A 121,027-nucleotide genomic window follows, 5' to 3' on the forward strand; every position below is an offset into this window, starting at 1 on the left:
GGATGTGGTGTGCGCATGGAGAAAGGGCACCTAGAGCTGCCTGGATGCCCAGAAGCTACCACCAAGATGCAGTGTGAAGAGGGAGCCCCCTGGGAGGACCAGAGGGGTAAGGGGCACAGTCCCCTCCCTCAAGCCACTGATGTGCAGACAGGTCTCATCTCCCTGATTGGGTCTGCATGACAGGCAGGTCATGACACATGTCATGAAAGAGATGAGGAACACTGTCAGGCAGTGGTGGGTGAGGGTAGCAGCCCCTCTTCACTTCAATAATTGGGAAGATCTTCATGGGACAAACGGAATTCATAACGGAGTCTAAGAACAGCTACTTGTTGACCAAATAGGCCAGGTAGAGGAAAGCACAAAGAAGACATGGAAAATGCAGGAGGTGAGGCCATGGGTGTGCAGTGAGTGGATGAGTGGGCTTTGAGAGAAGGCCCTTCCAGTGAGGCATGAGGAAGCCAGGGCTGGGGGTGTGGGCGGCAGGGGCCCCCATGTGCTGCAGGAGAAGTGGGGTGGGGTGGAAGCTGTCCAGGGAAACTCCCAGGGTCCTTTATTCACTTCTGTTGGGCATGGCCCTGTGTTTGGAGACTGAACTCACGGCCTGTGGACTACTGAAGGAGGGCATGTCCCTAGAGCCTGACCCCATCTGATAAGCCAGCTTTGCAGCCCAAAAAGGAGGCCTTGTGCACTCTTGCTCCTGAATATCTCCTCTCTTCACTGAAAACCAGAGTGTCTGTGGCATTTCTTCTGCTCCACTCAGAGTAAAATCCAAACTCCCACTGAGTCTGCAAGCGCCTTTGTGATCTGCCCTGCCCAGATCCCTCCCTGAGTTAGTTCCTACTCCCTCCTTCTTAATGCATTTCAGCCACTTTGGCTTCCTTGCTGTTCTTTTCAGACTCCCGCCGCCCCCGCCCCTGCCCCTGGGTCCCCGCAGCCCACCAAGCACACTGCTGCCCTGGAGCCTTTGCACCTGCTGTTCCCTCTGCCTGGAACACTTTCCCAGCTACTTTGTCACAGACTCCCTTTGCTCAGTTCCTTGCTCCAACATCACTCTTCAGAGAGGCCACCTGTGACCCCCTTAGCAGAAACAGCCCCCTCCTTTCCTACCCTCCTGTTTATTTCCTTATGCCCCTCATCAGTCTGAAATGACTTCAAGTATTTGTTCATGTGTTCTTTTGTTCATGTGTTGATTGTCTCTTTCCCTCAGCTTGTCTGCGAGGTCATGTAGCCAGGGAGCATGACTGTCTTGTTGATTGCTGGACTCTGGTGCCTGGCATGGAGTAGGCTTTGAGGTAGGAGAACAGTAAATACATATTTATGAGTTGAGGGATGGATGGATGGATCGATGGATGGATGGGTGGATTGGCTAGTTGAGGCCTCAGTGCCTGGAGCTGAGTGTGACAGAAGATGAAGTGGCCTGGGCAGCTGGGTGCCTGGGGCTGGGACATCATTTCCCTGTTGGCTCTATGGCACTGTGACATGCACCCTCCAGCCTTCCAGGCAGCAGGGCCCTGGGATAGGGATATAGATTCTATCCATGAGCCCCCTTTTGTTTCCTAACTTTTTATTATAGAAACTTTTAAACACCTGCAAAAATAGAATAGCATAAACCACACCTATGTACCCATCACTGAGCTTCAACAATGAGCAGCTCCTGGAAAATCTTGTTCATCTATTCTACACCCCACTTCACCTTGCAAAAGTTATTCCAAAGCAAATCTATGAGCACCTCTTTCATGTAGAGAGCTCAGAAATACTTCCCAGCAAGTTTTTTCTGCAGGCTCCTAGTATCTCTCTCTTCCCCATGTATCCTGAGTCCTCAGGTGCTTTGTCTTCTCCCTGAGTTAAACTAGCTCTCAATAAGAGATCTGCTAAATATATTCCCATTAAGCTATAAATGTCTGAGATTTGCATGGTCACTGTGATGGTGCATTCATCCAAATTCTCTATGTTAATGGTGGAGTGTCAGGCCCCACCCCGGTCAGGCAGAGATGACCCTGCTATCCCAGGGCAACCCTGGACCACAGCTGGGTTCGAGTCTACAACATTGCTGCTGTGGTGCCCTGCAGAGACTGGGGTAAGGGCAATGGAAGAAGTGGTTGCTGTGAGCCAGTCAAGACCTGAGCTGGGCCTGGTTTGGGGAGAGCCCAGGTGTCTTCAGAATCATTCTTCATGACTTCCGGTGGAAGAACACATTTGAGAGAGAGCGAGTGAGTGAGTACCATGAATCCTAGTGGGGCAGGGCAGAGCAGGCACTGCTTTTGAGAAGTGGGCTGGCTCTCATCACAGTCATGGCTAGATGGGCTCCCTTTCCTTGTAGAATATGACATTTGCTTTGCTTAAAGTTAGTAAAATGCCATTTTCTTGGTAGTGTTTTTATTTAGGCTGCTTGACTGTCCCGCCAAGGTGATTTTATTATTACAAAATGTGGAAAACTCCATTCAAAGAAGAAAATAATACAAAACAGATTTTGGTTCACATACTAAAATTCATTGGAAAATTGAGATCTCAACCCACAACTATTCATGACAGTAAAACAAAGACCCCTGACAGCTCCCAAGGTATCCAGCCCCTGAGCCCACACCAGCTCCCTGCACTGCATTGTCCTGCTGCCCACTGAGTGGCAGAACCTGAGAACTGGCCTGCCTCTGGGAAGGAACTGGAATTGGCCTGGACTCCCTAGCCTTGGGCTCTTGGGCCAATTCCTCCAACCCCACCCAAGTCCTAGACTGACTCTCTGGCCAGATTCCCCCTGAATTTTGTGGGAAGCTGTGGGAAGAGCCCTGTTGGAGGCCAGTTCTTAACCCACAGGTCCTGGCTTGCAACCATTAGGGAGCAGAATCAGCCAGAGAGCCTGATACAAATCTAAATTCTTACACCCCACCCCAAAGGTTCGGACTCAGTACAGAAAGGGCAAGGCCCTGGAATCTGCATTTTAGTAAGCTAACTCTGGCGCTTTTGAAGCAGGGCGCCGTGGACCACATCCCAGAGGCACTGCTACGCCAAGAAGCACAGCGTGGTGTCTAAAGGGCAGGGTTATTGGAGTTTGAAATCCTGTGTTTGAATCTTGGCTTGCTGACTATGTTACTTAACCTTTCTGAACCCTAGTTTTCTCCTTTTAAATGTAGATAATAATAATATCTACATTATATGATTCCTATGGTTTGTATAAGATAATGCCTTATGAGTTCAGCACAGTGCCAGGAGCATTGTAAGTACTTGGTTCATGTTGACTGCTTTATTACTATTATTTTCCATCATTCCTCAACTGCACATCTGTCCCCTACCCCCACCTTTCTCAAGAATATTATCACCTAGGTCGTTGGGTTTTTAAAAAGGCTCAGATAAACGACATTTACCAATTCCTGTGGGGTAAATTCTCCCACCATGGTCATTTTAAAGCTCACAACACGATGACATTGAACACCAAGTTGGGAAGAGATGTGCACAGTTGGCCAATATAAGCTGGTAAAAGCTGGCTCTGGCACACCAACAGGAAGTCCCCTTTCACTGTGAGGCCCCAAGTGTGTCGCTGCTGCCTTGGTTGGAGCTGGTAAATGCAGAGAGGGCTGCGAGCAGAGAGTCTGATGTAACTCTACCTCCTGCTGCAAAGGGCAGCTGGTTTTCGCACAGCTTTGCAGTCTGTATGTACTCATAGCTGATGCAGGAAATGGGAATTATAGCCTCAATTACTGTCATTGGGAACCTAGAGCAGAAATTATTATCAAAGGGGTGAGACGGCTCCAGCTCACTAATATTTACCATTTGCCATGGATTGCATGAAAGGGTGTGATGCCTCTGAAGCCATTGCCGTCTCTTTTGCTGGTTCTGGTTTTGTCCCGTCTTGTTTTGATCACTGACAAAGGCAGGCTTATGTCATGAAACAAGTGTGGGTCTTGGAGCCAGACTGTCTGGGATCAAATCCCAGCACTGCTACATAACAAGATCTTTGTGACTTTGAGCAAGTTGCCTTACCTCTCTGGAGCACAGTTTGCTCCTCTGTGCAAATGGGCATATTAATGAATGCATTGCAGTATTTTGAAATTAGACATAACATAGGTTATGTGCATAGGAAAGGACCTGGAAGAGAAAAGAAGCTCAGTGAATGTAACCTCAACCTGTGACTTCCTGGGAAGAAGGCACTGGCCAAATGGCTTCTCTGAAGCCTTTTATCCAGGTGTTTAGATGCTCACTGATAACCTAGCCTCATTTGTACAGGAGAGAAGAGTGGACAGTTTCATAATACCAAGTTTCAAAAGTTTATTTCCTCCTCGAAGTATTTTTTTTTTCTGCATAAAGAAATATTAAGTTCTTTCCTAAAAATCCATCATGTGGATTTTTTAAACCAAATTTGGAGGATATATTTGGGAAGCTTTGATTTGAAATACAAGTTGAATGGTTACATGGCACTTAGAAGCCTGGCCATAAAATAGGAAAAGCTGCAAGATGGCAGAGCCACAAAAATGGCCAAGTTCCCATTTGAGGGAAATGCCCAAGTTCCCATTTGAGGAGAGCAGTGCAAGAGTTGCCTGACCAGAAATATTCACTGTGGACTTTCTGTGAGAGAGAAATAAACCTCTTCTGCATGAAGCCATTGAGATTTGAGATATTTCTGTTGCATGAGCTAACATTAGGCAACCTTGATTAATGCATCACACAAGCAACATGCACTTTGGGAAGCTTGGGAGCCAGTCAAAGAGATAGTCAGTCATATTCCAGAGCAGCTCAACCAGGGCACAAGAGGTGTCCCCAAGTTACTGCACTTGTCTTAGGCATACAAGCAGCATCGAGAAGACGGGGGAAACCATTCGTAGCTTCAAATATGAACCCCAGCCTGTGGGAGAAGAATTACAAGCCTCTCCAGGGGCTGCTTCACAAGTTGCTTTTGGCCTCATGGGTATGCTGGTGGGTTCTCAGGAGTGCCATGTGATCTGCTAGATTCATGTTATTTGGAGGCAAGGAACGCTTCAGTGCTAAGACCGTTAGACAATACTCTTTTAATTTACTTCATCTTTCTCTCAGGAACATATAGAACCTGCTTGCGCATAAAAAATGGAAGACTACTTCCAAGTTGCTACTGATCCCAAAGTCTTTCCAGCCCATTAAAATCTGTCCATCCTTTTGTGCCCTCTCCTCAGTGCCTGGACTGTATTCTTCAGTTACTGGGTTTGGCACCCCATGATTGCTGATGTCTCCTGCACCCTCATTCTGCTCCGTTTATTGATTACCCCATCCCTCTTCCTAAGGGCCACAGCTGCCACTTCCATAGATCTCAGAACTTTTTCACCTGGACCTCTGTACCCACCCCTTCACTGGCCCCCCTGCCTCTAGCATCCCCCTCCCACCCAGGCATCCTGCAGGCTGCATTCTTCAGTCCCTCTGAAGCACAGTTCTCCCAACTTCTCGCAAGTCTGCTTGAAAACTTCCCACGTCTTTGTTGGCCTTGACCCTGAATTGTCGATGATTTTCTAATGGAATCAGAGCATCTTTTGTTCCAAAGTTTTCTCATTGTTTTCTTTCAGTGGGATTGTATCTCCCGCCAGGCACACCCTACTGTTTTTGTGAAAATTATAGGCTGCAAATAACTGCTTAAGTAAACTGCCAGACGAGGTGCATTCTTCACATGGAACATTCCAGCTGTTGAACAAGTTTATGGGCTTTATTTTTGGAGCAAAGAATTCATCAAGTGAAGAATAGAATCTTCCAGGTGCTCCACCTCTACTCCTATCATAAAGCGGGAGTATGTCTCTGAGTTGTCTGTGTCTTTCAAGGTCAAATTTATGACCCTAATACTTATTAACTCTCTCTTTCTGGTGACTTCCTTGGGCCCTTTCTGCAGTCTTACAGTAGACACTTTGGAGAATACACAACGAGAAACAAATACAAGAGATAAGAGAGAGGGCTTGAGGAAGAGATCAGTCTCCAGCAGGCTTCCCCTGAGACCTGACTGTGTTTACTGCCTTAGGCTCCAAGAGTTGATACCTCATCATGAGGATACTTCTGGCTTATGCCTGGTTATTCCCTCAACCCAAACAGTTTCAACTGAGGCTCACCAAAAGATCAGCTTCCTCCCCTTGAATGCTTGTGGGGAGGAGAGGGTACTCCAAAAGAAGTACTCAAGCTTTGTGCTCAGACCGCATCTGCCCCTTGCACTTGGGGCAAACCTGCCTTTCCACAAAGCATTCTAGACATGACTGAGGAGCACATGAAGTGTATTTACCTGTTCCCTTCTTCAGACTCCGTTTCCCTCCAATGCCCGGTGTCTCACTCTGCAAAGCAACTATGCATGCATAGACCATCCTCCATAGCCACCATTCAGGGAGGCCCTGTATGCCAGAACTTGCCCAGTCTCAGGCAGCCCCCCCCATCAAAACTTATCCATCCTATGTTCCCCTTCTGCCAAATTCTGCAATCAGCTGATCTGATAAACCAACTTATATTTTGGGTTTAACGAACAGTGATCGCTCAGCATTAACCTAAGAACTTGCTATGCAATATATGTTCCCCAGGCCAGTAGCAGTGCCATCACCTGAGAGCTTGTTGGAAATGCAGAATCTCAGGCCCAGCCCAGACCTTCTGAATTGCAACCTGCATTTTAACAAGATCCCCAGGAGATTCAAATGCACATTAAATTCTGAGAAGCACTCACCTAATATATATTTTGCTCTTTTCAGCAGTATAATGGCTTTCAATGCTAGGCATTTTGTGTTAATGATGCTAGTAGTTTGGTATTTCATACTTTTATGAAACTTTTTCACAACTATGAACTTGTGTGGTTATCAGAGCAGCTAGACTGAGTTCTCAGAGGCACCAGGGGCCCTTCTGAGGCCTCCCAGCAGCCCTGGTGAGGCTTGTCATTGGAAAATTGTTTAGTAGCTGAACAAATGAATAAACGTACAACCTCCAAAAGAGACAGGACATGGGACATTATATATTTTGCAAGTGAAGAAACTAAGGCTCAAATAGGTCAAGACTGGCTCTTTATAGCTTATAAGTAGCAGTACCGGTGCTCCAACCCCAGGCTTCCAACTTTGCATCTCCAAGTGACTGAAGTTAGTTCTTAGGGTGAGGAGGCGTTTTGGAGCTCTGCAGCAGACAGATTTGAGCGTTCCTCCCTCCCCCATCATATTTCAATTCTACAACGAGGTTTGAATTTGTGTGGAATGACCCTCCTGCTCTGGTGGGGCAGAGAATCCCATGCACTTTACACAGCCTCACCGGGAGCCTCCCTCCTGCACTGGCTGCAGGCCCTCTGTCCACAGGACGTCTTCCCCTCGAGGAGCCTCCGTTGGGTTGGTCGTGTGGGAAACCATGCAGGGAGCTGTTCCAGGAGATGGAAACACTTGCTTCTCATCCCCTGCGAGTGAAAGGAAGCAGCCCCAAAGGCTGGAGCAGGAGTGCGGGCGAGATGCAAGGCAGGGCTTATTGATAATGGTCTCCTGGTTGTGAGACTGATGAAGTTAGAAGCATCTATGCCTGCCCGCCCCACCCCTACCATTCCCTGGGGGCGCTGGGCTCCAGCTATCCACCTGGAGCTGGTGAGGTGTGGCCAGAGTGCAGAGAGGCCCATCGGCTGAGGGGTTGGCATGCCCCTGTTGGGAGGCCAACGGATGGGCAGTGTAAAGGAAGGGCAGGGAGGTCTGAGTGCGGAAACCCTGGACCACAGGAATGCGCCTAGCCTCCCTGGGGACCAGACAGAAGCAGATGAGGGCTCTGTGGTCCACAAATTCCTCCAGCCCCAGCCCTCGACTTGGAAAAGATGTGCTCCAGATGTCTCTCCCCATGCAGTGCCCTCTCTGCCCTGTTCCCACAGTCCTGGCCCATCCTCCAGAGATGTCCTGCAATCTATTCAGTGTGGTGCCCGCTGGAAGCTCCACCCACCATATCGGGCTTGCAGTGGAAGCCAACAGCAGTGAGGCTGCTCAGGGCATGTGCAGTTTGGTGGGTATGGGGTCCAGGGTGTATTACCTTCCCTTGAACCTTCACCCACACTTTGACTTAGGTGTCCTGGCTGCAAAAAGCAGGTGGACAAAGTTCATAATTGTTAGTGCTACTTAACACTGAGCGTTTTCTATTCCAGGCACTCTTCTAAATGCTTTACAGGCATTACATCATTCGACCTCCAGCCCGACCCTGGGAGACAGGAAGGCCATTATTATCCTATTCTATAGATGGAGCAAAGAAAGCACAAAATGGCCAAGTACTTGCCCAAAGTCACTGGTGAGTGGAAGAGCCCTATGGCCCTGTGCAGAGCAGTAAGAAGACCTGTGCAAAGGTGACACACAGACCATTCTGTTCAGTGCCCTGGGCTCAGGCCTGGGGTCTGTGGGCAATGACATGGAGAAGGGATGCTGAGGGCAGACTGCTGAGTCGGAGCTTCACCCTGTAACAAAGGGTGGGGAGGGGAGGGAAAGAATCTGCCCCATGGTTCAGGTAAGCATTTCTGGGGCCGCACTGGAGAGGCAGGAGACAGGAGGCCTGGAGGCCCCAAGAAGGCTATTGCAGCAGGGCAAATATGAGGAGGTGAGGGCTGAACTGGGGCAGAGATAGTGAGGCTGATGAGCCACTTCGAAAAAAACAGCAGAGGTGCAATGGATAGAATTTGGCTGCTGATTTGATATTTACAATGGGTTCCTTGACTAGGCTGGGGTTTCTGGTGCAGAAGGGGCACATTTCTGTCTCTTCCCTGCATAAGCTGTGAGTCACTATAGCAGGGGATGAAGTGAGTGGGGACTTCATTCAGGTTTCTGGGGTTTGACCCAGTGGCCCCAGTCCTAGTCAGGGTGGTACAGCTCTCCCCAGCAAGCCTGATGACACAGTGGGTGTGCCTTGTGCCTTGGGATGGCTTCTGTTGACTTTAGTGGCCTTTCCCACCCCACCCCTCTCCCAGCATTGCCCCTTTGCGGGCTATTACAGACACTTGTAGCTGCTGGGTGAACTGCTGCCCAGGAGCGGGTTGGGAGGCTGTGACTGGTCAGAGGTGACTTCACCTTACAGGACTTTCCAAAGCCCCAAGAAATGAATGGGATGTTTGGGCACTAGAGTGTTGGCATGCCAAAGGGCATTTGTAGGAGAAAACAAATTTCTTAAATTACTAATCCGTCAGCTCTATGCTAATGCCTCCTGAAAGAAAACCTTCAGCTTGGATAACACTGCCTTTTCTCTCTTAGAACCACTGTGCCTATAATTAGGCAGCAGTGCCTCATTAAAGCCATTTCCTGTATTATAAAACTGAAGACCTGGCTTGACCAAGGTGTGGCTTTCTGAGGCTAAAATCAGCTTGACATGCCTGTGCTGTGATGTAATCCTGTTTCTCTGGGCTGTGGGGCTCCACTTCGTATTTCCTGGCTCTTACTTGGAATAAGTAGGTTCCTGTGAGATTTGATTGTTTAATTCCTAGCACTAATAACTGCCAGTTATCCAGAAGTGCAGTTTCCAAGGGTTTCAAGGCTTTGTGGTACCTGCAGCTTGGACCCCTTGTCACCTGGTGGTGTATTCCTACATTGTGAAAAATTCTCACTGTTGACAAAGCATTTTGGCGGAACTATCCTCCTTTCCTCAAGATGGAGGCTGCTTCCTACAGGAAAAAGTGAACCTCATGCTTACCTGGTCTGGGACAGCCAGCAGGATCACCATCAGGGAAGAGAAGCAAAACTTAGCACAATTACTGAGAAAACTGGGAGAGAACTGCTGCACTCCACCACCCGCTCCACTGTGCACATGGCTGCTGCATTGGCTTAGACAGTTGGGTTTTTTTATCAACACATTTATATGGGCCAGCAGGTGCATGGTAATCTGGGTTTCAAGAAGAGGGTGAGCCTATTGCTGACTTATGCTCTCTGAGAATCTCTTGGGCTTCCCAAGAGATTGGGGTAGATAAATCTCCTCAGAGGGACCAGACATTCTCTGCTCTCACTGCGGATCATTTCCTGCACCTTAGTGTGAATGAGTTTGCCTCTTCTCCACCTCCCTTAGTAGATGTCTGGCCTTGTTTCCTCTTCAAGAGGTTTCAGGCATCTGTCAGCCAGTATCAGGTAAAGAAAGGACTCTTGTCCAACAAGGAGCCTTCCAAATAAAAAGGCAGTCCCTGATTCTATCTATGTAAAAGGTCAATTAGGGCAAGGCATTGGGTCTGAAGCCTTAAATTACAAACATAGGATTTGGGTTGTGGAAAGCTCTGGACTAGGAAGGATGGCCTTTGAGACCACTTATCCCCAGCTCCGGCCAGCATAGCCTTCCCTCCATAGCAGCATCTCTCAGCCTTTTTTCTTTATTGCTCCTGAAGGAGCCTATTTAGAAATGTTTCCCCTAATCACTCCTTCCCATAAAATTTTAATACAACAACCACATTGTATACCTGTTTATGTACTATGGGCCTTTGGAGGGCATAACCATTATAATAGCTAAGATTTTTTTGCAACCCCCAAGCATGATGTTTTGTCCCGTTGGGGCTAATCTCACCCTCCTTGAGAAAGTGTGCCTGCTAGCATATCCCTGATCAGTAGCTGTCCACCTTCGGGCAGATGTCACTAGCAACAGGGAGCTCACCACCTGCTCTTCCTCAGGGCAGCCAGGTCCATTCACAGGTGGCCAGCTCTGGCAAGAAACTCGTCTCCTGCAGGTCCTGCCCACTGGTCCTCTTTCTGCTTCTTGCGGTCACAGAGAGCACATTGCCTACTCCCTCTGCCCTGTCAACCCATGAGCAGATTGTGAGAAATCACCACAGGCCACATCTGTGCCCTGCTTGAAGGTGTCACTCCAGGCTGTCTTGTACCAGGGCCAGTCCACCCCAGAGAGGATGTTGAGATCTTTGTGGGCTGAATTTGCCCCCAAAAGATATGGAATCCTAACCCCAGTACCTGTGAATGGAACTTTGTTTGGAAATAAGATCTTTGCAGATGTAATTAGTTAAAATTGGTTACATTGGATCAGGGTGGATTCTAACTCCAATAACTGGTGTCCTTTTATTAGAGAAAGGAGAGGGAGACTCAAACATGGCTACACAATGCACAGGCAAAAGTGTCGCATGATGAGGAATGCACAGGTTGGTGTAGATACAAGCCAAGAACTCCAAGGCTGCTGGGAGCCATCAGAAGTGGGATGAGAAAAGGGAGGGCTCTTCCCAGGACCTTGAGAGGGAGCACAGCCCTGCTGATACCACGATTCGATTTCGGACTTCTTGCCTTCAGAACTGAGAGAATACAGTTCTGTTCTTTGAATATTGTCAGTTCTGGTCCTTTGCTGAAGCAGATCTAAGAAATGAATATGAACAGGTAAAAGGAACGTCAGGTAAAGGGCGTCTCTCCTCTCTGCTTGTCTCTCAGCATATGGCCACGTAAGTCAAATTTAAAAAGTCAATTTTCTGGAAGTTAATTGTGGGCTTGAGACTCCTTCTTTGTTGTTGTTGTTGAGAGGGAGTCTTGCTCTGTCGCCCAGGCTGGGGTGTAGCGGCATGATCTCGGCTCACTGCAACCTCCGCCTCCTGGGTTCAAGCGATTCTCCTGCCTCAGCCTCCTGGGTAGCTGGGACTACAGGCGCGCACCACCACGCCTGGCTAATTATAAGGAGTGACCTCAGGCTTTGGTGAGGGGTGAGGGAAGCTGAGTCCCCTTGGCTCCCCAGCAGGCTTTACTTCATGGAACCCTGTGGAAACTCTGCTGCCTCTATCCTTAATGAAAAGTAATAGCCAGGCACTAGGCTCACATGACAAAGCCTTTTCCTTGCATCAAGCCTGTGAGTCACTGGTGAGGACTGTGGTAAAGATGTGACATAGCTCATCTCAAACCACATAGGTTGCAACAATCTGGGAAGAATCTCTGTCTTTGAGGATCACCTTGTTAATCTCTTTGCACCTCATCTGTTTCTTCTGTAAAATGGGAATAACAGTAATATGGATCTCTATGCTGAAATGAGGATTATAGAAGAATTTAGCACCATGACTGGCACACAGTAATAATGAATATAAACATGTTTTTTATTATTATGATGATTCTAATTGTAAAAAGAGAAATCCCTTTATTAAAAAGAACAGCCTTGGAATAGTACCCAGCAATTAAAAGAACAAACTCTTCATACATCCAACAACTTGAATGAACCTCCAGAGAATTATGCTGCCTGAAGAAAAACCAATCCCCAAGGGTTACTTACTGTATGATTCCATTTATGTAATGTTTTTCAAGTGATGAAATCTTAGAGCACAGATGAGTAGTTGCCAGAGGTGAGGGGTGGGAGGGAAGTGGATGTGGTTATCAAAGGGCAAGGGGGGCCCTGTGGCTTTGGAGCTGCCCTGTGTCTTGACTGTAGTTGTGAGTACACAAACCTATATGTGTGATAGAACTATTGAACACACACATAAATGAGTACAACTGGGGAGGTTTGAAGATCGGTGGATTGCATGAACAAGATTATCCTGGTTGTGATTTTATACCATAGTTTTACAAGATGTTATCACTGAGGAAAACTGGGTAAAGGGTACACAGGATTTCTCTGTGTTATTCCTTACAAGTGCATGTAAATCTGCAATTATCTCAAAATCAAACATTTAATTTAAAAGAAGGGCTAACTCTAAAAATAGAAATGTAAACACAGTAAGTTGAAGAGCCTGCGTTTACATTTTACAAATCCGGGATTTATTTTTCCCTTTGAGATTTTCCTAGAACCCACTCTCTCATTGCATTCAGTCAAATTGACTTGAAAGTTGTGTGTTTGGGCCCACTAGTGTACCAGAGGCAGTAGGTGTGTATGGGTATGTGTCAGTGTCTCAGGAGTGGGCTGGGGATGCTGAGCAGGCATGCTGGAGAAGCAGAAGTTGGGGAGAAGCACAAAGAGTGGAATCCTGGCTTCCACCCCTCCCCATGGAGCCCAAGGGAAGGGATGCGGAGAGGTAGTGGGGGGACACCAGGAGAGATGCTCCCTACGCCAGGGAGGGAAGGCACCCTCATGCTGCTACATGAAGAGAGAGCCTGAAGGACCTTCACCCAGGGGACCTGAGCCCAGCCCTGCTCAGGAATGTGTCCTGGAGTGTGGGACAGGAGAGGGAGGACTGGGAGTAAGGAGGAGAGTGCAGTGCTGTTTATGGCTGGTCCTGATTGCCAGCTGAGGGTATGGCCTCTCTCCCTGAGGTGGGCTGAGAAGGGGCTCGGATCAGCGTCCCTGTGGATTGCATCTGCATTGACCCAGTGCCCTCCTGCAGTCCAGCCCTGGAGGTGGCACCAACCACCTTCCCCTCGCTGCCATCTCCTGCAGTAGAGATGACACCACCTTCCACACTGACTTGGTGGGAGGTCACGGTGCAGAGGCACTGTCTAGCTGCGGGCAGGGCATGGCTGCAGTCCACCGAGCAAGGCTTTCTTTGAAGCAAGTTCTGAAGGGGCTTGTAGATGAGCTAGATCAGTAGTCTCCCCAAAACCATTTATTTTATAAGCCAAGTATAAGCCTTTCAGTATTTCATTTTTTCATTTAGTCAGCTAAAGGCTGAAAAATGCAGTAGCTCAAAGTCACTCCAGCTCCTGCTCATTGTAGCAGTGGAGCTCTTGACTATGGGGTGGGATTTCCCTCCAAGGGTTCTCTTCCATCCTGAGTGATTCAGTTGACTCAGACCCATTCTTGGGTCCAGGGCAGCTGAGGTAAGACAGCTGCTGGGACCCACAGGAGGGGTCTGTGTTGCCAGGGCCCAGAAGGGTGCTTTTGAAGCAAATGTGGAAGCCCCAGTTGGCACAGAAGCACTGGCTGGGCCCAGGCCCTTTGTGAAAGGAGGATGTGGAGTTGGTGGTGGGCACCAGGCCATGTGACACATGCAGCTGCCTCTACTTAGGTGTCCTTCCACCTAAACTGTGCCACCCCTTTGGTGACCCAGCCAGCCTGTGTGACTCAGGACACACTTAGGAGTCAGGAGTAAAGTGACTTTTCACGAGAATCAATGACCCTGTGAATCCAATGTTCACTGTCACTGATACTAAAGAACCATGGGTTCCCCAGAATGGGTTGATGCTGTGGCTCCCGATATCCATCTGCCCCATGCATAGCCCAGCCCTGCAAAATCGTGGTGGATCCTGGTCACATGATCATCTCCCCCAATCCATTGCACGGAGATACCAGGGTGGAAAAAAAGGGAAGAGAGGAACATAAGCCAGGCCTGGAAACCACTGAACAAAAATGGGGAGTGGAGCAGGGTGGTGTAGGGAAGGGAGAAGCGTGCACTTTGGAGTTCTCCTGGTGGTGGAGGGGGATGGATGTGGTGGAAGTCTCTGGCTGGACCTGGTAACCCTGGGTTCTGGCCCTCCCTCTGACACTGGCGTGTGAAATCCTAGCATTCCTGAGTATATCAGGAACACAAATGATGCTTAAAGAATGGGGTGCTCTTAGGGTAGGTAGTGGAGGGAGACCTGGCTAGAGGGCTCTGAGCTCCCATTCCCTTTTTTTATTTTTATTTTTATTTATTTGAGGCGGAGTCTCTCTCTGTCGCCCAGGCTGGAGTGTAGTGGCCCGATTTCAGCTCACTGCAACCTCTGCCTCCTGGGTTCAAGCGATTCTCCTGCCTCAGCCTCCAGAGTAGCTGGGACACCATGCCTGGCCTTTTTTTTTTTTTTTTTTTTTTGACAGAGTCTCGCTCTGTCGCCCAGGCTGGAGTACAATGGCGTGATCTTGGCTCACTGAAACCTCCACCTCCTGGGTTCAAGCAATTCTCCTGCCTCAGCCTCCCAAGTAGCTGAGATTACAGGTGCCTGCCACCACGCCTGGCTAATTTTTTGTATTTTTAGTAGAGATGGGGTTTCCCCATGTTGGCCAGGCTGGTCTCGAAATCCTGACCTCAAATGACCTGTCCGCCTGGGTCTCCCAAAGTGCTGGGATTACAGGTGTGAACCACCGCACCCGGCCTCCCACTCACATTTTAACTGGAGTTGTTCCACCTGTGTCTCATTACACTTTGGGACCCATGTAAGATTCATTTCCAAAGGATTCCACAGCTGAAGCTGTGTAAAAGCTACCAGCTGGATGGTGTGAGCACTGCATAATTGAAATGGATCCCTGCTCTCCAAAAGCAAGTGTAAGAGCTGGGAGGGCTAGAGGGGGACAGTTCCTGCAGGAGGAGGAGACTTCTCAAGGGGTGCAGGTGAAGGGGAGGAAGAGGGCAGCAGAGAAGAACTGTGTCCACAGCAGGCTGCTGACAGCCCTGCTCACTGACTGGGAGGGTGCCAGAGCTCTGGGAAGATGAACCTGGCCACAGCCCAAGAAGGATGGGGTTGTGATGCCCTGGAATTCTTTATTATAAGATGTGCTTTGGTGACAAACATGTTGCTGAAAACCAGAAATGACCCTCAGAGAGGGCACTGAGCCCAGGTATGTGGGGCCTGGGGCCCCCTCTCTGCTTCCCCAAGGCTGTTCCAAAGCAATCCTCAGAGTTTAGTCTAAAGGGCTCTCTGGACTCCATGTTGTTGTGAAATTGTATACTGTGGTTTTGCCGTTGTTGTTAACAATATCAGCAGGCTTAGGACAGAAATAATTTAAAATGAAGTATCTTCTGAATCTATGTAGAAACATGCTAACTGAGCAGCCATGGGTCAGGAATCTGTTCTCTTCCTTCGAAATCTCTCACATTTACTTGTGCTTGCTCTATCTGAAAGCAGCACTTTGCCAGGCTGTTTGGGTGTTTGTCTCTCTGATGGTTCAACTATCTGAGGTTCCATACTACCTGCCCCAAGCTTCTTACACTATTAGCAGCACTTTGGGCAAACTTCTAGGCAGTTTGATTGTGTAACCTGACTGGCTGAGGGACCTATGAATTTGTGTGTTTGTAGCAAAAGGTATTTGCCTGCGATTTTTATTTTCTTTCTCTTTTCAGACACCTTGCCATGTGTTTACATTTTTTATTATGGTGAACAGGCAGGAACATGGTGTGGAATTGAATCTCATTCTGTCATCTACTGTGATGTGTGGCCTTGAATCTTAGGCAAGTTACTAGTCTCTTCGGAGACTGTTTCCTCACTGCTGAAAGGGAATTACTAATGGTGCTTTCTTTACAGTATTATGAGGGTTGAATTGAAAAACGCATGTAAAGCTTTCAGAACAGTGTCAGGCCTGTAGTGAGGTCTCATGATTGAAACAACAGCAGCAATGACCTCATCATTGTCCGGACAGTTAGGGGATCTTAGAGGGTGCTCTGGAATGCCAGCCTTGTCCTCCTTGTCCCTGGTGTCCGGTCAGGTTGACCTCAGCTCAGCTGTGATGGGCTCAGGCTTTTCATCTCATTTAGCTTTTCCCAGGCAGAGTCCATAGGCCATCTAGAGGGAATGAAGCACTCCATGCTGGCTGCCCATGAGGGGGTCACCCCCAGATAGGGCCAGACTACATGGCCTGATGTTCCTGCATGACCGCTTTGCTCACCACAGAGCCCCTGCCCCTCTTTGGAGAGGCCCGCATGGCTAGGTATCTTCTTGCTGAGGAAGGAGCCAGCCCCTGTGCACCCCTACCTGAGGGCTCAAAGCTTCCTGACACAAGAGGCTTCTAGCAAGCTCAATTCCAAAGTCTGGCGCCCCAGACTATGTATTTGCTCTTAAGTCTCTTTAACTCCCCAATGCACTGATAAGCTTGAAGACAAAGCCCAACAATGGGTTTTCATTGGCGAATCAATTCACTATTCTTTCAGCTACTAGAAATTTGCAAAAATCCCCATTCAATGGGAGCTGAAACTATTCTGAATGGTATCGAGTGGAAGGGAGTCTGTCACTCTCTCTCTCTCTCTCACACACACACACACACACACACACACACACAGAATGGGGAGGGGGACAGCTCTAGGGATGTCTGAGGTACATGCATTGCCCTGCAATCCCTTTTCTCTTTTTTTATTTAAAAAAGGCACAAACCATAGTGTGACAACTGCAGTCCTCTTTTTTTTTCACTAAAAAAAAAAAAAAAAGACACAAAACCACACTGTAAAACCATAACAGAAATGTTGCTTTAATCACTCCTAATCCCATCACTGAAGCAAATCAACTGTTTTTAATCTTCCCTTCCAGGGCCTGCCTGTAAGCAGACATGTTTCTAAACAACTGTAATCATAACACAGTTTTGCATTCTGTTTCTCCCTTATATCTTAACCCTTGCCCTGCAGTCTTCATAGGCATCGTTTTTAATGTCTCACTCAATTCCATCAAGTGGGGCTTCTGGAATTTACTTATCAGCCGCCTAGCTGACTATTACATCATTTCCTGAAAGAGCCCAAATTAGCTGAGAAACAAACATCTAGGTGATTTCTATAATTTCTCAATGCTATTGAGCTCTAGAAATACCTGGCCTTAAAAAGCTTCCTTGGGAAAGATACATTATTGACCCAAGACTGAAGCTCTTCTCTACTTATTTAAATAAGTGTCTTTGTTTTCTAAGGAGGCTCAAGCCCAGATCCCTTGCACACATGGTTTTGTCTTTTTCAGCAGCACAACCAGAGACTGTCCTTTTCAATGGCTTTTCTCAAAGGGAATTCAATTTGTTCTCCATTATCATCACCACCATCATCATCATCATTTTTCGAAGAGCTGCCATTTATTGAGCGTTTTCCCTGTGCCAGGCACTCTAAATATTATTTTTGCATCATTATTTTGTTTAATGCCATTAGTTGCCACTGTTATTGTCCTCAGTTACAAATGAGGAAACTGAGGCTCAAGATGTTGAAGTGGCTTGTTCAAAGTCTAATGGCTCTTAAATGTCAGAGGCTGCCTGCCTCATCCCATCCCATACCTCCTTGGAGCCCCCTCAGGTAGGCGTGAGCCCCTGCGCCACCCAGCTCCTTGAGTGAGGGCCTTTCCTGCAGGGTAGAGTTTGGTCTAAAGCTCCCAAGATGGGCTGCTAAGCCCAAGGTGCCTTCCCCACAGTGCATCTCTCTTTGGGTAGAAAAGCCAGCCTTCCTCCACCCCACAGGAACCCTGGACAGGACAGTGTGTGCCTGGCTGACACGGGGACTTAGAGGCCTGTGTCTGGCAGGAGTTGGGGCCCAGAGACAGGAAAAGCCTTGCCTAAGGTCACAGGGTGAGTCATTGGCCCTGATAGGCTATAACCTTGGTCTCTTGACCTATGACCAGAGTTCTGTTCTCCTCATTGGGAGATGATTTCAACAGACTGCATCTGAAATGGAAGGAGAGGCTTTAGAGTTGGCCAATAGCTCTGCCCTTGGAACAGGCTGGTGCCATCATGTAACCAGACAGCCCATGGCAGAAACTGGAAAGAAGGCAGTGACTGGTGCCCAGTGTGGTGAACAGAGGTGGAGAAACAGCACAGACTCGGGTGTGTGAGGAACATAGAACAGGGCCCAGCCCAGCCTTGGCTACTGGCCTGCCTGGTCAGGCTTATCACAAGAGCTCCTGCCAAAGGGATTTCCTAAAAGGAAAAGGCTTTTTGCTCTTTTGAGTCTTCCACAAGTAGTAAAAATCCTGAGAGGGACCTTCTTGATGACCATACCTTTCCTGGGCAGAAGCAGAGACTGCTAAAGGAACAGAGACAGCTTTTGCTACTGATTCTTTCAACAGGTATTTATTGAAGCTTTCTGTGTCAGATAACGGGGTTAACTGAGGGAATAAGACAGACAAGCTTTCTATCTTTATGAAACATCTATCTTAGCAGGGATAATAAACTAGTCAACAAGCAAGATACTTCCTGAAGACAAGTGATGTGAAGGAGACAGTCTAGGAGGTGTGGCAGAGACTGTGACTGGAGTGGGGGCTGGTGGAGTGGTCAGGGATGGCCCTTCTGAGGAAGTGCAGATCTGGGGCAGAGCACTCAGCAGGGGAAACAGCACGTGCAAAGGCCCTGAGGTGGGAAACAGCTAGGCAAGTTTCAGGAACAGAAAGGAGGCTGAAGGGACAGATTTTATTCTAGGTTCAGCATTAGTGCCATGTAGAGTAAGAGGATTCCTAACCTGCATCTCTCAAATGGCCTCCCTCTCCTTCCTCAAGTTACCTGTTTGGGCTGTATTCCTCCTTTGCCTCTATAGTCATTACTGTTTCCCTCTCGTGGGCTCCTGTGTTGGCACACAGCAGTCAGAGGTGTTAGCTGTAGCTCTAGGGCAAGCAGTAGCTGTTCTAAATGTCATGCTCCCTCCAAACTTTCAGACCTCTCCGTCTGATGGCATGTTTACATCTCAGATGGCTGTGTCCTCATCAGAGGCAGTTAACAGATCAAAATAGCATTTCTTGGACCTTGCAAAGTGACAAATCATGTTATGTTTACCTTAGGAACGCTAGGGTTTGCAAAAAAAAACTCCACTGTGGTTATTTAATTGGAGAAAGCTACCGTTGTTAATGGCTCTTAGTTAAACACACCATTAGTGCCAGGGGAGACAGCACTGACAAGCTGCGTCTACTCATTGGCTGGTTGCTGATGGACACTGACAGACTCGAGGATCTCCCTGTGAAGAGACAGTGTAACTGTTGTGGGGTTGATCCAGGTGTGCACCACACTTACGACTATAGCCAGAGTCTGGCCCTACCAGGCCAGCAGTGCCTGAGTGCACACTGGAGGCCTCTGATGAAGCCCCAGCAGTGTAGCAGCAGGGCCATGTCTGCCAGTTTTCTGGGAACAGTCTCATGCTATGTCCTTTTTATTTTAATTAAGCTTTTAATTTTGAGATCATTGTAGGTTCACATGCAGTTGTAAGAAGTAATACAGAATCTACGTACCCTTTACCCAGTTTCTTCCAATGGTAACATCTTGCAAAAGTATAGTACAATATCACAATCAGAATATTGACCTCCATACAGTCAAATAGAGACATTTCTATTTCCACAATCACAAGGATCCCTCATGTTGCCCTTTTTGGCCTCACCCACCTCCCTCTTGCCTCCATTCCTTCTTAACCATTTGCAGCCATGAAACTGTTCTCCATGTCTGTAATTTTGTCATTTCACGAATGTTGCATAAATGGAATCCTGTGGTATGTAACTCTTTGGATTGGCTTTTCTTACTCAGTGTAATGCTCTGGAACTCCATCCAGGTTGTTGCATGTGTCAATAGTGTGTTCCTTTTTATTGCTGAGTAGCACTCCATGGTGTGCATGTACCACAGTCTGTCTAACCGTTCACCCACTGAAGGACATCTGGGTTATGTCCAGTTTTTGGCTACTATGAATAAAGTTGCTATAAATATTCATATACATATTTTGGTGTGAACATCTTCATTTCTCTAGAATAAATGCCCAGAAGTGCAGTTGCTGGGTTCTCTGGTAGTTGCATATCTGGTTTTTTGAGAAACTGTTTCCCAGAGTGGTTGTCCTATTTTATATTTTCACCAGCAATGTATGAGTGATCCAGTTTCTATAGATCCTCGGCAGCATTTGGTGTCACTATTTTCAGTTTTAGCCTTTCTGACAGGTGTGTAGTGATATCTCTTTGTGATTTTAATTTGCATTTCCCCAATGGCTAAAGACGTTGAACATCTTTTCATGTGTGTATTGGTCATCTGTATATCCTCTTTGGAGAAATGGGTCTTCTTGTCTTTTGTCCATTTTTAAATTGGATTTTTTTTTTACTGTTTTTTGCATATATAGCCACAGGCTATATATATATATGTGTGTATAGTAAAAATAATATATATATGTGTGTGTGATAGTAAAAAAAAACACTCTAAAATACATATATATGTATGTACACACACACACACAGAGTCTAAATTCTAGTCTTTTGTCAGATATGTGGTTTGCAAATATTTTCTCCTGCTCTATAGCTTGTTTTTTAATCCTCCTAGCAGGGTCTTTTTTGGAGCAAAAGTTTTTAATTTTGATGAAGTCCAATTTATCAGTTTTTCCTTTTAATGATCGTGCTTTTGATTTCAAGTTGAAGGACTCTGCCTAACCCTAGGAAAGATTTTCTCCTATTTTTTTTTCTAAAAGTTTTATAGTGTTTCGTTTTACACTTAGGTTTATGAGCCATTTTTAGTTAATTTACATATAAAGAGTGAGATTTGGGTCAAGGGTTTTTTTGGCTCATATATTGTCAATTGTTCCAACATCATTTATTGAAAAGACTATCTTCTCTCTGTTGATCTGTGTTTGCACTTTTATCAAAAGTCAGTTGGACATATTTGTGTGAGTCCCATTTTTGGGTTCCCTTTTCTATTTCATTGTGTGTCTCTCGGCCAATACCACAGTCTTGATTGCTGTAGCTGTAAAAATAAGTCTTGAAATCAGGGAGGGTGATTCTTTCCATTTTATTTTAGCAATTCCAGTTTCTTGTTTCTTTGCCTTTCCAAATTTTAGAATAATCTTGCCTATATCTACAAAATAACTTGCTGGGATTTTGATAGAAATTTTGTGTTCTGTCTTTTAAGGGAATGTGGCTGGCCATGCACGGTGGCTCACACCTGTAAACCCAGCACTTTGGGAGGCCGAGGCAGGTGGATCACCTGAGGTCAGGAGTTTTGAGACCAGCCTGGCCAACCTGGTGAAACCCCATCTCTACTAAAATACAACAATTAGCTGGGCATGGTGGTGGGCGCCTGTAGTCCTAGCTACTCAGGAGGCCGAGGCACGAGAATTAGTTGAACCCAGGAGGCGGAGGTTGCAGTGGGCTGAGATCGCGCCACTGCTCTCCAGCGTGGGTGACAGATCAAGACTCTGTCTCAAAAAAAAAAAAAAAAAAGAATGTGGCTTTCTACAGTTAGCATGTATTTTGTATTTTTAATAGGTTGAACATTTAAAATAGCAAAAAAGAACTAAAAACGTCTGTAAATCTATCACAGTGTATACAACCTATATAGACTGCTTTATAATCATCTTTCACCCAACAATATAAGTGAATATGATGACCCTTTTTCCGTGGTGATAGTTGTAATTTTAAATCATTTCATACTATTCTCTTGTGTGGATACAGCATCATTTATATGGCTAATCCCTCACTGTTGCATACTTAAGGGTGTTTCTTTTTTAAATTTCTTGTTTGTGTATTTAATTTTTCCTGTCATAGACAAGCTGTGATAAATATCTTAAAACTATGTCTCTGAAAACATACTCAATTATTTCCTCAGGAAAAACTTCTTTGAGTGAAATTGCTGGTGCCTTCTTGATTCTTCTGTTTTTCTGATGTCAGATGAAGATCCAGTTCTTTGAAGTGAAACTAGCACTTAGTTATCAGCTCAGGCCACTTTCTACCTCTGACTTGCCTTTCACCTCGGTTTCATCCTCTTGGAATTTCCCCTGAACACATACACAAATACACACACACACACACACACACACACACACACACACACACACACACACACACACACACACACACACACACACACACACACACACACACACACACACACACACACACACACACACCCAAGGCTTGGATAGAGGAGTTAAAACAGATGAGAGCTCCACATTCTCTAAACTCTCTGTTCTTAACATCTTCTTTGAGGCTCTTCCTGTAGCTCAGGGCTCTGTGTCCTACTGCTAACCCCAGATGCAAAACAGATGCGAAATGGGTCCTGTGCTTTATTCCTTTTAGAAGGTTTCTCCACACCCGTTCCATGTGCCTAGTAATTCCCTGGGGGCCGCTCTTCCCTTCTGAAAGGAGGTACGTGGGGACTTCTGGGGCCCTACTGTAGAGCTTTGACTCCCATTGTCACTTAGGCCCTCTCCACACCCTGAGTAGCATGTGACTATTTTAAGAAAATTCCTTAAGGGCTTCAAAGAGTAATAGGATAGTTTTCTGGGAAGCTTGTTAAAATTCTTGAATATGTTTAAGGGATTTACATTTTCAAAGAGAGAGTGTTTTGTTTGATGTTGAGGAAAGATTTTTTTTTTTTTTTTGGTCCCTGGGAATTTAAATAATTTGCTTGACTTTCTAGTGGAAAGACTGCAGTGTTCTTACATTCTGAATGTGGCATTTGTTAGAATCCTCCATGATTGATTGCAGGGAAAATGTGTGTAAATGATTTTGCAATACATTTTTAAACAAAGGGTCATCTGTAAGTTGTCAGCCTAAAAAAGTGGCATCTTGCTTGCATAGGTAAATTTTATTTCTTGGAAGGAGAGAGTTGCTTAAAATGAGAAATATCAGTTTTAAATGATCATTAATGATGACCCCATGGATACCTTCCAGAAGAAATGGAATCAGTCTACCCCCTTGTGGATAGCTCGGAAAGTTCCTCATTTTCCTCACTAAAAGTTACATGTGAGAGTTCTGAGGGAACCACAGGCTATATGAGTTTCCTTCTCATCTAAAAGTAATAGGAAGTACATTTTATATAAAATTTGTGTTAAAGTAACTAGACATATCTTTGTAATAGCTAATTGGCCTTGTGACTGTTATTTTTAAATAACACAGTAAAAATAAATAAAAGGGGTGATGTTATACATTCATTATATGTAATATATATTATGTAGTGGTTCCTGTCTCACGTGCTCAGAGCAATGGGCAACTTCATCAGGTAAATCACTCTTCATGTCCCTGCCCAGAGCTCATAAACTGACAGGTGTAAGGTATATAAAGAGGTTGCAGGCAAGAAGCTTTGGGGCTCAGACAGAAGAGGTGATAAATAAAAATCACCATGATTTTGGGGGAGATTACTAGAGTCCAAGTGCTATTCTTTTTCTTTATGACTATTCTCTAAATTAATTCCCATAACAAACCTCTGCTGTTACTATTCCAGTTTGATATGGTTTGGCTGTGTCTCCACCCAAATATCATCTTGAATTCCCACATGTTATGGGAGGGACTTGGTGGAAGGTAATTGACTCATGGGGGCCAAGTCTTTCCCATGCTGTTCTCATGATAGTGAATAAGTCTCACAAGATCTGATGGTTTTAAAAAGAGGCATTCCCCTGCACAAGCTCTCTCATTTTTTGCCTGCCGCCATCCACTTAAGATGTGACTTGTTCCTCCTTGCCTTCTGCCATAATTGTGAGGATTCCCCAGCCACACAGACCTGTAAGTCCAATTAAACCTCTTTCTTTTGTAAATTGCTCAGTCTTGGGTATGTCTTAATCAGCACCATGAAAACGAACTAATACAGATTTTGGTACTAGTAGAGTGGAGTGCTGCTGAAAAGATACCTGAAAATGTGGAAGCAACTTTGGAACTGGGTAACAGGCAGAGGTTGGAATAGTTTGGAGAGCTCAGAAGAAGACAGGAAAATGTGGGAAAGTTTGAAACTTCCTAGAGACTTGTTGAATGGCCTTAACCAAAATGCTGATAATGATATGGACAAGAAATCCAGGCTGAGGTGGTCTTAGATGGAGATGAGGAACTTGTTGGGTACTGGAGCAAAGGTGACATGTGCCTAGAAGGTGAGTATCATTATCTCTGGTTTACAGAGGAGGAAACTGAGGTTCAGAGGGGACCAGTTCAATAAGTGGGGAATAGAGCTGGGACATAAACTGAGATCTTCCGGCCCCAACCAGGGCTCTTTCCAGTATGCCACAGGGCCTGCTGTGGAGTTTCACTCAGGTCCATGTGAAGAGACCACAAAACAGGCTTTGTGTGAGCAACAAGGCTGTTTATTTCACCTGGGTGCAGGTGGGCTGAGTCCGAAAAGGGAGTCAGTGAAGGGAGATAGGGGTGGGGCCATTTTATAGGATTTGGTTAGGTAATGGAAAATTACAGTCAAAGGGGGTTGTTCTCTGGCTGGCAGGGATGGGGGTCATAAGGTGCTCAGTGGGGGAGATTTTGAGCCAGAAGGAATTTCACAAGGTAATGTCATCAGTTAAGGCAGGAACAGGCCATTCTCACTTCTTTTGTGATTCTTCAGTTACTTCAGGCCATCTGGATGTATACCTGCAGGTCATAGGGGATATGATGGCCTAGCTTGGGCTCAGAGGCCTGACATTCCTGTCTTCTTATATTAATAAGAAAAATAAAACAAAATAGTGGTAAAGTGTTCGGGCAGCGAAAATTTTTGGGGGTGCTATGGAGAGATAATGGGCAATGTTTCTCGGGGCTGCTTCAAGCGGTATTAGGGGTGACGTGGGAACCCAGAGTGGGAGAGATTAAGCTGAAGGAAGATTTTGTGGTAAGGGCAATATTGTGGGGTTGTTAAAAGGAGCATTTGTCATATAGAATGATTGGTGATGGCCTGGATGCTGTTTTGTATGAATTGAGAGACTAAATGGAAGACACAAGGTCCAAATAAGAGAAGGAGAAAAACAGATATTAAAGGACTAAGAATTGGGAGGGCCCAGGCCATCCAATTAGAGAGTGCCCAAGGAGGTTCAGCATGGCCCTGCCAGCAAAGATTATTTATTTACTTTAAGAGGGAGTTAAGAGTGGCTGTTTGGGGATAGCACCAGGAGATATCAGCTGTGATGGCCTGGAGAAACAGTGTAAACCAGCAGTGTAAACAAGAGTAGGGCATTCGGCCGGGCGCGGTGGCTCACGCCTGTAATCCCAGCACTTTGGGAGGCCGAGGCGGGCGGATCACGAGGTCAGGAGATCGAGACCATCCTGGCTAACATGGTGAAACCCCGTCTCTACTAAAAAAAATACAAAAAAATTAGCCGGACGTGGTGGCGGGCGCCTGTAGTCCCAGCTACTCGGGAGGCTGAGGCAGGAGAATGGCGTGAACCCGGGAGGCGGAGCTTGCAGTGAGCTGAGATTGCGCCACTGCACTCCAGCCTGGGCGACAGAGCCAGACTCCGTCTCAAAAAAAAAAAAAAAAAAAGAGTAGAGCATTTATGAGTAGTTGAGTACGGTGAATAGGAGTATGACTAGACAGAAGATAGTAGGGATGACAAGTGTTTGGGGTGCAGTCCAAGTTGGGCTGGTGTCTGGAATAAGACTGGGGCCTAATAAAAAGGAGCGTCCATACAGGAGCTCAAATGGGCTGTACCCTGTAGCATTCCAAGGACAGGCCCGAATTCTGAGAAGGGCAAGTGGTAAAAGTATTGTCCAGTCCTTTTTAAGTTGGTGGCTGAGCTTGGTGAGGTGTGTTTTTAAAAGACCATTACTCCGTTCTACCTTTCCTGAAGATTGAGGACCATAAGGGGTATGAAGGTTTCACTGAATACCAAGAGCCTGAGAAACTGCTTGGGTGATTTGACTAATAAAGGCCGGCCCATTATTGGACTGTATAGAGGTGGGAAGGCCAAACCGAGGAATTATGTCTGACAAAAGGGAAGAAATGACCACGGTGGCCTTCTGAGGCCCTGTGGGAAAGGCCTCTACCTATCCGGTGATAGTGTCTACCCAGACCAGAGGTATTTTAGTTTCCTGACCCAAGGCATGTGAGTAAAGTCAATTTGCCAGTCCTGGGCAGGGGCAAATCCCCGAGCTTGATGTGTAGGGAATGGAGGGAGGCCTGAAAAATCCCTGAGGAGTAGTAGAATAGCAGATGGAACACTGAGAAGTGATTTCCTTAAGGATAGATTTCCACAATGGAAAGGAAATGAGAGGTTCTAAGAGGTGGGCTAGCAGCTTGTAACCTACATGGAAGAGGTTATGAAATGATGACAGAATAGAATGGGCCTGTGAGGCTGCAAGGAGATATTTTCCTTGGTGCAAGAACCATTTGCCTTATGTGGGAAGAGATTGATAGGTGGAAGTTTCAGTGGGGGAGTAGGTGGGAGTGGCCAGATGAGAAGGAGAAAAACTGCCGTGAGGGATAGAAGTTGGAAAGCTAGCTGCTTTTTATTTACCTTATCAGCATAAACATTGTCCAAGCGATGGGATCTGATGCCTTTTGATGGCCCTTGCAGTGAATGACTCCAGCTTCCTCTTGAAGTAAAGCGGCTTCGAGGAGAGTCTTTATTAAAGAGGCATTAATGATGGAGGACCCATGCATAGTGGGGAAATTTCTTTCTGCCCATATAACAGCATGGTGGTGCAGAATATGGAAGGCATATTTAGAGTCAGTATAAATATTGACACATAGTCCTTTTGCAAGAGCGAGGGCTCGAGTTAAGGCAATGAGTTTGGCTTGTTGAGAGGTAATGGAGGCGGGCAGAGCGGTAGCCTCAATGATAGGTGTGGAAGATACTATAGCATAGCCTGCCTTTGCTGGTGAGTGGCGATTAGGCCTGGTGGAGCTGCCATCAATAAACCAAATGTGATCAGGGTGAGAAACAGTAAAGAAGGAAATGTGGGGAAATGGGGTGAATGTCAGGTGGACCAGAGAGATATAGTCATGGGGGTCAGGTGTGGTATCCGGAATAATGTGGGAGGCCGGATTGAAGTCCAGACCTGGAACAATGGTAACTGTGGGAGATTCAACAAAGAGTGAGTATAGCTGAAGAAGCTGGGGAGTAGAAAGTATATGCATCAGGTGGGAGGAAGAAAATAGATTTTGGAAGTTATGAGAACTGTAGAGAGTGAGTTGACCATAGTTTGTGATTTTGAGGGCCTCTAAAAGTATTAAGGCAGTGGCAGCCGCCACATGCAGACATGAGGGCTAGGCTAAAACAGTAAGGTCAAGTTTGGATAAAAAGGCTACAGGGTGCGGTCCCAGCTCTGGTCTAAGAACTCTGACCACACAGCCCTGCACTTCAGCTGTGTGTAATGAAAAGGTTGGGATGAGTTAGGGAGAGCTACTGTGGGAGCAGCTTTTAGGGCTGTTTTTTAAGGAATGGAAAGGGGAGTGGGGAAAGGATTTAGGATTTATGGGGTCAGCTAGGTTTATCTAGGACAGAATGGGTTGTGGAGGGAAGTATTGAGGATAGGAGAGTATATGGGTTTGGCACCCTGGGGTGGATAGGTAAAACAATTTGGTTGATAAGGCGCAGATCCTGAACTAACCGGTAAGGCTTTTCTGGTTTTAGGACAGGTAAAATGGGGGAATTGTAAGGAGAGTTTTTAGGCTTTAAAAGGCCATGGTGTAACAGGCGAATGATAACAGGCTTCAATCCCTTTAAAGCCTATTGTGGGATGGGATACTGGCATTGAGCGGGGTAAGGGTGATTAGGTTTTAATGGGATAGTAATGGGCATGTGATTGGTTGCCAGGGAGGGAGTGGAGGTGTACCATACTTGTGGGTTAAGGTGGGGGGATACGAGAGGAAGATGCAAAGGAGGTTTTGGGTTGGGAAGAAGGGTGGCAATGAGGTGTGGCTATAGCCTAGGAATAGTCAGGGAAGCAGATAATTTAGTTAAAATGTCTCAGCCTAATAAGGGAACTGGGCAGGTGGGGATAACTAAAAAAGACTGCATAAAAGAATGTTGTCCAAGTTGGCACCAGAGTGGGGGAGTTTTAAGGGGTTTTGAAGCTTGGCTGTCAATACCCGCAACAGTTATGGAGGCAAAGGAAACAGGCCTTTGAAAAGAAGGTAATGTGGAGTTGGTAGCCTCCCTATTTATTAAGAAGGGGAAGGGGCCAGGTGCGGTGGCTCACGCCTATAATCCCAGCACTTTGGGAGGCTGAGGCGGGTGGATCACGAGGTCAGGAGATTGAGACCGCGGTGAAACCCCGTCTCTACTAAAAATACAAAAAAAATTAGCCAGGCACGGAGGCAGGTGCCTGTAGTCCCAGCTACTCAGGAGGCTGAGGCAGGAGAATGGCGTGAACCTGGGAGGCAGAGCTTGCAGTGAGCCGAGATCATGCCACTGCACTCCAGCCTGGGCGACAGAGCAAGACTGCATCTCAAAACAAAAAAAAAAAAAAAGAAGAAGAAGGGGACGGACTTAACCTCCACTGTAAGAGTTACCCAAAGCATCTGTGATGGTCCAGGAAGCTTCTGAGGCAATTGGGCAGCGTCAGTCTTCAGCCGCTAAGCCGAGAAGATCTGGGAAGGAGTCAGTCAGAGAGCCTTGGGCCAGAGTTCCAGGGGCTCTGGGAGTGGCTGCCAGGCGAGTTAGAAAGTCCAATTTCCAGTGGGGTCCCGCACAGATGGGACACGGCTTAGGAGGAATCCCAGGCTGCGGGCATTCCTTGGCCCAGTGGCCAGATTTCCAGCACTTGAAGCAAGTTCCTTGGGGAGGGGGTCCTGGAGCAATGCCTGGCCGCTGTGGTTTAGGTGTTTGGAAGTTCTTGTGTGCTGGAGATGTAGCTGGGATTTTGTCTCACGGTGGAGGCAAGTAATTGTAACTTTTCTCTATTATTGTACAACTTGAAGGTGAGGTTGATTAATTCCTGTTGTGGGGTTTGAGGGCCGGATTCTAATTTTTGAAGTTTTTTTTCTAATGTCAGGAGCTAACTGGGTGATAAAATGCATATTTAGAATGAGACGGTCAGAAAGCCTAGGCCTTCAAGGTCTAGGGCTGTAAAGCATCTCAGGGTTGCTGCCAAATGAGCCATGAACTGGGCTGAGTTTTCATCTTTACCTTGGGTAGTTTCTTTAAGCTTGTCATAATTAACAACTTTGTAAGCTGCCTTTTTAAATCCTTCAACTAGGCAGGAAACCATGTAATCTCACCTAGCTATACTTGGGGAATCTGCCTGATAGTTCCATTGGGGATCCTCTCGGGGAACTGCGCTAATGCCTTCCTGGAGGTCTGGTTCATGGAGCCAGCGGTTGTCAGTGTGAGATTGGGCCAGAGAAAAAACTCTTTCCTGTGCATCTGGGGAGAGGGTAGAAGTTAGGATGACATTTAAGTCACTCCAGGTTAAATTGTAGGACAGAGTTAGATATTGGAATTCCTGTATATATTCAGTAGGGTCTAAGTGCTGACTGATCTGAGAGAGGTCTGATAGAGAAAAAGGCACATGTACCTGACTATGCCTTCAGCTCCAGCCACCTCTCCAAGAGGAAATTGTTGGGCAGCTAGTCTTGGATCCAAACTGTAAGACAGACTGGGTGTGAGGATGGGAGGTGATCGAAGGATTATAGGGTGGAGGAGCGGAGGCTGAGGAAGAATTGGGACCTGGCTCAGCCTGGCGATGAGCAGCCTGGGGAGGAGGGGAGAGGTCGGATGGATCTGTGGAAAAGGAAGATTGGAAAGACTCAGCGACACTTGGGGTTGGGACTGAGGGGACAGGCAGGAGGGAAAGAAGGAAGATTTGGGAGGAATCGCATTGGGTACAGAGACTAGGGAGGGAATGAAGTGTGAAAAATGCCTGGATGTAAGGCATCTCAGACCATTTGCCCATTTTTCGACAAAAATTATCTAGGTCTTGTAGGATGGTGAAATTGAAAGTGCCATTTTCTGGCCATTTAGAGCCATTGTCAAGTTTGTATTGGGGCCAAGCGGTGTTGCAGAAGAAAATAAGGCATTTAGGTTTTAGGTCAGGTGTGAGTTGAGGAGGTTTTAAGTTTTTGAGAACACAGGCTAAGGGAGAAGAGGGAGGAATGGAGGGTGGTAGGTTGCCCGTAGTGAAGGAGGCAAGCCCAGAGAAAAGAGAGAGTGGAGACATGGAGAGAAGGATTGGGGAGTGCTTGCCCCTAAGAAAAGCGGAAAAAGGGTAGAGACACAGAGAGAAGGGGTGGGGGGTGCTTGCCCCCAGAAAAGTGGTGCTTGCCGCTATGGGTGAAGGACCAAGGCAGGCATCCTCGTGTGATCAGACACCTCTGAAACATGGGTGAATAATAAAGCAGGCATCCCTGCATGATTAAACACCAAGGGAAGACTGTCTTCCCAAGTCTGTGACTGGTGCTGGAGTTTTGGGTTCCCAGATAAAACACATCTCCTGTCTCTACCAGAAAAGGAAAGGAACTGAAATTAAGAGAAAGGAGAGATTGAAAGATGGCACCAAGACTGAAAGGAGAAAGAGGTTGAGGGATAGTGAGAGAGGGAGGAGAAGAGAGTAAAAAGAGGCCGCTTACCCGATTTAAAATTGGTGCGATGTTCCTTGGGCTGGTCGGTCTGAGGACCCGAGGTCGTAGGTGGATCTTTCTCATGGAGTAAAGAGCAGGAGGACAGGGGATTGATCTCCCGAGGGAGGTCCCCTGATCCGAGTCACAGCACCAAATTTCACTCACGTCTGTGTGAAGAGACCACCAAACAGGCTTTGTGTGAGCAACAAGGCTGTTTATTTCACCTTGGTGCAGGCAGGCTGATCCGAAAAGAGAGTCAGTGAAGGGAGATGGGGTGGGGCCGTTTTATAGGATTTGGGTGGGTAGTGGAAAATTACTGTCAAAGGGGGTTGTTCTCTGGCTGGCAGGGGTGGGGGTCACAAGGTGCTCAGTGGGGAAGGCTTTGAGCCAGGATGAGCCAGGAGAAGGAATTTCACAAGGCAGTGTCATCAGTTAAGGCAGGAACAGGCCATTTTCACTTCTTTTGTGATTCTTCAGTTACTTCAGGCTATCTGGATGTATACGTGCAGGTCACAGGGGATATGATGGCTTAGCTAGGGCTCAGAGGCCTGACATGGAGGACAAGAGTAGAAACTCTAGCTGAACCCTGACCAAGCCCTATTTTCCTTTGATCCTGAAGATGAATGATGGTTTAGACTAAACTTTCAAAACAGAAACTTAAAGATGGAAACCTGGAAAAGCTCTTTGTTTGTGACTCAGGTGCAGCTTCAGGTGACTCCTTCCATCCCAAACCTCCCCCTCTGGTACAGGAGGTCTGAGACAGCCTTCTGGAACATTTTGAGAACAGGGCTAGTATTCATCTTGAAAGCTGCAATGACTCGGATCCAAAGTGCTGCACCTCCGGGTCACTTTTTAACTTGCCCTGAATTAGTTTCTTGCCTTCCTCTTCAATCCTCTCAACAAACCCAGCCTCCTGCTTCATCAGCACCCAGTGGTGTCTCAAACCTGTGCATGGGAAAATGCCATCCACAGACCAGGGCTGGCCTCGGGCACCTTCTACAGGACCATCCGAGGAGCTCAGCAGAGCGACATCATTGGAAAACCTAACTTGTTCTCTCAGGACCTTGATACTTGGGATTGATGTGTCAATGATCCACGGGGAAATGACACCATCACTATGACTGTGATAGAGACTTTCCTCGATACTCTCAGGTTTCTAGCTACTCTGTCTCCATGACCTTCCTTCAGGGAACACTTTAATCAGTTCCCTTTAGAGGAATTTCACTCCCTTGGGGAGTGAATCTTGAGCAAAATGATGTAAGGATGCGAAAAGCAGATCAAGTGCACTCATTCCCGTGGCAGGCCCAAGAGGCTGTTGACATGCTCCTGCTACCCAGATGGCCAGGGTGGCTCTGTGTCCTGTCTATTCAGACTTCCTGTTGATCCTATTACTACCCCCAAATCTGTCCAATTAATTCTGCTTAGGTTAGGCCAGAGAAGCATAGCTGAGAGGAATGGCCTGCATTCCTCCACACCAGGACCCCTGGGCCCACGTTTGCAGCTGATGGGAAGAGGTGACATTTGCTGCAGAAGGTGGAGGGATGGGGATGCTACAGGGCTATCAGGACCCAAAGCATCTCCTTTACTCCTTTTACTCTCAAACTGCCCCTGATGAGGAGGATAGGTGAAGACTGGTTTAGTCCCAACTTTTAGTCCTTGCACAAGTTGCTTCTGCTCTCTAAGCCTTGGCTGTCTGGGCTTCTGATCTGTGAGACGAGTGCTCCGGGATCATCAAGGCCCCTTCCAGCTCTGCAGTCCCAAGCCCCACAGGAGGGCCTCGCACACTCAGTCCTGAAACACCCAGTGCTGACTTTGTAATGATAGTTTGCCTTTCAGATCACAAAATCATAAATGTTTAATTTATGGTGGCCAGGTGCAGTGGCTCATATTTGTAATCCCAGCATTTTGGGAGGCCGAGGCAGGCAGATGATCCGAGGTCAGGAGTTCGAGACCAGCCTTGCCAACATGGCAAAACTCTGTCTCTACTAAAAATACAAAAATTAGCCAGGCATGGTGGCACATGCCTGTAATCCTGGCTACTTGGGAGGTTGAGGAAGGAGAATCACTTAAACCCCAGAGGCAGAGGTTGCAGTGAGCCGAGATCATACCACTGCACTCCAGCCTGGACAACACAGTGATACTCCATCTCAAAAAACAAACAAACAAACAAGTTTAATTTATGGACTTGTTATTCATTGTTTTTGAGGTAGGGTCTCACTCTGTTGCCCAGGCTGGAGTGCAGTGACGTGATCATGGCTCACTGGAGCCTTGACTTCCCAGGCTCAAGTGATCCTCCTACCTCAGTCTCCTGCATAGCTGGGACTACAAGTGCTCACCATCATGCCTGGCTAATTTTTTTATTTTTTGTAGAGATAGGGGTCTCACTTTGTACCCCAGGCTGGGAGTCGGTGACTTTTGCAGTGGAAGATGGTGTGTTACTCTTTGCTGTCTCATGGCTCAGACTTATGCTACAGAGGCTCCTCCTGCCTTCACCACAACTTACACACTCCCTGGCCAGCCTGTGATTCATCAGGGGTGTTTTCTAATTCTTCTCTCTCTTGATCCAAGGCCCTTTGGCAATGAGATGACAGACACCTGTCTGCCTCAAGCACTAACAGGGAATGGCCTTGCATAGAGTTAGAGCCAAGCTTTCACAAGATGGCAGGCAGAAAAGGGTCAGGGTGTGTCCCATCATCCTGCTGGATTTAGGGCAGGGAGAAATCTGTGCTGCTTGACTTTAATCAAGACATATTCAGCATTTTCCATGTGTTGACACTTTGCAAATAGTGATATCACTGTCATGAGCAGTTCTGCCTGGGGAAAACACACATTCCTAAATGCTGACTTCTTTTTTTCTTTAAACTACCACTGCATAAAGAAAAACAGCTGATCTAGCCATATTTCCACACTGAATGGTGTGTTTTCCTTCTGTATATTGCAAAGTCTAGACAGGCATGCAGCAAAGACATCAGAACATAATTACGTGAAAGTGAATGATATAAACAGTTGTCTACTCACAGGTGGTTACTTGCAAGTGGCCAGATGAAAGCCCATCTCCAGTGAGCTGTTTAAGAATATTCCTGACAGCTTCAAAAAGCAAAGATTATTCTAAACTATATAGACAATCTAAGAAAGCAGATTTCTTAGTGAGCCCACCAGGTCAATATAAATTTGACCCTCAAATGGAAAGAGAATGCTAACAGAAGAATGAATCAACAAGTATGCGTGTGTGTGCGTGTGTGTGTGTATGTATATATATATATATGCATTCTTTTCAGACGGTGTCTCGGTCTGTCACCCAGGCTGGAGTGCAGTGGGGTGATCTCGGCTCACTGCAACCTCTGCCTCTTGGGTTCAAGGGATTCTCGTGCCTCGGCCTCCCAAGTAGCTAAGACTACAGGTACATACCACTGCGCCCAATTAATTTTTGTGTTTTTTAGTGGAGACAGGGTTTCACCATGTTGGTCAGGCTGGTCTTGAACTCCTGACCTCAAGTGATCCACCTGCCTTGGGCGGGGGGTGCATGGCAACATATTCAAGCTTATGTACAAGGCATTTGAGGTCAGGGCATGGAAAAATACTGAGGCACTGTGTGTATGTTATTTGTGCATGAGAATGAAACTCCTTGACCCTGAAAACAGGACAGGGAGTGGAGTGTGTGGTGTGATAAGGAACACTGAAAACAGCCTCCTGAGAATGCCGTTTGAGTGCTTTTACAAGGCCACAGGTGTCTCACGACCCAACCTCAAAAAAGCCATCTAGTGGGTGTTTGTGGTTTAATAAGCTCTTTCAATAAATACTAGGTGGACAGACGCTGGGGTGGACTCTCTCAGAAAAGCTGCCCCCCAGCCCTGCTCAGCTGGAATTGTCTAAGAACTCATTCTTGGCATTCACTGCAAGCTATAAACTCTGCATGCCTTGCCTCTCAAAGTGCTGGGATTACAGGCGTGAGCCACCGCACCCAGCCCAAGTATATTTTGAATCTACTCAATACTGTACTTTGGGTGGGCTACAAACTCATCTCTAAGGCAGATAAAATCATCATCCCTTCATATCCAGTTAGTGAAATAAAGTAATAAAAATGGCCATCACAGATATTTACTGAACATTTACTGTTTGTCAGGCCCTATGCTAAGTGCTTTACATGTGTCATCTCACTCAGTCTTCGGAGTCCCATTTTATAGATAAGAAAACGGAGGCAGAGTAAGCCTGGTAACTTGCCCAAGGTCACAGCAGTGGTGTGGATGGAGCTGGGACCTGAGTTGGGGGTGTCTGACTCCAAAGTATGTGTTCTTAGCTACCCACAACCCCTTTTATTAAAGTTGACATCCAGAGGGCAGCACAGGGTAATTTGAATTTTCATGCTCATCTGTATACTTGGGTGGAAATGAATAAACTCATGTAAGGCCCAGCAAACATTTTCCGCAAGGGCCAATAGAAAATATGTAATTAGGCTTTGTGGGCAAAATCAAGGATCATATGTTGGTACTTAGGTACTAATTTAAAAATTGCAATTTTAGGCCAGGCGCAGTGGCTCATGCCTGTAATCTCAGCACTTTGGGAGGCCAAGGCAGGGGGATGCTTTGAGTTCAGAAGTTCAAGACTAGCCTGGGCAATATGGCAAAACCCCATCTCTACAAAAAACACAAAGATTAGCTGGGCATGGTGGCAAACACCCGTAGTCCCAGCTACTTGGGAGGCTGAGGTGGGAGGATAGATTGATGAGCCGGGGAGATAGAGGTTGCAGTGAGTCCTGATCATAGCACTGTACTTCAGCCTGGGTGACAGAGTGAGATCCTCTCTCAAACAAAAAACATTTCAAAAATGTGAATGCCCTTCTTAGTTCACAGGCCATAAAATCAGGAGATGGGCTGGATTTGGCCCACTGGCTATAGTTTGCAGGTCCCTGGCTTCAAGAAAAGCAAAAAGGGGTTAATAAGGAGGAAAAAGAAGCGTGAATGTAATGTAATAAACTATCCATGTGCAAGGAGAGATGTACATCTGCTAGCCATTTTCTTGGCTACAGAATCCAATGAAATGCTTCATTTGACTACTGGGCATTTCTTTGTTCTCTGCAGGGATTGAGATTCCAAAGAGGCCAATTCAACTTAGTCTAAGGAATCAGTTTTTTAAATTATTTTTGTTTATTTATTTATTTTGTATTTGAGAGTCTTATTCTGTCGTCCAGGCTGGAGTACAGTGGCACAATTTCGACTCACTGTAACCTCTACCTCCCGGGCTCCAGTGATTCTCGTGGCTCATCCTCCTGAATAGCTGGGGTTACAGGCCTGTGCTACCACACCCAGCTAATATTTTGTGTTTTTAGTAGAGACAGGATTTTGCCATGTTGGCCAGGCTGATCTCAAACTCCTGGCCTCAAGTGATCTGCCCGCCTTGGCCTCCCACAGTGCTGGGATTACAAGCATGAACCACCATACCTGGCCTAGGAATCTGTTATTTAATAGCCATCACGACCCTCAGATAGAATGAGCATCTCCCAGTGGTTCCTAAGGTCTCACCTGTGTGTTTTCATCCTCTGCTAGGCCATGGGCAAGGTGGGCACTGAATGTGCTTTTCCCAACACTGCCTTTCCCAAACAATATCAAGATTTTGTGTTTTATGGTTTTCATTTTCTCTTTGATTTCCTCTATAGCTGCAAAGAAAGCCAAAGTTTAGGGGATGAGGTTTCTGACCGAACCTCGAATGTCACTCTTTCAGTAAGCTAGGAAGAGCTAAGTCCTAGTCCTGGGGCTGTTTAAAAGTATCCTCTGAAATACCTCTTAGTCAACAGTAGAAGTAAGTGCTAGGAAGAAAATAAGGCTATTATCACACTTGAAAGTGCCTCATTTATTGGTTTACACATTTGTCTCCCCCAACTAGAACATACTCTCCACAAGGGTAGGGACTGTCTGAAGCTTTCAGTGATGTATTCCCAGCTCCAGAAGAGAACTTTGCGTATAGTAATGGTCTCCAACTAGGGGACAAAATCCCCCAGGGACATTTAGAAATGTCTGGAGACCTCCCCCTCTCCTCCCTCCCCCTACCCTCCCTTCCTCTCCTCTCCCTTCCCCTCCCCTCCCCTCCCTTCTCTTCCCTTCATTTTTTTTTTTTTTTTGACAGAGTCTCACTCTGTCATCCAGGCTGGAGTGCAGTGGCATGATCTCAACTCACTGCAACCCGCCTCCTGGGTTCAAGTGATTCTCCTGCCCCAGCCTCCCGAGTAGCTGGGATTACAGGTGGTTGCCATCACGCCTGGCTAATTTTTGTATTTTCAGTAGAGACGGTGTTTCTTTATGTTGGACAGGCTAGTCTGGAACTCCCGACCTCAAGTGATCCACCCGCCTCGGCCTCCCAAAGTGTTGGAATTAAAGGCATGAGCCACTACGCTCAGCCTGGAGACACTTTTCATTGTGACAGGAGAGGTACTGCTGGCATCTGATGGGTAGAGGCCAGGGATTGTGCTAATTGTCCTATGATGCAGAGGACAGCCCCCAACAACAAAGAGTAATCCTGCTCCAAATGTCAACAATGTGGAGGCTGAGAAACCCTGATAGATAGCAGGCACGTACTAAGTATCTGTCAATGAAACTATCTCATTTCAAATCCTTAACACACGAGGTATAATGGAAAATAAAATGTCTCATGACTGCTCAAATTCAAGTGAAAGTTAAGCCTGGAAACCTCCCAACACTGCTGTCCTCCTCCCCATCAACAGACAGCTGTTACTTCCCAACCTTGGATCAAAGCATTCTACATTAACTAGACCCCTGCAAAAGGCCAAAGGCCTCATGCATCTCCATCGTGGGATGACTGCCCTCACAAATTGCTCCTAAGGAGCTTCTTTGATGGCCCCTAAACCTTTGAAGATGAATATCCTCCCATAAACAAGGACATGTTAACTGTAACTTTAGGACTGTAACCTCAGTCTAACTCCTTGTCTGCTACTGATGTCTGTTAAATGTCACACTGATGATGTCCATCCATTACAAGCTTATCTTCTCACATGCCAAACAAAGACAGGATAAGATTAATCCTTCCTCTCCTACCCTGAGACATCTAATTAATTCTTCCTTTACTCCCTCTTTTGAATATTTACCTTATCTTCTGTATAGCATAGATATACTGGGCTCTAATTAAAACCTCACAGGAATTTAACTAACTGCCTCAAGGTCTACTGCACTTTTTCCTGCATGCTTTTTCCCCTTTTAAAGAAATATATAAACACGAGCCTCCTGGAACCTCTCCAGGGAGCACAGGCCACAGACATTTCTGTGTTTTCCAGAGCATGCCCTCAAGCTCTGGCTCAATAAACCTCCACTGGTAGAGATGGTTCAGTCTCTCCATTGGATTGACAAGGTAACTATTTTTCTCTCCATTTTTTTTTTCTTTTGAGACAGGGTCTCACTCTGTCACCCAGGCTGGAGGGCAGTGGCATGATCTCAGCTTACTGCAACCTCCACCTCCCCAGTTCAAGTGATCCTCTCACCTCAGCCTCAAGAGTAGGCACGCACCACCATGCCAGCTAATTTTTGTGTTTTTAGTAGAGACAGGTTTCACCATGTTGGCCAGGCTGGTCTTGAACTCCTGACCTCAAGTGATCCACCTGCCTCGGCCTCCTAAAGTGCTGGGATTACAGGCGTGAGCCACCACACTTGGCCTGTCTCCATCTTTGATGAGGAACCAGAAGCTCAGAGAGGTTATGACTATTGCTGATGGTCACACCGCATGGACCCAAGAATCAAACCCAACTCTCTCTTTGAACTCCTTCAAGATTCTCCCCCTTGGCTGGGTGTGGTGGCTAACACCTGTAATCCCAGCTTTGGGAGGCTGAGGCAGGCAGATCACCTGAGGTCAGGAGTTCAAGACCAGCCTGGCCAGCATCATGAAACCCTGTCTCTACTAAAACTACAAAAATTAGCCAGGAGAGGTGGCGGGCATCTGTAGTCCCTGCTACTGGGGAGGCTGAGGCATGAGAATCACTTGAAACTGGGAGGCGGAGGTTGCAGTGAGCTGAGATCATTCCACTGCACTCCAGCCTGGGCTACACAGTGCCGAGACCAGCTCGGTTGTGGAGACCCTAACCCAGCAGTGCTAGAGGAATTAAGACAAAGACACAGAAATAGAGTGCAGAGTGGGAATCAGGGGGCTGACAGCCTTCAGACCTGAGAGCCCCGAAAAGAGTTTGACCCACATATTTATTGACAGCAAGCCAGTGATAAGCATTATTTCTATAGATCATAGATTAGCTGAAAGCATTCCTTATGGGAAACAAAGGGACAGGCTCTGGCTTGTTATCTGCAGCAGGAACATGTCCTTAAGGCACAGATTGCTCATGCTATTGTTTGTGGTTTAGGAACACCTTGAGTTTTCCGCCCAGGGTGGGCCACGTGTTCCTTGCCCTCATTCTGGTAAACCAACAACCTCCAGCGTGGGTGTCATAGCCATCACAAGCATGTCACAGTGCTGCAGAGATTTTGTTTATGGCCAGTTTCTCATGGCCTGTTTATGGCCAGATTTGGGGGGCCTGTTCCCAGCAACACAGCAAGATTCCCTCTGGAAAAAAGGCCAGCGGGGGTGGTGGGAAGAAAAAAAAAAGATTCTTCCCCTGCCTCCTGCTTTTTAAGGTCCTTCTGAGCAGGCTCCTAAGGTCCTCCCATCCTTGAATCTGTGCTTCACAGCACTTAAAGCTGTGGTGGTTTAGTTGCTAGCTCACGTGTTTATGTTTCCCCTGTTAAGCTAAACTCCAGTAGGGCAGTGACCATGCCTGATCCCCAGCTGTGTCCCCAGCATAGCACAGTACCTACGAGGTGATCAGCACATTTCTGTTGAATGAATGGGAGAATCACTCCTCAAAAGGAAGAAAATTATGTCAAGAAAGTAGCTGGCAGAGCCAGGATTTAAGTCTGTGGACTCCCTGACTTTGAAGCTTATCCCATTTTCTCTGTGGTCAGTTATTGTCACTCAAACTTCTGTCCTGGATCCTCTTAATTAATGTCTCTTCTGATGCTGCACAGGTTAGTCTTGGCCTCCATCTGTGCCACATCCTTCGCTCTCGCCTTCTACAGTCCTCCTCCCTGTCACTCATTTCAAGCCCCGCCCTCACGCTGCCTACTTTTCATGCTCAGCGCCCTCTAGGCCCCACTCCTCTCCGTATACAATACCTTCTAGCCCGTACCCATCACTCATTCTGCAGATGCCGCTCCCTCCCTCCCATGTGCAGCCTTTTCCAGGCCTGCGCCTCTCACTTCCTGTTGAGGCCTTGCCTTTTTCTTACCCGGGTCTGGGGGTAGCCCCCACTCCAGAAGTGCACAGCCGCTGGTTGGGGCATCCCTGACATGAGGCACCTTGGCCCCCCTGGGCACTGAGGGCCCCTGGAAAGCCTGCACAGAGACAAGACCACAGTTACAGCAGCTCGCTACAGTTTTGCCCTGCCACCCACGCCTCCTCCAGGAACTCACGTGAGGCACCTTCTCCATTCTGTCGCCTTTGCTGCCTTTGTGGTCACCGGAACTGCTGTCGTGCATTTCCGCCTTGCAGGTACAATCTGATTCTCCGGTGCAAAATAAGTCTCTAAAAGAGAGGGCTGTGGGCACGTGTGAACCTTGGGCGGAGCGACTGGGACTCACTTCTGTTCCTTTTCAGGGATTTCCTATCATACATACTTCGGCAGTGCATCTCCTAAGAACACAGGCATTCTTCATGACCTCAGTGCCATTTTCATACCCAAGAGATTTAATATCGATGCAGTACTATTAGCCAATAGACAGTTTATATTCCAATTTTAATTGTTCCAAATAAGACCCCCTCCCACCCTAGATTCACTCATTGCCTGGAGTTACGTCTCTTTGGTCTCCTTTAATTCAGATCAGTCCTTCCTTTTTTTAGGGGGAGTCTCATCACATTGATAATTTTGACAGCTCCAGACCAGTTGTCTTATAGAATATCCCATAATCTTGATTTGTCTAATCCTCTCCTCACTCTTGCCCCGTCATTAGATTCAGGTTAAGTGTTTTTTGTTTTTTGTTTTTTTTCCTGCAGAACACACTTGGATAATGTCAATTTGTCCCGTTTTTGGTAATGTGAAGCTTGATGGATTGGTAAAGGTGGTGTCTGCCCCATTTTTCCAGTGAATGGTACCCTCTGCCATTTGTAATTAACAAGTATTCTCTGGGGTGATGCACTGAAAGACCATGTGACCATCTTCTTCCCTATCAGCCTTTCACTGAGTGATTTTAGCAGCATTGATGTAATATATATAACTATAGATAGTTTCATATATGATATCTATATACATATATCTATATATCAGTTATATACCCTCTCTTTTTTTTCTTTCCTTTTTTTGGAGTCTCACTATGGATTCCTGGATTTTTTTTTAATTTGTCTTTTATAATAAATTATTATTATGCTTTCTGGTCAATTTTTCCCCCCAAATGTGGTCAGTGAAGCCTCTTCAAGACAGTTCTTATGTTCTTTGGGCACTAATACAACTTCTTTGAGCATTTTCTTGCTTTCTGATACAATAAGATATTTCAGTCATCCCTTCTCACTGCTGCAGTCATTTCTTCGGGGAGCCTTGGTTACTTTTAGCAGACAACAGTTCAGAAACCAAGATCTGGATGCCACAACTACTCATTGCTACTGGAATGTCATTGATCACAGGTTTGGCACCTGGAATATTAATGAGTGAACAAACTTTACCTGGCCCCAGACACTAAGAATATAGAAACATTTATTAAACTGCAATGTATCAGTTGCCTGTCAGTACTACTAATTATAGCCAGCATTTTGTAGAATACTTACTATTTGCCATCTACTATCTTTGTGCTTTCGTGTGAATTACCTAATTTATGTCCTTTTATAGTCCTACTGTCTCCATTTTGGATGAGGAAACTGAGGCTTAAAGTAGTTAAACTACTTTCCTAAGGTCACACGACTGGTGGCAGGGGAACCATGGTGATAAACCTGGTCTGTCCGGCTGCAGAGCCTGCGCTTAGTAACACATGGTCCCAGCCAGCACTGGGTTAGATTCCAGACTGACCTGCCCCCTGCCATCTGGAGCCCAATCTGGTCAGGAGAAGAAGAACAGAGTGATGGGGCATCAGCAAAGGCCTGGAGAGCAGAGAGGAAGTCACCTATCAGGTAGGGATTGTTGTCATTTCCATCTTACAGGTGATAAGATGGCTGCCAAGATTTACTTGCCCTCAATCTGAGAGGCAGTAAAGAGCAGAACTGGGTTTTTAACAAGGTCTGATACAGGGCCTTGGCTCATAATCACTATACTATACATTGGAGGGCAGGATGCAAGTTATTCTTTTTATTTTTATTCTTTTTTGAGATGGAATCTCACTCTGTCACAGTTGCTCACTGCAACCTCTGCCTCCTGGGTGCAAGCGATTCTCCTGCCTTGGCCTCCCAAGTAGCTGGGACTCAGGTGCCTGCCACCACGCCTAGCTAATTTTTTGTATTTTTGGTAGAGTCAGGGTTTCGCCATGTTGGACCGGCTGGTCTTGAACTCCTGACCTCAGTTGATCCGCCTGCCTTGGCCTCCCAAAGTGCTGGGATTATAGGCATGAGCCACCGTGCCCTGCTGCAAGTTATTCTCCTTTTGCTGAGGCAACTGAGGGTCAGAGAGGTGAAGTGACTTGCTCAAGTTCTCACAGCCAGCAAGCTCCACTGGAACTCTTCTGACCACAGGATCTTTTTCCTCTGTCACACTTCAGAGGCTTGAGACAGGTAAATTTTTTTTTTTTTTTTTTTTTTTTTTTTGAGATGGAGTCTTTGTTGCCCAGGCTGGAGTGCAATGGCACAATATTGGCTCACTGCAACCTCCGCCTCCCAGGTTCAAGCGATTCCCCTGCCTCAGCTTCCTGAGTAGTTGGGATTATAGGCACACATCACCATGCCTGGCTAATTTTTGTGTTTTTAGTAGAGACGGGGTTTCGCCATGTTGGTTAGGCTGGTTTTGAACTCCTGACCTCAGGTGATCCATCCACCTGGGCCTCCCACAGTGCTGAGATTACAGATGTGAGCCCATCTCAGGTACTGTGGTGCCTGGCTGAGACAGGTCCATTTTGTTTTTCCTTCCTGATGTCCCTTAAGACATTTCTTGGCGGGCTCCTCCTGGCTGTTTCCAGCAGTGACATCACTTTAGATCTCTCTTTTGTCTCTAATCACACAGGATTCTCCCACTCTGCACTCAGTGAGTCTTTGCACAGTGGCAGGGAAGAAATGCCTACTGTTTTTTGTACCTTTCCCTTGCTTCTCACCCCTCTCCACAACAAGGCTATTAAAATGATCAAGTGTTCCACACAAAAAAAACCCCCAAGAAAATGAAGTAAACGTTCTCTCAACCTTGCTCCAGGTTTCTCCCACTGTCCCCCTCCCCCAGCCAAACCCCCATCTCACCTGGGATGGAATTTTCCATCACTAGTAGTGGGAGCAGAAGGACAGAGCCTAGATTGCAAAGCAGATTCCCAGGCCCCATCCCTGGCCTCCTGAATTAGAAACTCAGAGCTGGGCAGGAATCTGATCTGCATCTTGATGGTCTCAGCAGATGGTGATCACATCCACTAACACCTGAGGACCACTTTTTTTTTTATTTTTATTTTTTTTTGGGTGGGGTGGTGGGGGTGTGATGGAGTTTCACTCTTGTTGCCCAGGCTGGAGTACAATGGCATGATCTTGGCTCACTGCAACCTCCACCTCCCAGGTTCAAGCGATTCTCCTGTCTCAGCTTCCTGAGTAGCTGCGATTAGAGGCACACACCACCACGCTGGGCTAATTGTTGTATATTTAGTGGAGATGGGGTTTCACTTTATTGGCCAGGTTGGTCTCAAACTCCTGACCTCAGGTGATCCGCCTGCCTCGGAATCCCAAAGTGCTGGGATTACAGGTGTGAGCCACCTCGCCGGCCAGGACCGCTTCTTAAGGTGAGTGCTTCCCAAGACTCTGTTCTTGGGACACTTCCAGTCCCACTTCCCACTTCCTCCTGGGCAAGCAGCTGATAGCCCTGACACCGTCCATCGTCTGTCTCCAGCTCCAGCACCTCTTTCTCTGTAAGTTCAGATCTGTGTATCCTACCTTGTGCCTATTGGATTTTATTGCATGGATGTCCCACAAGCATGACAAATAAATGTCTGCAACTTTTTCTCAAGCCAGTTCCTGCCTCTGGGTTTCTTATCCCTGGAAAGGACGTGACCCCTGGGCTAAGAACTCAAGCCATAAATCTGAGCATCAGCCTTGCTTAGTTTTCTCCATTTTCATCAGTTATCAAGTGCTGTGTAACAAGTCACCCCAATATGTAGTGGTTTAAACCCACCATGGTTCATTGCTTCCTGTGACTCTTCTGGTTTCACCTGGGCTCCCTTAATGTGGCTTCATTCGACTGGGGGTTGGCTGGAAGGTCCCAAATGGCCTCACTCTCACACTGGCCTTGATTCCCTCCTAGTGGCCTCCCTCTCTCAGTATTCAGTGGTCTAGCCTGAGTACCTTTAAATGGCAGCTGGAAATGACAAAGCTGGGAAGTGGCAGTCACTTTCACCATATTCTCTCCGTCAAAGCATCACGGGCAGCCCAAGTTCAAGGGCTGCAGACACAGACTCCACCTCTTGATGAGTGGGGTGGCATACCTATACAGGGATGGGGGGCAATGTTGTCCATAGAGATGCCCACAGCACCCCCTGTATCCAATCAGACATCAGGCCAGCAGCTGCGCCCCCAGGTGGTAGACTGGTAGCACACATGACCCCAATTCTTTCCCCCATCTGGATCTGTGCCCTTGGCTGTCTAGCTTTGCCCTCCTACGTGTGGGGAGGGGGTTCTATTCTACCCTTTAACTCTGGGCTCAGGCATGTGACTTATTTTAGCAAATGTGACACAAGCAAAAACTTATAATAGGGCTTTTGCCTGTTTCACTCTCTCTCTGGCTCTCCTGCAATCACTAGCAGAAGGTCTGGGTTGACCCACGGGAGGTAAAACATGTGGAACTGAGCTGAGCCACCTCAGTGCTCTCAGCCAAGGCCGTCTTAAACCAGTGGCCCAGAGACACATGAGAAGAGTCCAGCCAATAGCTGCAGATCCAGCCATCCAGATCCACAGCTGGCTGTAGATGCATGAGTCCAGGAGAACCACCCAGCCCGTGCACTGGCTGGTGAACTAGCTAAATGCTGATTGTTTGACACTGCTGAATTTGGGGTGGCTATAGACAACTGACACTCCATGCCTTCCAGCATCCCTCCTGCCTCAGCTCAGGCCCTCCTCCTTCTTCTGGGCCTGCAACAGTGTTTGTTTCAGCCGGGATACGCTAGTGTATGCTGCTAAAACAGACATCTCCAAACTGAAGTGACTCAAGGCAACCAAGTTTATTTTGACATTTGCTCCATATGTCACTTCATGGACAGAGGCCCCTGCTCCCTGTGGTTCCTCAGGGACACAGACTGAAACTCCACCGTGTCCTGTGGCCCCTTTTGAACACAGAGGACACAAGCCAGGGGTTTTACACTGGTTTTGAAATGTTTCCACTAGAAATGACACCTATCTGCCAACTTTTCATTGGCTATAATTAGTCACACAGGTCAGGTGCAGTGGCTCACACCTGTAATCCCAGCACTTTAGGAGGCCAAGGCAGGAGGATTGCTCGAGGCCAGGAGTTGGAGAACAGCCTGGGCAACATAGTGAGACCCTGTCTCTACAAAAAATGTAAAAATTAACTGGGCATGGTGGTGCATGCCTGTAGTCCCAGCTACTTGGGAGGCTAAGGCAGGAGGATTGCTGGAGTTGGAGGCTGCAATGAGCGATGAGCTATTATCACACTACTGCACTCCAGCATGGGCAGCATACTGAGACCTTGTCTCATAAAAAAATTATATATATTTAAAAATAGAGTCCAGAAGTGGTTCACTGATTTTCAATGAAGGTTCAAGGTTATTTTTTGGAGAAAGGCTAGCTTTTTCAACCAATGGTATTGGAACAATTGGATATCCAAACAGAAAAAAAATGAACTTCAACTATATTTCACACCACATACAAAATTTACCTACAAAAATTTACTCCAAATGGATCAGAGACCTAAATGTCGAGTCTAAAACTATAACATGTCCAGAAGGAAAAATAGGAGAAAATCTTTGTGTTGTTGTATTCAGTAAATCTTTCTTAGATATAATATCAAAAACACAATACATAAAAAAAGAACAAATAAAATCTCATCAAAATTAAGAATGGCTCTTCAAAAGACACTTTAAAGAGAATAAAAGGACAAGCTACAGTCTAGGAAAAAACATTTGTCAAACACATAATTGATAAAAGACTTCCAGCCGGGTGCAGTGGCTCACCCCTGTAATCCCAGCACTTTGGGAGGCCAAGGCAGGCAGATCACCTGAGGTCAGGAGTTCGAGACCAGCCTGGCCAACATAGTGAAACCCCCATCTCTACTAAAAATACAAAAATTAGGAGTAATATCTTTCTACGATATTACAAATAGTATCACAACGTGTCCACACATGGTGTACACCCACTGTGATATCTGGAGTAATATCTTCCCATGATATTACAAGTAATATCACAGGGTGGTTTCCCACTGTTATATTAGGAGTAGTATCTTCCTACAGTATCACAAATAATATCACAAGGTATACACACATTTTGTACACACAGTGTGATATTAGGAGTAATATCTCTATGATATGAAAAATAACACAGAGTGTACACCCAAAGTGATTTCAGGAGTAATATCTCCCTATGATATTAAGATTAATATCACAGTGATGTTAGGAGTCATATCTCTATGATATTATGAATAATGTCACTGGGTGTAAACACATGGTGTACACCCTCTGTGATATTATGAGTAATCTTCTATGATATGGATAATGTTACATGGTGTACACCCTCTGTGATATTATGAGTAATCTTCTATGATATGGATAATATTACACAGTGTACACCCCCTGTGATATTAGGAGTAATTTCTCGAGGATATATTATGCATAATATCACAGGGGTTTACACACACATGGTGTACACACCCCTATGATATTACCAGTAATGTCTTGAGGATATATTATGCATAATATCACTGGGGGTGTACGTACATAGGGTGTACACGTGCTATGATATTAGCAATAATTGCTCAAGGATATATTATGCATAATATCACGGGGTGTACAGAAACAGGTATACTCCTTCTGTGATGTTAGCAGTAATGTCTTGAGGATATTTTATGCATAATATGTGTACACCCACTGTGATATTACCAGTAATGTCTTGAAGGTATATTATGCATAATATCACAGGGTGCACACCCACGGTGATTCTAACAGTAATATCTTGAGAAATTATGCATAATAACAGAGAGTTACCCACACTATGATAGTAACAGTAATATCTCGAGGATGTTATGCTTAGTATCACGGGCTGTACACACAGAGCGCAAACCCATGGTGTTATTAGCGGTAATATCTCAAGGAAATTATTCCTAATATCATGGGGTATACACACAGGTTGCACACTTAGGGTGATATTAACAGTAATATCTAGAGGACATTAAGCCTAATATCATGGGGTGTACTGACAAGGTGTGCACCTTTGGTGACATGAGCAGTAATATCTCAAGAATATTATGCCTGATATAACAGGGTGTACACACGGGGTGCACACCCACGGTGATATTCGCAGTCATATCTCGAGGATATTATGCCTGACATTACAGGGTGTACACACAGGATGTACATCCACTGTGATATTAGCAGTGAGAATATTATGCACAATATCACAGTGGTTGTACACCCTGTGTGTACACCCTGTAATATTAGCAGTGTGATACCACACTGTGATATTAGCAGTCATATCTCGACATTATTATGCATGACATCATGTGTACACCCACTGTGATATTAGCAGTCTTATGCAGTGATATTCTTATGCATGATATCTCAGGGTGTACATGCCAGCTGTATACCAAATGTGACTTTAGCAGTCATATTTCGAGGATATTTTTATGCATGATATCACAGGGTGTACGCACAGGCTGTACACCCACTGTTACACCAGCAGCCATATTTTGAGGATATTATTAATCAGGATATCACAGGGTGTACACCCACTGTGACAGTGGCAGTCATGTCTCAAGGATATTATGCAGGACAGCACAGGGTGTACGCACAGGGTGTACCCTTACTGTGACAGTAGCAGTCATATCTCGATTATATTATGCAGGATATCACAGGGTGTACACTGTGTGTACAGTGTGTACTGTGATAGCAGCAGTCATTTCTCAAGGGTATTATTATGCAGGATATCATAGTGTGTTGACACTACATATGATATGATAAATGCCATTTGCCTGTCTACACACAGGGTTATTATTGTGATATTACTGTGTGAAATTACTGTGATATTACTGAAATATCCCTCTGATATTTATCATATTACAGTGTTGACACAGAGTGTTTATGCTGTGGTATTAATGAAATATCACTCTGATGTTTATTATATCACAGTGCTTACACACTGTGATATTAATAAAATATCACTCTGATATTAATATCATTCTGATATAATATCCAATGATTACACACTATGATATTAATGAAATATCACTTTGATGTTAATATCACAGTGTGTACACACTGTGATTTCAATGAAATGTCACTCTGATATTTATAATATCCAATGTTTATACACCATGATATTAATGAAACATTGCTCTGATATTTATAATATTCATTGTTTACACACTGTGATATTAATGAAATATCGCTCTGGCATTTATAATATCGAGTGTTTATACACTGTGATATTAGTGAAATATCGCTCTGGCATTTATAAGATCCAGTGTTTACACATTGTGATATTAATAAAATATTGCTCTGACATTTATAGTGTCCAGTGTTTATACACTGTGATAATATTGAAATATTGGTCTGACATTTATAGTGTCCAGTGCTTACACACCAAGATATTAATGAAATATCCCTCTTCTATTTATAATATCCAGTGTTTACACACTGTGATATTAATGAAATATTGCTCTGATATTGATAATATCCAGTGTTTACACACTGTGATATTAAGGAAATATTGCAGTGATATTTATAATATCCAGTGTTTACACACAGCGCTTACACACTGTGATATTAATGAAATATTGCAGCGTTATTTATGATACCTAGTGTTTACACACTGTGATATTAATGAAATATCGCTCTGATATTGATAATATCCAGTTACACACTGTGATATTAATGAAATATCACTCTGATACTTATAATAGCCAGTGTTTACACACAGTGTTTACACCTTGTGATATTAATGAAACATCGCTGTAATAGTTATGATATTTAGTGTCAATGCACTATGGTATTAATGAAATATCACTGTGGTATTCGTCATATCTAATGTCAAAGCAGTATGGTATTAATGAAGTATCACTGTGATATTTATCATATCTAGTGTCAATGCACTGTGGTATTAAGTAAATATTGCTGTGATACTGATCATATCATATCTAGTGTTGATGCACTATGGTATTAATGAAATATCACTGTGGTATTTATCATATCTAATGTCAACACACTATGGTATTAATGAAATATTGCTGTGATATTTACCATATGTAGCATCAATGCAGTATGGTATTAATGAAATATCGCTGTGATATTTATCATATCTAATGACAACGAACTATAGTATTAATTAAATATTGCTGTGGTATTTCTTATATCATATCTAGTGTCAACGCACTATCTTATTAAGGAAATATCGCTGTGATATATATATATGGTCATATGTAGTGTCAATGCACTATGGTATGAATGAAATATTGCTGCGACATTTATCTCATATCTAATGTCAAGGCACTGTGGTATTAATGAGATATCGCTGTGATATTTATCATATCATATTTAGTGTCAACGCACTATGATAGTAATAAAAGATCTCTGTGGCACTTATCATATGTAGTGTCAACACACTATACTAATGAAATATCACTGTGCTATATGTCATATCTATTGTCAACGGACATGAAATTTCACTATGATATTTATCATATAATATCTAGTGTCAATACATTATGGTGTTAATGCAATGTCGCTGTGATATTTGTCATATCTAATGTCAACACACTGGTATTAATGAAATATTGCTGTGATATTTATCATATCTAGTGTCAACACGCTATGATATTAATAAAATATCATCTAGATGTTTATAATATCTAGTGTTAACACAAAGTGATATCTATAAAATAAAGTCTACATGGTATTTATTACATCTAGTGTTAACACTATGATATTAATAAAAATATCATCTTTGTGATATTTGTAATATCTAGTGTTGACACACTATATTAATAAAATATCATCTATATGATATTTACAATACCTAGTGATAACACACTATAATATTAATAAAATATCGACCTGGTGTGGTGGCTCATGCCTGTGATCCCAGGCCAAGGTGGGTGGATCACCTGGGGTCAGGAGTTTGAGACCAGCCTGGCCAACATGGTGAAACCCCATCTCTACTAAAAATACAACAATTAGCTGGGCGTGGTGGTGCGCTCCTGTAATTCCAGCTACTTGGGAGGCTGAGGCATGAGAATCATTTGAACCCAGGAGGCGAAGGTTGCAGTGAGCTGAGATTGTGCCATTGCACTCCAGCCTGGGCAAAAAGAGCGAAACTCCGTCTCAAAAAAAAAAAAATTATCTGTATGATACCTGTAATATGTAGTGTTAACACACAGTGTTAACACACCATAATATTAATAGAATATCATCTAGATGATTATTTATAATATCTAGTGTTAACACGCTATGACATTAATAAAATATCATCTAGATGATATTTATAATATCTAGTAACACAGTGTTAGCACACTATATTAATAAAATATCTAGATGATATTTATAATATGTAGTGTTAACACACTATGATAGTAATAAAATATCATCTAGGTGATATTTATAATATCTAGTGTTAACACACTATGATGTTAATAAAATATCATCTATATAATATTTACAATATCTAGTATTAACACTATAATATTAATAAAATATCTGTATATTTATGATATCTAGTGTTAACACTATGATATTTATAAAATATCATGAGATATTTATAATATCTAATTTTAACACAGTGTTAACACACCATATGAATGATATGAATAAAATATCTTTATAGAATTTATGTCTAGTGTTAACACATTATATTAATGTCATCTATATTATATTCAAAATGTCTTGTGTTAACACACTATAATATTAATAAAATATCACCTATATGATATTTATAATGTCTAGTGTTAACACACTATGATATTAATAAAATATCATCTTTATGGTATTTATAATGTCTAGTGTTAACACACAATGATATTAATAAAATGTCATCTATGTGATATTTATAATGTCTACTGTTAACACACTATGATATTGATAAAATATCTATATATTTGTAATGTCTAGCGTTAACACACAGTGTTATTACTATATTAATAAAATATCTAGATGATATTAATAAAATATCTAGATGATATTAATAAAATCATCTAGATGATATTTATGATGTCTAGTGTTATCACACTATGATATTAATAAAATATCATCTAAATGATATTTATACTGTCTAGTGTTAATTCACTACAATATTAATAAAGTATCATCTAGATTATATTTATAATGTGTTATTACACAGTGTTAACACAGTAAGATAATAAAATATATGATATTTATAATATCTAGTGTTAACTCACTATGCTATTAATAAAATATTATCTAGATGATATTTATAATGTGTAGTATTACACAGTGTTACACTATGATATTAATAAAATATCTACATGATATTTATACTGTCTAGTTTTAACACACTATGATATTAATAGAATATCATCTAGATAATGCTTATACTGTCTAGTGTAACACACAATGATATTTATAGAATATCATCTCTATGATATTTATAATATCTCTAGTGTTAACACACGATGATATTAATAGAATATCATCTGTATATTTATAAAATCTCTGGTATTGTTAACACACGATGATATTAATAGAATATCATCTCTATAATATTTGTAATATTTCCAGTGTTGTTAGCACACAATGATGGTATTAGTAGAATATTGTCTCTATGATATTTATAATATCACTAGAGTTAATACACAATAATGATATTAATAGAATATCTCTATGATATTTATAATATCCCTAGTGTTTTTAACACATTATGATATTAATAGGATATCATCTCTATGATATCTGTAATATCTCCAGTGTTAGCACACTGTGGTATTAATAGAATATCATCTCTATGATATCTACAATATCTCTAGTGTTAACATACTGTGATATTAATAGAATATTATCTATGATATCTATAACATCTCTAGTTTTAATATACTGAGATATTAATAGAATATGATCTCTATGATATCTTTAATATCTCTAGTGTTAACACACTGATATTAATAGAATATGATCTTTGTGATATCTATAATATCTCTAGTGTTAACACACTATATTAATAGAATATGTATTTGAATAATATCTAGTGTTAACACACTGTTATATTAATATATCATCTATGCTATGAATAATATGTAGTGTTAACACACTATGATATTAATAGAATATCATCTATGCTATGAATAATATCTAGTGTTAACACACTATGATATTAATAGAATATTTTCTATGCTATAAATAATATCAAGCATTAACACATTATGATATTAATAGAATATTATCTATGCTATAAATAATATTAAGTGTTAACACATTATGGTATTAATAGAATATTGATGCTATAAATAATATCAAGCATTAATGCATTGTGATATTAATAGAATATCATCTATGGTATGAATAATATCAAGTGTTAACACACTATAATATTAATAGAATATCATCTATGCTATGAATAATATCTAGTGTTAACACACAATAATATTAATAAAATATCACCTATGATATGGATAATATCATTTTGTGTTAACACATCTATGATATGAATATATCATCTATGATATGAACAATATCATCTAGTGTTAACACACTGTGATATGAAGAATATCATTTATGATATCTATGTGTGTATATATATATATGAAATAAATCATTAATACCATACAAACTATTTTCCACATAACAAATGCTCTTGGAGACCATACCACTTCGAGTTATAAACATCTCTTCCTTTTTGGTAGCTGTGTAGTACTCCATGGTAGGGATGTACCATTATTTATTTGACCATTCTCTATGGCTGAGCATTTGAGTTGTTCCCTGACTTCTGCTACTACAAGCATTGGTGCAATAAATATCTTTTCTCGTGCAATTTCTTTAAGTCAAGTTTATTGAGGTACAGTGTTCACACAGTGAAATTCTCCTTCTTCAGCACACAGTTACTGAGTCCTGAATAAGTCATACAGGCATGCCCCTACTCACAGCCAAGATTAGAGCATTTCCATCACCCCAGGGAGTCTTCTTGTCCCTTCCCCCTGCCACCAATAGGGCCCTTGGTCCTCACAAATGCCACATAAAAGGAATCATATAAGATGCAGTCCTTTGAATCTAGTACTCTCACTTAGCATAATGCTAAAAGCAAATATCCTTCCATATATGCATCTGGGCATGTGTGAGAACTTCAGAAGAAGCTTGCGGGATTGAAGAGCGTATGTATTTTTTACTTGTTATATATCATCTTTTTTTTTTTGAGACAGAGTCTCACTCTGTCGCCCAGGCTGGAGTGCAATGGCATGATCTCGGCTCAGTGCAACCTCCGCCTCCCAGGTTCAAGTGATTCTCCTGCCTCAGCCTCCTGAGTAGCTGGGACTATAGGCATGCACCACCACGTCCAGCTAATTTTTGTATTTTTTGTAGAGATGGGGATATCACCATGTTGGCCAGGCTGGTGTCAAAATCTTGGCCTCAAGTGATCCACCACGCTCAGCCTTCCAAAGTGCTGGGATTACAGCTGTGAGCCACCGCGCCCGGCCCCTGTTATTATATCATCTTGATGATTTCTCTCTCCTACGGACCTCTTGTTATACACTTTATTACTATGTACTTTTTACATAGTGCATATATTCCTGTTATAGTTACATAGTGCATATATTCCTGTTCTAAGGGTCTCTATGGGGAGCACACAGGGTTTTCCTTGAGCCCTGGCTCAGATGCCAACAGATCCCACTCAGGTGTGGCAGCTTCTGCCTGTTTGACTTGGTTGGGATCCCGGTGGTCTCGGTGTTGGGGAGCTCAGGCATGAACACCAAGGCCAGAAAGGGGCTCCCCAAGATTCCCCCAAACTGATGCCAGTTACAGGGCTGCTGTGGAGGGGAAGGCAGAGCGTTAGAAAAACACAGCAAGAGGCCAAAAAAATGCCCATTGGTGATTTTCAGAGTGGACTGCTCTCTGCAGGCTGGAAGTGTCTGGGACCTCGCTCAGCTGGGCTCCAGGTCAGCTGCTGGAGTGATTTGGGGAGTTGAGTGAGGATAGATGCCATGAAAGTCTGCCATCCACAGAGCGAAACTAAGTCACCTGGGAAATTGAGCCGATTGTCGGCCACTTGGGGCTTTTGCCTGATTTTCCTAAGCAAGGTGGGGCTTCTTGAAGGAAAGAATTAATCTCAAAGGTCTGATATTTGACTTTGGATATTTAACATATGTAGATAAAATATCATCTCTATTTCCATGTGTGTACGTGTGTATAACCCGTGTGCATTTTTCCCTGGTGTAAAGAAAAATAAGAACCAATGTCAAGAGTACAACAGTAAAGCAGAGTGCAGTCTGCAATGTGTAGTATTTTTGTTTGGAAAGTGACATTTTTAGTTCCTCCATGAAATCTTTTACTGATTCCAAATAATGTATTTAACATTGACCAGGCATGGTGGCTCATTCCTGTAATTCCAACACTTTGGGAGACCAAGGAGTGGAGGATCGCTTGAGCCCAGGAGTTCCAGACCAGCCTGAGCAACATGGTGAGACCCCTCACCATCTCTAAAAATAAAAATAAAAATTAATTAGCCGGGCATGGTGGCGCACCTGTAGTCCCAGATATTCAGGAGGCTGAGGTGAGAGGATCACTTGAGCCCAGAAGGTTGAGGCTGCAATGAGCCATTATCTCACCACTGAACTCCAGCCTGGATGACAGACCAAGACCCAACGGGATGGGGGAGGGATAGCATTAGGAGATATACCTAATGTAAAGGACGAGTTAATGGGTGCAGCACACCAACATGGCACATGTATACATATGTAACAAACCTGCATGTTGTGCACGTGTACCCTAGAACTTAAAGTATAATTAAAATATATATATAAAAAAAGAAGAAAGAAAAAGAAAACTGAACTATATTCTCCTTTTATTTGTTAATTGTTACAAAACCATAAAACTAACCAAAAATGTAACTGTTACTGAAAATGTTGTACAGTAGAGGAAAGTGTTTAAAAAAATGATCTACTCCCATGCAAATACCCTAGCTCCACCACACCACTGCTTAGAGGCCTCTCGTCCATCACCAGAAGATTGTTTTCAATCTCTCTTAAACCGTATTCATGGGAAACACATTCTCTTTCTGAAATGCCAGATGGCTGGCAGAATCCTACCCTGTGTGGGCGGTGGAGGAGGAGGGTCAGTGAGATGGAAGAGGTGAGACCTCACTGTCCCCAGGAGCAGGATTCCAGATCCTGCGCCCCCCACTTGGCCTCCCACACTTTGGATGCTCCAGGCCAAGGTTGCTGGGCCATTTTCCTGCCATCGCTGCCTGGAACCTGCCCAGATTGTTTTAAGACAGCTGCTTGAGCTCCATGGGCTGGAAAGGGACCGTGCTGCATCTGTGAACCTGATATGAAACCCATCTGTCTGCTGAAGGAATGCACTGGAGACCGTCTTAGGTGACAGCTGGCACAGCACTGTCCGACAGAAGTTTCTGTAGAAATGTGCTGTTCTGTAGAAATGTACTGTTCTGTGCAGCCACATGTGGCTACTGAGCACTTGAAATGTGGTTAGCCAACTCTTAATTGAAATTTAAATGGCTGCATGTGGCCAGTGGCTATCGTGTTGAACAGCACGGGGCTAGGAAATCTATGTGTGCTAATGTGGAATAACCATGCAGATGGATGCATGAGGTGCAGGGAGAGGCAAGGGCCCAATCTGCTGTTATTTGCTGAAAATGGGGGTGAAGGGTGGTGTTTGCAGAGGCACACATCGTGCTGGAAGGACTGAGGACAGGAGAGGAGCTGGCAGAGGGCAAGAGGGAGATTTTCCAGGTGTGCTCTTGTGTACATTTTGTATTTTGAACCATGCTAATGTATTACTAATTCCAAATATTGATCTATTGAAAGATATTGCAAAATGGCTGCAGGGGAGGAGCAGAACATTGCTGGGTATTATCATAGCATATGGGTATATTATATGCTATATGGGTATATTATAGTATATAATATATGTCTTGGGTCAGGGGATGTGTCCACAGTGTGTGTGTGGGTAACTATGAAAGAATGGGAGTGTGACTGTGAGTGCGAGAGTGTTGAGTGTATAAGAACGGGAGTGAGAATGAGTGTGTGCGTGTGTAAGTTGAATATGAGTGTGTGCATATGCAAATACAAATTGAGCATGTGTGTAGGTTAGAGGATGGGTGTGTGGGAGCATAGTGTGAATGTGTATAAATGTGTGAGTGTGGATGTGTGAGTTTGTAAAAGAATCAGTGGGAGAACTGCAGTGTGTGAGTGTGAGAAACAGCAAATGTGAGTGTGTGAATGTATGTGTGGCTGAATATGGGTGTGAGTAGGGGTAAGTGTGTGTGACAGTGTAAGAGTATGTGTGTGCATGTGTATATGTGAACGTGAGAGAGTTTGAGTTCTGTGTGTGAGAGAGTGAACCTGGAGGGGCGTGAGGCTGTGTGTCAGTGTGGGTGAGTATGTGTGTGCATTGTGTGTGAGATCAGGCATGGGAGTCATCGAGGAAGAAAAAGACAGTTGAAACACAAACCCTGACCTTGGAGAGCTCACAGCCTGGCATGGGAGGAGGACGGGAAATCCCTCAGTGAGAACCACACAATAGGATGGTGGAAATTTAATTTGCTGGCATTTGACTCAGGGGGCTGGCTGTGCTTGGAGAAATGCTTCCTAAGGGCCTGGCATACAAGGTGGTAGCAGCAGCAATGGTATCTGTTAGGTTTTGAGCCCCTGCCATGGCAGAGCCTCCTGAGTTGAGAACTTCATGGTGTCATCCCCCTGCCGTGTCTCCCCACAGCCCCAGCTCAGGACCTGCCCGTAGTGGGCACCCAGCACCCTCCAACCAGCCCAGGAGCAGCTACACAGCCTCACTTGTCCCTGTTTACCCAGCCCCAGATCCCGCAAGCGCTGGAGGCAACGTGATATTCTATGGAGGACGAGGAGGGGAAGAAAGAGGGAATCCCTCAGATCAAATGAGCCCTCAGCACCACTCAAGCCAACAGGTGTTCCACTGGCCCACCTTATGGCAGGCAGGAAACTTGTCTAAACTTTGTCTTCCTCGAAGCCAAAATTTGTGACTGGAGGTGGCTCCAAGCAGTGCTTAGGAAACCGGAGAAATAGGAACACACACACACACGCACACACACACACACACACACACACACACACACACACACACACACGAGAGAGAGACAGAGAAAACCCAGAAAGAACCTGCTCTGCTTACAATTCAGCATCCATCTCAATTTGTGTCACTCAATTCTATTTATTTATTTATTTTTTTGAGACAGATTCTCGCTCTGCCGCCCAGGCTGAGTGCAGTGGCGCGATCTCAGTTCACTGCAACTTCCATCTGCCGGGTTCAAGCAATTCTCCTGCCTCAGCCTCCCGAGTGCAGGGGACAGGGTGATATTACTCCCCATATTTCGGGGGATGTGATATAGTTCATAATATCCAGGAAGAAAGAGCGTGATATTACTCCCCATATCGCAAGGGGTGTACACCCCTCTGTGATATGGTTTGTAATATCCAGGGAGGTAGAGGATGATATTTCTTTCCATATGGCAGGGGGTGTACACCCTCCAGTGATATGGTTCCTAATATCCAGAGCAGAAGAGGGTGATGTTACTCCCCATATCGCAGGGGTTTAACATGGTTCGTATTAACCACAGAAAAACATAGTAATATTACTCCCAATATCGTGGAGGGTGTACACTCCCCTGTGATATGGTTCATAATATCCAGGGCAGGATAGGGTCGTATTACTCCCCATATTGCAAAGGGTGTACAGCCCCCTGTGATATGGTTCGTAATATCCAGGAAAAGAGAGGGTGATATAACTTCCATATCGTGGGGGTTGTACACCCCACTGTGATATGGTTCATGATTCTCCAGCAGGTGAGAGGGTGATATTACTCCTAATATCACGGGGAGTGTGATATTGTTCGTAATATCCAGGGAGAAAGAGGATGATATTAATCCCCATATCTCGGGGAGTGTACACTCCCATGTGATATGGTTCGTAATATCCAGGGAGATATTACGGGGGGAGAGGGTGATATTACTTCCCATATTGCAGAGGGTGTACACCACCCTGTGATACAATTCATAATATCTGGGGGGGGGGGGGAGAGTGATTTTTGTCTCCATATCACGGGGGGTGCACACCTCACCTGTGATATGGTTCATAATATCAAGGGCGAGAGAGGGTGATATTGCTCCCCATATCACAGGGGGTATGAGATGGTTCACAATATCCAGGGAAGGAGAGGGTAATATTACTTCCCATATCGCAGGGGGTGTATATCACACTGTGATGTGTTTCCTAATATCTAGGAGAAGAGAGAATGATAGTACTCCCCATATCACGGGACGTGTACATCTCCCTGTGATATGGTTCATAATATCCAGAAGAAAGAGGGTGACATTACTCCCCATATGGGGTAGTGTACACCCACCCATGATATGGTTCGTAATATCCAGGGGGAGAGAGGGTGATATTACTCCCTATATCACAGAGGGGCATACACCACTTTGTGATATGGTTCCTAATATCCAAAGGGGAGAGGATGATATTAATCCCCATATCGCGGGGTGTACACCCCTCTGTTTTATGGTTTGTAATATCCAGGATGGGAGATGGTGATATTACTCCCCATATCGCAGGGTGTGTACTCCCCCCTGTGATATGATTTGTGATATTCAGGGGTAAGAGGGTAATGTTACTTTCCATAACGTGGGAGGTGTGATATGGTTCGTAATATCCAGGGGAAAAAAGGGTGATATTACTCTTCATATCGCTGGTGGTGTACACCCACTTGTGATATGGTTTGTAATATCGAGGGGGGTGATATTACCATATCGCAGGGCGTGTACACCCCCTTGTGAAATTGTTGGTAATATCCAGAGGGTGAGGGGGTGATATTACACTCCATATCGCTGGGGTGTAATATAATTTTTAATATCCGGGGGGAAAAGGGCGATATTACTCCCTGTATCACAAGGACTGTACACCCCCCTGTGATGTGATTCATAATATCTTGGTGGGAAAAAATGATATTTCTCCCCATGTCTCTGGGGGCGTACACCACCCTGTAATATCTTAAGGGGAAGAGGGTGATATTAGTTTCTGTATCACAGAGGGTGTACACCCACCTGTGATATGGTTTGTAATATCTTGGGTGGGAGAGGAGGATTTTACTCCCCATATTGCAGGGGGCATACACCTTCCTGTGATATGGTTCATAATATCCCAGAAAGGAGAGGGGGATACTATTCCCCACATTGCAGGGGGCATACACCTTCCTGTGATATGGTTCATAATATCCCAGAAAGGAGAGGGGGATACTATTCCCCACATTGCAGGGGGCATACACCCCCCTGTGTTATGGTTCAAAATATCCCAGGGGTGAGAGGGTCATATTACTTTTCATATCGTGGATTGCATACATCCCCCTGTGATATGGTTTCTAGTATCCAAGGCAGGAGAGGGTGATATTACTCTCCATATTACAGGGGGTGTGCACCTCCCCCAAGGATATGGTTTATAGTATCCAGCGGGGGAGAGAGTAATATTTCTCCCCATATCGCGGGGGATGTACAGCCCCCTGTGATATGATTCATAATATCTAGAAGGGGAGAGGGTGATACTCCCAATAACGCGGTTGGTGTAGTATGGTTCATAATATTCAGGGGGAAGAGGGTGATATTACTCCCCATATCGCAGTGGGTGTACATCCTCCTGTGATATGGTTTGTAATATCTGGGGAGTGGGTGAAAGGATGATATTAATCTTCATATTGCAGTGGTGTATGCCCCCTGTAATATGGTTTGTAATATCAAGGGGGGGAAAGAATGATATTACTCCCCATGTCGGTGTATTGTACACCCTCCTGTGATATGGTTCATAATATCCAGGGAGGGAGAGGGTAATATTACTCCTCATATCACAAGTGGTGTGATATGGTTCATAATATCCAGGGGGGAGAGGGTAACATTACTCCTCATATCGTGGGGGGTGTACACACCCCTGTTATATGGTTCATAATATTTAAAGAAGGAAAGGGTGATATTACTTCCCATCCCATGGAAGGTGGTACACCTCTCTGTGATATGGTTCATAATATCCATGGGGGAGAGGGTGATATTACTCCCCATATCACGAGTGATGTGATATGGTTTGTAATATCCTGGGGGAGAGTGGGTGCTATTACTCCTCATATCCCCAGGAGTGTATACACCCCTGTGATATGGTTCATAATATACGGGGTGGGAGAGGGTGATATTACTTCCCATACTGCCGAAAGTGTACACCATCTTGCGATATATTTTGTAATATCCAAGGAAGGAGAGGGTAATATTGTTCCCAATATCAGGGGGTGTGTACACTCTCCTATGATGTGGTTCATAATATCCAGATGGTGAGAGGGTGATATTACTCTTCATACCACGGGAAGTGTGATATGGTTCATAATATACAGGGGAAAAGAGGGTGATATTACTTCCCATATAGCATGGTGTGTACATCCCCCTGTAATATTGTTCATAATATCCAAGGGGAAAGAGAGTGATGTTACTCCTAATAGCGCTGGGGGTGTACATTCCCTGTGACATGTTTCATAATATTTAGGGGGGCAGAGGGTTATATTGCTCCCAATATTTCAGGACAGGTACACCCCCCCGTGATATGGTTTGTAATATCCAAAGTGGGAGAGGGTGATATTACTATCTATATTGGGGTGGTCTTCATATGGTTCGTAATGTCCAGAGGGCGAGAGGATGATATTACTTTCCATATCGTGGAAGGCATACACTCGCCTGTGACATGCTTCAGAATATCTGGGAGAAGAGGATAATATTACTCCCCATATTGCGGGCGGTGCACACACCCCTGTGATATGGTTCATAATATCCTGGGAAAAAAGGGTAATATTGCTTCTGATATCGTGGGGAGTGTACACCCCCTGATGATATTGTTCATAATATCCAGAAAGAAAATGATATTACTTTCAATATCATAAACACTGTATGTGTACACCCTCTGTGATATTTTTTGTAATATTTAGGGGAGGAAGAGGATGTGATTACTCCCAATATCGCAGGGGGTGTACACCCGCCAGTAATATTGTTCACAATATCCAGGGGGAAAAAGGATGATATTACTCCTATTATTGCAGGGGGTGTACACCCACCTGTGATATTGTTCATAATATCTAGTGGGGGGAGTGGATGATATTACTTCTAATATCGTAAACACCCTGTGTGTACTCCCTTCTGTGATATTGTTCATAATATCCATAGAGAAAGATGATATTACTCCCAATATCGCAGAGGTTGTACACCCCCTTGTGATGTTGTTTATAATATCCAGGGGCAAAGAAGAGGATACTACTTCCAATAACGCTGGGGTGTACACACCCCTGTGATATTGTTTGTAATATCCGGGTGGGGGGGAGAGGATAATATTACTCCCAATATCACAGCGGGTGTACACACCCTTGTGATAATGTTCATAATATCAAGGGGGGAGAAAGGATGATATTACTCCCAATATCGCAGCGGGTGTACACCCCCCTGTGATATTGTTTTTAATATCCAAGTGGTGAGAGAATGATATTATTCCAAATATCACAGTGGGGTGTACACCCGCTGTGATATTGGGAGTAATATCGCAGTGGAGTGTACACCCCACTGTGATATTTTTCATAATATTCAGCGGGAAAGAGGATGATATTACTCCCAGTATTGAAAACGGCATACACCCCTCTGTGATATTGTTTGTAATATGCAACGAAAGAGAGGATGATATTACTCCCAATTTCCAGCGAGTGTACACACTCCCTTGTGATACTGTTCACAATATCCAGGGAGAGAGAGAATGATATAAATGTAAACACCCTTGAGATATTGTTCGTAAAATTAAGTAGGTGAGAGAAGGATGTTACTTCTAATATCCCAGGGAGTGTACACCTTTCTGTGATACGTTTCATAATGTCTGGGGGAGGGGAGGATAATATTACTCTTAATATCGCAGGGGGTGTACACCCCTCTGTGACATAGTTCATAATATCCAGAAGAGGAGCGGATGATGATACTCCCAATGTCGCAGGGATTGTTGACCCCCCTGTTATACTGTTCATAGTATCCAGGGGGAAATAGGATGATATTACTCTGAATATCGCAGGAATGTACACACCCTTGTTATATTTTTCATAATATCCAGGGAGGGAGAGGATGATATTACTCTCAATATCGTGGGGCTTGTACAACCCCTTGTGATATTTTTCATAATATCCAGGTAAAAGAGGATGATATTACTCGCAATATCATAAATACCCTTTGTGTACACCTTCCTGTGATATTGCTTGTAAGATCCAGAGAAAGTGATGATGACATTACTCTCAATATCGCAGGGGTTGTACATACCACTTTGATATTGTTCATAATATTCATGGGGGGAGAGGATGATGCTAATTCCAATATTTCAGGGGGTGTACACACCTCTGTGATCTTGTTTGTAATATCCAGGGGGAAGAGGATAATATTACTCCCAGTATTGCAGGGGGTGTAAACACCTCTGAGATATTGTTTGTAATATTCAGGCAGGGGGAAAATGCTATTACTACCAATATCGCAAGGGGTGTACAACCCCCTGTGATATTGTTCATAATATTTATGGGGGGAAAGGAAAATATTACTCCCAATATTGTAGGGGGTATGCAGCCCTCTGTAATTTTGTTTGCAATATTGAGGGGGGGAGAATGATATTACTGACAGCATCACGGGTGGTGTACATTCCATTGTGATATTGTTGGTAATTTCCAGAAAGAAAGAGGATGGTATTATTCCAAATATCCCAGGGAGTGAACACCACTCAGTGACTTTGTTTGCAATATCCAGTGGGGGAGAGAATGATATTACTCCCAGGAGTGTACACCCCTCTGTGATACAGTTTGTAATATTCAGACAAAAAGAGGAAGGTATTACTCCTAATATTGCAGGTGGTGTACACCCTACTGGGGTATTGTTTGTAATATTCAGGTGAGGAGAGAATGATCTTACTCTGAATATGGCAGGGGATGTACAACCCCCTGTGATATTGTTCATAATATCCAGTTGGGTAGAGGATGATATTACTCTGAATATCGCAGGGGTTGTACACCCCCATGTGATAATTGTTTGTCATATCCAGCGTGGGAGAGGATGATGTTACTCCCAATATCGCAGGACGTGTACACCCTCCTGTGATACTTTTTGTTAGATCCAGAAAAAGAGAGGATGATATTACTCCCAACATGGCAGGGAGTTTACACCCCCTGTGATATTGTTCGTAATATCCATGAGGGGAAAGGATAATATTACTCCCAATATCGCAGGGGGTGTACACACCCCTGTGATATTGTTCGTAATATCCAGGGGGGAGAAAGTATAGTATTACTCCCAATTTCGCAGGAGGTGTAAACCACCCTGTGATATTGTTGGTAATGTCTAGGTGGGGAAAGAATGATATTGCTCCCAATATAGAAAGGAGTGTACAAACCCCCCACGTGATATTTTTCCTAATAGCCGGGGGGGGGGGGAGACAATGATATTATTCCCAATATTGCAAGGGATTGTTCACCCACCCTGTAACATTTTCCTAATATTCAGAAAAGAAGTGGATGATATTATTCCCAATATCGCAGGGGGTGTACACTCCCCCTGAGATATTTTTCGTAATATTTAAGAGGAGGAGAGGATGATATTACTCCCAATATTGCAGGGGGGTAAACCCCCTCTATGATATTGTTGCTAATATGCAGGAGGAGAGGATAATATTACTCCCAATATCGCAGAGGTAGTACATTCCCCCTGTGATATTGTTCATAATATTCTGGAGGGGAGGATGATATTACTCCCAGTATTGCAGGGGGTGGGCACCTCTCCTGTGATATTGTTTCTAATATCCATAGGCGGGAAGGGTGATATTACTTTCAATATCGCCGAGGTTGTACAAACCACCTGTGATATTGTTTGTAATATCCAGGTGGGGAGAGAATGATGTTACCCCAATATGGCAGGGGGTGTACACACCCCTGTGATATTGTTCCTAATATGCCAATGGGAGAGGATGGTATTACTTCCAATATCCCAGAAAGTGTACACTCCCCCGCGATATTGTTTCTAATATCCAGAAAATGAGATAATAATATTGCTCCAAATATCAAAGAGGTGTATACCACCCCTGTGGCATTGTTCCTAATATCCATAATATGAGAGGTTGATATTACTCCCAATATCGCAAAGGGTGTATACCCTCCCTGTGATATTGTTCCTAATATCTAGGGAAGGAACTCCCAATATTGCAGGGGGTTTACACCCCCTCTCTGATATTGTTCTTAATATCCAGAGAAAAAGAGAATTATATTACTTCCAATATCTTAAGAGGTATTCAACCCCCTGTTATATTGTTCCTAATATCTAGACGAAAAGAAGATGATATTACTCCTAATATTGCAGACAGAGTAAATACCCCCTGTGATATTGTTCTTAATATTTAGGGAGGGGAGAGAATGATATTACTTTCAATATCGCGGGGGGTGTACACCCCCCCCGTGATGTTTCTCCTAATATTCAGTGGGGAAGAAAATGATATTAATTTCAATATCACGGGTGGTGTACACCCCCTGTGATAAGGTTTGTAATATCCGGGGGGGAGAAGGTGATATTACTCCCCATATCACGGGAATTGCACACCCCTCCGCGATATGGTTCATAATATCCAGGGAGGTAGAGGGTGATAACACTTTCCATATCGCGGAGGGTGTACATCCCCCTGTGATACGGTTTTTAACATCCAGTGGGGGATAGAGTGTATTACTTCATATATCACGGGGGGTGTTCACCACCTTGTGATATGGTTTGTATTATTCAGAAGGGGCAGGGTGATATAATTTTCCATATCATGGGAATGTACACTCCTCTGTGATATGGTTCATAATATCTGGGAAGTGGGGAGATGGTGATATTACTCTCATTTTCGTGGGGGGTGTACACCCTCCTGTGATATGGTTCCTAATATCTAGGGGGGAAGAGAATGATATTACTCTTTGTATCACATGGGGTGTACACTTCCCTGTGATATTGTTTGCAATATTACAGGAGGAAGAGGATGATATTACTTCCAATATTGCTGGGGGTGTACATCCTCATGTGATATTGTTTGTAATATCCAAGGGGAGAGAGGATGATATTACTTCCAATATGGCAGTGGGTGTACATTTTCTTGTAACATTGTTTGTAATATTTAGGGGGGGAGAACATAATATTACTCTCAATATCTCAGGGGTTGTACACAACCCTGTGATATTAGTAATATCCAGGGTGGGAGAGGATGCTATTACTTCCAATACCACAGGTAGTGTACAACATTCTGTAATATTGTATGTAATATACAGGGGCAAAGAGGGTGATATCACTCCCAATATCATGGGGGCTGTACACTCCCCTATGATATTGCTCATAATATTCATAATGGGAGAGGATGGTATTACTCCCAATATCACAGATGTACACCACCCTGTGATATTATTCATAATATCCAGAGGGAGAAAAAATAATATTACTCCCAGTATCACAGGGTGTGTAAACTCGCTTGTGATATTGTTCGTAATACCCCGGGTGTGAGAGGATGACTTTACTCCCAATATCGCAGGGAGGTGTACACCTTTCTGAGATATTGTTTGTAATATCACGGGGGGAGAGAGGATATTACTCCCACTGTCACAGGTAGTGTACACCCCAATGTAATATTGTTCTTAATATCACCTAAAGAGATGATCATATTACTCCCAATATGCAGGGTGTGTACACTCCCCTATGATATTCCTCATAATTTCCAGAGGGGGAGAGGATGATATTACTCCCTATATCGTTGTGGGTGTACAGCCTTCTGTGTTATTGTTCATAATATTCACGAAGAAAGAGAATAATATTACTCCCAATATTGCAGCGAGTGTACGCCCCCTATGATATTGTTTGCAACATCAAGGGGTGAGATGATAATATTACTCCCAATATCGCAGGGGGTGTACAGAGCCTGTGATATTGTTGGTAATAACTGGAGGGGGGAGAAAATGATATTAATCCCAAATCACCAAGGGTGTACACCTCCCTGTAATATTGTTTGTAATATTCAGGAAAGGAGAGGATAATATTACTCTCAATATCGCAGATGGTGTGATATTGTTCATAATATCCAAGAGAGGAGAAGATAATATTACTCCCAATGTCCCAGGGGTTGTACAACCCTCTATGATATTGTTCAGAATAACGAAGAAAAAAGAGGATAATATTACTTTCAATATTGCAGGGGGTGTACATTCCCTTGTGATATTGTTTGTCATATCCAGAAAAGGAGAGGATGATATTGCTCCCAATATTGCAGAAGGTGTACACCCCTCTGTGATATTGTTCGTAGTATCAAGAAGAAAAGAGGATGGTATTACTCGCAATATCGCAGGGGGTGTACACTTCCCGGTAATATTGTTCGTAATATTTAGGAAGGAGATGATAATATTACTCTCAATATCGCGGGGGGTGTACAATCCCCTGTGATATTGTTTTGTAATATCCAGGGTGGTAGAGGATAATATTACTCTGAATATCGCAGGGGGTATACACACTCCCTGTGATATTGTTCTTAATATTATTGGAAGGAGAGTATGATATTACTCCCAATATTGCAGAATGTGTACACTTCCTGGAATGTTGGTATTACTATCATCTTCTTTTCCTGTGGATATTAAGAAAAATATCATAGAAGGGGTGTACACACCTTGGATATTATGAACAATATCATAGCGGGGTGTACACCCCCTGTGATAATATCATAAAATCCAGGGGGCAGAGGATGATATTACTCGCAATAACGCAGGGGGTGTACACCCTCCTGTGATATTATTCATAATATCCAGGAAGGGAGAAAATGATATTGCTCCCAACATCACAGGGGGTGTACATTCCCCTATGATACTGTGCGATCCCCCCACCCTGGGTATTACGAACCATATATCAGGGAAGAGTACACCCCTTTAGATATAATGTGAGAAGATTGATATTACTCCCAATATCCCAGAATGTGTACACCCCCTTTGTGATGTTGCTTCTAATATCCAGGAAGGGAGAAGATTATATTACTCCTAATATCGCAGGGTTGTACACCACTGCTGTGACATTGTTTCTAATATCCATGAAGGGAGAGTATGATATGACTCCCAATATCGCAGGGGGTGTACACCCTCCTTGTGATTTTGTTTCTAATATCCAGAGGGGGGAGGGTAGGATATTACTCCCAATATCGCAGGGACTGTACACCACCAATGTGATATTGGTCTTAATATCTATAAGGAAAGAAGAAGATATTACTCCCAATAACCCAGAGGATGTAAACTTCCCCTGAGATATTGTTTCTAATATCCAAGGGGAAAGAGGATGATATTACTCCCAATATCGCAGGCAGTGTACACCTCCCAAAATAGCAGGGCGGGTACACTCTCCCATGTTATTTTTCCAAATATCCAGGGGAATGAGAATGATATTACTCCCTATATCGAAGGGGGTGTACACCCCCCTGTGATATTGTTCCTAATATCCAGGGAAGGAGATAATAAAATTACTCCAAATATCGCAGGGGCTGTACACCCCTTCTGTGATATTGTTTCTCATATCCAGGGAGGAAGAAAATAACATAGTCCTAATAACGCCAGAGGTGTACACCACCCCTGTGATATTGTTCCTAATATCCAGGGTGAAAGCGGATAATATTACTCCCAATATGTTGGGTGGTGTACACTCCTTCAATGATACTGTTCCTAATATCCAGGGTGGGAGAGGATGCTATTACTCCCAATATCGCAGAGGGTGTACAACCCGCTTGTGATATTGTTCTTAATATCCAGAAGGGGAGAGGATAATATTACTCCCCATATTGCAGGGCATGCACACGCCCCCTGTGATATATTTTCTAATATGCAGGGAGGGAGAGAATGATATTACTCTGAATATCACAGCGGTTATACACCCCTCTTCTGATATTGTTCCTATTATCCAGAGGGAAACATGATGGCATTATGATCAATATCCCAAAAAGTGTATTTTGGGATATTGATCCTGTACTATTGTTCCCAATATAAGGGGGTAAGAGGATAATATTTCTCCCAATACCACAGGGAGTTTACACCCCTCCGTGATATTGATCATAATATCCAGAGGAGAAGAAGATGATATTACTCTAAATATTGAAAGGGGTGTACACCCCCCTGTGATATTGTCCCTAATATTGAGGTAAGGAGAGGAAGTTATTACTCCCAATATTGCAGAAGGTGTACACACCCCCGTGATATTGTTTCTAATTCCAGATGGGGAGAGGATGATACTACTCCCAGTATCATAGGGGTTGTACACCCCGCTTGTGATATTGTTGCTAATATCCGGGGGGTGACAATGATATTACTGTCTGTATCCCAAAGGATGTACACACACCCTATGATACTGTTCCCAATATATAGTGAAGGAGAAGATGATATTACTTCCAAAATTGCATGGGGTGTACACCCCATTTGTGATATTGTTTTTAATATCCAGTGGAAAAGAGGATGATATTACTCCCAATATCGCAAGGAATGTACAACCCTCTTGTGATATTGTTTCTAACACATAGGGTGGGAGAAAATGATATTACTCCCAATATCGCAGGGAGTGTACAGCCCCTTGTGATATTCTTTCTAACATACAGGGGGGAAGAAGACGACATTACTCCCAATGTTGTAGAATAGGTACACCCCTTCTGTGATATTGTTTCTAATATCAAGTGGGGGAGAGGATGACATTACTCCCTCTATTGTTTCTAATGTTCAGGGGAAAGAGAAAAATATGACTCCCTATATTGAAGAGGATATACACCCCCCTGTGCTATTGTTTTTTATATCCAGAGAGGAAGATGATAAAATTACTCCAAATATCGCAGGAGCTGTACACCCCTCATGTGATATTGTTCCTAATATCTGATGGGGTGGAAAAATAGTAATCTTAATAATGCAGGAGGTGTACCCCATGCCTGTGATATTGTTTCTTATATCCAGAAGGGAAGAGGATGCTATTACTCCCAACATCGCAGAGGGTATACAACCCTTTGTGATATTGTTCTTAATATCCAAGGGGGAAGGGATAATATTTCTCCCAGTATCACAGGGCATGTACACCCCTCCTGCGATATGTTTTCTAAAAATTAGGAAGGGAGAGGATGCTATTATGCCCAATATCGCAGGGGTTGTATGCCCCTTTTGTGATATTGTTTCTATTAATCGGGGGGGGGGGGAGATGATGGTATTACGATCAATATCCCCAAAAGTGTACACCCCCACTGTGATATTGTTCCTCATATAAGAAGGTGAGAGGGTGATATTACTCCCAATATCACAGGGGGTTTACACCCTCTTTGTGACATGGTTCCATATATTGTCCCTAATATCAAGAAGAGGAAAGAAGGTTATTACTCCAAATATCGCAGAAGGTGTACACGTCCCCTGTGATATTGTTCCTAATTCCAGGAAAGGAGACCATGATACTACTACCAATATCGTAGGGATTGTACACCTCACTTATAATATTGATTGTAATATCCAAGCGAGTGATGATGATATTACTGTCAATATCCCAAAGGGTGTAAACCTACCAGAGGATATTGTTCCTCATATCCGGGGGGGGGGGCAGAGAGAATAATATTACTTCCAATATCACACGGGGTATACACCTCACCTGTGATATTGTTTTTAATATAAAGGGGAAGAGAGGATAATATTACTCCCAATATCGTGGGGAATGTACACACCTTCTGTGATATTGTTCCAAATATAAAAGGCGGGAGAGAATGACATTACTTCTAATACTACAGGAGGTGTACAGCCCTTTGTGATATTTTTCCTAATATCCAGGGGGGAAGAAGATAACATTACTTTCAATATTGCAAGGTATGTACACCCCTTCTGTGATATTGTTCTTAATATTCAGTGAGGGAGAGGATGATATTACTCCTAATACCGCAGGGGGTATACACCAGCCCATGATATTGTTTTTTACATCCAGGGGAAGGGAGAGTGATATTTCTCCCAATATCACAGGGGGTGTACACACCCCCTGTGATATTGTTCCTAAAACCCGGGGGGTGGGGAAAGAAAATGATATTACTCCCAATATTGCAGGGGGTGTACACATTTCTGGTAATAATGTTCCTAATGTCCAGGGGAAAGAGAATCATACTACTCCCAATATCAAAAGGTATATACAAACCCCTGTAATGTTGTTTCTAATACCCAGATAAAGATATGATAATGTTACTGCAAATATTGCAGGGGCTGCACAGGCTCCCTGTGATATTGTTCCTAATACAGGAGGAAGAGCATGATATTACTGCCAATATGGCAGGGAGAGTACCCCCCTTCTATGATGTTTTTCCTAATATCCAGGGGAAGAGAGGATTATATTACTCCCAATATGGCAGGGGTTGTACATTCTCCCTGTGATATTGTTTTTAATATCCAGGCGGGGAGAGGACGATATTATTTCAAATATCGCAGGAACTGTACACACCCCCCATAATATTGTTTATAATATCCAGGCGGGGAGAAAATGAAATTACCTCCAATATCGCAGGGAGTGTACACTCCTCCTGTCATATTGTTTCTAATACCTAGAGGGGTAGTAGATGATATTAACTTCCAATATCGTAAAGGGTTTACAGCCCCACCCCCCGATATTGTTCCCAATATCCAAAAAGAGAGGATATTACTCCCAATATTGTAGGGGGAGTACAGCCCCAGTGTGATTTTTTATTATATCCAGAGGGAGAGAGAATGATATTACTCCCAATATCGCAGTAAGTGTACATCCCCCCTGTGATATTGTTTCTAATATCCAGGGGGGAGAGGATAATATTACTCCAATATCACAGAAGGTATACACACTCCCTGTTATTTTTTTAATATTTAGAAAAAAGGAGGATAATATTACTCCCAATATTGCAGGGCATGTAACCGCCCCCTTGTGATATTGTTCCTAATATCGAGGAGGAGAGAGGATATTATTACTCCCAATATCTCACAGGTGTACACCACCTCTGTAATATTGTTCCTAATATCCAGGTAAAATAGAATTATATTACTACCAATACCGAATGATGTGTACAACCCCCTGTGATATTATTCCTAATATCCGGGGGGGGGAATGTTAATATTACTCCAAATATTGCAGGGGCTGTACACCCACACTGTGATATTGTTCCTAATGCTTAAGGAAGAAAAATAATATTACTCCCAATATCACAAGGGGTGTACATCCCGCCTGTGATATTGTTCCTAGTATCCTGGGCTGAGGGACAGGATGGATATTACTGCCAATATCGCAAATGTTGTACACAGTCCCCTGTGATATTGTTTCTAATATCCAAACGGGGAGAGGCTGATATAAGCCTTAACATTGCAGGAGTTGTACACCACCCCTGTGATATTATTCCTAATATTTAGGAAAAAAGAGGATAATATTACTCCCAATATAGCAGGGGGTGTACATGTGCCCCGTGGTATTGTTTCTAATATTAAGGGGGGGAGAGGATAATATTCCTTCCAATATTGCAGGGCGTGTACACCCCCTGTGTGATGTTTTTCCTAATATTCACGGAGAAAAAGGATGATATTGCTCTCAATGTTGCAGGAGGTGTACACCCCTCTGTGATATTGTTCCTAATATCCAGGAAGGGAGAAGATGATATTACTCCCAATATCACAGAAGATGTACACCCCCGATGTGATATCGTTCCTAATATTCTGAAATGAGAAGATGATATTACTCCCTATACAGCAGGTGGTGTACACCGCCACCCCACCCCGTCCCCCCGCTGTGATATGGTTCCTAATGTCCAGGGAGGAAGAGGATGATATTACTCTCAATGTCGCAGAGGGTGTACACCATCCTGTAATATTGTTTTTAATATTTAGAAGGAGAGAGGATAATATAACTCCCAATATTTCAGGCGGTGTACACCCCTTCCAAGATATTGTTCTTAACTTTCAGTGTGAGAGAGGGTGACATTGCTCCCAGTATCACAGGGGCTGTACACCCTTCTGTAATATTTTTCTTAATATTCAAAGATGGAGAGGATGATACTACTCCCAATACTGCAGGGGGTGTGCACCCCTCTGTGATATTTTTCTAATATTCAGGGGTGGAGAGGATGATATTAGTCCCAATATTACAGGGGGTGTATAACCACTGTAATATTACTTCTAATATTCAGGTGGGGAGAGAATGATATTACTCAAAATATCACAGGTGGTGTACACCCCTCCTGTAATATTGTTCCTAATATCCAGGTTGACAGAAGATGATATTACTCCCAATATCACACTGAGGAGACACCCCCCCTCCCCGTGATATTGTTCCTAATATCCCAGGGAAGAGAAGATGATATTACTCCCAATATATCAGGGAGTGTACACCCCTCCGATGATATTACTCCCAATATATCAGGGAGTGTACACCCCTCCCCTTTGGTATTTCTCCTAATATCTTGGGGGAAAGAAAGTTATATTACTCCCAATATCGCATGGGGTGTACACCTCCCCTGTGATATTGTTTCTAATATCCGCCGGGGTGGGGAGAAGATGCTATTACAACCCATTTCACAGAAAGTGAAACACCCCCACAGTGATATTGTGATATTGGGAGTATTGTTCCTAGTCTCCAGAGGGAAGAGGATAATATTACTTTCATTATTGCAGGGGGTGTACACCCACCCTGTGATATTGTTCCTAATATTCACTGTGGAAGAGACTATGACTCCCAATATCGCATGGAACATATACCCACCCTGTGATATTGTTCCTAATATCCAGGGGTAAAGAGGATAATATCACACCCAACATCGCCAGTGGTGTACACGCTCCCCTCCCCCCACGCCGTGACATTGTTCCTTATATCTAGGTGGTTGCAGGCTGGCATTACTCCCAATATTGCAGGAGGTGTACACCTCCACTCATATATGTTTTAGTTCTCAAGGGGGGACAGAGTATTTCCCCAAATATCACATAATGTACATCCCCCAGTGATATAGTTCTTAATATCCAGAGGGTCAAAAGATGATATTACTTCCAATATCACAGCAGCTGTACAACCCCCTGTGATATTTTTCTAATATTTAAGGAGAAAGAGGGTTATATTACTCCCAACATCGCTGGAAGCGTACACCCACCCCCTCTGTGATATTGTTCCTAATATCCACAGCATGAGAGGATGATATTACCCCCAATATTGCATGGGGTGTACACACCCCTGTGATATTGTTCCTGATATCTAAGGGGAGAGAGGCTGATATTACTCCCAATGTCGCAGAGGTGAATACTCCCCCTGAGATATTGCTCCTAATATGCAGGGAAGGGAAGGATTTTGTTACAGTCAATATTGCAGGGGGTGGATACCCCCTGTGTGATATTGTTCCTAATATTCAGAGGGGTCAGGATGATATTACTCCCAATATCACAGGGACTGTACACCCCACCTGTGATATTTTTCATAATATCCAAGGGGAGAGAGGATGATATTACTCCCAATATTGCAGGGGGTGTACATGCTGCCCTGTGATATTGTTTCTAACATTCAGGCGGGGAGAGGATGATATGACTCCAAGTATCTAAGGGATGTACATGCCCTGCATAATATTGTTTTTAATATCCAGAAGTGGAGAGGATGATATTACTCCCAATATCGAAGGGGATGTACAACCACCCGGTAATATTGTTTTTAATATCCAGGGCTGGAAAGAATAATATTAATCCCAATATCTCAGGGGTTCTACACCCCCTTTGTAATACTGGTCTTAATATCCAACTGGGGAGAGGATAATATTTGATCTCAATATCGCAAGGGGTGTACACCTTCCCTGTGATATTGTTCCTAATATCCAGGAAGGGGGAGGAGAGAGTGATATTGTTCTTAGTATTTCAGGGATGTACACACCCACGAGATATTGATCCCAATAGGCGGGGTAAAGAATAATATTACTCCCAAGTTCGCAGGGGCATACAGCCAATCCCCCGTAATATTGTTTTTAATATCCTGTTAGGTAGAGAATGATATTACTCCAAATATCTGATAGGGTGTACAAAACTCCCTGTGATATTGTTCTTAATATACAGGGGAAAAAAGGATGACATTATTCCCAATATCGCAGGTGGGGTAAACCGTGCCTATGTTATTGTTTCTTCGCCTTCCTTTTTTTTTTTTTTTTTTTTTGAGACATTCTCCTGCCTCAGCCTTTTGAGTAGCTGGGACTACAGGCACCCGCCACCATGACCGGCTAATTTTTTGTATTTTTAGTAGAGACTGGGTTTCACTGTGTTAGCCAGGATGGTCTTGATCTCCTAACCTCGTGATCCGCCCGCCTTGGCCTCCCAAAGTGCTGGGATTACAGGTGTGAACCACCGCGCCTGGCCAGATATTGTTTCTTATATGCAGGCAGGGAGAGGTTGTTATTACTGTCAGTATCATAGGGGGTGTACACCCACACTGTGATATTGTTCCTAATATTTAGGAGAGGAGAGAAAGACGTCACTCCCAATATTCCAAGGGGTGTACACCTCCCCTGTGATATTGTTCCTAGTATCCAAAAGGAAGAGGATGAGATTACTCTCAATATCGCAGGTGGCATATAACCCTTCTGTGATATTGTTTCTAATATTTTGGGGGGGGAGGAGATGATATTATTCCCAATGTCATAAAGGGTATATATTCACTCGGTGTTATTTTTCCTTATATTCAGGGTTGGGAGAGGATGATATTATACCCAAAATTGCAGGGGGTGAATACACCCTCTGTGATATTTTCCTAATATCTGGGGAGGTGGGGAGAGGATGATATTACTCCCAATATCGCAGGCGGTGTAGACCTCCCCTGTGACATTGTTTCTAATATCCAAGGTGGGGAGAGGATAATATCACTCCCAATATTCCAGGGAGTGTACATCCCCCTGTAATATTGTTTTAATATTCAGGGTAAGAGCGGATATTACTCCAAATATCTCAGGGAGTGTACACTACCCCTATATATTTTTCCTAATATCCAGGGGGGAGAGGATGATACTACTTCCAATATTGCAGGGGGCTTTCACCACCTCTGATATTGTTCCTAATATTCAGGAATGGAGAGAATGTTAATACTTGCAACATTGCAGGGGGTGTATATCCCCCTGTGATATTGTTCCTAATATTCAGTGGGGAAGAGGATGATATTGTTCCCAATATCACAGGCGATGTACACCCCCGCTGTGATATTGTTTCTAATATCCAGGCGGGGGGAGTGGGTGATATTACTCCCCATATTGCAGAAAGTGTACTCCCCGCTGTTATCTAACTCATAATATGCAGAAGGGGTAGGGATGACATTACTCCCCATATCGCGGATGTGTACGCCTCTCTGTGATCTGGTTCATAATATACAGGGGGTAGAGGATGATATTACACCCAACATCACAAGGGGTGCACAACCCTTTTGTGATATTGTTTGTAATATCCAGGAAGGGAGAGGATGATATTTTTCCCAATATTGCAGAAAGGGTACAACCGCCCTGTGATATTGTTCCTAATATCAAAAGGCGGAAGTATGATACTATTCCCAATATCGCAGTGGGTGTATAACTCCCTGATATATTATTCCTAATATCCCTATGGGTAGAGGATGATGTTACATTCAATATCACAGTGGGTGTACACCTCCTCTGTGATATTGTTCCTAATAGCCAGGGGAAAAGAGAATGATATTACTCTCAATATTGCAGGTGCTGTACACTACCTTTGTGATGTAGTACCTAACATCCATGGGAAAGAGGATGATATTACTGTCAATATCACAGGAAATGTACACCCTTTCTGTGATATTGTTCCCAATATTTACAGGGGGAGAATATAATCTAATTCTATTATCGCAGGGGTGTTCACTTCCCATGTGATATTGTTCCTAATAACCAGTGGTTGGGGGCAGGGGTGGAGGAGAATGATAATACTCCCAATATCGCAGGAGGTGTACAACTTCCCTGTGATATTTTTTCTAATATCCAGAGAAGAAGAGGATGCTTTTATTCCCAATATCACAGGGGGTCTACACCTTTTCTGTGATATTGTTTTTAATACCCAGGGCAGAGATTAGGATACTAGACCCAATATAACGGGTTGAACATCTCCCCTGTGATATTGTTCCTAATATCAAGGAGGGGAGACGATATTATTCCCAATATCGTAGGAAGTCTCCACCCTTCTTGTGATATTGTTCCTAATATCCAGGGAGGGAGAGGATGACATTACTCCCAATATTGCAGAGGGTATACACCCCACTATGGTACTGTTTTCAATATCTAGGCGGGGAGAAGATAATATTACTTTTAATATTGCAGGGTGTGTACACCCCCCTTTCTCGTTCCTAATACCCAGGATGTGAGAGGATGATATCACCCCCAATACTGCAGCAGGTGCACATCCCTTCTGTGATATTGTTTCAGATATCCAAGCGGGGGGAAGGTGATATTACTCCTAATATTGCAGGGTGTGTACAACATCCCTGAGATTTTATTCCTAATATCCAGGGAAGGAGAGGATGATATTACTTTTAATATGGTAGGGAGGGTGGTTAACCCACCCTGTGAGAGTGTTCCTAATATCCAGGTGTGAGGGGAAGATATTACTCCCACTATCGTAAAGGCTGTATACCCCTCCCGTGATATTGTTCCTAATATCCAGGAAGGGAGAGGATATTACTCTCAATAATGCAGGAGATGTACAATCCCGCTATGATATTATTTCTAGTATCCATGGTGAGAGAGGATGATAGTACTCCCAATATCCTTGGGCGTGTATGCCTCCCCTGTGATATTATTCCTAATAGCCAGAGGAGAAGAGGATTATATTATTCCCAATATCATACCAGCTGTACAACCCCCTGTGACATTGGTTCAAAATCCAGGGGGTGAGAAGATGATATTACTCCCAATATCGCAGGGGGTGTGCACCCCCACTGTGATATTGTTCCTAATATCCGGGGGGGGAGAATGATATTATTTCCAATATCACAGGGTGTTTACACCCCCACTGTGATATTGTTCCTAATTTCAAGGTGGGGAGAGGATGATATTACTTCCAATACCGCAGCACAGGTACAACCCCCATATAATATTGTTTCTCAATCCAGGGGGTCAGAAGATGATATTACCTCCAATATCGCACAGGGCGTACACTTTCCTTGTGATATTGTTCCTAATATTTAGTGAGGGAAAGGATGATATTACTCTCAATATCACATGAGGCATACATATCCACTGTGGTATCGTCCCTAATATCCAAGGAAGACAGAGGATCATACTACTCCCAATATTGCAGGGGGTGTACAACCCCACTGTGACATTGTTTCTAATATCCAGAAGGGGAAAGAATGATATTACTTTCAGTATCGCATGGGGTGTACACCATCCCCCCCATGTGATTATTTCTGATATCCAGGGGAAAAGAGCATGATATTATTCACACTATTGCAGGGGCTTTACATACCGCTGTGATATTCTTTCTTATATCTAAAAAGGAAGAGGCTGATATTGCTCCCAGTATGGCAGGGGGTGTACACCCCCTGTGTGATTTTGTGACTAATATCCAGTGGGGGAGAGGATAATATTAATCCCAATATCAAATGGGTTGTACTTCCCAGTGATATTGTTCCTAATATCCACTAAAAAGAGAGGCAGATACTACTCCCAATGTCTAAGGGCGTGTACCCACCCCATGTGATACTGTTCTTGATTTCCAGAGGGAAGGAGGATAATATTGCTTTCAATATCGCAGCTGGTGTACATCCACCCTGTAATATCGTTCCTAATATACAGGAGAAGAATATATTAATTCCAATATCGCTGGGAGCGAACACTTTCCCTGTAATATGCTTCTTGGTATTCAGGTGGGGAGAAAATGATATTATTCCCAATATTGCAAGGAGTGTACACTCCCCATGTGATATTGTTGCTAATAATCAGGAGGGAAAAGGATGATATTGCTCCCAGTATCACAGGACGTGTACACTTATCCTGTGATATTGTTTCTAATATCCAGGTAAAGAGAGGGTGATATTACTGTCAATATCGCAGGAGGTGTACACCCCACCTGTGATGTTGTTCCTAATATCAAGAAAGGGAGAGGATGATATTACTCCCAATATCCAGGGAAAAAGGGGACAACATTACTTTCAATATTGCAATAAACGTACACCCTAACACTGCTTTGTTTTCTTCTATCCAGGGAGAAAGAGGATGATATTACTCCCAATAGCGCAGAGAGTATACACCCCACCTGTGATATGTTCCTAATATAAATAAATGAGAGAATGATATTACTCCCAATACCCCAGGAAGTTTCCACCCCCCCGTGATATAGTTTTTAATATCCAGTAGAAGAGAGGTTGATATTACTCCCAATATCCCAGCAAGTATACACCCACCCTGTGATATTGTTCCTAATATCCACAGTGGGAGAGGCTGTTACTCCCAATATCACAGAAAGTGCACATTCCCTGTGTGATATTGTCCTAATATCAAAAAAGGGAGTTGATGATATTACCCCCAATATTGCAGAAAGTGTACACCCACCACGTGATATTGTTTCTAATATCCAGAGAAGGAGAGGTTATTATTACTCTCAATATCGCATGGGGGGTACACCCACCCTGTGATATTGTCCCTAATATCCAGGATGGGAGAAGATGATGTTACTCCCAATATCGCAGGAAGTGTACATTCCCTTCATAGTATTTTTCCTAATACCCAGTGGAAGACCCAGTGTACACCCCCTCTGTGATATTGTTATTAACATCATAAAAGTGAAAGCATGATATTACTCCCAATATCGTAAGAAATGTATACCTCCCCTGTGATATTGACTCTAATATCCAGTTAGAAAGAGGATGATATTACAAGCAATATTACAAGGAATGTACACACCCCCATGTGACATTATTTCTAAAATCCAGGGGGAAAGGGGATATTACTCCAAAAATAACAGGAGTTGTATACAAATATTTTTCTTAATATCATAAGGTGGACAGGATGATATTACTCCCAATATCGTAGCTGATGTACACATGCACTCTAATAAGGTTTGTATTATACAGAGATTGAGAGGAAGATATTACTCCGAATATCATAGAAGGTGTACAACCCCTTATCAGATTGTTCGTAATATGTAGGAAGGGAGATAATATCATTGCCAAAAAAGTAAATACACTGTGTGTACACCCCCCTTGTCCCATAGATCGTAATGTCCGGGTGGGGAGATGGTGATATTATTCCCCATGGAACGGGGGGTGGAACACATCCCTTGCTCCATGGATCGTAATCTCCAGGGAGGGAGGGGCTGATTTACTCCCCTTGGGGCGGGAGGTGGAACCCTCCCCGCCGCTTGCCCTATGGATTGTAATATCCAGTGGGGGAAAGGGTGATATTACTCCCTATGCAGCGGGAGGTGGAACACCCCCCTTGCCCCATGGATGGTAATATCCAGGCGGGAGGGGGTGATATTACTCACCATGGGGCAGGGTGTGGAACACCCCCTTGCCCCATGGATCGTAATATCCAGGGGGGGAGAGGGTGATAATGCTCCCCATGGGGCGAGGGGTGGAACACCCCCCTTGCCCCATGGATTGTAATATCCAGGAAGAGAGAGGGTGATAATGCTCCCCATGGGGAGAGGGGGGTGGAACACCCCCTTGCCCAGTGGATCATAATATCCAGGGGGGAGACGGAGAGGGTGATGTTACTCTCCATGGGGCGGGGGTGAAACATCCCCCTTGCCCCACGGATTGTAATATCCAGGGGGCGAGAGGGTAACATTACTCCCCATAGGGCGGGGGTGGAACACCTCTTTAGCCTCATAAATTTTAATAACCAGGTGGGGAGGTGGTGACATTACTCACCATGGGGCGGGGGGTAGAGCATCCTTCTTGTCCCATACATCGTAAATCAATGGGGAAAGGGGGTGATATTACAGCCCATGGGGCGGGGGTTGAAACACGCCCCTTGCTCCATGGATCCAGCGGGGGAGACGGTGGTATTTCTCCCCGTGGGGCTGGGGGTGGAACACCTTCTTTGCCTCATGGATCCTAATATCCGGGGGTGGGGGAGGGTGATATTACTCCCCATGGACCAGAGGGTGGAACACACCCCTTGCTCCATGGATCATATCCAAGTGGGGAGAGGGTACTATTACTCCCCATGGGGCAGGGGTGTAAAACCCTCCTTGCACCATGGATCGTATATTCAGAGGGGAGAGGGTGATATTACTCCCAATTCTTAACATGATACTATTCGTAATATTTTAGGGTGATGTTTTTTCTAATGTCCCCGTGTGTGTACACCATGTGTGTACACCTTGTGGGGTTTTACACAGTATCTTTGAAAAATGTTACTCTTAATGTCACAGTGGGTCTATGCCATGTGTGTATACTCTGTGATATTGTTTGTAATGTCATAAGGGGATATTACATGGGTGTACATTGTGTGAAATTATCTGTAATATTCTAGGGGTTGTTTGTCTTAATGTCACCGTGGCTGTACCTGATGTTTTTACATCCTGTTTTATTGTTTATGATACTATAGGGGGATGTTACTTCTAATGTCACAGTGATTGTACACAATGTATGGTTACCCCTAGTGATACTAATTGTAATTTCTTAGGGGGATATTTCTCATAATGTCACAGTAGGTGTTCACCATGTGCATACACCCTCTGTGACACTGTTTGTAATATCCTGGCGAGATGTTATATTTAATGTCACAGTGGGTGTACACCCTGTGTTATTATTTGTAATATCCTCTGGGGATTTTACACCTAATATCACAGTGGGTGTACACCACGTGTGTATGCCCTGTGATATTATTGGTAATAGTCTAAGAAAATACTACTCTTAATGTCACAGTAGGTGTACACCATGTGTGTACACCCTGTGATATTATTTGTAAAATCCTAGGTGGATGTTACTCCTAATGTCACAGTGTGTGTACACTATGTGTATACACTCTGTGATATTATTTGTACTCTCCTGGGGGATGTTACTTTTAATGTGACAGTGGGTGTAACCCATGTGTGTTCACCCTGTGGTATTATTCATAGAATCCTAGGGGGATGTTACTCCTAATTTCACAGTAAGTGTACACCATGGGTGTGCACCCTGTGATATTATTCATATAATTACAGAAGGATGTTACTTCCAAAATCACAGTGGGTGTACAACAAATGTGTTCACCCTGTGATACTATTTGTAATATTTTAGGGGGATTTTACTCCTAATATCACAGTGCTTATACAGCCTGTGTGTACAATCTGTGATATTATTCATAATATTTTAGGGAGACATGACTTCTAATATCTCACTGGGTGTAGACCCTGTATCACAGTCGATTTACAACCTGTGATATTAGCAGTAATATTTTAGGGGGATATTACACTTAATATCACAGTGTGTGTACACCCTGTGTTATTATTTGTAATATCTTAGAGGAATGTTACTCCTAATATCACAGGAGATGTATAACCTGTTATATTATTCGTTATATTCTTGGGTAATGTTACTCCTATTTTCACAGGAGGTGTACACCCTGTAATATTAATTGTAATTTTCTAGGGGGATGTTACTTTTAATTTCACAGGGAGTGTATACTCTGTGATATTATTCGTAATATCCTAGGGGGGGATGTTACTCCTAATGTCACTGGGGGTGTACACTGTGATATTATTCGTAACATTTTAGGGATATGTTACTCCTAATGTCACAGGAGGTGTACACGCTGTGATATTGTTCATAATATCCTAGGGGGATGTTACTCCTAATGTCACAGCTGGTGTACATTTTTTGATATTATTCTTAATATCCTAGGTGGATTTTACTCCTCATGTCACAAAGGGTGTACACCCTGTGATATTACTGCTAACATCCTGGGGGGATGTTACTCCTAAAGTCACAATGGTGGTACACCCTGTGATATTATTCATAATATTCTGGGGTGATGTTACTCCAAATGTCACAGGGGTTGTAGTTTCTGTATATTATTTGTAATATCTTAGGGTGATATTACTTATAATGTCACACCCCCGCTATATGGTTAGTAATATCTGAGGGGAGATGGTGATATTGCTCCCCATGTGGCGAGGGGTGTACATTCCCCCGGCATATGGTCCGTAATGTCCGGGGTTGGGGGAAGGGTGTTATTACTTCCCTTGTAGCGGGAGTCGTAGCACCTCCCCACTGTATGGTCGGTAATATCCAGAAGGGGGAGAGGGTGATATTATTCACCATGGGGCCCCTTGCCATATGGTCCGTAATATCCGGAGGGAGGTAGGTGATATTACTCCCCATGGGTTGGGGGGTGTACACCCCCCCGCCATATGGTCCGTAGTATCCAGGGAATTGAGAGGGTGATATTACTCCCCATGTGGCGGCAGGTGTACACCCTCCCGCCATATGGTCCATTATATTCGTGGGGGGAGAGGGTGATATTACTTCCCATGGGGTGGGGGTGTACACCTCCCGCCATATGGTCCGTAATATCCAGGGTGGGAAGGAGAGTGATATTACTCCCCTGTGGAGGGTGGTGTACACACCCCCGCCCTATGCTTCGTAATATCCAGGGCAGGGAGAGGGTGATATTCCTCCCCATGTGGCAGGGAGTGTACACCCCTCCACCATATGGTCTCTAATATCCAGGGGGGGAAGAGGGTGACATTATTCCCCATGTGGAGGGAGGTGTACAACCCCCTGCCATATGATCCGTAATATCCGGGGTTTGGGGAGAGGGTAATATTACTCCCCGTGTGGTGGTGGGGGATGTACACCCCCCTCCCTGCCATATGGTCCGTAATATCTAGGAGGGAGAGATGGTGATATTACTCCCCATGTGTCGGGGGGTGTACACCCCCACGCCATATGGTGCGTAATATCCGGGGGGGAGAGGATGGTATTACTTCCCATGTGTGGAGGGTGTCCACATCCCTGTGATATGGTCTGTAATATCCATGAGTGGGAGAGGGTGGTATTACTCCCCATGTGTCGGGGGATGTACACCCCCATGCCATATGGTCCGTAATATCCGAGAAGAGAGAGAGAGATATTACTTCCTATGTGGCAGGGGGTGTACACATCCCTGCGATATGGTTCGTAATATCCAGGGTAGGGAGGGTGATATTAGTCCCCATGTTGCGGTGGGTGTACACGCCCCCCGCGATATGGTTCGTAATATTTAAGGGGGAAGTGGGTGGTATTACTTTCCATGTGGCAGGGGGTGTACACCCCCTGCCATATGTTTCGTAATATCCAAGGGAGAAAAGGTGGTATTACTCCCCATGTGGTGGGGGGTGTACAACTTCCTGCCATATGATTTGTAATATCCAGTGGGGGAGAGGGTGTTATTACTCCCCAGGTGGCCGGGGTGTATACCCCACTGCAATATGATTTGTAATATCTAGCCAGGGAGAAGGTGGTATTACTCCCCAGGTGTACACCTGCCTGCGGTATGGTTTGTAATATCCAGGAGGGGATAGGGTGGTATTACTCCCCATGTTGCTGGGGGTGTACAACCCCGTGCGATATGGTTTGTAATATCCAGTGGGGAAGAGGGTGGTATTATTCCCCATGTGGCGGGGGGTGTACAGCCTTTTGCGATATGGTTTGTGATATACAGGGAGCACTATTACTCCCCATGTGGCAGGGGGGGTGTACACCCTTCTGTGATATGGTTCTTAATATTAAGGGGGGATAGCCTGATATTACTTCTCGATTGTACCTTGCGATATGGGGAGTAAAATCTCTGGGTGTACAATCCTTTGTAATACCTACATTGGAATAAGGTGTAACATTTTCCTAGAATATTTGGAATAATTTCACAGGGTGTACGCCTCTTGAGACATTAGGAGTAAGATCTCCCTACAATATTACAAATAATTTCTCAAGGTGTACACTCACTGTGACATTAGGAGTAACATTTCAGTATAATACTATGAACAATACCACTGGGTGTACACTCCCTGTGAAATTAAGTGTAACATCTCAGTAGGATATTAGTAATAATATAACTGGGAGTACACCACGTGTGATATTAGGAGTAACATCTTTCTTGGATATGATGAATGATATCTATTATTATTATAATTATTACTTATTTTTCCTAATAGTTATTTTAATTCTCAATATGATATTATTCATAATAATCTAGGGGGATGTTTTTCCTAATGTCACAGTGTGTTTACGCCATGTGTGTACACCCTGTGGGGTTTCACGTACTATCATAGAAAAATATTACTTCTAATGTCACAGTGGGTTATGCCATGTGTGTATACTCTGTTATATTATTCATAATGTCCTAGGGAAATATGTGGGTGTACATTCTGTGAAATTACCTGTATTGTCCTAGAAGTTGTTACTCTTAATGTCACAGTGGGTGTACACGATTTGTGTACATCCTGTTTTATTATTTATAATACTATAGGGGGATGTTACTTCTAATGTCACAGTGAGTGTACACAATGTGTGGGTACTCCCAGTGATACTAACTGTAATTTCCCAGGGGGATATTTCTCCTAATGTCACAGTGGGTGTACACCATATGTGATGTTATTTGTAATATCCTGGCGAGATGTTACATTTAATGTCACAGTGGGTGTACATCCTGTGTTATTATTTGTAATATCCTCTGGTGATGCTACTCCTAATGTCACAGTGGGTGTACACTATGTGTTTACACTGTGTGATATTATTCATAATATTCTAGGAAGATGCTGTACACCATGTAGGTACACCCTGTGATATTATTTGTAAAATCCTTGGTGGATGTTACTCCTAATGTCACAGTGGGTGTAGACTATGTGTATACACTGTGTGATATTATTCGTAATATCCTAGGGGGATGTTACTCCTAATGTCACAGTTGGTGTTCGGGGGATGTTGCTCCTAATTTCACAGTAAGTGTACATTATGTGTGAATACCCTTTGATATTATTTGTATAATTACGGAGGGGGGGGGTGTTACTTCTAATGTCACAGTGTGTGTACAACATATGTGTTCACCCTGTGATACCCTTTGTAATATTTTAGGGAGATTTTACTTCTAATATCACAGTGGTTGTACAGCCTGTGTGTACAACCTGTGATACTGCTTGTAATATCCTAGGGAGACATGACTTCTAATATCACACTGAGGGTACACCCTGTATCACAGTGGGTGTACAACCTGTGATATTAGCAATAATATCCTAGGTGATATTATGTCTTATGTCACAGTTTGTGTCCACTCTGTGATATTATTCATAATATCTTAGGTGAATGTTACTTCTGATGTCACAGGTGATCTATAACTTGTGATATTATTCGTTATATTCTAGGATGATGTTACTCCTAATGTCACAGCGGTTGTACACCCTGTGATATTTATCGTAATTTCTTTGGGGGATGTTACTTTTGATTTTGCAGGGAGTGTACACCCTGTGATATTATGCGTTATATCCTAGGGAGATGTTACTCCTAATGTTACAGGGGGTGTACACCCAGTGATATTATTCATAATATCCTAGGCGTATGTTACTCCTAATGTCAGAACTGGTGTACATACTGTGATATTATTCTTAATATCCTAGGTGGTTGTTACTCCTAATGTCACAGAGGGTGTGTACATCCTGTGATATTACTGGTAATATTATAGGGGGATGTTACTAAACTCACAATGGGGGTACACACTGTGATATTATTGGTAATATCCTAGGGTGATGTTACTTCTAATGTCACAGGGGTTGTCTTTCCTGTGATATTATTTGTAATACCCTAGGATGATATTACTTATAATGCCACAGGGGGTGTACACCTTGTGATATTATTCACAATTTTCTAGAGGTTTGTTACTTTTAATGTCACAGGGTATGTACATTCTGTGATAATATATGTAATATCCTAAGAATGTATTACTGCAAACATCACAGTGCATGTACACACACGGTGTACATGCACTGTGATATTATTTGAATTACTTTAGGAAGATATAACTCCTAATATCACTGTGGGTGTTCACCTCCTATGTTAACATTCATAATATCCTAAGGGGATATTACTCCTAATGTCACAGTGGGTGTACGCCAAGTGTGTACACACCCTGTAATATTATTCATAACATCCAAGGAGGATGTTACTCCTAATGTAACTTGGGTTGTACACTATGTGTGTACACCGCTGCGTTATGTTATTCGTAATAACCTTTGGTGATTTTAACTTTAATATCTCACGGGTTCTATAGCATGTGTGTACAGCCCCTGTGATATTATTCATAGTAAGCTAGGGGGATACTATCTCTAATATTTTGGTGGATGTTACTCCTATAAAACAGTGGTTGTACACCATGTGTTTACACCACAGGGGGTGATATCATTTCTATTATCCTAAGGGGATGCTGCTACTAATGTCACAGTGCTTGTACACCATGTGTACAATCCCAGTTATATTATTTGTAATATCTTAGGGGGTTGTTAATCTTAATGTAACCCTCTGGTTACATGTAATGTAACCATTATGTGTATACACTCTCTGGGATATTATTTGTAATAGTTTTGGAGATATTACTCTCCTAATGTCACTGTGCGTTTACACCTTGTTTGTACATCTTTGGATATTATTCGTAATATCCCCGGGAGATATTCATCTGCTAATATCACAGTAAGTGTTCACCATATTTGTACTCCCTGGAATACTATTTGTAATATCCTTGCGAGATATTACCTCCTAATATCACAGTGGGTTTACACCATGTGTGTACACTCTGGGATATTATTCCTAATACACTGGGAAGATATTATTCCTAATATTACAGTCAGTGTGCACCCAAATATATTATTCATAATATCCAGGGGAGATATTACTTCTAATATCACAGTGGGTGTACACCCTGGGATATGGTTCATAATATCCTGGAAAGATATTATTCATTATGTCACAGTGGATATACACCATGTATGTACACCCTGGGATGTTATGCATAATATCCTGGGGAGATATTACTCCTAATATCACAGTGGGTGTACACCAGGTGGGTACACCCTGGGATATTATTCGTATTATCCAGGGAAGATATTAGTCTCCTAATATCACAGTAAGTGTACACCATGTGCGTACACTCTGGGATATCGCTCGTAATATCCGGGGGAGATATTATTCTCCTAATATTACACTGGGTGTACACCATGTGTGTACACCCTGGATGTTATTTATAATATCCTTGGGAGTTATTACTTTCCTAATACCACAGTGGGTATACAATATTTGTGTACCACCTGGAACATTATTCTTAATATCCTTGAGAGATGATACCCTCCTGATGTCACAGAGGGTGTACACCATGTGTGTACACCCTGGGATATTATTCGTAGTATTTTGGGGAGATATTACTCTCTTAATGTTACAGTTCGTTTACACCATATTTTGTACATTCTGGGATATTATCCATAACATCCTGAGAGATATTACTGTCCTAATATCACAGTAGGTGTTCACCATGTTTGTATACCCTGGAATATTATTCGTAATATCCTTGGGAGATATTTCTCTCCTAATGTCACATTGGGTTTACACCATGTGTGTATACTTTTGGATATTATTCATAACATTTTGGGGAGATATTACTCTCCTAATGTCACAGTGCATTTCCATCTTGTTTGTACATCCTGGGTTTATTATTTGTAATATCCTGGGGAGATATTACTCTCCTAATATCACAATAGGTGTTCACCATTTTTGTACACCCTGGAATATTATTTGTAATATCCTTGGGAGATATTACTCTCCTAATATCACAGTAGGTTTATGCCATGTGTGTACACTCTGGGATATTATTTGTAATATCATGTGGAGATATTACTCTCCTAATATCACAGTGAGTGTACACCATGTGTGTACAACCTGGGATATTATTCATAATATTCTGGAGAGATAACACAGTTTGTGATATTACACCCAGTATCGCAGCGGGTGTATACTATTTCTTTGATATTGTTCCTAATATTCAGGGGGGAAATTATATTACTCCTAATATCACAGGATTTGTACACCTCCCTTGTAATATTGTTCCAAATATCTAGGGAAAGAGAGAATGATATTACTCAAGATATCCCAGGGGATGCACATTCCCCAGTGAGATTGTTCCTAATATCCATGAAGGAGAGGATGGCATGACTCTCATTATCGCAGGTGGTGTACACCCCTTCTGTGATATTGTTTCTAATATCTGGGGGGGGGAGTGGATGATGTTACTCCCAATATCACGGGGGATATCCTTTGTGATATTGTTCCAAATATCCAGGGGGTGAGAGGATAGTATTACTCTCAATATCACAGGAGTTGTACACCCCTTTGTGATATTGTTCTTAATATCCACAAGAGGAGATGATGATATCACTCTCAATATCACAGTTGGTGTACACCTCTTCTGTGATATTGTTCCTAATATCTTTGAGGGAAGAGGATAATATTACTTTCAGCATCGCAGTGGGTGTACACCTTCCTTGTGATATTGTTCCTAATATCCAGGGGAAAAGAAGATGATATTACTGTCAATATTGCAGAAGGTGTACACTCCCCGTGTGAAATTGTTCCTTATATTTAGGTGGAGAGAGAATAAATTTACTCCCAAGATCGCAGGGGGTGTACAACCCCTGTGATATTGTATCTAATAGCCGGGGGGAGAGGATGATATTACTTAAAATATCACAGGGCGTATACACCCCTCCTGTGATATTGTTCCGAATATCCAAGTGAAGAGATAAAAATACTCCCAATATTGCAGGGGGTAGACACTCCCCACGTAGTAATGTTCCTAATATTCGGGGGGGGGGGGGAAGTATAATATCACTCCCAGTATATCAGGGGGTGAACACAACCCTTTTGATATTGTTTCTCATATCCTGTGGGAAAGAAAGTGGTATTACTACCAACTTCACATGGGGCATACACCATTCTGTGATATGGTTCCTAATATCCAGGTGAGGAGAGGATGATATTACACTCAATTTCCCAGGGGTTATACACCCCCACATCGATATTGTTTGTAATCTCCAGGAGAGAAGAGGATATTACTCTTAGCATCACAGGGGCTGTACACCACTCCTGTGATATTGTTCCTAACACCCTGGGTGGGTGAGGATGTTATTACTCCCAATATCACAAGGGGTGTACACCCACCATGTGGTATTGTTTCTCATATTTCATGGGGGAGAGGAAGATATTACTCCCAATATCACAGAAGGTGTACACCCCACCTTGTGATATTGTTCTTAATATCCAGTGGGGAGAGGATGATATTACTCTCAATATCACAAAGGGTTTATACCCCTCCATGATATTATTCCTAATATCCATTGGGGGAGAAAATAATATTAATTCCAATAACGCAGGGGGTGTACACTCTTCCTGTGATATTGTTCCTAATATCCAGGGAGAGAGGGGATGGTATTACTCTCAATGTCCCATGGGGTGTGCACCCCTCCTGTCATATTGTTCCCAATATTTAGAGGAAAGAGATTGATATTACGCTCAATATTGCCATGCATGTACACTCCCCTCCCACGTGATACTGTTCCTAACATCCAGGGGGAAAGAGAATTATATTACTGCCAACATCACAGGGGTTGTACACTTCCCTGTGATATGGTTCATAATATTCAGGGGGGTAGAGGATGATATTACTCCCCATAACGTGGGAAGTCTACATTTTCAGGTGATATGGTTCATAACATCCGGTGGGGGAGAGAGTGTGACTGCTCTCCATATCGTGGGTGGTGTAGACTCCCCTGTTACATGGTTCATAATATCCAGGGGGGAGAGGGTGATATTACTCCCCATATCGCTGGAGTTGTACATCCCCGATGATATGGTTCGTAATATCCGTGGCGGGGGTGGGGGTTAGGGTGATATTACTCCCCATATCGCGGGGGGTGTACACCCACAGTGATATGGTTCATAATATTCAGGGGTGGAGGGGATAATATTACTCCCAATAACGCGAGGGGGGGTGGGTGTAACTGCCCACTTGTGATATTGTTCCTAATATCCAGTGTCAGAGAGGATGATATTACACCACCTATCACAGGGGGTGTACAGCCCCCCTGATATGTTTCACAATATCCATGGTGGGAGAGGGTGATATTACTTTTTATATCGTTTGGTGTGTTCAGCCCCCTGTGATATGGTTCGCAATATCCATGGAAGAGAAGGTAATATTACTCTCCATATCACGGGGGGAGTGCACCGCCCCGTGATGTGGTTCACAATATTCAGCGGGGGAGACGGTGATATCTAACTCCCCATATTGCGGGGGGTGTGCACCCCCCTGTGATATGGTTTGTAATATCCAGTGGGGGACAGTGTGATACCACGCCTTATATCGCAGGAGGCATACAGCCTCCTGTGATATGGTTCACAATATCCAGGGGTGGAGAGGGTGATATTACTCCCCATATCCCGGGGAGTGTACACACCCCTGTGATATCGTTTGCAATATCCTGGGGGTGAGAGGAAGATATTACTCCCCATATCATTGAGGGTTTGATATGGTTCATAATATCCAGGGGAAAAGAGGATGATATTACTCCCAATATCTCAGGGAGTTTACACTGCCTCTGCGATATTGTTCCTAACATCTAGATAAGAAGAGAATATTACTCCCAAATCGCAGAAGGTGTGCACCCCAAGTGTAATATAGTTCCTGATATCCAGGGGGGACAGGATGATATTACTCCCAATATTGCAGGAACTGTACACCCCCCTGGTGATATTGTTTCTAATAACCAGGTGGAAAGACGATTATATTACTCCCAATATTTCAGGGGCTGTACAACCCGCCTGTGATATTGCTTTTAATGTCCAGTGGAGGATAGAATTCTATTACTATCAGTATCACTGGGAGAGTACACCCCGCCCAGTGATATTCTTCCTAATATCCAGAAAAGGAGAGTTTGATATTAGTCCAAATATAGCAAAGGGTGTACAGCACGCTTGTGGCATTGTTCTTAATATTTAGGGAGCAGAAGATAATATTATTCCCAATATCGAAGGGGGTGTTCACCACTTCTGTAATATTGTTCCTAATATCCAGAAGCTAAGCAGATGATATTACTTTCAATATCACAGAAAATGTCCACACCCCCTTGTGATATTGTTCCTTAATATGCAGGGGAAGAGAGGATGACATGAGTCTCAACATCGCAGGGGGTGTACACCCCGCCTGTAGCATAATTCCTATATCCAGGGGAAGAGGGAGGATGAAGTTATGCCCAATATCGCAGTGGCTGTACACCCACCCTCCCGGGTGATGTTGTTTCTAATATCCAGAGGGGAGAATATATTACTTCCAATATCGTAAACACCTTGAGTGTACACCCCCCTGGGATAGGGTTTGTAATATTTAGGAGGGGATAGGGTGATACTACTCCTGATATCACGGGGTGTGTACACTCTGCTGTGAAATGGTTTGTAAGATCCGGTGGGGAGCGGATGATAATACTCCCCATATCTCTGGGGAGTGTACACTCGCCTGTGATATGGTTCGTAACATCCAGAGAGGGAGAGGATGATATCACTCCCTATATCGCAGGGGTGTGTACATCCCCCTGTGATATGGTTCATAACACTCAGGGGTGGAGAGGGTTATAACACTCCCCATATCTTTGGGGTTGCACAACTCCCAATATCGCAGGGTGTGTACACCCTTCTGTGATATTTTTCATAATATCTAGGCGGGAAGAGGACGATATTACTCCCAATATCTCAGGGGTTGTAAACCCCCCTGTGATGTTGTTTGTAATATCCAGGGAAGGAAGACGATGATATTACTCCCAATATCACAGAAGGTGTATACCCTCTGTGATATTGTTTGTAATATCCAGGGTGGTAGGGGATGATATTACTCCCAATATCACAAGGGGTGTATACTTCCCTGTGATATTCTTCAAAATATCTAGAAAAAAAAGGGGATGATATTACTCTCAATATCGTAGGGGGTGTACTCCTTCCTGTGATATTGTTCATAGGAGGTGTACGTCTGCTTGTGATATTGTTGGTAATATCTACGGGGCGAGAGGATGATATTACTCCCAATATCACAGGGTGTGTTAATCCCCTGTGATGTTGTTAATAATATTCAGTGGGGGAAGAAGATGATATTACTTCTTCTTATTAGACAAAGGGATGATATTACCTCCAATATCGCAGGTGTACACCCTCTGTTACATTTTTCATAATATCCAGGAGGGGAGGAGATGATATTACCCTCAATATCACAGTGGGAATACACTCCCTATAATATGGTTTGTAATATTAGAAGGAGAGGGGATGATATTACATCCAATATCCCAGGGTGTGTACACCCCGCAGTGATATTGTACGTAATATGCAGGGAGAAAGGGAATAATATTAGTCCCAATATTGCAGAGGGTGTACATTCCTCTATCATATTGTTCGTATTATCCGGGGGGGCGGGGATGATATTACTCGCAATATTGCAGGAAGTGTACACCTTCTCTGATACTTTTCATAATATTTAGGGAAAAAGGGGATGATATTACTCCCAATATTGCAGTGGGTGTACACCCCAATGTTATATTGTTCATAATATCCAGAAGGAGACAAGATGCTATTACTCCCAGTATTGCAGGGAATGTACAAACCCCTGTTACATTGCAAAGGTTGTACACTCCCCTGTTCATAATATCCAGGGGAAGAGAAGATATTACTCCCAATACCCTAATATCCTATGGAGATATTACTCCTAATATCACAGTGGGTTTACATCATGTGAGTACATCCTATTATACTATTCATTATATCATAGGGAGATATTTCTCCTAGTATCACAATGGGTGTACACCATGCATGTATACCCTGTGATATTATTTGTAATATCCTAGGAAGATATTACTCCTACTATCACAGTGGGCATACACCATGTGTGTAGACCCTATGATATTATTTGTAATATCCTGGAAAAATATTACTCCTATTAACACTGTGAATGTACACCATGTGTGTATACCTTGTGATATTATTTATAATATCCTAGGGAGGTATTACTCCTACTATCACAGTGGGTGTACACCACATATGTACACTTTTTGACATTATTTCTAGTATCCTTGGAAGATATCACTCTTAGTATGACAGTGGGGGGTACACCATGTGTGTACACCCTGTGATATTATTCACAATATCCTAGGGAGATATTGTGAATATCACAGTAGGGGTACACCATGTGTGTTCACCCTGTGATATTATTCATAATATCCTAGAGAGATACTACTCCTAGTATCACAGTGAGAATACAGAATCTGTGTACATTCAGTGAAATTATTTATAATATCCCAGGGAGATATTAATCCTAGTATCACAGGGAAGGTACACAATGTAAGTACACCCTGTGATATTATTTGTAATATCCTAGGGAAATATCACTCCTAGTATCACAGTAGGGGTACACCATGTTTGTACACCCTGTGATATTATTTGTAATATTCTAGGGAGATATTACTCCTAATATCACAGTGAGTGTGCACCTTGTGATATTCATAATATCCTAGAAAGATATTACTTCTAATACCACAGTAGGTGTACAACATTGTGTACACCTACTGTGATATTATTCATAATAACCTAGAGAGCTATTACTCTTAATATCACAGTGGGTGTACACCTTGTGTGTACATCCATTGATGTTATTCATAATATTCTAGGGAGATATTACGTGTAATATCACAGTGGGTGCACTCTGTATGATGTTATTTATAATATACTTGGCAGATATTATTCCTAATATCACAGTGGGTGTACACCTTGTGAGTACAATCTGTGATATTATTCGTAATATTCCAGGGATATATTAATCCTAATATCACAGTAGGTGTACACTCTGTGATACTATTCTTAATATTCTAGAGGTATATTACTCCTAATATCACTGTGGGTGTACACCCTGTGATATTATTTTTAATATTCTAAGGAGATATTACTCCTAATATCACAGTTGGTGTGCACCCTGTGATAATATTCATAATATTTTAGTGATAATATTTTTTAATATCACAGTCAGTGTACACCCTGTGATATTATTTGTAATATTCTAGGGAGATATTACTCCTAATATTACAGTGGGTGTACACCCTGTGATATTATTTGTAATATCCTAGGGAGATATTACACCTAATATCAAAGTGTGTGTGATATTAAGTGTAATATCTCCCTAGGATATTATGAATCATATCAAAGGGTGTACAGGCACTGTAATAGGATATCGCCCTGTGTGTATACCCACTCCGATATTATATGTAATATTCTAAGGAGATATTACTCCTCATATAACAGTGAGTGTACATCTTGTGTACACCTTGTACACTCACTGTCTATACCCTCTGTGATATTAGGAGTATTATCTTCATAGGATATTATGAATAACATCACAGTGAGTGCACACGCTGTGTGTACACCCACTGTGTTCTTAATATTCTAGGAAGATACTACTCTTGGGAAGATGTCACAGGATGTCTACACATGCTGTACATTTTCTGTGATATTAGGAATCATATCTCCCTAAAATATTACAAATAATGTCACATGATCTCCACACATGATGTACACCCCCTTTGACATTAAGAGTACTATCTCCCTACGATATTATGAATGATGTCACAGAAGTTGTCCACAGACAGTGTACACCTTCTGTGACATAGAAGTAATATCTCCCTAGGATATTATGAATAATGTCACGAGGTGTCCACAAACGTTGATCACCCCTGTGACATTATGTGTAATATCTCCCTAAGATATTACAAATAATGTCACAAGGTTTCCACACATGGTGTACACCCCCGGCAACACTAAGAGTAATATCTTCCTAGAATATTATGAATAATGTCACAGGGTTTCCATGCATAATGTACACCCCCTGTGACATTAGGAGTAAGATCTCGCTGTGTGTATGTACACCCACTGTGATATTATTCATAATATGCTATGAATGTAATACATCTAATATCATAGAGGGTGTACACCCTGTGTGTGCACCAACTGTGATATTATTTGTTTTATCCTAGAGAGATATTACTCCTAATATCACAGTGGGTGTAGAGATATTACCCCTAATATCACAGTGGGTTTACATCATGTGTTTACACCCTGTGATATTATTCTTAATATCATAGGGAGATATTCCTTCTAATATCACAGTGTGTGTACAGTCTGTGATATTATTCATATCATAGAAATATATTACTCTTAATATCACAGTGAGTGTACATCATAAGTGTACACCCTGTGAAAATATTCATAATATTTTAGAGATATATTACTTTTAATGTCACAGTGGGTGTACACCCTGACATATTATTTGTAATATCCTAGTGAGATATTGCTTTTAATGTTAATGTGACTCTACACCCTGGGATATTACCTGTAATATCCCAGGGAGATTTTTCTCTTAGTTTCACAGTAAGTGTACACCCTGGGATAGTATTTGTAATATCCTAGGTAGATATTACTCCTAATATCACAGTTAGTGTGTACCCTGAAATATTATTCATAGTATCCTAGGAAGATATTACTCCTAATATCACAGTTGGTGTACAGCCTGTGAAATAATTCATAATATTATAGGGAGATATTACTCCTAATATAATATCACAGTGGGTGTACACCTGTGTGTGCACCCTGGGATATTCTTTGTAATCTCCTAGGGAGATATTAATCCTAACATCACAGTCAGTGTACACCCTGTGTGTACACCCGGGATATTATTTGTAATGTCCTAGGCAGGTATTATTTTTAATATCAGTGTATGTACACATTGTGTGTACACCCTGAGATATTATTTGTAATGTCCTAGGCAGGTATTATTTTTAATATCAGTGTATGTACACATTGTGTGTACACCCTGAGATATTATTTGTAATGTCATAGGAAGACATAATTCCTAATATCAACATGGGCGTACACCCTTTGTGTACACCCTGAAATATTATTTATAATGTCCTATGAAGATATTACTCCTAACATCACAGTGGGTATACACACTGTGCATACACCCTGGAAAATTATTCGTAACAACCCAAGGAGATATTACTCCTAATATCACAGTGGGTGTACACCACATGCGTTCACCCTGTGATATTAGTTATAACATCATAGGGAGATATTACTTTTAATATCGCAGTATGTGTACACACTGTGATAATATTTCTAATATGTTAAACAGATATTGCTCCTAATATCACAGTGGATGTACACCCTGTGATATTATTCATAATATCTTAAGGGGATATTACTTCTAATATCCCAGTGGGTGTACACCCTGTGATATCTGTAATATTTTAGGCAGCTATTACTTTTAATATCCCAGTGGGTGTATACCCTGTGTGTACATGCTGTGTTATTATTTGTAATATTTTAGGGAGATATTACTCCTAATATCCCTGTGGGTGTATACCCTGTGTGTATACCCTGTGATGTTATTTGTAATATCTTAGGGAGATATTACCCATAATATTCCAGTGGGTGCACACCCTGTGTGTACATCCTGTGATATTATTTGTAATATCTTAGGGAGATATTACTCCTAATATCCCAGTGGGTGTTCACCCTGTGTGTACACTCTGTCATGTTATTTGTAATAGCTTAGGGAGATATTATCCCTAATATCTCAGTTATTGTGCACCCTTTGCATTCAGCCTTTGATGTCGTTTTTATCATCTTAAATAGATATCACTCCTAGTATTTCAGTGGGTGTACACACTGGATGTACACCCCGTGATATGATTCATAATATCTAGAAAGATATTATTCCTAATATTCCAGTGGATGTACACCCTGTGGGTATGTACTCTGATGTGGCTATAACGGATATCATGGATATCATGCAAAATATCATCAATATTTTATTAATATCATAGTATGTTAAAACTAGGTATTATAAATATCATGGATATTTCATTAATATCTTAGTGTGTTAATACTGAGTATTAACATTTGTTATTATAAATATCATGTATATTTTATTAATACCATAATGTATTCACACCGTGTTAACACTACATATTATAAATATCAAAGATATTTTATTAATATCATAGTGTTTTAACACTGGATATCATAGATATCAAGATATTTTATTAATATCGTGTGTTAACACTAGATGTTATAAATATCATTGATTTTTTAATATCATAGTGTGTTTTCACTAGATATTATAAATATTGTAGATATTTTATAAATAACTTAGCACTGTGTGTTAATACTAGATATTATAAATATCATGGATATTTCATTAATATACTGTGTTAACATTGTGTGTTAATACTAGATATAATTATCACAGATATTTTCTTAATATCATAGTGTAACACTAGACATTATAAATATCATTATATTTTATTATTATTAATATCTCAGTGTGTTAACATTAGGCATTATAAAATCATGTATATTTCAATAATATCACAGTGTGTTAACACTAGATATTATGAATGTCATTGATATTTTATTAATATCATAGTGTGTTAACACAAGATATTTTGAATATCATAATAACTGTGTTAAAACACAGGATTAACACTAGATATTATAAATATCAGAGATATTTTGTTAGTATCATAATGTGTTAACACTAGGTATTATAAATATCAAATATTTTATTAATATCATAGTGGGTTTAACACTGTGTTTTAACTCTAGATATTACAAATATCAAAGATATCTTATGAATATCATAGTGTGTTTACGTCAGATATTTTAAATATCATGGATATTTTATTCATATCATAGTGTGTCACCACTAGATATTATAAATATCATGGCTATTTCATGAATGTCATAGTATGTTAACACTCTGTGTTAACTCTAGATATAGTAATTATGTATATTTTCTTAATATCATAGCATGTTATCACTAGATATAAATATCATATCTTGTTAATATCTTAGTGTGTTAACACTAGATATTTAAAATATGGATATTTCATTAATATCCTAGTGTGTTAACACTTGATATTATAAATATCATGGATACTTTATTAATGTCATAGTGTGTTAACACTATGTGATACATTACATATGATTATTATGGATTTATTATTAGTATCACAGGTGTTAACACAAGATATTATAAATATAATGGATATTTTATTAATAGTATAGAGTGTTAAAACTGAATATTTTATTAGTATCATAGTGTGTTAACCCTAGATATTATAAGTATGGAAATTTTATTAATATCATAGTTTGTTAATACTAGATATTATAAATATGGAAATTTTATTAATATCATAGTGTGTTAACACTGTGTGTAAACATTAGATATTATAAATATCATAGATATTTTATTAATATCATTGTGTGTTTACACTAATAAATATCATAGGCATTTTATGGATATCATAGTGTGTTAACACTGTGTGTTAACTTCAGATATTATAAATATCATAGATATTTTCTTAGTATCATAATGTGTTAACCCTGTGTGTTAACACTATATATTATACATATCTTAGTTTTTTTTTAATATCATAGTGTGTTTACACTGTATGTTAACACAAGGTCATGTAAATATCATACATATTTTCTTAATATCATAGTATGTTATCACTACCTATGACAAATATAAAGATATTTTCTCAATATCATAGTGTGTTGACACTAGATATTATAAATATCATAGATATTTTATTAATATCACAGTGTGTTAAAACTAGATATTTTAAATGTCTTAGATATTTTATTAATATCACATTGTGTTAACACTAGATATTATAAATATTATAGATATTTTATTAACAGTGTGGTAACACTGTGTATTAACACTTGATATTATTATAAATATTTAGGTATTTTATTAACATAGTGTATTACATATGATATTATCTATATATATGCTATATATCTATGAATTATCTCTGGAAAGGATATCTGATAATATTAATTATATCTGGGGAGGCTACAAGAAGCCAAGGATGATAAGAAACCCTAAATTTCACTTTATACTCGTTGATGTTACACAAAAAAACTTTTTTTCCCTCACCTCCCCCCTCACTTCCCTCCAAAAAATACTTTACCATGACCATTTAGTGCTTAAAAAAATACTCAAATCTTTTTCATCCATCTCTTGGCTGCCTTCTGCGTGTAGGCCCTCCTGTATGTGACATCCCATCTTAGAAAATCCTGAGGGGTAAGTGTTGTGGACATCGAGAGGACCAGAGCCCGCTTGCTTTTCTGATCCTGTCCTGTAAGATGTCGGTGTCAAGTCTTCCTTAAAGGTTTGCTGTGGAAATGAAATAAATTTGTACATGTAAAGCACAAGAACATGGAAGGTGCATACTTATCTTTACTTTCTCTGCCTTGGTCCTCTCATACCCACTCCTGATTTTAGGTGATTGGGTGGAAATGGCCACTGAACATCATACTCTACTAACAAAGACCATTTGAGAGTTAGATTAATCTCTTTCCCATTTCAACAACAGGAAGAAGCCCCACAAATCAAGTATTTCCCTTGTTCTATACCTCGTCATTTTGTTGCTACTCCCACCAGCCAAAGAGGGAGGAAAGTTTCTTGGTATAATTAAAATGTTATAGGCTGGGTCAGGGGGGCTCATGCCTGTCATCCCAGCACTTTGGGAGGCTAAGACAGGAGGATCGCTTGAGGCTAGGAGTTCAAGACCAGGCTGGGCAACATAGTGAGACCCATCTCTACAAAAAAAAAAAAGATAGCCAGGCATAATGGCATCCATCTGTAGTCACAGCTACTTGGGAGGCTGAGGCAGGAGGATCACTTGAGCCCGAGGGTTTCAGGCTGCAGGAAGCTGTGATCATGCCACTACACTCCAGCCTGGGCAATAGAGCAAGACTGTCTCTCTGAAAACCAAAAATTGTTATAGAATATAGAGTTGAATAACTTTTCTGGAAGGAAAAAGCTCTCATTTTAGATATCCATTCATTCATTCATTCAATAGTGTGCTGGATGCCAGGAATTTAATGGTGAGGAAAATAGATATGATCTCTGCCTTCTGAGGCTCAAGATCCTCCCTCTATTTTTAAAAATCAGGTTTATTGAAGTATAATTGATGTACAGTAAAATTTACTCTTTTTAGTGGAAACTTCTGTGGGTTTTGGCAAATGTGTAACCAACACAATTAAGATCTAGAACATACTGTCTCTCCCCTCCCGATTTTTTTGTGCTCCTTTGGAGTCAACAACTCTCCCCCAACCTCTGGCCCCTGGCAACCACTGATCTGTCCTCTGTCCATGTGGATTTGTCTTTTCCAGAATGTCATATAAGTGGACTAATACACAATATCATCTTTTGAGCCTAGCTGCTTCCACATAGTTTAACATTTGAGATTCATTTGTGCTGTTTTGAGTAGTACTGCTGAGTGGTACTCCACGGTACCAAGGGACCTTCTTTTTTCTTGGAGAAAGAGTCTTGCTCTGTTGCCCAGGGTGGAGTTGCAGTGGTACAATCACAGCTTACTGCAGCCTCCACCTCCTGGACTCAAACGATCCTCCTGCCCCAGCCTCCTATGTACCTGGGACCACAGGCGCAAGCCACTGTGCCCAGCTCGTTTTAAAATTTTTTGTAGAGATGGGGTCTCAATACATTGTCCAGGCTAGTCTCAAACTCCTGTACTCGAGTGATCCTCCAGTCGCAGCCTCCCAAAGTGCTGAGATTACAGTCATGAGCCACTGTGCTTTGCCTCAGATGGCCCATTTTGATGCCATGTTGGGGACAAAGAAAGAAAGAGAACAAGTCACTTTGACCAAATTGGTCCTGAGCTGATTGAATTCACTGGCTAAACTACATTAGTTTTCCTCCCATGGGGCCCAGTTAGGTCTGGGGACATAATTTAGTTGTAATAGGAAGATAAAAATGTCACTTCCTGCAACCTAATCTGTGGATTGTGAAACTCACATTCACTTGCCAATTACTGTTTTTGTCTTTTTGTTTTGGGCAGTATGGCCCCAGCTGGCCTGTAAATGAGCAAAGGCCCCACTAAAAGTCCCTCTCCCCAGGCTTTATGCCACCAGTTGAGGCTGCAGCTGCCTGATCTGTCTCCCTCTGGAATTTTCCTTATGACAGAAAAATAAATTCCTGTTTGGCTAAGCCACTGTTGTCAAGTATCTACTACATGCAGCCAAAAGCAATCCTAACTGAGCAGGGAGATGACTGGCTCCTCTCTTTCTGCTCTGCCACGCACAGCATGTGGTTTTTGTCCTACTCTTCCCAAGGAGGTTTCGTATTTTATATTTCAAGTCCCTGTGTGCCAGGGGCCTCTTGATATTCTCATTCGAGGCAGGAAGGCAAGGGTAGAACAAAGAGCAGACACATCACTGAACGCCTTCGCTTTTTATTAGGGAACGTCTTTTCCAGAAGGCCCATCATGTGTTTCCATTTTTAGCCCATTTGCCAGCACTCGCAAGGGTTCTCTGGCTGCAAAGGGGTCTGGATAAGCGAATGTTTCTCACTGAATCCAGGAGAAAATCATGGGAGGGGTTGAGTGGACACTGGGTAAGGAACCAGCAGCACCTACCGGAACTGACTTTGGCCACACAGGACGATGATTGGCTGCTCCCTGGAGTGTGTAGGGGAACTTGGGACTTCTTGCCTGGAAGCCTCCTGCAGCTACAGGGGCTTCTGTAGGAGGGATCCTGCCTCTGGATCCCCCTGGGAGACATGGCGTAGGTTTCCACCACTCCGGGATTTCCAAACCCATGAAATGCAAGGAGCGGAAGGAGGGTTCCTCTGTTTCCCTATCCCCACCCCTAGATTCTCCCTGGGAAGGAGGATGGGCAGGGCTGCTTCTCAGAGCGGGAAATCCTGTCATTTGTGACATGGATGAGCCTACAGGACATTTTATAAAGTGAAATAAGTCAGGCCCAGAAAGACAAATATCTCATGATCTCACATATATGTGGAATCTAAAACAATCGAACTCATAAAAGCACCGAGTAGAATGGTGGTTACCAGAGGCTGGGGGTGGGGGATTGAGGAGATATTGGTCGAAGGGTACAAAATTTCAGTTCGTCAGGAGGAATAAGTTCCAGAGATCTGTTGTACAACATGGTGACCATAGTTAGTAACAATGTATTGTGTTATTGAAAATCACTGAGATTTTAAGTGTTCTCACCACAAAAAATAAGTATGTGAGGAAATACAAATGTTAATTAGTTCAATGTTTTAAAATATACACGTAATTTCAAAAGATCAGGTTTTACATAATACAGCATATACCATTCTTGTCAATTAAAAATGAGTAAGTAATTTAAAAGAAAAATAAGTGCAGGAAAAATGCAATAAAAGAAAGACACCGTCCTGTCCCAATTCTTCCTTTGGTAAAATTTGCCTGTTTAAATATGAGTATTTATGCTAGGTGCAGTGGCTCATGCCTATAAGCTCAGCACTTTGGGAGGCCGAGGTGGGCAGATCACCTGAGGTCAGGAGTTTGAGACCAGCCTGGCCAACATGGTGAAACTTTGTCTCTACTAAAAATACAAAAACTAGCTGGGTGTGGTGGCATGGGCCTGTAATCCCAGCTACTCAGGAAGCTGAGGCAGGAGAATTGCATGAATCTGGGAGGCAGAGGTTGCAGTGAGCTGAGCCCACACCACTGCATTCCAGCCTGGGTGGCAGAGTGAGACTCTGTCTCAAAAAAAAAAAAAAAAAATAAATAAACAAATAAATACGAATATTTAAGGGATTTTATTTACTGAATTGATTTTTATTTATTTTATTTTATTTTTTAAGCTTCTATGGGTACATAGTAGGTGTATATATTTATGGGGTACATGAGATATTTTGATACAGGCATGCAATTTGTAACAATCACATCAGGGTAACTGGGGTATCCATCCCCTCCAGCATTTATCATTTCTTTGTGTTACAAACACTCCCATTTATACTTTTTAAGTTATTTTTAAATGTGCAATGAATTATTGTTGACTGTAGTCACCCTGCTGTGCTTAAGGTTTTTTTAAGTGAATTAATTTATAGACAAACTGTAGACAACAATAGTCCTGGTGATAGGTGGGATTGTGAGAAATTAGGACAGGGGCACACAAATTATTGAATTTCAACTCTGTTTTTCTCCTTTCAGCTATCATCCCTCCTGTTATATTTGCATCTTCTCTGCACACCTCCACCTGTGATGTCTTCCTAGGACTCTCCAATGTGTCTGGCCCTGACCAAGCTTTTTGCTCTAAGTGTGGCTTATCTGCGATGTCTTTCTCCCTAACATCCAGTTCCAACCCCTTTGCGGGGTCCAAGGGCTCCTGGAGGAGGAGATGACTTCTGGGGCACAGCAAACCAAGATGTGTGCTCCCCAGAGCTGACTTGGAAGCTGTCCGGCCCCTCTGCATTCACCCCAGCTGCCCATGTGCACCAGGCAGCAGGAGGGACAGCCACTGCCAGGCTGCCAGCCTGTCCTTTGCTGTCTGTGTCTGTGTCAAGAGTGAATGAAGTGATAAAACCAGGAGAGCAGTGTGCTGTGAAAAAGTTAAAGGTGAGTGCCAGCTGCAGGTGGAGAAGAGGTGGCTGCTTCTGGGGGAGCTGGATCCAAGGGCTTAGCTACGGGCCCCAAGCCCCGTAAAACTCAAGCCTGCCTTTAATTATGAGAGGGGCCCCCGGGGTTGTTGGGATACCACTTACATAATCTTGTTAGAACATAAAGCTGATTTCTTTTGAAGACTCCTGGCTCAATGCATCCACCAGCTCCCTTCTGGAGGTGCCCAGCCCCTGGCCTTGCTACCCAATACCACTCACCCTCTGCCATCTCCCAAGGTTCATAACTCAAATGGGGAAGCCACAGGCTAAGAGGGGCCTCAGGAGTGATGGGATGAAGTCAGAATTTTAGAGAAAGAAGCCTGGTAGCAGCGTGGGTTGGGGGAGTGTTGAAAGTTGGGACCAGCTGAGAAATGCGGTGGTTGTCCACAGTCAGAGTGAGGGTGGGAATGAGAGTGGTTGAAGACAGGGCCAGAAGTGGACCCCAGAGAAGGAATAGCACACAGTGACACAGAGACTGTGCATGGGGTATCCAGATGACACTGTCTGATAGGTGAGAGCTGTCAGGGCCATAGATGGGGCGAGAGGGAAGGAGAGCTATAAGACCCTTGAGTAGCACTTGTGTTGTTACTATGACCAGGATCTATTATATACAGCTATGGCTTTGATTTGTCAGTGTTGAAAAGGGGACATTACTCTGAAAGTTTGTCCTTCGGACACGACAAACTTCTTATCTGAATTGGAGAAGAGAGTTGGCAACCAGCTTATCTGGTAGTCAGGCAGAGAGGGAAAATTAAACACAACATCAATCCTTTCAGGCAGAAATCCTGGGCGGGAGGAAGAGCAATGTTGGGAAAAAGGGGAGAGAGGAGAACTTTCTCAGAGGGCAAGAGGAGGGTGCTGCGCTGAGTGCAGGCGCTCAGGAACAAAGGCACTTGATGTGCCCCACAGAGCAACTGCACCAACCCCCAAGCCGGCTCTGGGTGATGAGTGGTTGGAGACAAGGTCAGAAGTGAATCCCCGAGAAAGAAAAGCACATAGGTGACACAGAGTGTGCTATTCCTGTCACTCCAGGAAAGGAAACATGAAGGGCTGCTTTGATCAGAGGCACCCATGTGGCGGGTTTGGGGATATTTTCCCCCCATCATGGAAAATCAAGTTGCAGATGAAGTGGAATCTGCGCTGCAGTTGAGCCAGGTGTTGAGAGTGACTTCTCACTGAGCTGAGGGTCCATGCCCATGAGCACCATTGCCATGGATGTCCCTGACTGGGCTTCTGCACCCTGGGCCTTTTCCATGCTCCATCCTTTGGCTGCCTCTACTTGGGCACTTGTCCCTCAGATCCATTCCCTGAAGATTCACTCAGTTTGGTCACAGTCCAGCCCTTCTGCCTCTTGCAGACAGCCTACTCTGATCACTCCAGCCTTTGCTAACCTCTGCTTTCTGAGAACTCCAACTGCACGCAGCAGTGTGGGGATCATGTGTTCCTGGGATCATGTGTCCCAGGACAGTAGGAATGTCAAACATCCTGCCTGTGCTGTCCTCACCTGCTTCTTCCAGGATGGGTCAGATGGTCCCTGTTACACAGACAAAGTATGAATCATCAGAAGGGCTAGTGTCCCTCTCCTTCTAGATGGTGCAGTCTGTCTGGGCAGCAAGCATGCTTTTCCTGCAGAGTAGGGGCTAGAAGCACAGGCTCCGGAGTCAGAGGGACCTGGGACCAGGCACCCAGACACACTGACCTCAAGTGCCGCATCTCCAGGATGGTGCTCTGAATCCCCAGCCCTGGTGTGATGACAGTTACATGTGAGAGTATGCTTAAACTGTTTCCTTGGCACAGCTCCTAGTGCTGATTCCCACCTCCATCATTCTACAGCCCTGGACAAGTCATCGTTTGTCTCAGCTGGATCATCCAGGCTGGTCTCTGGGCATGAAGGCCTAGTGAGGATTCAGTGAGGCCATGGGAGGCCACTGCCTCGTGAACTGGCAGGGCCTTACTGTGATGGGCCCACAGAGTACTGTGGGTTCTGCTAGACCAGATGCTGGAGCTGTGGGCCTTTTGTTACCTCCCAGTTTGATTAAGTTTCATCTTACACAGTGAATTATGTGCATTTCCTCTTGGGCTCTGTGCTGGCTGGGATAACTGAGGGCCTGCTATGGAGATCCTGGAACCCTGACTTTCACAGTGGCTGTGAGGTGGATGTACTCTAAAGCAGCGGTCCCCAACCTTTTTGGCACCAGGAACCAGTTTGGTGGAAGACCAGTTTTCCACAGAGAGGGGGAAGGCATGGTTATGGGATGAAACAGTTCCACTTCAAATCATCAGGCATTAGTTAGAGTCTCAAAAGGAGCATGAAACCTAGATCCCTCACATGCACAGTTCACAACAGGGTTTGTGCTCCTATGAGAATTTCATGCCCCCCACTGATCTGACGGGAGGTGGAGCTCAGGTGGTAATGTTCTCTTGCCAGCTGCTCACCTCCTGCTGTGTGGCGTGGTTCCTAAAAGGCCACGAATCAGTACCAGTCCATGGCCTAGGGGTTGGGGACCCCTGCTATAAAGGCACCAAAAGCTGCTTGCAGGTAAGGAAGAGCATCAGCCACACAGAAAGGCCTGAGGGGCTGCCTTTGAACTCTCTCTATGTATGGGTAAGGGCAAAGGCTAGCACATATTGTGGAATGAAGAAAGCAAGTTGCAGTGAGAGTTTCCTTTATGTAAAATTAGTTCTATCTATCCATGTCTACAGATGCACATGGACACAGGGGCAGGCCTGGAGCCACATTCACCAAGCCAGAAGGGATACGTGTAGTCAGTGCACCTTCCCAGAGTGCAGATATTCTCTGTCACCTGCATGTTCTTGCCATATCTGATTATGACCTGTAATACAGATATTTAAACAGACTCATCTTTTTATTTTAAAAAAATCCACTCACTCTTGTCCCAAGCAAAAGTATCCGAAAAATCATGGCTTAGATGTTGTATTAGTCTATTTTCACACTGCTCTGAAGATACTACTTGAGACTGGGTAATTTATAAACAAAAGAGGTTTAATTGACTCACAGTTCCATATGGCTGGGGAGGCCTCAGGAAACTTACAGTCATGGCGGGAGGTGAAGGGAATTAGGTGCCTTCTTCACATGGTGGCAGGAGAGAGAGAGTGTACAGGGAAAGCTGCTATTTTTAAAACCATCAGATCTTGTAAGAACTCCCTCACTATCACAAGAACAGCATGGGGGAAACCACCCCCATCATCTGATTACCTCCCGCCAGGTTCCTCCCTCAACATGTGGGGATTACAATTCGAGATTAGATTTGGGTGGGGACACAGAACCAAACCATATCAGATGTGGTAACTATATTTTTTCTAACATATATTACATGAAATATATTACATTAATTTGCTACTAAAATAAAAACAGTTCACCTGTGTGTCATCTAAAATCATTTTTCATATAGTGCTTTTGTACAACTGGCAAAGTGATTAAACACTTCGCTTCAGAATCCAACTACCAAAATTTGAATTCCAGCCCTGCCATTTGCTACTGTCTATTACTCAATAAATTCTTACCCTCTTTAAGCCTCATTTTCTTATCTTTACATAGGGATGATCATTGGTAACTACCTGATAAGATTATTCATAAGAAATAAAATAATCAATGAAGAATAACTAGTGTAGTTTCTGGCACAGAGTAACCACTCAAATAAATGAGACTGTTAAAAGTTGGTTATTAGGGACTTCTGCTTATAGTCATGGTGAGGTAACTGGTACTAGATTTGCCCTCCCCTATAAACAACAAGAAAACTGAATAAAATAAGAAACCACTATTTAAAGATGATGGAAAACAGAAAACACAGGACAATGATCCAAAGAGAAAGAGAACAAATGAGGTGATCCCTAAAATTACCTCAGCTTTCAACCTGAAGGCATTCTTTAGAATGTAACAGTATATTTGACAATTTCACTGTACACAATTAGATCTCAATAAAACCAGCTAAAAAAGAGAGACATAAAAACCCCAAAATATTTAGAGATAAATTTAACATATAGGAAACTGCAGAGGACCTAGAATATATTTTTGTTTATATTGTAAAAATATAAAAATGTATTTTAGAAAGAGCAAAGTTGGCAGACTATCCTAGCTATCAAGGAATATAGTAAATTTATAGCAGCAGTGCTCAATGGGGCCAATTTTCCCCCCAGGGAACATTTGGCAAAGTTGGGAGACATTCTTTATTGTCATTACTCTGGAGGGAGGAGAGCAGTATGATATTGGCATCTAGTGGGTAGAGGCCAGAGATGCTGCTAAACATCCAACAGTGCACAGGACAATGGCCCGAAACAAAGAATTATCTGGCTTAAAGTATCAATAGTGCCAAGGTTGAGAAACTGTGATCCACAATAAGGCAGTGAGTAGAGATCAATGGAACAGAATAGAGAATCCAGGTATGAATCCACATGTATATTACTGATTTTTGACAAATATGCCAATGTATATCAATGAGGGAAAGAAAAGTCTTTTCAGCCAGTGAGGCACAATAGCTATCCAAATGGAAAATATAGATAAATCTTGCTCCCAAACTCAAATAGCATCAATGAACTCAAATGGAATCACAGGCCTAAATATAAAAGCTGAGGCTATAGAACTTGAAAAATAAGGTAGGAAGAAATGTTCACAATCTTATGGCAGGCAAAGATTTCTTAGATGGCATACAAAAAACACAAATAAAAAATAATAGATTCCATCAAAATTTAAAATTTCCATTTCCTAGAAAGACTTTGTTAATAAAATAAAAAGTCAAGGCACAACCTGGGAGAAAACATTCACAATACCTATTTCTGACGAAGAACTTGTATCCAGCATACACAAAAAGCTCTTACAACTCAACAGTAAGACAAACAATCTTATAAGAAGTGGGCAAAATGAAGATCATAGCATGATAGCCTAAGCTCACTATGGCCCATTCTTCCCACTTACTATACCAAAAACTCTATACAAAACGCAAAAACTAGCTACCCGAGAACTCTAAAAAGTAAACAAAAACATTGTGGAGGAGAGGCAAAATTACTTGGACTTAAGACAGTGATCCACGCAGGGGAGAGTTTCCTAGGTTTGTTCTGTTTCTCTCTCTCTCTCTCTCTCTCCCCCTCTGTTTCTGTTTCTTTCTCTCTCAGCTTTGTGCAGAAGGCACATTCTAATTACACAACAGCAATGCAGTGGTGGCAACAGGATGGCTACTCTAGAAGAAATCCAGTATTTCTGGTCAAATGAACCAGGACAGAGACCCTGGAAGGAAACAAAGCATGAGGACATCCAGGAGGGAAGGTAGCCAGAAAAGCAGTCCTCTAATTCTGTGAATAAATGCCTACAAGTCTCAGCCTAACTCCTGAGTTATGCATGAGTGGGATAGTTCTAAACCAGAATAGAAAAGCCTTCAGAAAGAACCCAACTAAGATTTAAACCATGTGCACACATCTTTTTATCCTAATTGCTAAATAATGCATGCAAAAAACAGACCCAAATGAATACAGCAAAGGCTTAGAGAACTGAGATTTGCACCACTGTAGACGAAAGACAAGACAGAACTTGCAGCTCAAACCTAACTAAATTGATTTCCTGATAAAGCTAAAACATCAGCTCTCTACAGAGGATTATGTACCTGACCAAAAGTCTATACAAAATGATATTCAAAATGTCTAGGACAATCTAAAATTACCCAGCATACAAATGACCAGAAAAGTGTGAACAATTCTCAAGGGAAAAGACAACTAATGTCAACCCCAAGGTGGGCCATGTGTTGGAATTATCATCAAAGACTTCAAAATGCTATTACGACTACGTTCTGTGAGGTTAAGAAAAACACATTTGGCACGAATAAAAAGTTCTCAATAGAGAAATAGCAACTATAAAAAAATAACCAAATGAAAATGTTAGAACTGAAAAATACGAAATCTGAAAAAAAAATTTCACTGGATGATTTCAGTAGCAGAATGGTGATGTCAAGAGGAAAGAGTGTGAGCTTAAAGATAGATCCATATGATTTACACAATCTGAAGGACACAGAGAAAAGGTTAAGAAACATGAGCAGAGCCTCAGGGATCCATGGAAAAACATTAAAAAAAATCTAACATACATGACATTGGAGTCCCAGAAGGCAAGAAGAAATAGGCTAAAAAAAAAAAAAATTTGACAGAATAAAGATCTAAAGCTTCCTAAATGTGGTGAAAAATGTAAATCAATGTACTTAAGAGGCTCTGTAAACCCCAGAAAGGATAAGGTCAATGAAAACCATGCCTAGACACATTATAAAACCTTATCTATTACCACTTACAAAGCTTAAAGAAAAACATCTTCAAAACAGCTAGAGAAGAATGGCACACTACATACAGTAGAATAACAACAGGGATATATCCATGCAGTGGAATAGTGCTCAACAAAACAGGAACAAACTATTGATTCGTGCAACAGCATAGATTAATCTCAATAGCATTATGCTAAGAGAAATCATACAAAAGCATACACTTTAGATTCCATTTATATAAAATTCTAGAAAATGTAAAATAATCTGGAGTGACAGAGAGCAGATCAATGGTGTCTGTGGATGGGAATGGAGGGAAAATGGATTATAAAACTGAATGAGAAAATTTTGGGGGTTGATATAAATATTTGTTATCCTGACCGTGGTGATAGTTTCTGAGGTGTGTACATATGTGAAAATTGATCAAATTGTACACTTTAAATCTATGTAGCTAATTGTACTTTAATTATAACAATAAAGTTATTAAAATGGGAAAAGATGTGAACCCTTAAATGAAAATATACAAATTGGCAGTATGCACATAAAAGAAATGCTCAACATCATTAATCATCAAGAAAATGCAAATTAAAACCAGCATGGTATCTATACACCCACGAGAATGGCAGAAGTTAAAAAGCGGTGGTAAGAATGTGAAGAAACTGGAACTTTTACACATTACTGTTGGGAATGTAAAATGAATGTATCATTTTATATTCCATAAAATGGAAACAGTTGGCAGTTTCTTATTTAGTTAAACATACACTTACCATGTGATCAAACTACTCAAATCCTAGCTATTTATCTAAGAGGAATGAAAACTATACCCACTCAAAGACTTGTACGTAACCATTTCTAGCAGCACTATTCACAATGGAAACAACTATACTGTATACACAGAAGGCTAGATAAGCAAATTGTGTTACGCCACATAACAGTATACTACTCCTCAATAAAAAGAAGCAAACTGTACCACAAAAAGGATGAATCTTAAAAACATAGTGCTGAATATTAGATGCTCACTAGCCACAAAAGAACATGCACTGTGTGATTCCGTGTATTCTAGAATAGGTAAAATGAATCTATAGTATCAAAAAGCACACCAGTGGTTGCTTGGAGTTGGGAAGCAAGAGAGCAGATTACCTGAAAAGAGGCATTTCTATATATTAATTCCGAGGTTGTTATTTGGTGTATAAATTCATGAACAGCACACTTTATGGTGTATGTAAATTAGACCTCAATGAAGTTGAATTTTTAAAAGGTGATGACATAACATGAATTAAGTTTATATAAAACTAAAGAGATCAAAATAATATGGTATTGGTACAAAGAGAGACAAAGAGATGGATAAAAAAATAAATCATAAAAATGGACAAGTTTGCAATAGCTAAGAATTTAGAATGTATCTATTTTGGTATTTCAAATCAGGTTAGGGAAAAATAATTTATTCTTAAGTGACGTTGAGTCGAGTGACTATTCAAAATATAAAATAAGAGGCTTATCTATTACCATTTACAACAACTAAATTTGACATAGATTAAAGAGTTAAGTCTATACAAAAGAAAATGGCCCAGCAGTAGATGGGGACCAGGGTCTGAGGGCACAGAGTAGAGAGATGTGGTAGCCATGCCTGAGCCTGGAGAACCCGGCTGGGTCACTCCTGACTTGGACACCAGCCCTGGGGAAGTGTGAGGTCCTGGAGATGTCTCAGCCTTGTGACCATCAATGGCATTCCAAGGCTTTCTTGCCTCAAGCCCTAAGGCTAGAAACTAACTAGAGCCCCCTTTTCAGGCTGGTTCACCTTCCTGTCCCAGCACTGAGGCTCAACTCTCCAATCTGCAAAATGGCATGACAGTGGTGCACTTTCTTACTTGAAGATTTGTGGAGAGGACTACATGACACACCACATGGGAACTGCCCTGGGCAGTAGTTAACACTTAGGAGCACCCGGCCTGGGAGAGGAGCTGGGGACGGTGGCTCTGTGGGACAAAGCAGATGTCCTACATCATCAGCCCTCCCATGACTGCTCCACTTGTCTTGTGTCCTGCCAGCAAGTGACTGGAGAGGAGCCACAGAGGAGAGGCAGCTGAAAGCGAGTGACAAGGGCAGAGACTGGTGTCTCAGCCCCACCCTGAGCGGACTGAGGCACCCCAGAGAGCAGCGGCCCATGCAGCTCACTCCAGTTCCCTGGACTTGGCGGAACAGATCCTTGGGGCCCTTGCTGACCATCTACTGGAGGTGCTGAGTCACTCTCACAGTCTCTGGGCAGAAGTCCCAGGTGAGCTCACTGGCCCCCAGTCATGAAGAACTGATCAGATTCCAGAAGATGTTTGCATTCTCTTTGTTTCCCCTGAGTCTCCTGGGGAGATGTGGATTAAGCTGAATTAAGAGACAGGTGATGATCACAGGTGTTGGGTGCTTGGGTGGAGTCTCCATGGTAACAGAGCCATCTGGCTTTCTTGCCTGGCACCAGGCCTTATGACTTCATGATGGAATCTTCTCTCAGCAGGCAGAGGGGGATTTGCCAGGGTAAAAAGGAGGCTGGGAGGAAGAAGCCTGCCGAGGGAGGCTTTGTCTTTTCAGCCAGAGTTTGACAATTAGGCTTCATCATGTCACGATGCGGTGCTACTGCTGACCCCAAAACACAACGCCGGAAGTGGTGCTCACTAGAGACTGTGAGTGGCATTGTGCACTTGCCATCTTGCTGAGGCCTCCCAGGGGAGCTCAGAGGACACCTGGCCTCCTTCAATCCAGGACTCACTGTTGAAGTGAAGCCGGGGCCCTGGCAGGAAAAGAATGAGCTGTGGGAGGGCCACTGGTCCACCACAGGGAGTCTGTGCTGTCCAGTGCCCACTGGACGGCAGGAAGGGTAGGGCCTTAGGTAAGCCCCCCCAACAGAGTGAAGCTTGGCCATGGCAATGGGCCTCTCTCCCCAGGCTGCTCACAGGGTGGTGCTGGGAGAGCCCTCAAGCCTGTGCCAAATCCCTTTATCCCGACAAATAAGCCATCCAGCAAACCTACACGAGTTAGTGTCCTAGGGCTGCCAGAACAAATTAACACAAACTTAGTAGCTTAAAACAACACACATTTATTCTTTCACAGTTCTGAAGGCCAAAATTTCAAACTCAAAGTGTCGGCAGAGTTGTTTTCTTCTTGGGGGCTCAGCAGGGAATCTGTTCCTTCATGCCTCCCTCCTAGCTTCCTGCGATGATGCAATTCTTGATGTGCTTTGGTTTGTGGCAGCATCATTCCAATAGCTTCCTCCGTCGTCACATGACATTCTCCCTGTGTGTCTGTGTCCAAACTTCCCTCATCTTATAGGGACAAGCCATTGGATTTAGGGCCCACCCTGACCCGGCGTGACCTCATCTTAACTTGATTGCATCTGCAAAGATCCCATTTCCAAATAAGGTCACATCCACAAGTGCCAGGGCTTAAGACTTGAACATGTCCTGTGGGGGATACACAACAACATATAATTCACAGCGAACAGAGCACAGGCTTCAGAGTGGGTCAGACCTGGGCACTGCCATTTAGCCTGTCCCTTCTCCTTGGTACAGTGAGGTTGGAAAGGCAAGTCTATCCCGGTGGGCTCCCTAAGGATTACCTGAGAGAGAGGACCACAGAGCTGTGCGGAGTGTCTGGGAGTGGTAGAAACTCAGCAAAGATGGCCCCGAGCTGGGTCTCTGGGACTTGGAGGAGGGGGCCTGGTTCCTGCTCATCAGAAGCTGGCAGTCTATGGGCCAGTAGGCACTTACCAAGGAGCCCGGCTTAGGACAGGGACCTCAGTGGTCAGGCTGCCTGCAGGGAGTTGGGGGAGAGCATGGACCACAGGAGCATGTGTCAGGGGCGGGGACTCAAGGCCCAGGGGCTACGGTGGGAGTCGAGAAGGCCAGGGTGGGAGTCAGGAAGGCTGGGGGCTAAGCCACCATAGGTTCTTCCATGGGTCAGGAGTCCACAAGTGGAACAGCCTGGGGGCTTGCTCAGGATCAAAGGGGCCCCCTGCCATGTTCCTGACGGGCTCTGGGTCTGGCACAGTCAACGTGGGAATGAGCTGGCTTTTCACTACCTGGCACTCTGGGCCACGTGTCCCCTCTGGGCCTGGGAAGTAATTCCTCATTCCGCTTCTCCACCCTCTCCCCAAAACGTGACTTCTCCCTCCTATCACCATGGAGTCTGATAAAGACTTCGTTCCTGGCCAAGGTGTTCTCTTTTTGTCTGCCTCTTTCCTTCCCTCCCACCCTTCTTTCCTTTCTTCCAATACTTGGTGTCTACCATATGCCAGGGTTTTTCTAGGCCTTCGGGACACAGAAGTGATCTAGACAGATGAGCCTTGCCTTGGTGGAATTTGTAACTAACAGGATGAGAGATATTAATCAAGAAACCACACAGTCAAATATTTCACAGCAGAGGAACGGGTGCTCTGAATGAGGGGTATGAGGGTGGTGGCAGTCATGAAGAAGGTGATGCCACTAAGCCAGGGACATAAGGGAAGTGACCTTAACCAAGCGCTGAGGAAGTCACCACCTAGGAGAAAGGAGAAGGAAGAGACTCCGGGCAGAAGCATTAGCCCATGCAGAGCCCCTGTGGCAGGAGGATGCTTGGCAAGTGAGATGGACCAAGAGAAGGCCTGTGTGGCTGGACTGGACAGAGTGAAGGGAATATGAGTTGGACTGAGAGCCAGCAGACTAGTTGAAAAAGTGTCAGTTGAGTTCCTATTGTGAACGAGAGGCACCAGACAGATAAGATAGATAAGACCACCCCACACATGAAGCAGGCAGACCACACAGCGCAGGAAGAGCATGCCAGTGATGAAATGATCTGGAGTCACCCCGCAGGGAGGCTGGGGCTGGGAAGGCTCTTCTGAGCTGAGAGTCCAGGAGCAGATCTTGGCACAGGCTCTAAGTGAAGGACAAATTTGGTGTGACTTAGGAATGGCAAGAAGGCCTGAGTGCTTGAGCAATCTAACCATGATTGAGGCCCATTGCTGGCTTTTCACAGAGGAGAGCCACAGTCAGGTTTGGGCTTTGTAAGACCCCTCTGGCCTCCAATGTAGGCAGGGACTGGGGACAGAGCTGGTGTGGTTAGGAATTCAGGGTGCAGTAACAGATGGAACGTCCTTCTTTTCTCAGATGTGTCAGAAGAACAGTGATGCTGAATCCGGAGCCCCAACCTCTCCTAGCCTCCTGGAGGAGGATGACCCAGGACCCTTGTCCTCCCAACAGCAGGCCACCAGTTCAAGGGACAAGAAGCCCCTAAGCTCCCTCCACCTTTCACATAGGGCCCAGGTGGCCTTGGAGTACCTGCCTTTCTTCTGCACCTATGGGTTCCTCCTGGAAGAGGAGGGGTTGGTCCTGCAGCCCGAGACACCGCTCCAGGAGGACTCAGAACTGCTCAGTGGGTTCTTCCCTTACTACCGCTCTGAGGAGGAGAGTTTGCCCAGCCTGGCCCTTCCTGGCTGGTCACACAGGGGCTCCCGGGATCTGCCCACTGAGAAGGAGGCACAGGCTGGCTGCTTCTGCAGGACAACAGTCAGGGACGAATGCTCTGTGAGTTGAGGAGGCCATAGAGGGTGGGGGGAGCAGCACTAGGCCCCCGCATCCTTCAAACCTCTCTGTCCCGGGGCCCAGACTCTAACAGGCCCCTGGACAGGCCCCTCTCAGGGCTGCTGCGGCCCTTGGAGCAAGGTGTCACTGGTTGGGAGCACAGACACTGCAGGAAGACTGTCCTGTTCAAGCCCAGCTTGACCACCTGCTAGGAGAGTGGCCTGGGGAATGTGGTTTCCTTATAAAAGAGAGAACAGCAGCAGCAACAATAGAGCCATTGTGAGAATTACATACAACCACATATCTAAAGTGCTCAGCGGGATGGTGAGCTCACGGAGACATTTATTTGGTCCTTATGACTTGCTAGGCTCTCAGACAAATGTTTCATTAGCATCATCTCATTTAATCCTAATAGTAATCCTATAAAACAAGCCGTACTATTATTCCCATTTTATGAATGAGAAAATGAGTCTCAGAGAAGTTAAGTGACTTGGCCAAGGGCACATAGCTAGCAAGTAGCAAACCTGGGATTTGACCCGAAGCTTGTGGTCTATAACATTCCTAATCACCATCATGCAGCTGGGCACTGTGGCCCATGACTGCAGAGACAGAGGAGGCAAGGCGGGTAGGTTTTAATCCCAGACACCCCACCCAGCAGGGTGCCCTTGGATGGGTGAGTGACATTGCTGAGTGCTTCCTGGGCTGTAGAGCAGACATGGGCCTGTCCTCTTCTGGGACTGCCACTGTGGTGTTGCAGGCACAGGCTGGTCCCGGGTATCTGGGCCTGAACCTGGGAGGTGGGCTTGCATCGGGCTGACCCTCCTGTTCCTTCGTACCCAGGCTGCCTCGGCACACTCGGACCTCATCTCTGGGTCCCCACACTCACTGGCCTGCTGCCCTGTCCTGCAGGTCTCGGCAGAGTTCCCCCGTGACAGTGACCGGGATGCCCCTCTCTCCAGGGACCATGGTCTTTATGCCTCAGGATTTGTGCATTACTACAGAACCCCTGAGGAGGGGTTACACACTAGCCCTGGGCCTCCTGCCTTTCCATCTGGGAGCCAGGGGCCCTCAGGGGCTGCCCAGGGCTGGTGCAGTCACACCACGGGGAAGCCAGAGCTGACTGCAGCAGAAACCACTGGAGAGCAGGCTCCCAGCACCCACTGACTGTCGAGGGATGAAGGTGATTGGTGGGAGGCTCCCAGAGGTCAGTCAGTTTGCCCTGGGACCAGAGCTGGCCTGGGACCCTGGCACTCAGGCCTGTATTCTCTCTGTCTCAGTGCCCATGACCATGGATGAGGGGCATCCTACCCCCCTTGCCCAGCAGAGCCAGCAGGAAGAACCCAACCCTTGGCAGATTCTCCCAGTCCCTCTCAGCCCACCAGGCTGCTCCCTGCCAGCATGAGGTGTCCCACTCCGCAGGCCTAGGGTTTGCCTTTCTCCTCAAGCAGCAGAGGGGAGAAACTCAGCCTGTGCCCCATGTTCAGCCACTCCACCCCCAGGAAGAGACCCATCCCGCCCCACGCTGCCACCTTCCTGTTCTCCTAGCTGGAAAAACTGCCACATGAGAATTGAACAGCCACACCAAAAGTGGCTTTGGAGAGAAGTGTCCATCTTGTCCAGCACTCTGACCTCAGACCATTCCTTTTGTAGCCTGACCCAAGCTCAGACAGAGGAAGCAGGAGCCACCTGAACAACTGAAGGGTGCAGACACCCAGAAGCTGGTTTTGTAAATAAATCGTGCACCTTGGAGCTGGTGCACTAATTGGATGCTTTGGAGTAACACTTGCAGCTTCCATTTATTAAGCATTTACTTTGTACTAGGCACTTTACAGAGATCATAATCATTGGGTGTAGACACTGGTGTCATCTCCATTCTACAGCTGAGTAAACAGGCTAAGAGATGTTACATAGGGTGCCCAAGCTCACACAGCTAGCAGACAGCCGGGAACAGTGGAGCTGGGATTCACACCAGCTCTGTCTGACCTCGGGCCAAGTACTTAAGCACCTCCTCACTACATTCTTCCTCAGTGGGTCTATGCATAGCAAGAAATGAGCCACGTGCTCCCCTAGACCCAGGCCTCCCCTAGACCCATCTCGCTCTCTCTTTTTCCTCATTGCCTCTGCACCTTTCCTTCCCCTGTGCCTGCCCTTGGGTAGAGCAGGTAAGGATGGTGACTCTGCATGTGTCTGCTAGGCCCTACCTCCTTGGACCTTGTGGACCTGTTTTCTGGTGCTCCAGCCCAACTTCCAACCCCAGGCTCACCTGGTGCATGGCTGAAGCACACTGGGATTTTGAGAGTATGTGCTCATCCCACCTACTCCGGGACCAGACACTTAGATGCTGATTCCTGTTTGAAAATCCTTTAGTGCCAGCCACACTGGCATGTCCCACGTTCACAGCCTCTCTGTCCCGTGGCGCTGGTTTTGTCTCCTCCCCGGGTGTAGGTTCTTTGTTTGCTTTGACACTCACACACCTCTGACCGCTGGATCCCTGCTCCTCCACCCAATGGCTGCTTGTCTGGAATGCCCTCACCTGCTCACATGCTTCCTGAGGATGAGGACTTTAAGAAAGAGAGAGAAATCAATCGGTCACACTAGAGTTACATCAAAGAAATTCTTTTTAGAAAATCTATTTTTTACTATTTCCAAGGCACTCCTACGACTTCCTATTGGGTTTGGGGATTTGGGATTTGGAGTATGACGGGGGTATGAAGAAATAAAGGTACACTTGCCAGGAAAACTCGGCTTTGTTCTTGGGGTGAGGCAATTGGACTGTTCCCTTTATTTTCCACAAGGCTGGAAGACTCTTCCTGACTCCCCTTGCATTCTCCCACCTGGTGCTGCTCAGGAGGTTCCCTCTGCCTCTGTGCCCTTCTCCACTGCTCAAAACTTAGCTTGTCATTTTAGTCTGGGGCCTCATTGAGGAGCTGGCATCTGTGGGCCCTCACTGCCCCCAAAGGAACAGACAGGTTGGGAGGTATCTATGTCTATGGTACAAACTGGGGCCACTCTCTCCTTGTGCAGCCCAAGCAGGGTCTGAGCCACGTCCCCTCCTCTCTTGCCGTGTGTGTGCCATCCAGAACCCAAGGAGGGCCGAGAGCCCTGCAGTAGCCTGTCAGCAACCCCTCGGCGAGCTGGAGGTACCTCCCCTGCTCATGGGGCTGAAGAGACCCGCCAGAGGTTTCCCATGCTGCAGAGCTCTCTTAAGGGAGTAGTTTGCAGGAAAGATTTGATGCAAAAGAGATCCCAGATAAGGGGCTGGCTCAGCTGGAAGGGCAGTTTGCTTCTGGCCCACCTGCCGGCCTTGGCTGGGAGCTGTCCATGTGCTAACACAGATGTGAACACTCAGGACACACAGGTCATAACGATGGAGAGATTTGACTTGCTGGGTGTGTTACCGCGTGCCAGTCATGGTGCAGAGCACTTGACATGCATTGACTCACTGAGTGTGAGTTAAGTGCAGCTTGAGTGAGGTACAGTTATCACCCCCATCTTACAGAGGAGGATGTCCAGGTGCAGTGGATTAAATGGCCTAGTGAGCTCCTGCTGGGGGAGGCTGAACTGCCTGCTCTCAGGTGCTGAGGAGGATCATAGCCCTTCTGAGGAGCTGGACAGGCACAGACCTCAACTTCCCAAGGGCAAGCCCACCAGGTCCCTGCAGAGAAAAATGCTGGTTGCAAGGAGCCTGAGCCAGCCTCAGCATGGGCTATGGAGGTTCGTCCAGGTGAGATACAGCTAGCCCCGGAGATGGGCCTTTCATCCACTCGCAGAGCAGCAGCAGGACTGAGGACTGCCTCTAGCCTGTAGACGCCACTGCCCACAGAATCATGGCCTAGCCCCTTTCCTTGGCATTCAGGGTCCTCAGGAGCCAAACTCCAAGCCTTCCAGCTGCCCCTCCTACAGCCATGGGGGCTTTGGGTGAGCAAAACTCTTCCCGACTCCCCTTGCATTCTCCCACCTGGCACTACTCAGGCAGTTCCCTCTGCCTCTGCACCCTTCTCCACTGCTCACAACTTAGCTTGTCTTTTTAGTTCCAGCTCAAATGCTGCTCCTTCCCAAGACTTCTGGGTTCTGCCCTCCAAATTTCCTATGGTCCTTCCTGGCCTCTATTTGAGGTCAGGCCTGATGTGAAGTTTATGGGTCTCCCCCAGCCCAGCAGCTGATGTTTGATGAGTGCATGACAGAGGAGACTGCCATATGGCAGAAGATGGAGTAGGCTGTCCCCAAACACTGGCTCTTCTGTCACTGTCAGCACTCAAACTCCTCTGAGTCCCAGGGAGTTTAGCATATAGCAGGTGCTCAGCCAGGCTTTCAGATGGGACCTTGACAGCAGCAGGCAGCAGGGTCTCCTCCTACACTCCTACAGAAACCCCTTGATTCCAAACCTCTCCAACCTGGGCTGCCTGGTCCACTGACCTGCCTGGCCTTCAGTCAGGCAGACAGCAGCATTTCCTATTCTCAGATGTCCACAGAGCCAGCCTCAACCCGCAGGTTGACTCTGATGGAAAGAAGCACATACGATTTTCAAGCTGATATCACCGCGGCCCAGAATTTCAGACTTCTGTGGACCCACAGGACCTTGTCAGGGAAGAAAGGATAGAGGGCAGCCCAGGGCACTGGGATGCTATTGGGGAAGGGATGTTTTCTCCCTGATTAAACTGTTGCAGGAGTCCTATGAATATGGCACAGTTGGACAGTGTTAGTACCATCACACTGATAGTGGAGAAACTGAGGCAGAAAAGTTAGGGCATTTATGCAGAGGGGTGGGGGTGGGGGCAAGGGTCTTTGGGAAAGTCACTTCTACTTCCCGAGTCTTGGCTAGGAGGCAGCACTTTTTAAAATAGCATGGACCCTGGAGTCAAACAGCAGGTGTGACTTCATCATCCTCCACTGACTGCTGTGTGGCTTTAGAGAAACTGCTTGACCTCTCTGGACCTCATTCTTCTCACCTACCCAAGGAGGACTTGCGTCAGAGAATTCAACAAGATGGTGTAAACGGAGCATGCAGCACTGGGCCAGCTCGGAGCCCTGAGGTGGAAGAAAGCCTGGGACATTCAAGGCTCCGATAGATCTACACAGGTACAGAGATTGGAGTGTCGCCTCCCATTCAAGCACACAGTACTCAAACACCTCAGATAGGTTCTTATCAAGCTTCTCCGAGGTTTGCTCTGGCACCTCAGACTCCCCTCTGAGCCTCCTGGGCCAGCATCTCCTCCACGGCCCACACATATACTGAGTGTGGCTGTCTGCCAGCCAGTGCCAGGCAAACCGGGCCAGGAAACTATCCAGAATGCGCAGCCACGCTTGTCTTTTCCGCCCGAGAGCCTCAAGTGCTGCGCAGCAGCGCCCTCTCCTGGCGCATCTTGATGAGACCTCCGCAGCTGATATCCCCGTGGCCAAGAATTTCAGA

At 43.8% G+C, this 121,027-nt stretch overlaps 1 protein-coding gene across 4 annotated transcripts; it reads left to right on the forward strand.

Annotated features, from left to right (window-relative positions):
• Positions 1-23,823: 23,823 nt before the first annotated feature.
• LOC109027036 (uncharacterized) lies at positions 23,824-117,384 on the forward strand. Of its 4 annotated transcripts, XM_055386657.1 has the most exons (4): positions 23,824-23,906; positions 103,375-103,779; positions 115,204-115,620; positions 117,268-117,384. In XM_055386657.1, the coding sequence occupies exons 3-4, from the start codon at positions 115,204-115,206 to the stop codon at positions 117,313-117,315; spliced, it is 465 nt and encodes a 154-aa protein (XP_055242632.1). In that variant the 5' UTR covers positions 23,824-23,906; positions 103,375-103,779; the 3' UTR covers positions 117,316-117,384. The 4 variants fall into 4 exon arrangements, 3 of the variants coding, with proteins under 3 accessions (XP_055242632.1, XP_055242629.1, XP_055242630.1); XR_008679699.2 differs by lacking the exons at positions 23,824-23,906; positions 103,375-103,779 and adding an exon at positions 112,541-112,746 and having other exon boundaries at positions 115,204-116,797; XM_055386654.1 differs by lacking the exons at positions 23,824-23,906; positions 103,375-103,779 and adding an exon at positions 112,541-112,746.
• Positions 117,385-121,027: the final 3,643 nt, after the last annotated feature.

The sequence above is a fragment of the Gorilla gorilla genome, chromosome 4 (genome assembly GCF_029281585.2).
Source record: "Gorilla gorilla gorilla isolate KB3781 chromosome 4, NHGRI_mGorGor1-v2.1_pri, whole genome shotgun sequence".
Taxonomy (NCBI): Eukaryota; Metazoa; Chordata; class Mammalia; order Primates; family Hominidae; genus Gorilla; species Gorilla gorilla.

Bases quoted from the DNA above. Each gene is read 5' to 3' on its own strand.
- LOC109027036 (XM_055386654.1), top strand. From the start codon at position 112,681: ATGTCACGATGCGGTGCTACTGCTGACCCCAAAACACAACGCCGGAAG. The intron at 112,747-115,203 runs GTGAGTGGCATT...TTCTTTTCTCAG, and splicing joins AGTGGTGCTCACTAGAGACT to ATGTGTCAGAAGAACAGTGA. The intron at 115,621-117,267 runs GTGAGTTGAGGA...TTCCTTTTGTAG, and splicing joins CAGTCAGGGACGAATGCTCT to CCTGACCCAAGCTCAGACAG.